This window comes from Macrobrachium nipponense, chromosome 7 (assembly GCF_015104395.2).
Source record: "Macrobrachium nipponense isolate FS-2020 chromosome 7, ASM1510439v2, whole genome shotgun sequence".
Taxonomy (NCBI): domain Eukaryota; kingdom Metazoa; phylum Arthropoda; class Malacostraca; order Decapoda; family Palaemonidae; genus Macrobrachium; species Macrobrachium nipponense.
In genome coordinates this window covers 93,644,429-93,771,928 of record NC_061109.1, presented here as the reverse complement: position 1 = coordinate 93,771,928, position 127,500 = coordinate 93,644,429, and the positions used below count along the sequence as shown (strand labels likewise).

At 40.9% G+C, this 127,500-nt stretch overlaps 3 protein-coding genes across 4 annotated transcripts; all 3 read right to left on the bottom strand.

The window, feature by feature from the left end:
• Positions 1 to 20,988: 20,988 nt before the first annotated feature.
• On the bottom strand, positions 20,989 to 21,894 carry LOC135217506 (uncharacterized). The gene has a single exon (XM_064253461.1). The coding sequence runs from the start codon at positions 21,892 to 21,894 to the stop codon at positions 20,989 to 20,991; it is 906 nt and encodes a 301-aa protein (XP_064109531.1).
• A 1,229-nt stretch (positions 21,895 to 23,123) lies between these two features.
• Positions 23,124 to 24,647, bottom strand: LOC135217657 (uncharacterized). Its single transcript, XM_064253623.1, has one exon. It carries the CDS (start codon positions 24,645 to 24,647, stop codon positions 23,124 to 23,126), a length of 1,524 nt encoding a protein of 507 aa, XP_064109693.1.
• A 9,308-nt stretch (positions 24,648 to 33,955) lies between these two features.
• LOC135217507 (protein jagunal-like) lies at positions 33,956 to 122,494 on the bottom strand. 2 transcript variants are annotated; one of them, XM_064253462.1, is made up of 7 exons: positions 122,236 to 122,494; positions 89,798 to 90,061; positions 76,763 to 76,792; positions 75,360 to 75,501; positions 67,222 to 67,314; positions 43,042 to 43,164; positions 33,956 to 36,979 (listed from the first exon to the last, which is right to left on the bottom strand). In XM_064253462.1, the coding sequence occupies exons 1-7, from the start codon at positions 122,322 to 122,324 to the stop codon at positions 36,848 to 36,850; spliced, it is 873 nt and encodes a 290-aa protein (XP_064109532.1). In that variant the 5' UTR covers positions 122,325 to 122,494; the 3' UTR covers positions 33,956 to 36,847. The 2 variants fall into 2 exon arrangements, with proteins under 2 accessions (XP_064109532.1, XP_064109533.1); XM_064253463.1 differs by lacking the exon at positions 76,763 to 76,792.
• Positions 122,495 to 127,500: the final 5,006 nt, after the last annotated feature.

Below are 127,500 nucleotides of genomic sequence, written 5' to 3'. Positions count from 1 at the left end.
AAATATACAGTAATTTGTGAATACACAGTGTTGCACATGAAAAAAGTAAATTAGTGATAATTTTAGAGATACGGCCCTAAGAAAAATAGCAAATTAGTGAAATTTTCCCTGTGGACATGTTTTCAACAACATCATTCCGGCTTACAACGATTTTCAGGTTACGACGCGTCTTAAGAACGGAACCCCCGTCGTAACCCGGGGACTGCCTGTATATATATTATTTATATATGTAATATATATATATATTATATTATATTGTATGTATGTATATATATAATATATATTATATATATATATATATATTATATATATCACCATGCCCCGCAGTCATTTTAACTGAAGCATTGTTGATAAATAAATACCCACGCCCTCTTCACCATAATCTTTTTTTCTGTGTATAATTCATCTACTAACTAAACACATTATTAATGAGTTTGAAGTTAACTGCTCCAAATAGAAGCACACAAGAGAAGTAACAAGTACAGTCACGGTTTTATTCCATCAAGCTAAATAAAGCAGTTGGTTGAGTGTTCCTATCAGTTGTAGCATGAACAGGGTTGGTCATTAAAACAACAAGGGGGATTAAAATTAAAAATTAATTTTTAACAGATTGATAAAGGATTGTACCACTGTATGTACGTACTGAGTATTTGATTCAGATTGTCAGTATAATATATTGTTTGTTATAATAACATTTAATTGAAAAGTACTATCAGAATTAACTTTCTACTTTGCTAGGCGATGGCATCGATGCAACTGCTCAGTTGCCCCAAACTGTAGTCACATTACCATTGTGGCACAACCCCTTGTTCAGACTGCCCCAACTTAGATCCCTGTATTTTATAAACATATAATTTAGCTGCTGCTACTCCATTGTTCAATCAATATCATTAAAGTTTCCCATATTTGGCTTAGTTCTTTATGATTTTATATCCAAAACTAATATATTTTTGACTATTTTTAGTGAAAGCAAAATTGAGAAAGTATGTTTTGCAAATCAGTGATTGTCATAAGTTTTTTTTTTCTGGTATTTAAAGAGCTAGTACAGTAGTGAGTATTTGAAATTTTTCAAGGGTAAAAAAAAATTAAATGATCTTGAAATAGGTTTCTTGGGCTAAATTTCATTTAAATTATGACTTTTATTTATAGTATATTATAACCATATCCCAGTATGTAATTTTTCTTTCCTACAACAGATGGCATCCTGAAAAGTATGATAAACATGCATATACAATACTTTACTTTTTTTACCAAATTATTCCTACATGCTGTCACAGTATACTCTCCAAAAAATGTACAGTATACCTCATATGCATAAGATTTTCTTGTAACCTACATGCATGAACACATATTTTTAATATCTATATACAGTATATGTCTTATTGATTTGTTTATACACTGTACATTTGACAGTGTGTAAACAATGCAAACATTTTGCAGCCGCACAGGTTTGTGTGTGTTAATTTCTTTTAAGAAAGCTATCATTCCAGAATGTATATGAGTCCATTGGAAGAAAATGAAAAATGAACAAAATTTTGTGCGACAGTTGCATAATGGGCATATGGACTGGATGTGCTTACTAAAAGCCTGCCCATTGGGATCAAGTGTCAGATGCTTTTAAGATTTTTTTTTTTTTTTTTTTTTTTTTTTTTTTTTTTTTACTTTGCCTTCTCTGTTATGCTGTTTTCTTTTATATATATTGTATTTTAAATTTTGCTGACTTAGCTTCTTTAACTGTGTAAAATTCTTTATAATGTCAATTTATGAAGGTAATTAATCCTTTGTCGAGCAATATGTTGAACTTATTGTATGAAGTGAAAAGTCTGTGTGTTTTTTTATATTTTTTTTCTTGTCTGTTACAGCTGACTTAAAAGGAAATGTTAGTCATCTGCTAAGTCTAATTACTAAGCAGAATTAAAAACAGGGAATTACCTGAAGTGTCAGCTTGAAGCTGTGTTATTCTGTACTTGAATGCCTTATATTAGATGACTATAGGGTCCCAGGTTTTTACATCTGTATAAAGTTCCAGGGGAAATGATAATAAATGATATGCAGAGGTCCAAGGGTTCAGCCCACAAAGCTGTGCATTCAAATTAATTTCATTCATGCTTTGTGCATTTATAGGTTTAACATTTGATTTTATTTTATATGTCCCAAATTTATTCTTATACATTAATGGTCCTTCAGAGTGTGTGTTTTCATGTTCAGTGTTTTATCAAAAATTCCCTCTTTGGACTTCCAGTTCGTGATATTTTTTATTGAATTATGAAAGTTGCGGAATAAGTCAATGAAATTTTCATTATAACAACTTTGCTATATCAGAAAGTATTTTTGATGTATAACTAAGGTGTTGATATCATCTCTTTGTGTACGATTTAACACGTTTCACATTTGCCTATGAGCATAAAGAAAGAATTTTGCCTATGTATTCAAAACAGCAGAGTACAGTAACATCTAAGGATATTAATTTCACCATATATTCTGGTAATTAGCCATTAAATGGTTGTGGTCATTGTATCTATGTGTGGGCATAATGTTGTGTGTCATGTTCCTCGTAGCATCTCATTCCCATTTACATTGAGGTGATCCAAAACTCTGTGGCTGTGGGTTTGCTTGAGCTCAGAGTGCTATAGCAATGATTGATTTGTTAGTTCTACTAAGATTTCTTGTTACTGGTTTAAAATTGAAAGTTTGTTCACACCTTTTTGAGAGAGTAAAATATGAGTAGAACATTTTTAGTAACTCTCAATACTTTGACTGGGATATGTAAAGCTCCCAGAAGTACAAATCTTGTAATTGTTAGGAAACATATTATTTTGATTTTAATTGGGTATGTTTTGCAGTAGTTTTTAATACTGAATATTTTTTGCAGTACTTATTTACTGTATTGCTGCAACTATCACACTACTACCACCAAATTGGTCCCATGGTAACATGAGGGTTGTATTTTGAAATTATTTGCAGTTGATCCCTTCCTTCACAATGAGGCAAGGTGTGTTGCAGTATGTTGTAATAAAATTAGTCAGGTCTCTTATTACATCAACTCTTTGTTTTCATAGCTGACTTGTCAGCAGTATTACCTGCATCTAATTCATTTCCATTCGAAATATTTATAATTTACAGCAACTAGGAATAACCATGATTACAACTCTTCAGTTTTAGGCCAGGAGTACATGAATCACTCTGTGGCCTCCCGTAGATTTCCCTTGTTTATAAGCAAAGTCAAGCACACAAGCATATGTGGCAAGTGATGGTGGTGCGCTTTCGCTGATCCCCATCACAGCTTATAAACAACGGAAACCTATAGGAAGCTACACCCCTACCAAACACCGACGCCACTCTGTGGCACCACAAAGTGGCTCGTGTACTCCTGGCCTTGCTGTTCGAAAAAAGTTTTTAGTACAGCAAATATAAGTACAGTGCTCTCCTCATAATTTATATGAAACGGGTTGAAGTGTTGAAATATGCTTGGTCAACTGTAACAAGATCAGTAAAGCCTTTCTTACTGTCAGTTTGTGGTTCCATTAAAAAACCATTGAATAAGTGGCAGACATTGTGGGGCCATAAATCTTTTTTATCTATTTATTCATTTGGTAGATATGATATTAACATACATGACCAGTCTAAATTGTCAATCTTTGTTTAGTTATTTTTTAAATTTCAGTCAACAGCAGATGACAAACTATGCATAAAGATATGAACTTGTACACACTCCAGATATTTATCTAAAAACTATGCATGTACACCCAGAAAATCATAAACAGCTTGCAGTAGAATAAGATGTATAGGTCCACTATGCAATATACACTGATGGGTCCAAATCTTTCTAAAGCATGGGAATTGAAAATGTATTACCAACAAAACATACCAGCTTTCCATGCCTAATAAAGTTTCTTTTTTCACAGCAGAATTATGTGTAATAGGATTAGCTTTTGAAACTGGAAATTTGTAATGTTTAGTGACTAGAAGTGCTATAGAAACTTATCAAAATTATAATCCAGAAAGCACGTCTTGCATAGGAATTACATTTTTGCTTCGCAAGTTGCAAAAATTTAGAAATACATATGTTGGAATCCTGCTCAAGTAATCATTAAAGGAAATGAGCTGGTAAAGCTGCAATTACTATGTCAAGATCACACACACATATTCCTACATATTAGTGATTTATAACATCTGAAGCACATGAACAGTAAATAACAGAACATACAGAGTATTAGATATGATAGTAACTAAACCAAACCTGCACTAATGGAATATGGAATGATATCAGTAAGGACAAACATACACGAGTAATTTTTACTTACTTAGAATTTACCACACTCAAGTGAACCATGGATATTTGATGAATAGCAACCTGAATTCCCTGATCCAATCGATATGTGTAGTTATAGAAAAAACTTGCAGTTAAGCATTTGTGTATGAATGTCTGAAATGTAATTGAGAATGAACTTCAAGTTTTAGAAATATCAATTTAAAGAAGTTTAGCCAAAATTCCCATAGTTAAGTACGTAAATGAAATCTAAATCCTATTGTTAATAAAGACAAATCCTTCAGGCCAGCCCTATAAGAACAAAATAAATTGTCGACTGGGTAAACTACTTAACAATAATAATAATAAAACTCCCTAACAAAATGTTTTTTATGCTTTAGAATTATAAGATGTAATTTTGTTGTTTACTAAAGGGAACATCAGAGAAAATATCCTGCACAACATGGCTTTAATTCAAATCTAGGAATGTTAATTTATCACAGTCTTTGGTCTCTTGGAGCTGTTTGATAATACTGCAATGATAATAGGTACTAAGCTTTCTTCTTACTTAATGTTCAAGATTAGAAACTGATGTGAATATGGCTTCTCCTGTTAATTGCCTGTTGTTACATTGGAATGTGAAAGCTTTCATGTGAGTATTCTTTCCTGAAAGCACACCACCTTCCTGAAAGCATCCTCTTACTTTGTTAGCCACTGAAATGGTCACGATCAGCTTCTGAAAGGAAAACTGTTAAAATGTGAGAAAGGTTTGGATATAGAGCCCCATTCCTTCTTGCATTCAGTGTATTTCAGTCATGCGTTGATTAGACAAACATGATGTGTCCACATATTTAGAATATTTTCCCCTCGATTTTTCTTTGCTCACTGTTGGAACATGAGAGTAGGTTGTCATTTATTGTTACTGCAAATATGAACTTCATTTGATTGAGTATAGGATGAAACTAATAATTAAAAAATGGATGGTCATTTTTATTTTTTTATTTGTTAAATGTAAACAAATCCTCCAGTACTGAACTTGTCCCCTTTGGTGTAAAGTATGAGTCTGTTTAAATGTTTACTATTTATAAAAAATTATGAATATACAACTCATCATAAGCCACATGCAATAAAGCGCAGAAGGTTTACAAGTTCACATTGCAATTATTGTTGACAGTTCCCAGTCTCAGTATGTTATAAGCTGTGCTACGTATCATTTATTAAATAAGGCAGTTTTTCTTACCAGAAAAGGCTTCTCTATTCACAGTATGGTAGCAGTTGAGATTACAACAAGCATGCCACTACACCAGTGTGTAATTTTCTATGATTAGACGTTGTCTATTATAACCTTTCCAGGTGACTGTCCTAAAAGTTTTGAGTGCAACACAGTTTTTCACTAACAACTGTATGGAGGTGTTATAAGTATTGGAATATGTTGGATACCTGCTCATGCAAGCATCAAGTTCAGTGATGCTGGTAAAATAGCCTAAGCTGCAACTATAATACCAGTTTGAATATAACTAATGGGTAATAGTGTGCTATAACTAAAACGAAACAGAAATATATGTGTCGAAAAGTGTAGAAGTGAATCTGTTGATGACAAAAAAAAAAAAAAAGGCAGAGATTTAACCCACTGTGATAGTGGTGTTATTTCAAAAGTGCTACATTGAGGTCAGTTTTCTTGCCATGAATTTGCCAAATAATCCATTGATCCAATCTCAGAATGCAGAAAAACAGATCCTTTGCATCAACCCTGTAAGAGCTAAATAAATGAGCCCATTGATCTGGTCAAACTACTTTAAAATATATCCAGTTTTCAATTAGTACCATATCTCAAGTCTGAAATAAATTCCTTGATTAGGGTCAGAGGTCTGGATAAACTAATCCTATTTATTTAATAATAATAAGCTACTAATTTCTCAATGAATTGTAACATAATTATTAGACCACCCACTCCTTTTTAAATCAAGAATAATTACTTGCTGGTATGGTTAAACTGTTAATATAATACTTATAAAATGGTTATGGTTGTAAAACCATAAAAGTGTACCCCTATCTTGAATATATAATAAGGAAGAGTTGACTTTTAAGTCCTTACCTTAAGGATGCTACATATGTAATGCTCGAGGTAAGCCAGATGTAAGAACAGCCGGGCCAGGCTGGACAACAGATCATGGTTTATCACACTTAAACTATTTCTGTAATACTAAAAATATGGATACACTTGGCATTTCATTATAGATTGTGTAATGTTTCTTTCCATTTATATTGAGTACTGTACTATGTACATTATATTACGTACTACCATTTACCCTTAATAGAAATAGTAATTAAATCTATGTTTGTAAGTGGTGAAGGAAGAAAGTTTAAGGAGGCCAGACACTGAAAAGACTGAAGGAAATTTTAGGAAATATTGTTAAATGCTTGTGCAATTTTAGATGCCATTCCACTGTGTGTATGTGGGATTTAATCAAAATTCTTCATAGCTTTGGGAACTTTCTTTACCATTTGAACATATGGTGTTTGTAGTGTTTGGTATGTTTATTTTAGTGTTACACTAAAATATGATAACTAATTGAAAATTACTGTCAGAATTGACTAGTAGCACATTTTTTCCAATGTTGCCAGATGACAACACCTAAGATGCAGCTTATTTGCCCTGAAACTGTGGTCAGTGTAACAGTGCAAAGCATCAACCTCACCCAGGCAGCTCCAACTTGAAAAAACTTATTTCAAACTAACTCGGTTATAAAATTTTTTAGTTATAAAATCTAAACTTCAATGCAATAAGAGAGAAATAAATTAGCTCAGTGGTCTGGTTAAACTGCATATTTGGTCAAATTGAAGGTTACTATTCCATAAATTTTCAACAGATTTCATTAAAATTTTACATTCTTGTATAAATAAAATATAAAATTGTATCTTTGGAAGTCACTTTCAATATTTTTTACAGGTTTATTTTTTTATTATGGATGTCAGTTTTTAACAAATTTATTGGAATCTAGATTTTCTTGAAATTGAGAAATGTATAAAAGTTATTTTTTAATATTTGAATATGTGGGATAGTATTGATTTTCAGTGGTGGGTTTAACAGCAGTTTATAAAAATGCATTGTTTTCTCAGCATGATGGTGCACAGTGTAAGAGAGACGGTAGTTATTTGCATGGTTAAAGTTCTGTAAATTAATACAATTTCTCTAATGATTAGTCACCCAAAATACTGCGTTTTACCCAGATTGAAGGAGGAAAATGTTTTATTTCAATTATGTAACTCAGTGTATGTGTTACTTTTGCAATTGCAACCACAAAATATTGCTTTGAAATTTGCAATTCCTAAGTTGTATGTCCCATTCCTTTCTTACATGAACTGATTTCAATGTGATGTAAAAATTTCACAGCAAGGAATCATTTTTTTTCCCCACATTTAAATGTGCGGTCTAATTTTAATAGTGACCAATTTGCTATTTATGAAAATAAGGTGAAATTATTGAGGTTTGCTAAAATTATAGTTTTTTATATGCAACCTAATAGAATCATTAAAGCATTTCTATAATTACAAGATGAAATATGAAATAGTATCTTTATACAAATTGTATCTCCTTAGATGGGAATTAAATGTCTTAATAGACTTACTGCCAATTTTATATGGTTTTATGAGGATTTGAAGGTTTGAAAGCTGAACCAAAGTCACTCAAGAAGTAAAGCCTTAAGATTTGGATCACCTCAATTTTGTTTACGGTATTTACAGTCCGTTACTGTTTGAAGCAGCACATTTCTTCTTATCTTGGCCAGAATAAGAATTTTTTTTATTTAGAAATTTGAATACACCCTCATGTTCTTAAATTTAAATTTGTGTAAGGCACTGAAGTGACTCCATCACTGTGCTACAGACATGAGAAGGAAAAAGTAGCAACTAAGACTTGGAGATAATATTTACAAAAAGCTCATGAAATCAATGTTAAATAATTTTTTACTAAATTTTTTTTTCTAATAAAAAGCAAATAATTCGTTGTCATCCAAAATCTGCAGTCTTTTAGTTTTCGAAATTTTGAGTAGAGGAGTATGGGTATTTGGCAATAGCCACTTAAATGGTAAAGGAAGTGTTTTCTGCCAAGAGAACGAAGAAAGAGGATTGCCAGGTTTAGCTTGAATAAATTTTTGGATCTGGCCTTTTAAGTTAAAAATATGTAATACTACAAGAAAAATTTAAATCTCACTTTGCATATTCATGTTTAACTAACATGTGCCATTACTGATTGTCGTTAGTACTTGTATAAAGGTTACCGGTTATTATCTACAGGAATGTGTTAAAATTATGGTATACTTTTTTTCTGTACTGTTTGCTCATTTCCAAAGCATGAGAGATGTATATTTCAAATACAATACTTTAATACACTTATTAATCCCAAAACAAATTTAACCGTAAGTTAATATTACATGAAATTACAGTAATAAATTTCATTTCATGATGCGAAAAACAAAGCTCACAAAAGCTGAATGGTAATATGACATAGAATGACCATGAAAGCGGTAGATCATATAAAATCAGATGTTTCAAATAGAAATTTTTGTAAGTTAAATTTGATAAAATGCAGAATCAAAAAAGATATCTTCGTAAAGATATTCTAGTGTAATTAGGCCAGAATGTTATGCATGTACTGGTGTAAGGATCTTCAAGGTCCAAGAGAATTAGCCATGTTGTTATGTTACAGCCCCTGTCTTTATTAACTGTGCAATAGTGCTTAAGTGGTGTTGCAAGTGACCGTTTCCCTTCTCAGAAATGTTTTAAAGTTCATACTTTGTAATGTTGTTATGCAATGCATTCTGAAAAAGACAATCTTAGACAAGGGTCATGGTTATTTTCAATAGCACAGGTCTTGCTGTCGTCAGCTCGTATTCACATGTAGGGGAAGTGTGTAGGCGTCTCCAAAACAATAAATTTACTTTGTGTAGAGCAGATGATTCACTCTCAAGCTCTGTTACAAATACCATTGTAGGTCATATTGTTGACTGACGACAATAATGATAGAAGACGTGGAGCTCCTTACTTTGGAAGTTTTCATTTGTAAATTGTGTACCTCATCTATGGACAACTTGTCGATGTGAAAATGAATGTGGTATTCTCTCCCCCATCATATTTTCTATTCTTATGCTAACTTGAGATGTTAGGTCAGACTTGCTTTGTTTAGATTTGACCATATAAACCTGTGAGTATCTGTGATTTTTCGAGAGTTGGCAAATGTGTTTGTACAGTCTAAAATGTCTTTGTGCAAAATGTACTATATTGTACATGTGTATCTTGTTTAGGAGAAAATATTTCTTATTACTAAAGATATTCTATATTTCTCACCTTGAGTATTTAATCATTTTGAAGCCCACATGAGAAAACTAATACTCCAACTGGCATAATTTGTTTTTGTTTTTACAGTAAGCTCTATAATGAGTTGTTTAAGCACAAAGTAGACCTCTTGTGTAGAGGTTGTAGGTGAACTTAATTTCTCTGCCAGTAGCAATGAATTTGATATTGCCGATAAGTTTGTTTTCTCTTAATTTTCAGGCATTTCTTGAGTGACCTATTAGCTAATAGGTCTTTTTCAATCAAATTTCAGGCATCTCAGTGTGGGCATATGTTGTATGTATCTGGTAAGGCACTTTACAGATCACGTGAGTTACTGTCACATCTGGAATGATGAGACTGATAATTTCAATATCCCATCTCTTAAGATGAAAAAAATTTTTTGTTATACAACAAAGCCAGGTTTTCCTTGAAAGCACATCCTTAAAAGGAATGATACATTACAGTGGAGTTGTGATACTAGCTTATAATATTTATAAGAAAGTATTGCCACTGATTTGGAAGACACCTTTTGAAACAAGTACAGAAATCCTTCCAGCTGTTCTGTATGTTAATTGGAAGGGTTTTTTCTATTTCTTTGAGAAGAGTATGAGCTGGTAAATAGATCACCTGTTTATTTGTCAATGATTTTCCTCCTAACTTCTAATTAATAAGGCTTTATCCCTGAATTTTTGTGTGAATTCTAAAGTTTTCCCAATGAAGTTTTACATTAGTCTGTGTATGCAATACCCTCTTGACTATTTATAATACGTTCATGAATAACAGGTAAGTTTAGGTAATATTCATGAGGTCACAAATATACTTGTGTTGTGGGATGTTCTCACTCCAGTGTGATATTATCTAGCAGAATCGTTTTGTGAAAATGTCAGGTAATTTTTGATATAACTCAAAATGTTTACAGGAATAGGAAACATTTTAGCAGAAGCCTTGCCATAAAAATATGAGCTCAAAAGTACAACCATATCACATAATACTAAATTTCATAAAAGAATATTGACCTAAATCATGAGACTTAAACATAAATTGGCCATACTTAACACACATAATAGAATTGAGCTTCTGGTTGCCAATACAATGTAGAGCTAGAGGTCTTACTGTATTAGATTTAATTTTATGATTTGTGGTATAATTTTACAATATTTTTCTATGTACAGATTATTAAAATTGACTGGAGGCTGTAGGTTGTAAATTGAATATATAGGAGTTAACCGGCGATTCTCTTTTCTAAGACATTCCATACAGCATGCATGGGTTTATCTGCTGTTCTGATAAAATGCTGGCCCAGAAAACATTCCTTTGATCTTTGGTGTTAAAAAATGTTTCCATCCTGACATAATTATTCAATCAAAAGTTCTCCTAGTGTCCGTAACCAGATATTCCAAAGAATGTCAGGGATGATTTCCTTAGCATTTTCTGATAGTACAGGTAAAATGATACTTGTGAAGATTCATAAGTCACTATTTGTACGAAACTTTTGTGAAATCAAGGAGTTATTACCTTAAATTTGAAATAAAATGTATGCAAGGAATACTGTATTATGTTGTCATATGATTGTAGTGACCCCAATTTTTTCATGCATGAGAAGTGGAAAACATCCATTATAGTACTCTACGTCCTTAAATCTATAGCCTTACTTCAGTAACTTGGAAAATGCATGTATCTTGTACATAGATATGAACCCTTTACTTTGAAGTGTTGTCACTTATGACTTTTCCATACTCTCAAGTCATATACCACAAATATCACTTGAAGTTTAATTCACTATCTTGAGAACTTAAACTCAAGGGCATTCCTGGTTGGGTTAGATGCACTGATCAGCTGTAATTCCCTTTCATTGAAGAGATGATATTGTGGATATATGTTTTTTTCCATGTATGATTTTTGTCCTTTTTGGGGGTGATGCTGGAAGGGTACAGTCCTCTTGTCTTTCAGCAGGTGTGTAGAATTTTGGTTGTTTATTCCTTACCCTTCCTGATTCCAGGAAACACTGGTAACCTATTGAAAGTATGCATATATACTATTATATATATATATATATATATTATATATATATATATATATATATATATATATATGTATATATATATATATATGTATGTATGTTTGTGTATATAGTATATATTATATATATATCCTATATATATATATTATATACTTATATATATATATATATATATATATATACCTAAACCTTATATAATATTATATCTAACACAAACATACATACATACATTCATACATGCAGTCCCCGGTTATCGGCGTGATGGTAACAAGCTAAAACCGCCATTAACCGAAACTCAGCAATTTATGGCACCGATAACTGGTTAATGGCACCCGTGTTAGGTATGCTATGTCACCATAACTCTATTATAAGCACTTCATGGCGCCAATAACTAGAACTGTGCAGGGGTTCTATTCTCAGCAGGGTGCTGATAACTGAAAACCGTCATTAACCAAAATGAGGTGATTTATGGTGGCAAGTTTCGGTTAATGGCGCCAGTATCCAATTAATGTCACCTCTGTTTGCTATGTTATGGTGCCATAACTCTATAATTGGCAGCTTATGGCACCAATAACCAAAACTCGGCCTGTTATGATTCCATAACTCGCCAATTTTATGGTACTAGACGGGCCATAAAACTGGATCGCCATTAACAGTTTGCCAATAAACAGGGTCTGCCTGTGTGTGTGTGTGTGTATTATATATATATATATATATACTAATATATATATTATATATTATATAATAAATATATATATAATATATATTAATATCTATATATATAATATATATATATAGATATATCCTTAGAAGACTGAGATGCAGCTCTTGGTACATCTTATCAGAGGAACCATACAGAAAGGCATCATACTCATGTGCATTTATTTTGCCGACGTTTCACGACTCATAGTCGCATCCTCAAGGCTATAATTGAAGATAAACACACAACATTAAAACTACACGCTGTATAATTCAGAATACATATATATATATATATATATATATATATTATATATATATATATATATGTGTGTGTATATTTTGTATGTATGTAGTATATATATGTATTATATATATATATATATATATATATATATATAGATATATATCTATATATATATATCTATACATACCTACATTCATACATACACACACAGTGGTACCTCATTTGTCGAACGTTTATGTCAAACATTCCATTTTTTGACCGAAATTTTACAAACATTTTGTTGAATAATGGTCCATACTTTCAGTTGACCGAGTGCTTTGTTTATACATACTTGTATTCAACAACCTACTGCAGCTTACAAAAAAACTATTAACATGTATTTTCCTTTACAGTATATAGTTTAATAACAACCATATTCAACAAATTAAATACAAGAATAAAGCATTTCATAAAATTTAGCATAAAATATGACGTCACTCACAACTGACTTGAGATTGAACGAGGGAGCGTTTGTATTGTTTATAGATATAGTAAAAACATTACTGTATGTAAGTAAAAGCAGTACCAATTCACATAAAATAAAAAGGAATTTCACAGTAATTTTAACATAATGATAAAATATAAAAACAAATGCAGTTCTTGTTTATCGGCAATTCAGTTTTATGGGGCTTATCTAGCTCCAAAAATCTGCAATTTTTGTTGCTGAAGTGTGCCAATTTCCGGTTATCAGCGCCAATACATAACTCGAGGCGCCATTAACTGGTTATTGGTGGCAAAAATTGCCGATTTTCGTTTGGCAATTTTCACTTATCATCAGAACGGAACTCCCCATCGATAATTGGGGACTGCCTACAGTAATAAAGAAAAAATATTGTTAAAAAAAATAACTTTACTTAACCCTGTGTTCGGTCATGGCCATTGGCCATGGTTCCAAGCACAGTGTGTGTGACAATAGAGAGAGGAGCGATAGTTTACTGGGTCTGCTTCCCAAGTATATAACTGCACAGCTGGGCTCGGAATAATTTTCTCTCACCTGTTTCTTTCACTTGCACTTGATTTTCCTGAATCACTTCTTTTTGCTTAAATGACTTCCTTGTGAAAAGGTTATTTAATCTCTTTTTTTTCAGCTTCTACGTGCCTTCATAGTATGTTTAAACGACTTCCTTGTGAAAAGTTATTTACTCTCCTTTTCTTACTTGCAAACTTTACTTAATACTTATTTGTATGCCAAATCCTCATGTTTATTATTAATTCTGCCATTAATGTGTTGTGACATAATTAACCTCTTCCTTTCATTTAAGATCAAAGTGTAATTACACACATCGACAATCTCTCTCTCTCTCTCTCTCTCTCTCTCTCTCTCTCTCTCTCTCTCTCTCTCTCTCTCTCTCTCTCTCAGTCGGAGACACACACACTCAATTCCTTTGATTATTCTTGCAAAATGTGAATACAATTTATTTTGTTGTCAACTTTTGCCTACTGCAACCATTTCGGTTTCCTTGAGGGTTTCCCGTCTCTCCCTCCATCCCAGCCAGTGCATGCTTTTTCACCAAAGTTCATAAATTGTACACGGAAACAAAATTTTTATAATGTTTTGATTTGTATAACATAGTGTTTTATTACTTTACACCCTTAATTTAACTTTTGAACACATTAATAGTAGAAAAAATTTGAAAAGGGGGACTTTTGGGTTGGGATCAGAATGACAATCACCTTTGCATCAATATCCTAGAACTCTAGGTAGCCTTCGTTGCTCTCAAAGAGTTTCAGGATCGAGTTAATGAGGCATTCTGTGGTGCTGATGAGCGACAACACCAGGGTAGTGGCATATATCAATCAGCAGGGCCGTCTGATATCCCTTCAATTTGATTTGATGGTGCGGTTACATGAGTGGGCAGCAGCACACTTGAGTTGTCAGCCAGATACATTCTAGGCAAGAGGAACAATAGTAGACAAACTCAGTCACCAGAATCAAATGATGTCACTGAAAGATTGTTCAACATTTGGGGACAACCAATAATAGATTTTTATCCAACCAGGCACAGCAGGAAGTGCCAGTGTTCTGTTCATTCATCCTGGACAGATGGGCAGCAGAAGAAGATGCCTTTCAGCACCTTTGAGACAATCTCGGAGCATATGCTTTCCTCAATTCTTTCTGATTTGTCTGGTGATCAACAGGGTAATGATCACCGAATCTTAGAATGACTGATGATTCTTAAGTGGCCACATACCAAATGGTACTGTATCAGTAACATAAAAATATTAAATAAAAACTTCATTATGTTCATGAAGCCATCTAATGAGCGCAAGCATAAATATGTGTGATACCATTTTTTTTATTTGCTTTGATAAAGGCTCCATGATGACAAACTATTGGTTGGAAGTAGCCAATCACACAGCAGGGTACCAACTTGGCTAGTTGCTGATTGACTTGTAGCTCCGCAGCTTTGTGAAGTTGTGTCCCTCTTATTAGTTTTCTATAAAAGAAAGCTGTTGATTATCTGTCTAAACACACTTTTTTTCAGTCTGTTAGAGGGCTGCAGGTTGGTATGTTGATCATCCGCCCTCCAATCATCTAACATACCAAACTGCAGCTTTCCAGCTTCATTAGTTTTTATTTCATATAAAAGCACCTCAATGGCGTGATCGGTATAGTCTTGGCCTACCACGTCAGTGGCAGCGAGTTCGATTCTCGGGCATTCCACTAAGTGGGTTAGAGATGTGATAGAAGTTCACTCAACGTGGTTCAGAAGTCACGTTAAGCCGTTGGTCTCGTTGCTGAATAACCACTGGTTCCGTGCAACGTAAAAACCACACAAACTAACAAACAATATTTCATTTAAGGTTAAGGTTAGCCATGGATAGTGCATAAGGCAACGCCGAGTCCAATTCCGAAGGCATCATCGATGCACCTTCACGTTACTGCATCTGGACACTGCAGCTCATGTAGAGGCTCTTCTAGATCCTCAAGGGTGCTTTTTTAAATTTTTGATTCGGTAGCTTTCTTTAATTTCAATTTGATCAGCCCAGAAACTCAGGCCATGGCTGAAAGTTTCATGGGCCACAGCTGTGTGTTTCATACAACATTATACTCTGTAAAGAGAACTCAATGCGCCAAAATTTCTTTCTCTTTTTCTTTTTTTACTTTTGATTTATTTTAGTTTAATGTTTACTGATACGTACTGTAAATTACTTACAACTTAGTTTTGTGAATTAATATTTATTTACCTTTGTGTACGTACTGTCAATAGTATCTTAAATATTTTTTATGGGCATATGTAGGACTAACTTTATTAGTTTTCACACGTAGATGTAAGCCATATGTATATATTTTTAAGGGTAAGGTTGAAAGATGACTTTGAAATATTATTATAGTGTTTTAGAATGATAGTTCAAGGTGTACTTTAGGTATTTGAACTATTAAAATTGGCAGTTATAAGCATTTTAATTTAAGGTATACAGGGTACAGTATGACTGGTGTTTGAGCTATTAAAATATTGGCAGTTATAAGTACTTTTAGAGGGGGTAACAATTTAACACGGATTTTCGGTATTCATGGGTGGTTGTGGTCCCTGAACCCCATGAATACCGGGGTTGAGTATATATCAAAGTTAAACAAATAATCCCTTCCCAGTATTGCCAAGCTAACTTTAGCCTCTTGTTTCTTATGCCTGACTCCTTACCCACTTTTTGTTACTTCTGGACTATCTTATTTTTCCCAGTATCTTGTAAAACCGTTCCCTACATTTTAGGAATTTTTTTTAGTTTGTTTGTTTACCTGTTTGCTACAGTTTATAAATTTTTTACATTTTAATGTGTTTGTTTTTGGTTTATAAGTGTTTTCAATTGATTTAACAATTGTTATTTGTAATACGAAGTTTGTGGTTCAATTTAATATGTTTTATTTTTTTTCTTATGAAACTTTAACACAGCTTTTTTTTTTTTTTTTTTTTTTTTTACTGAAATAGGATGGTTTTCATTTCCTTTTGTAGAATCCCTGACGATGTGATACGGCTCCCTTTGAAAACCGGGACAAGGGAGTCTAAACACACTCAAAAACAATATACAAACAGAACCATCAGCCAAGTCAGATTTTACTCAAGATGAACGGGCAGGAATAAGTAGAAGGTAGGAAAACAACAATTACACTTGGGCATAAAATACGCTAACACAAGACAAAATAAAAAAAAAAAAAAAGATCCTTAAACCTAATAAAAATTTTCAACAAATACAATTACTAATAAATTTGCTTTAGCCATAGACAATTCCATAACTGGAGATAAATAGTACATATACAAAAATTACAAAAATATAAGGCTGCTGATAAGTTTTCCCTTTACAAAATAAACTGGAGTACCGTAGTGGAGCGTTGTCCTTGAATCCAGTAATGTACTGTGGAGTGTAAACTGAACGTCCACATAAAAGAATGGTAAGAATAGCTCAAAAACGCATCAAGTAGATATACTCTTTTCTTTGGCACTAGGAGGCCCTGTAACAGTCCCAGGTTGTTAGCTGGCTGAAGGCGATAGCAGATGAAAGGTGTAGCAACACCACACAGGACTCGGCAGAGCCCAGAAGCAATACTGATCTGGTGTAAGGGGTGCCGCCAATGACCAGTCAGTTAAGGTGAGCACCAACACAGCATACAGCTCATAGGGTGGCAAAGGAGTTGGCATCACCATCAGGCATCTCCAAACAAGAGGGGGCCAAGAGTGTCAAAATCGTTAAGCTGCAGAATCTGCCTTTAAGAGAAAAAAGTTGCTAGATAGGATAGGATAAAAGATTAGTTTAACCAGACCTCTGAGCCTAAACAAAGGTTCTTCTCAGGCTGGTTCCCAGGAATTAACCAGAGAAAACAAACTAGAACTAGACTATTCAAAAACCCAACTTTACTTGGGAACATGAAAATTTTGTTAAATGAGAAATCCCTGCCTTCAGCGAGAATTCCTGACATTGTTGGATCTCGAAAATAAATGCGCCTCTGCCGAATCCAATTTGGGCATTCAACGAGGAAGTGCTGGATAGTCATGGGAACTTGGCATCCATTACATTTCATTGGGTCAGAATATGGGGTTGTCATTTAATGACCATAAGAAAATCTAATCTAGTATGACCTATATGGAGTATTGCTAATATTACTTCTTTAGATCTTGCTTTTTGAGACTATGAAAAGCATGTGTATACCTCAGATTTTATATTTTTCAGCTTTTTTTATATTGGTACCGAAGACCAGTCTGTTTGCCTATCTTGATATATTAGAGATCTGACAGATGCTATCCAGTCTGATACAGGGGCATATGAAATTGTTGGGGTAATAGTGCATGCTAGTTTAGCTGCAGAATCTGCATTTTTATTCACTTCAGTTCCTACATGTGCCGGAATCCAACAGATTTTTATTGACAATTCAGATTGGAGAAGTAGCTGGATTTTTATTTGGATTTCTTTGACAAGATCATTTGAAGATTTGTACTTGTTTATAGCATCATTGGCACTACGTGAGTCGCTGAAAATTATTGAAGAGATTGCTTGCCTTTCAGATATTGTGTCAAGTGCTACTCGTATGTCGGAGAGTTCTAGAGTAAAAACACACACATGATATTAAAGGAAGGCCTACTTTGATTACCGTATATTTCCGTGTATAAGACGAGGTCAAAATTCATGGCAAATTTTCATGAATTTATCTCATATCTGTAGTGTAGGACGACTTCAAAATTACAAAACCGAAATGATTTTTGGAGTTATGTGATTATATGCAAAAATTAAACAGTACAACTAGATTCATCATAATGATGACCCAAATAAAGGCCGTTTTGCTTGTTTTACCCTATTACAGTATTACTATTATCATATTACTGTATTACAGAATATAAGCATCGCCATAAACATCATTTGTATTTGATATTGTTTACTTTCTCAAAATGATTTGAGTATTATTGATATCTTCATTGCCATTATTTGTTAGAAGAGATATAATTCAGAGATACCTGTTATCGTAAATTAACGACGTTTGGTTGGAAACGTGCACATACTACTTTATTGTACGAGCAGTAGGTGCGATTTCTACAGTTCCGAACATCAGCCTCAGTGCAGCAGCTTTAATTTACCAGTACGTGTATTCTTTCTTGAGATCTCTACTGCATCAGGGATGAACAAAAATGTATTTTATTCTTACTTATGGAAGCCACCATTGAGTCTCTCCAAGGTTTAACAATTTTAATGGAGCTCCTAATAAACGCTTAATAGTTACGGTAAATGACGTCTGCAATCAGCTGTTTCTCAATTTGGTTGTTTATGCCAATATATGTGTTCAATAATCACTTCATCCAGAATTCTAAAAACCGGAATAATTTTTTAGCGGAGGATGGAGGAGTATCATTAGTATGAAAGAGAGACATATGCCTCGGTCAGGCTGTTACGCTGATAGATATCCAATTGCAAAAGTAGAATTAATTGTATTGGGAATAATGATATTTTAATTGAACTTGTTGTACTCTAATCATATTGCATGTACGTATTATGAACAGAGCAATGAAGCGCCATTTGCATTTTGGTTTTGTTTACGGCCTTAAAATAATTAGCTGATCACATTTTATCAATATCATCACTGTCTTTAGTTCCTAAATGGAACTTAATTCAGAGATAATTCCTTTTCTAAATTATGAAAGCTGGATTTAATAAAGCCGATTCTGTATCATGTTTTTCATACAGATGGTCGCCTAAAAGGAAAAAACCATTGTTTTGTTTAAGTTTTGTCGCCATCCTCAAACAACCGCTAATAATAATACAATAATTAACGTACACAATCGTCGTTCATATGCCTGAATTGTTTGAAAGTTACAATTTTAAATTACAAACAGCTTTGCATGTTGCCTCACTTGATGTTCGCTGCGTTTGTCATAAAAGCACGGAGGAACGTGAAAATATAGTCATAAAATAATTTTAAAAATGCTATGAACGGTACCGAAGATGATTTGTATGATATTAACGACGAAGCCAAAGTCGATTCGCCAGAACCAGACTGGAATCCCCAAGATAGTGTGGTACATGTGATCAATCTTGTGAATGTATGAAAAACCTTTAACGCAAAATTAATACCATAAAATGCTATTACTCGGCTATTTGTTATGAAGATATGCCAGTAATATATATGGTAAAATGGTTTTATTACCTTTATTATCTTTTTATTTCATAAAGTGAATCTTTATGCATATTGGTGATTAGGCTAGCCTACAGATACGCATCATAAAATTCTTTAGTATTGCAGTATAAAACGATTACGTTTTTAGGGGGGAATTTTAGGATTTAAAGGTCGTCTTATACGCGGAAATATACGGTATATAATTTATTATTCGAGAAAGCTGAAGCTCCTACTCCAGTATTGTTTTTTCTTTTTTTTAGCCATCTGTATCATGAATTGGTTTCCCTTTCTTCAGATGTGCTCTAGGGCATATTGGTGGTACATCTCTGTATTAATCATATTTCCTTTAGAAGATAAGACAAAGTGGTGCATACTTTTATTCATTTCAGAGTCCAAGGTGGTGGGTCTTCTATTGTTGGAAGGAAAATTGGTGTTATATTATAATAGTTCATTAAGTATTTGGCTCTTTTTGGGAAGGAGCTAGCACCATGATGTTCAATCCTAGGGTTATAATTCTGAAAACGGATAGCTGCAGATGATCCTGCTTGTAGGGAAAGGCCTCTATGTAGTGTTAAGTTGCAGTTATGTCTCAAAGGTAGTATTCCTGCCTCTGCTAAGAGGGAATTTTTTGGGGATTATCTAAATGCACCAGTACATAGGCGTATTCCTTCGCGATGCAATGCATCAAGAGGGTTTTAAGGTAAGCAGGACATACAAAACTGGAAGTGACCCCAAAGAACTCCTCTACACTTGCTGAGGGAGTTGGCAGCGGGCAACAAATGACCAGACCACCAACTAGCATGAAAATAAGAATGCTCTTACATGGGTGATTTATCTATTAATGTAGAACAACCATTGAGGGGAGGTGAAGAGACCCAAGTCCAGCCTTCAAGAGTCAAATGACAAAAACAAAACACTGGACAAAACCAAACTTAAAAAAATGTATATTACGTTAAATAAATGCATTTGCAAGAAATTAATGTACAGTGAACCCCTGCTTATTCGCGGTTCGGGAATCACAGATTTAGTTTGTAATGAAAGTAAACACTTGGTGACAGATTCCAAGCTTTATTCAACACATTACCAAACTACCACATCTGTAACAGAAAAACAGACAATAACTATCAATATTCATGCACACATGAACACAAGCACATAAGTTATGACAATCATGCTACAAAACATTAACATTAGAAAACAACATAAAGAAATAGTTTGATATCTAGGACCTACCACAAATAATAATACTACATTCTCCCCTCCTAGAAAATTTCACTGTTAAACTAAACAAATGTATTGGTTTAATCCCATCCGTAGCGATCAGGAGGTCTTGACACACGAGTGAATCTTCTTAGCTCAGTGGGCTCACTGGGCACATGAGAATCACGGCTATCATTAGTTTGTGAACTGTCATGAGTTTGTGCATCCTGCACTTCAGGTGTAACATGAGTTTGTGCATCCTGCACTCCAGGTGTATTTGGGGACTCCATCTCTCTTAACGATTCAACTTGGTGTACAGGAATCATTGCACCCTCAGGACTTGGAGCTAAGTCACGAGTAGACACAGTTGATTCTCTTCCGTCTGGATATTTGACATTTGCATACATTGGGTTTGCATTCATGAGTTGAACCTGATCAGTTAATGGTTCATGTTTGCTAGACCTAACATGTCGTCGCAATAGTACGGTTCCAGGAGTCAAAAGCCATGATGGTAATGTATTTCCAAGACTAGAGCGTCGCTGAAACCTAAAGAAACGTTCATGAGGGGTTTCATTGGTTGCTGTACATAAGAGCGACCTAACTGAATGCAAAACCTCAGGAAGTACTATCTCCCAGTGTTGAGTCTTCAAGTTACGAGTTTCAAGTATTAAAAGAATAGATTTCCAAATAATACCATTGTATCTCTCAACCTGGCCGTTCCCCATCGGATGATAAGGTGTTGTTTTGCTTGTTGCAACCCCTTTCTGAGAAAGGTACATTTTCAGTTCCTGGGACATGAAAGAAGGACCTTGATCTGAATGAATAAAACTAGGCATTCCACAAAGGCTAAAGATAGATTCAAGACATTTGATCACTGTTTTAGAATGCATGTTTGGACAGGGAAACACAAAGGGGAAACGTGAATACTCGTCAATAACCGTAAGAATGTACTTGTTGTTTGTGGTAGAGGGCAGAGGCCCCTTGAAATCAATACTAAGACGTTCCATTGGCTGGGTGGCCTTTATGAGGACTCCTTTTCCTGAATGATGGAATTGCGGTTTTTGTCATGCACAGATTTTACAGGAAGCACACACACTTTTCACGTCATCTGTTGAAAAGGGGAGGTTTTTAGATCGCACAAAGTGCAAAAGACGAGTGACCCCAGGATGGCAGAGGTTCTCGTGGATGTCAGTGAGATTCGACATTAAAGAAATAGAACAACAATAGGCACGAGTCAGGGTGTCCGGTGCAATATTCTGTTTCCCAGGACGATACTGTATGGTATAGCTGTACGATGCCAGCTCCAACCTCCACTCTTGTATCTTGTTATTCTTTATTTTAGTTCTCTTCCTGCTGTCTAACATGAACATCACGGATCGCTGATCAGTAATCAGAGTAAAATGTCGTCTTGCTAAGAAATGGCTCCACTTGCGAACAGCTTCAATAATAGCGGTAGCCTCCTTTTCCACTGCTGGATAATGCAACTCACTACCCTGGAGCGTTCTTGACATGAAAGCTACCGGCCGGTCACCCTGGTTTAAGACTGCTGAAACAGCAACTTCCGAAGCATCACACTCCACAACAAAGGGAAGGCTCTCATCCACAGACCGTAGTGAAACATCCATAAGTTGTTTTTTTAAGGAGTTAAAAGCAGCTAGTGCTGGCTTACTCAGTGGAAAAGTTTTTGTGTTCACTAAGGGATGAATCATATCAGAAAAACGAGGGATCCATTTGGCATAATATGCAAACAACCCTTGAGCTCTTCGCAGAGACCCCATATTTGTGGGAGGCGGTAATTCTTGAAGGGGACGTAATCTGTCAGGGTCAGACTTTATCACATTATTACCGACACAATACCCTAGAACATTGATTGTAGGAACAGACACAACCGATTTCACTTCATTTAGGGTGATCTTCCGTTTCTGAACCACATCCAAGAACTTTTGAACGTTTTCATCATGTTCAGCCTGAGTTAATCCACCTACAGTAATATTATCTAGATATGGAAAAGTATCTTTGAGGTTCTCATCTTCAACTAGTTTATCCATAGCTCTTTGGAAAGTAGCTACACCATTCGTGACACCAAATGGAATCCTACAAAACTGAAACAATTTCCCTGCACCCTCAAAAGCAGTGTACTTCCTCTCACTCTCTTTAATGCTGATTTGGTGATATGCACTCTTTAAGTCAAATGTGGAGAACACCTTATATTTTGCAAGGTCATGCACCATATCCTCTATCCTTGGGAGGGGTATGCATCTAGTTCTGTGTATTGGTTAATGGTCTGGGAATAATCAATGCAAAGTCTCTTTTTGTGCCTGCCAAGTGAATCTTTGACTACTACAACCTGTGCTCTCCAAGGGGATATACTTGGCTCAATGATACCTTCAGATAGTAAATGTGATATCTGGTCTTTTACAAACAGCTGGTCATCCTGGCTATAGCGTCTAGATTTAACTGCAATGGGTTTACACTGTTGAGGCAAGTTTGGAAACAATGACGGTTCATCGATATCAGCTGTTGCTAATACACAGACAGGTTTGGCTCCAGTTATCTTTAAACTTGGTTTATTCCCTCCATATTGAAAAGTTACGCTCTGGTGTTGCTTTTGAAAGTCATAACCTAAGATAACATCACAACATAAATCCTTCAGGACCCCGAGCTGGATACAAGGATATCTCTGATCAAGGTGCACTAAGTCTGCTGTAACAAACCCAGGGGAACTAGCATTTAAAGATTTTGATGCCATTGAGACTGCTGTACCTACAGGAACTATTGTCAAATTTAGTTTCTGTGCTACTTCCTCACGTATAAAACTATCTGAACTACAAGAATCAATTAGTGCCTTCAATGAATGGCCATTTACAGTAATGTTTGTAGCTGCATGTGAAAGATTCTTTGGATACGTGGCAGCTATTGTAAGCAAAGTGGGATTATACAATGCAGCAGTAGTACTACCTGAAGCCATTGATTTACAGACTTTTGCAAAATGACCTGTTTTACCACATTTGTTACATTTAACAGTACGTGCAGGACAACTCACTCTACCTGTACTGTGGAGTGCATTACCACAAAAATAGCATTTCCTCTTAGATAAGTAAGCAGCAGCAACAGCTGAATCTCCAGGTGAACTTCTTTCTGCTTCTTCTTTTGTTGGCTGCTGCTGCTGGTCACCTCTGGGCTGTGCCTGCCACTCTGGAACTAAAGCAGCAGTATGAGGAATGGGTGGAGATGCATACGCGTCGGCACTACGCTGGGCAAGATCCAACGTACGAGCTTGACTGTGTGCAGCCTCCAGGTTCAGTGACTTATTTTCTAGTAGGCGCTGACGAATAAATGCTGAGGCAATACCATTGATAAATGCATCACGTACTAGCTCCTGCCGATATTGCTCAGCTGTGACTGCCTGGAAGTTACAATCCTTGCTTAGCTTATGTAGCTCCCTCAGAAATTCATCAAGGGATTCTCCTGACTGCTGTCGTCGTGTCGCCAAAACATGCCTAGCAAAAACTTCATTCGGCAACTTGACATAAGCACTCTCCAGTTTGGCGATTGCACTCTCAAAAGTACTACAGTCTTCAATGAGTTCATACACACTCGGGGACACACAATTCACTAATGCCCTCAACTTGTCTGGTGCAGCATCTCCACTTTCTTCTATGAAGTTGGTGAATGTTTTATGCCAGTGCTTCCACTCTTTGGCTGCAGTGGGCGAGCTGGGATCTGTGTCCAGTCTGGACGGCTTCAGCAGCTTGGCCATGATAGGTAGTGTGTTGAATAATTGTAATGAAAGTAAACACTTGGTGACAGATTCCAAGCTTTATTCAACACATTACCAAACTACCACATCTGTAACAGAAAAACAGACAATAACTATCAATATTCATGCACACATGAACACAAGCACATAAGTTATGACAATCATGCTACAAAACATTAACATTAGAAAACAACATAAAGAAATAGTTTGATTTCTAGGACCTACCACAAATAATAATACTACATAGTTATTCGTGGATTTTTCTGCGACAATTTTGATAAAAAATTGCGTTAAAATCGGTAATTCACAGGCTTTTTTATTGAAAAAAATTAACTGATCACTGTAAATGCACTATTACCTCAACAATTTCATATGCCCCTGTATCAGACTGTATAGCATCTGTCAAATCTCTAATATATCAAGATTGGCAAACAAATTGATCTTTGGTACCAATATCAAACAAGCTGAAAAATATAAAATCTTAGGTGTACCCATGGGTTTCATCATGTCAAAAAGCAAGATCTATAGAGGTAATCTTAGCAAAACTCCACATAGGTGATACTAGATTTTCTTATGGTCATCTAATGACTACCCCAAAATCTGACCCAATGAAATGTAATGGATGCCAAGTTCCCATGATTCAGCAGAGACGCATTTTTTTCGAGATCCAACATTGTCAGGAATTCTCACTGAAAATTATCATGTTCCTGAGCAGTTTTTTTTTAGTATGAAGTTTTCATATTAAAACTAATATTGTAATAACTATCTGAACACCTGAATTAGCCCTGGTCACCAGACCAGCCCGAACAACACCGCACAAAATTACCCGCACTTAGGTAAAATTTTAACTGCCAGCATTACCACCGCTGCTAGTATAAATTGTTACTGAGTCACCTGTCCACGGTTGGCAATGCTGCCGCCAGCAACCGGCCGACAGGGACTACTTACGTCAATTGCTAATCATTAATCATTTGACGAGGGGAGGAGGGTGGGTGTCATTCAGGTGTTCAGGTAGGTATTACAATAGTTTTAATATGAAAACTTCATATTGCAATACACCACCTGAACACCTGAATTAATCCAATTTACAACATTTAAATGGAGGTGGGCTCACTCATTGTTTCAGCCCGACCAACCGATGTATACCGGTATAAACTCATTAAACTATTACCTTGGATTCATACCGTTAACTCGCCTTCAATCAATGTTCAGGTGAGAAATGGGAGGAACAAGTGCCTCAACGTTAGTCTGATCAGTCTTAAGTCTCGTCTTGGTCACATCTAACCTCCCATAAGTATCAAATTTCTCGTGTGGAGGGGAACTAAACACGTTCTCACATGTGGCTGTACAGCCTCCCATGTAGAGAGGATAAGTCCCAAGGGCAGATCCTTCCTGAAGCCTCCCATGTGGTATCATATACCTCTCATGTATGGAGTGAAACTGACATCTCCCATGTAGCTGTTAGCCTCACATGTATGGAGAATAAGTTCCAAGGGCAGATCTCTCCTGACGTCCACTGAAGGTGAGTGATACATAAATCCAAAAGCCGTGATGAGGGAGCTGAGCCGCTGCAAAAGAACATACTTACCAGGGATAGTACACCAAACCCGGACATAACCCATGAAAAGTAGGCAGACTAAGCTACGAAAAACGAGAAATCACTAAAACTACTAAGTCACCCTACTGAACCCGAGCTTATTGCCAACTAATGTAACACTGAATTAGCCGCTACCAATGGCCCTAGCAAGTAACCCCCTTCTGTAACGAACTGTACATCTCTCAAGTAGAAAGTGATCACCAAAACTGATTTCCAAGACACCGCTTCTAAAATCCTGTTTACTGAGAAATTCCTCAGGAAGGCTGATGATGTCACTATACTCCTGATACTATGCACTCTAGGGCGCAGAACATTGTTCTCCGAAATTGTGTCCCTGGGAAGGGATTGGGAAATTACTTCCCTTAAGAAAAAACTGATCACATTTTTCGAAAGCGGTCTTGAGGGATTCCTGGGCAAAACGAACAATAATTTGGAAGTGCACGACAGGTAATATTCAAGTGCTCGCACTGGACAAAGACACATTTCGGCAAAGTCACCTCCAACGAAATCCTCAAGAGACGAAACCTTAAACTCTCTCGGAAGAGGGTTAGTTTCTGACTGACTTAGCCACAATTCCAGAAGATACGAGAGATACAAATCCTTCCCCGCAAACGAAATTGATCTCGAGACAGCTTGAATTTCCCCCACTCTTTTAGCTGTAGCCAGTATTATCAAAAACAAAACTTTCTTAGTAAGCTCTTGTAAGGACAAATTCTCCAGGGGTTCAAAAGCTTGCGAGATTAATAATTTTAGAACATCCGCTAAATCCCACGGAGGGGCACGAAGCGGAACGATTGGATGTTCAGTCTTAAAAGACCTGAGAGGATCATGAAGGACTACGATTAGAAATCTCTGGTAAATGAAACCTAAAGGTGCTAGCTAACATGAATCTGTAGCCTGTGATGGTCGAGTAAGAGAGAGACTTGGATCTTCTGAGGAAAAGAAGATCAGCCACCTTTGCTATTGTAGGGCGAGAAATACTATGCCCTTGTCCCCTGCACCATGTACGGTACATTGCCCACCTTAACTTGTATAAATTCCTTGTCGACTTCCTCAGGCATGACATAGAAAGTTGTCGAGCCACTCCTTTCAAAAGACCGCAATTTCAGGCTGCTTGCTGCACAGTCTCCATGCGGCTAGGTTGAGCACGGGAAGGTTCTTGTGATAATGATGAAAATGAGGCTGTTTGAGAAGATCTTTCCTTCATGGCAGGAGGATCGGAGGTTCGGACAGTAATTCCAAGAATTCCGGGCACTGAGGTCTCTGAGGCCAAAACGGAGCAATTAGGGTCATCTCCGTATTCTTGCACCCTCTTAGCTTCATCAGTACCTGATAAATGAGGCCTCTTGGAAGGAAGGCATATACGTGCAGACTGTCCCACGGGTGAAGCATCCGTCCCGCAAGACATAGGGTCTGCTACCAGAGAGAAACATACCAGGAGACAATAGTTAAACCTTGTGGCAAACAGATCCACCGTGGCTGGCCACCTCTTTAAAAGCGTTTGGACTACCTCTTGCGCCAATGTCCATTCGCTTCCTTGGACTTCTTTCAAACAGTTCAGTGTATCTGCTAGTACGTTGAGCTTTCCCACAATGGACTGCGGAAGTAACAAGGTCTTGCGGCTTTCGCACCAACGTAAGATTCTCTGCACAATGATGTTCAGGGTTGACGATCTTGTACCTCCCTCTCTCTTTAGGTAAGCTAGTGCCGTAGCGTTGCCTGAAAAAGTGTGCTACGACTTTCCCTCAGACTTGATCTCTGAACTTAACAGAGCCTCCTTCTAGCTCTTAATTCTCGGAAATTTATTGACTCCTCCCGATCCAAAACCCTGCAAAGGCCCTCTGCCTGAGCTTCCTCCAGGGTTGCACACCAACCCTGATTCGAGGCATCTGAATACAGATGGACGTCTGGAATTGGGAGGGCAAGACTTACACCGGTGGTCAGATGAGCCTCTTCTGACCACCACCGAAGATCCTCGAGGCAGGAACCATCCCAGATTATCACTGCGTTCTCTTCCCGAAAGTCCCAACGATTCCCGAGACGTACCTGCATAGAACTCATCTAGAGACGAGAGCCTGGAACTAGAAGGGACAGAGATGACATCTTTCCCAGAAGACTTCTCCATTCTTTTGCAAGCTGTGCTTTGTCTGAAAGGAAAAGCTCGACTTGACTCACAATCGACTGCACTTATTCTCAAGTCGGGAAAGCCTTCAAAAGAGGCGTCTGAATCTCCATGCTGAGATAGGTAATAGTCTGAGAAGGGGACAGGGAACTCTTTGTCATGTTTATACGACTCCCCTATGTCTCGCAGAGCTTTAGAAGGAAGTTCCTTGCTCTTAGACCCTCCTCCCTGGAAGAGGCTTGTATTAGCCAATCGTCCAGGTGCCTCTTCATGCGGAAATCCTGATGATGCATGATAGCAGAAACAGGAGCCATCACCCTTGTGAACACCTGAGGTGCTGTGGTTAGTCCAAAACAGAGGACTTTGAACTGGAAGGTTCCCAGTGGACCCGAGAAATGAAGGAATCTCCGAGATTCCGGATGTATTGGAACTTTGAGATATGCATCCGTGAGGTCCACTGACACCATCCAGTCGTGTTTTCGGACTGACATAACACAAACTGAGTCGTTTCCACACAAAACTTCGTGGAAACGACGAAACGGTTTAGGCCCGAAAGATCTATGATGGGCCTCCAAGAACCGTCTGTCTTGGAGGTTACGAAGATTCGACTGTAAAAGCCCGAAGTGGGGGGAGCTAGTTCTAACGCTCCCTTGTCCCACAAAGAACAAATCGCCGTTGCCAAAGCCTTCCCCCGATGGATTAAGGGGAATAGCTTGAAAGAACTACCAGGGAATTGGATAGTGGAGGGGCAGAATGGAAAAGGATCTTGTACCCCACTCTCAAGACCTCCACCACCCAACTCTCCTCACCCCACTTCTCCCAGGTTGTTACGAAGGGGGACAAACAACTTCCTACTGGCGTCGATGAGGGCAGTGTCTCCTATCTCTGAAAACCCTTCTTGCCAGAAGAGGGTTTGGAGGAAGCAGAAGGAGGTTTGGATGAAAACCTGACTTTCTTTGGATACCTGGCCAGGGAAGATGAACCGGAGTGCTTACCTGGAGAGGGTGCACGCACACCTTTAGGGGACCTAGTGCTCTGAGCAGCCACCTGAATAATGGCTTGCCGAGACTAGACTACTGACGTGGAGGAAACAAAATTCACCCTAGATGATACATCCTCCTCCTTGAAGAGACTTTCACAGAGTGCCAGCGGAGCCCTGGACAAAACTCACTTGTGAATATCTGGGAAATGAGGTGGGAGATGGCCCAGGTAAAGGTCCCTCCTCTTCTTGCTGACAAAGGTAGTACAACCAGAAGACGTTTGCTTGATGTTTGTTTGTATGGAGTTTTTACGTTGCATGGAACCAGTGGTTATTCAGCAACGGGACCAACGGCTTTACGCGACTTCCGAACCACGTCGAGAGTGAACTTCTATCACCAGAAATACACATCTCTTACTCCTCAATGAAATGGTCGAGAATCGAACCCGCGACCACCGAGGTGAGAAGCAAATACCAAGCCACTGAGGCGTTACGTTCGCTTGATGAGCTAAGGCCATCGACACTGACGTGATGAGGTTATCGAACAAAACCGGATCCGAAGGAATGTACTTGTCCCATTTTAAGAAACCCATGTGGCCCAAGAGCATCCACATAGTATGCGACAGAGCTTCGGATTGATACCTAAAGATGTCTTCAAGTAGGGCCGCCTCTCACCGAAATACCAGCAAGTCTGTTACCTGCAGGGACATTTGGAGGGAACACCTCACTGATTCATTAAGAGGTGCTCTGAAACCCGAAGAAGGGTTACCCGCTATACCATACAGTGGCTTACGACTGGGAAAAAAAGAGCCAAGTCCCGTCTACCCACCCCCACTACTGCAGCTAACCGAGAGTCCGCCTCCCTCAGGGCTTGTTCTGCACACCCAAACCAAGGCAACTTGCATGATGGATGCAAAACCAGTGGTTTGGTAGAAAAGTTCTTCAAACATAGCTTGGATAGGTTTAAAGGGTTCCTCATCAACTTTCGAGGCGGGAAACAGAAGGTGAATGAGGTTTACTATTCTTCGATGCTCGCCGTCTCCCACCATCGGACAGCCTGATACCAGAGGAGGAGGACCTACTTACTCAACAGGAAAATCTCTCTGCATCTTCCGAATACACCTGAGCGGAAGGAGAAGCAGAGGCAAGACAGACTCCCGGAATACCACCCTGACGAGACTGAGAACCTAACCTTCCCTGACCTACACTTAAAAACAGAACATCGGGAGACATCAAACCTGGATTTGAGCCAACCACAAAGGGTTGCGCAAAATCAACATCCCTACCAATAGATGCCGAAGCTACCGACCGACTCTAGGCTTCTTGCGGAAGCAAAACACCACTGGAGCTGCGCAGACCTAGCACTTCACAACCTTGATTCAACAACTTGGATTGAACTGAACTAATATCCAAGGGAGATCTTCCCCGAACATGATTACAGGACGCATCCCTTGTGCGAAGGAAAACAGAGGAAGATATGCTGGGAACTACTCTCGGTCCAGTGATCACAGAAGTGGGACAGGTAACCAAGGCACCTGCCGCAGTAACACTGAAACTGGCGGAAGACGAAGGGATACCCAAAGAAGTAACCTGCGAGGGCAGGGAAGACATCAATACCTCACCCAAATGGGAAAAACCTGTGGAATGCGACAGCCGCGTTAGAAGCAAAATTACTCTCAAAAGGGAAAACCAAAGGAGAAGGCATGAGACTCCCCTGATGCAGGGCTGCTGAATGTTCTGAGAATGAAACAGCACCCCCCAAAACCAGAGGAAGAGAAACTGACAAACCTGGGGATATAGAAAGATTAGAAGCCATCCTTTTAAGGGAAAGAAAATAAATTGAATCCTTACCACCTTGAAAATCTAGACACATATCATTACAGAATTCAGGGAAATTCTTAAGAACATAGTCCTGAATATTACTGAAACCCCCCAAAAAACTACCTAACTAAAGACCTATAACCCTATGAAAGGCCTAAAAATCACCATTATAGTCAGCTAAACTGAACAGTGCAACGCTCGAGGAACCCTCAAAGGGCAAAAGTTCTGAATTACTTCCAGATGGAAAGGGAGCCTTTGAAGAGGAGGGGCCATTCAGAGTATCTACCACTGACAGAACCGAGTCGAAGCTGCCTAAAGGAGGAAGGCTAGATTTTACCTTCAGCGCAGTATTGGATGGAAACAGACAGATCTCTAGATCCAATGGGGCTCCTAACTTAGCAGGACTAAGTGAAGGGTCTGAAGGCAACTGCCCTTGGAACCATGCCTTGCCTAACTGATCCCTGACACCCTTAGTTGTCTGAGTCATTCCTATTTCTGATTTCATATTCAGACTTACATTTTCAGGGGAATAAGGGATTCTGCTGCGGGCACTGCCTGCTCCTCACCAGGGGGGGGAGGGGGGGGTGTTAGTTCCTACCCTTTTGGTTTTTGGATCTCCATGACCCCCGCCACCCATCAGGGCTGGTTCTGGAACAGGCAGGGGAGCTGGAAGAGCAGTTAGTATATTGTTCCCTATTGCTAACTTTCATCTCGTCTTGTAACTCTGACATCAGCATTGTAAATAACTCAGATATACTTCTTATACAATACTGATTCTAAATCACTATAGCTTCCTCTATCTTGGGTTTAGTCCCTGAAGCTACCCTACCTTTACCCTTTGAAGCAAGAGCTTTACTATGCTTAATATAAGCCTGCATCTGATCCGTAGACCAGTCCCTACTCTCGTCACATCTACGACCTATATTGCATTGAATCCTCCTACATGAAATACACAAGGAATGTCGATCGTATTTGAGTGTACTCATCCTCCATTTACAGGCGGTACAGGAACGATGAATGGCTGCATCTTCGCTGGGATGGTCTGAAGGAGTCTTAGCTGGGGGAGGATCCTTTGAAGTCAAGTCCATTTTACGGTCCAAGTCCACTATCATCAATCAAGCAGAGAAAAGCAAAGGCAAAATCCAAAACAAGCTAAAGGCGTCAACAATCTTATCCATGAACGCAGTAGGGGGTCGGGCTGTGACCAAAGGTTCGCACGCTACAAGAAACATCTTGATGGGCGAGCGAATGAAAAGTGATTGACTTAAGTAGTCACTGTCAGCTGGTTGCTGGCGGCAGCATTGCCAACTGTGGATAGGTGACTCGGTAACAATATTTACCTGCAGCGTTGGTAATGCTGGCAGTTAAAATTTTACCCAAGTGTGGGTAATTTTGTGGGGTGTTGTTCATGCTGGTCAAGTGACCAGGGCTAAGTGTTCACGTGATGTATTGCAATATTTGTTTTTCCTGAGGGAACCAGCCTGAGAAGAGCCTTTGTTAGGCTCAGAAGTCTGGTTAAACTAATCTTTTATCCTATCCTTGCAACTAAATACATTTTTTATAATAAAAAATGTATTCATATTTTGTCACAAAAATAACAAAAATAGGCAGCTTTTCAGTGTTTTTAGAAGGATATTTGGTGTTCCAGCTATTAAAATAGTACAGTTATGAGTTTATAGAGGGATTCCAATAAATTGCGTATAATCGATAAATGAGGTAATGAACTCCCGCAAATACAGGAGTCTACTGTACATATGTAAATACGCTATGTATGTATGCATATTTATCTCTTGCCCTAATTGACTCCAAACATAAGAAATCCATCCAGTAGCCATATGCATATCAAGCATGAGGAATTTAGTGGCAGAGAAGCAGAGTCGTCGGGGTCAGGTACTGAGAACAGTGGTCACCACACCTGTAGATAAAGGTTTTTCCTTCTTTGTGGAAAACCAAGACCTGGCACAAGAAACTGGAGCCGTTTTGTTTAGTCGTTTCAGACCCATGGCCCGCGGCAGAAGTCACACTCCAGTATCTCTGTGAAATGTACGCCCTTCCTCCCTTTTGTCTGATTCATAAGATAATCAACAGGGTGATGATCACTAGGAACCTAAGAATGACCCCCGTGGCTCACTCATGGCCACACACCGAGTGGTACCCCGACCTACTAACACTGCTGACCGAGGCACCAAGAAAAATTCCCTCATCACAATCTCCTTTGCCAACTGCACATCAAGAGGTTCTGCCAGTCTGTAGGGTCCCTACCTCTTCACAGCTGGAGACCATCCAGTATCTCCTGCAAGCACAAGGCTTTTCTTGCAGAGCAGCAGCAGCAGATGTCTGGCTATTTCAGGAAGTCCTCCATACCAGTGTGGCTGGGGAAATGGGTCGTCTACTGTGATTGGTGTGGTCAACAGGTTTCTCTCCAGTCGGAACTTATTAGCCATTAAATGATCCATGTAAGATATCATCTTACCACCAGATTGCAACAAACCTAATGAAGGCGGTATCTCCAGTGTTGACCATGGAAGTGGAGGAGATCTTAATCACTGCTGTTGCCCATAAATCAAGGTCGGAAAGCCTAGTTAATTTAGTTTACTGCAACTACTTATATTTAACTGATTTTAGAGTAATTACTTTACAGTTAAGTTTTTGGTAGTTACTCTGCAGATCATCACTCAAAGAAATTGGGCAAGGGGTCTGGGAGCAACAAGTCTAAGGGGAATCAAAATAGCACAATATCAAGGCATTTTCAACATAGCAGGAAGTATCTACTTTAACAAAGAAACAAATTTATATTACAAATTTTATTTCAACAAGTCTGCCATTAACATACATGAAATAAAAATAGGAAAGAAAATCTGGAAAACTGTAGCTTGGCCACACTCCAAGTATTTGAGGCAAATGCAGAGGCAATAACATTCACAAAGGTTCACTTTCAAATTTTACTTATTTTGTTCTCAAACTAGAGAGCATTAAGTGGCAATTACAACTAATTGCTTTCATACACCAGTTTCATAAATTTTACCTGTGCAAAGATCCTTTAAATGTTGTAAAACATATCTATATAAATATTGAATTCTTTATTTTACTCGGTTTCAACACTGCCATCTGCACCAAAGGAACTTAAAAATATTGAACACAATATGGACTCATTTGAGATCTGACCATCTCCCCATTCAATTCTACTCACTGTAAACATACCAAAGAAACTCACCAAAAATCTGGTTTTGATATTAAATAGAAACCTGACAATAAAGCATTCAAGAGTACTTTTGCATTCCTCACAGAAAAGAACAAGCATTAACTATCAAATGCATTGCTGATGGCATTCTCAAACTTGAGTAAATTTGTAATTTTCTTGTTTCTAGTCTTAGAAAATTGCAATACAAATGTTTCCAGTTTAACTGCCATGCAGAAATGTTTACTTAAGCAATGAACCACAGGTAAACACATCACCCCAATGAAAGGGAAACAAATGTAATGTGTGTTCAGAACAAAGTTTATCCAAGATTAAGTTTGTAAAGGACTTTTTTTTCTTATTAAATGTTACAACTGCTTGGAAAAGAAAGGATTAACAGGTATAAAATGTGCAGGTCCAAGATAAAAAGAAAAAATACCTATGAGAGTGATTTAAAACTTCATAAAAATCTATGAACTAGTAATGAGCACTAATACAGGACATTAAAAAATGTCTGTCAAAAATGCATTGACTGATATTTAATACGTCATTAAATGTTTTCCCATATTCAGTTCACCACATAATAGATCAAATTACCTTCAAGCCATGGTAATTTGAATTGAAAATATGATTTTAATATATACATATGATACATTGTACAATGGAAGTGTTTCACTTCCCAATATACAATATATTATTCCAAAAATATTAATATATATGTCACACTTCCAGTTCAATCCCAATGCCTCATGATTTCCTAATCTGAAATACTGCCAAATGTATAGTGATTTATTTCATAATTTATAGGTATCCGACCAAGACAAGTCAATTTAAAAATATGATTATAATAATTTGAGGGAAAAGGTGCTAAAATAAAAGCAAGGACTTGAACATACACATGGCAAGAAGAGTAAATTTAACAATGAATTAGAATATTGTTAGCATTTGTCATTCAAGTAATTCAAAACCAAGTTGATTTATCTTAGACAGAAGGAAGAGATGGCACAAGATGATTTTTCAAGTTGCTTAATAACAGGAATCATTAATGAATATCAGTACAAATACTATACAAAAATTAAATTACTAACTTGAGTGTTCTGATGTCTAACTACCACAACAAGTAACTTAACTTCCAAATTCCGCAAAGAAAAATTGCTCTATCAAGAGTCCAACAAATGAACTGAAATTTGAACAAATCACCTAGATTTGTTTGTAACATTCAGTGTCCTGGAAAATAACTTACAAATGTATGTTAATAGGAACAAATTGCTACCCTGGGTAGGGATGCAACATAACAAAACTTAATTCTTATAAACCCAAAATAATTTGGGAAGTAAAATTAACATAATTTTAGATTTTCTATTTGGTGGGGTGCAACCACCCAAATAAAGAATAATAAAACAATAAACAAAGATGAAACCACTACCCCTTCCAGATACAAATATTTTTGTAGTGTTGTTGGTCCATTTTCATTCCACTGTTTCGATTTGTTGGTTACTGTTTTGTAATCCATATAAAATGTTTTAATGAATTCCTTTGATGAAAGATACACATAATGAGGTGTCATTTACCCTAACAGTACTTAACATTAATTATACCAGAATCTTAACCCAATCATATAAAGGCACATTGTTGGCCATAAAACATATTAAAATATTTTGCACCAATATTTATGCACATAACATTAATCCTCTCTATAAAAACAAATACAATAATATTTTATAAAAATACATTACCACCACAGAAAAATTGACTCCTTACAAAAATCCTTATCACTGTACCACACAGCAATTTGTATCTTGTTGGATGATATGTTGTACAACAAGATTCATAGAGTACATCAATAACAGTCATAAGTTAACCATCTGTAAAAATATTGTTAAATATTAAAAGAACTACTCATTCTCTACAATAAGAACTAGAATTCCACTGGTTCTTCAATGAACTAGAAGGCAAGTCATTAACTTGTTCAAATTAGCAAACTTTGCAGAAGTTTTCCATGGGAAGTAACACTGGCAGGATGAGGATTTTAAAAGCAGTTTGCACATCCACCAAGGCTGATGAAAAATAAAACAGCTAGATTTTATAAAATGTGCACTAGAAATTTAAGATGTATATATATATATATATATATATATAAACAGGCAGTCATCGGTTATCAGCGGGGTGTCGATAAGCAAAACAACCATTCATCGTGGCACCGATAACCAAAACTTGGCCTGTTATGTTGCCATAAATCGGTGACTTTATGGTGTTAGACAAGCACCATAAAACCGGATCGTCATTACCCAAGTCCACCGATAACCAAGTACTGCCTGTGTGTGTGTATATATATATATATTAATTAAATTTAAAATCCTAAAGTGTGAAATTTCCCTTATAGTACTAACATTCAAAATTTAAATTCAAAATAAGTACGGTACAAAAATTTTAACACTTTGTTAACCAGTTCTTAACCACTTTTTTGACAATGCTCTTGAAGAATATAAAAACGTAATATTAATTACTGTCCTTTCTTGGTGGCCATACTGTTCTTCCAAGCAATTATCAATTTCCACGCAAATATTAATGTGAAGATATGAACTTGCATTGCCAACAAAATGAAGCTATACCATAGCACTGCCAATGGATATCCCTGGAAAAATAATATAATTTCATTAGAAGATATATACATTGTTCATAAGTGGAATAAACCTTCAGTTTTAACAATTGGATAATCTTCTAGCGCCAGCTGGATGGTTAAAAACAATCAATGATTGTAATTGCAGGGAATCTGTGGTATCTGGCAATAATACATATACAAGGTAAAGACTGGTCATGGACCATGTCTGCACCCCGTAATGCACCTAAGTCTTTCTTCAACACCCTTGGAGTGTGGATGCTTGCATTTGCTCTCCTCCTGCCCAAGCCGGTTTCTTTGTTTTGCCCATTTTGTAAGCTTTTGAGTGTGTGCCTTCTATGCATTATCATGGATTCAGCCAAGACAGCTAGGACCTGTCAACAACACTTGTGTCTAGAGGTCCAAGGATTTCCATGTTTCAAGTTTTTAGCTTCTCTGACTGAACCCCATTTGACTTGCAGTAGGTGTCGTTCGAATTTTTGTAATAAAACTAATCTTGCCCCGAATGTCGTTCCTGGCCTGTGTCGCAGTGGAAATTTCTACAATGAGAGGGAGCACCATAAGATGGCTACTTGCCCTTCTTGGGAAGGTTTTTCACCTTCCCAAGTGGACATTGCTACTTCCCCTTCTTCCAGAATTTTTCCTTCTGCTTCATCTAATGTTGACATGCTGCCTCCTTCCTTTTCTTCTATTGATTTGTCTTTGGAAGTATCAGCAGATGCACAGGGTGAATTTGTGTATAATGTTGCCCCCTCTCCCAGGAGAGAGGAGACAATGCCATCTTCTTCTTTTGTTTCAGATTCGAATTCGCACAACATACGTAGTGACTGTTGGGCTTCCCTAGGCTTGCAGGGTACCCTCTCCTTGGAAGGCCTATTGTCCCATTTCATGGCTGTTCACCTTCCCCCTCCAGCTCTTCCAGCAGTTTCCCCTCCTCCTGGGCTCCACTACTTTGACGCATGTGTACTGCCATCTAATGGGATGCCATCAAAAACTTGACAAATCCTAGGTCTGCTGTCAGCAAGGCCATCAACTCTGAATGCAAGTGTGGATGCCGTGACATCACTCCCAGCATCCTTCCCGCCAGTGACATCACTTCTCCCTGCCTGTTGCTGTGACCTCACTCCCAGTCTCATCCATGATGTCACCCCAGTTGCTTGTCAACCCACTAGAGGCATTCTTTACAGCGATGGTCTATAGGCTGGACTCTGTGTTTAGAAAAAGGTATTCCAAGAGTTTCTAACAAGAAACATTGTGGGGCAAGAGCTCCCTCCTTATCTCCATTGCTATTGCCTTCTCCTCCTCCTCCCCCTCGTTCTCGAGTCAGACCCTGGAGGATTCAAGGCTTTGTTGCTTCATCCGAGAGTGAGAGAGCTGTTTCACCATCTTCCCCCTTCACGTACATGGACATGTTACAGTTCATGAAGAACTTTCCTCTCATCAGAGTTCTCAAGCTAAGTCATTGTCTCCTCAGCCTGTTCGAGTTCATCACAAAAATAAGAAGGCTCAAATTAAGAGGTCGACGTTGCTTCCTTTTCAGGTTGCTGATCCAGGTCCTTCCAGTTCTCCTCCTCCAAAGACTGCAGCTTCTTCACCTGTTCATCTCCTCCACATGTTCATCTTCCCAATAGATATGCTAGTGTCAGATGTGAGGCTGTTGTGAGTCATGGACGTGAGACTGTTGTCGGCTGTGGACATGTCTCGTCACAGTAGGTCATCTTCTCCTCTGTGTGATGGATAGGACAGCCTTTTTCCTATTTCCAAGAGCCCTAGGCTTTCTTGTTATCGTTTTCTGAGGAGTTCCTACTTACGTCATTCACCTTCCACAACCAGGGATCGTGGTTCTTTGAGGCGTAAAGTGCGATCTCCTTCTCAAAACCGAGTACAGGCAGCCCCCAGCTTACGACGGGTTCGGCTTGCGATGTTTCAAGGTTGACACTTTTCAATTATATTTGTCCGGAATTATTTCCAGGATTACAGCACTTATGACGCCAATCTGGCGTAAGAAATATGACTCCAAAAATGCAAAATGATCAATATTTGAAGTTTTTTTTTTTATGAAAAAAGCAATAAAAATGCAGTTTACATAGTTTTTTAATACACCCAAAGCATTAAAAGTAATGTTTTCTTAAGATTTTTTACAATTTTCTGGCTTACGACGCGTCTCAAGAACGGAACCCCTATCGTAAGCTGGGGACTGCCTGTACATCCTTCGTTACATGACCACATTGCATGGCCATGTACATGATCCATCGCATGGCTGTGTACATGCTCCATCGCCCGTGTACGTGCTCCATCACACAGCCGTGTTTTTGGGCCCTCACGTACAAGGTCTTCTATTGGCCGCAGTCATAATTCTTCTGGTGGACAGGTGTCAACCGGACTCCAAGGGAAGGTTCTCCAGTGGCTGCCAGGAGGGATTTTTCTCAGCCGTCCTTATCACACAGTCATTCTCCTCTACCGGATCTGGAGGAGGGGGAGAATCAAGAGTTTCTGTCTTCTTTCTCAAAGGTTATTAACCTCATTTGTGAGTTCAATAATCTTGCGGGGAAACAGGCTCCATCTTCTATGATTCCTAAGGGCATAGAGGCCTTGCTCAGCTCGAGATGGATGCTAAAGCTGTCGGGGTTGGTGCCTGGACAGCTCCACTCGTTGACAGAGGGAATGTGGTTTTGCTTGTATGGTGTTTTTAAGTTTCATGGAACCAGTGGTTATTCAGCAACAAGCCCAACAGCTTTATGCAACTTCTGAACCAAGTCGAGAGTGAACTTCTATCACCAGAAATACACATCTCTCACACCTCAATGGAATGCCAAAGAATCGAACTCGCGGCCACCGAGGTGGCAGGCCAAGACCATACCAATCACACTACTGAGGTGCTAGAGGGAATGTGGTGGCCGACAAACTAAGTCAATGGAGTCAAGTCCTCGGTACCGAGTGGTCCCTGCATCAGGACGTAGCAGACAGGCTGTTTCACCTTTGAGGAAGACCCATGTTAAGACCTCTTCACTACCCACTTAAACAGGAAGCTGGGGGTCTACTTCTCGGTAGTCCTGGATCCTTTCGCCTTGGCAGAGGACACCCTTTTGCACCCTTGGGACAATCTACATGTGTACGTACTCCCAGCGCTCTGCCTGACCCATCAGGTCCTGAACAGAGTAACGAGTTCCCGGAATCTCATGATGGCCTTATTGGCTGCTCTCTGGCCCCAGGCAGAGTGGTTCCCAGACCCTCTGTCTCTTCTGTCAGCAGTTCCAAGAGATATTTCCCCTTGGGACAACCTTCTCTGCCAACCTCATGTGAAGAGATTCCAACAGTCGGTAGGGTACCTATCTCTTCACGACTGGAGACTGTCAAGTATCTCCTCCAAGTGAGAGGCTTTTCTCACAATGCAGCAGGTCAGATGTCCAGCTACCACAGGAGGTCTTCATAAGCAGTTTACTGGGGAAAGTGGGCCGTCTTCTGTGATTGGTATCATCGATGGGGTTTCTCTCCAATCAGAACTTCTGTTCATCAAACAGCAAATTTTCTTAACTTTCTCAGGGATGAGAAAGTCTTTCAGTCTTGGCTGCCAGAGGTTACAAGGCTGCCTTGGGGTTGGTCCTGCACCTAAAGGGCGTGCACATCTCTTCTTCCTGGGAGATCTCGATGTTGTTCAGAATTTTCGAGTAATCCTGTTCACCACAAGAGTTCAAGCCTCTGACTTTGGTCCTGAGCACTCACTCGAGCTCCATTTGAGCCGCTGTGTTGATCGTCAGACAGGAATCTGACTGAAGAGTTTTCCTGTTGGCCTTGGCTTCCTTGGAAAGTTGGAGAGCTTCATTGCCTGAGTTACGACATTGCGGGTCTGTGGCCTTCAAATTTGTCCTGGAATTCATGGCTTAGAATCAAAATCCCTCGGTACACAATGACAAATTTACCTCATTTTCAATTCCCTCCCTGAATGAGTTCATGGAGTGCAATCCGCATGAGTTATTGCTTTGTCCCGTCAGAGCTCTGCGTTCCTATCTAAAAAGGACTCGTCACCTAAGGCCTAGATGTCATCAACTTTTTGTTAGCACGGGCCAGTAAAGAGGGGAAGTGCCCAAGAATACCATTTCATTCTGGCTGCATGAGGTGATTAATCAGGCATATTCCTCACCTGCTGGTTCTGTCACTGAGTCTGTGCAGGCTAGAGCATGTGACATCAGAGGAATGGGTTCCTCTCTGGCATTTAAAAACTTGTCTGTTCATAGGATTTTGAATGCTGGTTCCAGGCTTCAGCAAACCACTTTCACTTCCTTTACCTGAAGACATGTCCACAGGTCCTTGGACACTTTTTTTCCTTGGGTCCTGGGGTGGCTGCCCAACAAGTTGTGTTGCTCTTCCAGTGTCCCTGGCAAGACAGAATGAGTGAGTTGGTTGGTTTCCTTTCTCTCTTTTCCGTTCTCCCTACAGGCAGGTTGAAGAATAGACACATCATATATTGGAACTGGTCTGACAAAGGTGAGTGTGGCCATCATATTGGTTGTAGTTGTATTTGGTTTGTTCCTAGATGAATAGACATATCTGCTTCTCAGTAGCACTTACTCCTCTCTCTCTAGCAAAAGGATAGCAAAGAGTTTATATCAAGCTACTTTAAAGAGAGCACCTCTTCTGATTATTAGCAAGTTAGTCCACAAAAAAAGTTGAATATATCTTAGTTTAACCAGACAACTGAGCTGATTAATAGTTCTCCTAGGGCTGGCACAAAGGATTAGTTAATTTTATGTGGCTAGGAACCAATTGGTTACCTAGCAAGGGGACCTACAGCTTACTGTGGGATCTGAACCACATTACATTGAGAAATTAGTTTCTAATCACCAGGAACAAATTTCTCCAATTCCATGATGGCAGAGCGGGGAATCAAACTTGAGACTACAAAATCTCAGTAGGCAAGCATGTAAACCACTTGTTCAACAAGGAACTCAGTTAGCCCACATATTTGCATCTCAATGTCCTAAGTACGATATGGCCTTATCACCAGTTTGTAGTAACCTGATGAAAGACGGATTACTGAATGTTACTCTTGCAGAATCAGACAAAAAAATCCTAGCTACTGCTGACGACCACAAATCTAGCCATGAGGGTGTCTGGTAATTTCATTGCAGTAATTACTTTGTGTAATTTCATTATAGTAATTTAAGTGTATGGTAATTACATCTCATACATTTTCACCACATTGTAATTACATTGCAATATAACACATTGTCAGTAATTTAATCGTAAGGTTTTCATCGTAAGGTTTCTTTCACTACACAGTGCCAAAAGTAAATAAAACGTCCAAGTAATACTGTTACAGTTTTTGATGAGATCAAAGTATCTAACTAACTATTAGCAAATGGCCTGCTTGTTGTCTTTTCCTATTTAAGAAAATGTTCATAAAAATTTTCAGTTTTCGTAGTCAACTTGTTTTCCGAGTGGTATATAAACATTTTCAGTTTTTGTATCAAATTCCAGATGCCACAGACCCCTTGCATGTACAATTTTTTACCATTCTTACAAGTTTTCCCGCTAGCATCAGAAGATTTATCCTAATGTTAAGACGAAAGGTTTGTCCCACGTATGAGCAAAACCAGACCTCAAGAAAACAGGAAGCACCTTTTTTGAGAGTGAAAGACTGAGTTATGAGGATACAGAAGGAAATAACCAACTAGATATTGTATTATAAGTGCTTTATAGTGAAAGAAACACTTTATATGAACCAAGAAATTTGAGATTTAACGACTCATAGTATTCGCTGACAAATTATAAAATTTATTCATTTCTAAAGTATACTTGTTATTAATCTACTCCCAAGATTTCAAAGACTAATAGTACTTAAGTTACATTTTTAGTTTAAAACTAATTTTTACTGATATACAAAAGGTAGGAGACTTACTGTTAGCATGTAACACAAGTAACAAGTACATACACAAATACAAGGTTTGCAATGCAAACTGCAGTCAACTCTTGTAAAGGAAACATTACTCCTCTATTTTTCGAGGTATGTAACTTCGAAATAAGTATAACTTAATGATAAAAATATAAATATGACATTTATAAAACATTTTACTTACCTGCCAAAGGGGTAAATCTTGTGGTTCATCTTCGGTACAATATTCGTAAAAATCAGAAAAATAAATCATGGAAGCCAGAAGGACCGGCACCGTTGAGAAAAGATTGATGAGCATGAAGTAAACCTGCAATAATGATTTATACTTATGCATCAGAATTGATTTTCAAAATGTACCCAATCATATTAAAATTATAATTGACACTTATTTATCACACAGTAGTACATACATCTGTTCAGGATTTTGGATCGTTACTTTTGTTGCCATTATATCCAAGTTGGTAATGTACAGGTGGACAAGAAACTTGACATCCACATACATGATTAACTACATTCTAAAAGTTTTGTTCTGAACAGATTCATTAATTTGAAGACAAATGCACAGCATTTTAACAGATCCTATGCTCTAAGTCTAGAGGTTAATATAAATTTTTACATCGTTCAATTTTCTAGGGTGTTATAATGGCTGGGGCATCACTGTGAAAGCACTCTGTCTTAGACTGGTAGGTAGTTAGTACCTTTATCATCATTAATTGATTACTCTTCTTCAGATAATTTGAATTGTTTTGATATTTGGGTTTGTAATTTGGAATTTTACTTTTTTGGTGTCTAACCATTTGCAATTACCTATGTTTGTTGGTGATTACCATTATGTAGTTTAACCAAACCACTGAGCTATCTTATTTAGCTATCACGGGGCAGGTCAACTGCATACTCTTCATCCTCTAGACCTTTTCCTTGTTAACCTGAATATATGTCTGCTCGTAAATTTTTATTTCTGTAATATTCCTCCCATTTACGAGCACTGTATAACAAGGCAAATTAATTATATAAGTGCTAATTCTGGACGCGGTTTGTACATGGAACCAGATTACATTTTTTTAATAAAACTGCTTACCTTTGTATGCGAGATCTGTGAGACCCCTTCAAAAATATTAGCTTTGGGCCTTAACAATACACTTGCCTGTTCTTCTATAAAACCACAGTTATTATTACAAGTTATGTTTTTTCTGATATTTTTTTTATTATTCTATTTTGTCAAATGATAATTACACCTCAGTCAATATCATAACATATAAGAACTAAAATCAGGAACAAATTCAGAGTTTATTTATTGTAAAACATTTATGACGCATCCTCGGATGGGAAGTTAGATTATTATTAATAGGGCTTAGTTTTTCCAGACCTCTGTCTTGAGTAGGCTCTTCTCGGGCTGGTTCTCAGAGATTAATCCTGAGAAGAAGGAAAATAAGGGGAAAAATTAAATAAATAAATAAATTAATTAATTAAAAAATCTTTGCTTTCAGCAAGAATACTTTTCATTTTTGAATTCCGTAGATAAACTGATCTTTGTTGGGTCCAATTTGGGCATTCAACAAGTAAATCCTGCACTGTCATGGGTGTTTGACATTTATTACACTTTACTGGGTCAGCATGTGGTGTTGACATCAAGTGACCATGCGAGAATCTTGTGTCCTATACGGAGCCTTGTTAGGATTACCTCTTTTGATCTTTCTTTTTGTGAGGATGTCCTCCATGCACACACTTTAGCTTTTATATTTTTAAGTTTATTTGTGGTTGGCACTAAGGCCCATTCTCTTTTCCAATTTTGGTATATCAACAGTCTGACAAATGCTATCCAGTCTGACACTGGGGCATGTGTAATTGTTGGAGGGATAGTGCAGGCTAATTTGGCAGCTGAGTCTACATTTTCATTTCCTTTTATTCCCACATGCGCTGGAATCCTACATATTTCTATTGATAATCCTGATTGGAGGAGTTGATGAATCTTTATTTGTATTACTTGTATTTGGTTTACTGATTTATACAGTCTTATAGCATCTATTACACTATGCGAGTCACTGAAAATAATAGAGACACTTGCTTTTGCCTCAGATATCATATCAAGAGCCATTTGTATGGCTGTGACTTCGGCAGTAAATATTGATGATATTAAAAGTAGGCTTCTTTTGATTAATGTATTTTTCAAATATGCAGATGCTCCTACTCCAACATTATTTTTGGAGCCGTCTGTATATACCATGAATTTGTCTCCTTTTCTTCTAATGTACTCCAAAGCATGTTGGCAGTACATTTCTGTACTTGTCATTTGCTTTTTAAGCAGGTAAGACAGGGAGGTACATATCTTTATCTGTTTTAACATCCATGGTGGTGACAATTCCACAGGTGGGTAAAAAAATTGGATTATGTTATGTAAGTTCATTAGGTATTTAGCTCTCTTTGGGAAAGAGCCAGTACCATGAACCTCTGTTTCCAGATTACAATTTTGAAAGCAGTCAGCTGCAGGGGATGATCCTGCTTCCAGTGAAAGACCTCTTCGTATTGCTATCAAATTATGGTGATGTTTCAAGGGCAACACACCTGCCTCTACCAGATGAGAGCTTGTTAGGGACAATCGGAACGCTCCTGTGCACAATCGCACGCCTTCATGGTGCACTGCATCGAGAGTTTTTAATGCAGATTCTGAGGCGGATGAATATATTGGACAGCAGTAATCTATTATGGATAAGACTGTTGCCTTATATATCATTAATAAAATGTCTCGCTTTGCTCCCCAATTAATGTGTGATAACTTTTTCAATATAGCAAGGGCTTTGATGCCCTTGGCTTTAACGTATTTGATGTGCTCTTTCCAATTTAAATGTTGATCAAATATACTCCTAGGTATTTGCTTTTTGTACAAAATTGTATTTCAGTGCTACATATAAAGGTGAAGTTTGATTGTTTGGTTCTTCAGCCATCTTTTGTCTTTGTAGAAGATGACTGCTTTTGTTTTATCATTTGAAAATTTAAATCCAACTGAATTTGTCCAACTACATATATTTGAAATGGCAGTATTGAGCTCTCTCTCAGAATGTCTTAAATTGCTACTCGTATAGTAAATAACAAAGTCATGAACATATAAACTATTTTTTACACCACTTGGTAAATTCATAGTATAATGTTATTGATTGCTAAAGCAAACAATTTACAGCTATAGACACTACCTTGAGGGATTCCTTCTTCCAGTTTATAGGTTATTGAATAGGAATTTTCTACTCCTACTTGAAAAGTTTTGTTTGTTAAAAAGCTCTTAATAAATATTGGTAAGTGGCCTCTTAGTCCCTTGGAATGGAGTTTTTGCATGATGTTATGCTTCCATGTTGTGTCATATGCTTTTTTTATATAAAACAAACCCCTTTTTTGATATAATCCTCTAAATGTGCTAAGGGATCTAGGGTTGATCTGCCAGCTATTGAGCCTGATTGTGTTGGTGTTAAAATGGTTTCTTTAATTATTACATACGTTAATCGTGCATTAACCATTTTTTCTAAGATTTTGCGTAGGCAGGTTGTTAGGGCTATCAGTCTATAATTGGATGGATTACTTGTATCCTTTCCTGGTTTATTTATTGGAATTATTATGGCATTTTCCATTTATCAGGAAACACATTTTAGCCAGATACTATTATAAAATTTTAAGAAGTATGATTTAGCTATAGGAGCTAATTTTTCTATCATTTCAAATGATATTTTATCATATCCTGGTGCAGAGGGATGACATGAGTTGATGGCATTATCTAATTCATCCATGTTGAAAATATAATTATATTTTAGGTCTTCAAGAGTTTCAAAATTGAGTACTATTATTTTCTTATATATTTTGAAAATGTATATCTAGGCTAGAGTAAGCACTGATGTTTTCAAAATGCTTTCTAATTATATTTGATATTTCATAAGTATCATGGTATATTTTTCCATTTAAATATATTGCACTTCTTGGAGGTCTTGTATTTTTTTCATTGATTTTCCTTATCTTTTGCCAGATATCCCTTGTGGATGTGTTTGAAGATATGTTTGAAACATTCTTTCCATGATGCGATTTTTTCAGCTATTACTGTTTTTCTAAATTTGGCTGTATATTTGTTAAATAGTGGTTTAATGTTACTTGTTATATTTGTTATAACTATTTTGTTTATTATGTTTACATTGTAGGGCATTTTGTTGAGTGATTTAAGGTGAGTTTTGAGTCTCTTATGATTGTGATCCAATGTTTTAATTTACTCAAGGTTGTTAAGGTTGGATTCCACCATGGGACAGGGGATTTTGTGGAATGTGATTTGGTTTTTGGAATGCTTTTATCTGCAGCATTTATTATGAAATTTGAGGACTCACATGTAGTATTGTGATCTTCGTTATGTGGGAATGGTGGTATGTTTCAAGTGTACTATAGGAAATATTTATCCCAATTAGCTTTTTGGATATTATAGCTTGTAGGTGGCAATATTTTGATATTACTTAGGTAGTTCAGTATGATTGGGAAATGGTCACTTGTGTATGAATTGTCTAGGACACTCCATTCAAATTTCTCAGCTACATCATTTGAACATAATGAAATGTCAATTGAGGAAAAGATTAGGTGTGTATTTGTAAAATATGTTGGAACTTCACTTTTATTGAGACAGCACAGGTTGTGTTTCATAATAGTTTTTTCTATGTTGATTCCGGATATGTTAGTGGGGTTATTTGTATCCCAAAATGGATTATGTGCATTAAAGTCTCCTACTATAAGTAGGGGTTCCTGTACACTTTTGCTAATAAGTTCAGAAAAATCACTAAAATTTACATTGAAATTTGGTTGGTTATATAAATTACAAATAGTGATTTTGTCAGGCATATACAGTTTAATAGATGTTATTTGGTATGGTATAGATGGTATGTCGAAAGGTTCGAATTTTGGCCTAGCCTAACTCCTTTCTTTCTCTATAAAAATGAATAATCTACCCACCTGTACGCTTTCTCCAACTCCAGTACACTCCAGAAATCACCTTAAAACACCAGCACCACAAGACTTACGACCCAAAAAACAACTCCTACCAGACAGAGAGCTCTCCCCTACCAACCACACACCACCAACACGTGCTTTCTACTCCCCCGTGTTATTGTTTACATCCTGCCGACGCCGCCGCCATCTTGTCTATGACGTCACAGCCTATGACGTCACAACACAACTTAAATACATCAACAGACACCTTCTAGAATCTACCACATGTTGTCTATATATAGGACACCCACCATATTTCAACAATGCATAAAATACCCATAACAATTTATACAATATATAATCACACTTATCTATACCATAACATACAATATATAATCACACTTATCTCTTTCTCCCTCCCCTCCGACTGTTTCCTAACCTAGTATTCCCCTCTTAATTTCCTTCGTCCTCCAACTCTTTACCCTCTACATAATTTCTAATACATTCCCCTGAAACTCCTGCTTTAGTTAATACATCAGCCACTTGCTCCTTTCCTTTTATCCATCTCACCTCCTTTATTTCCCCGGATTCAATGGTTTCCCTTATTGCAGCAATATCTATTTTTAATCTCTTGCTACTTACACCAGTGCTCGATTTGATGGCGGTCATTAGTGTTTTACTATCAGTGTTAACCAAGGCTTCTAAATTTCTCCCTCCTACTACCTCTTCCCACAAATGCTTGAAATATATCAATCCTTCTACAGCTTCCCCAACACTCAGGGCTTCAGCCTCAATGGTGGATTTTGCCACTCTCCTGGATTTCCTAGACTTCCACCATATGGGACTTCTCCTTGTATCTCGTCACCTTGTAAATATGCAGTTTTGACATCCAATGTATAACAATTCCAATTTTTCACCTTTATTATGGTTAGACAGAATTTTAAAATTTCAGCATTGCATGTGGGAGCATCCTTTTCCCACTCAGCCATTTCTTCTTCAAACCCTCTAGCTACCAATCTTGCTTTACATATCCTTTCCCCCCCTTTTATCTTTTCAGTTACTATCCATCTTGTAGATATAGCTTTTTTGTCCAACATCATTTACCTCCTCATATACCTGGTTATCTCTCCAACTTAGAAGTTCTTTTTCTTTAGCTTCCATTATGCTTCTATTTTCAAATCCCAGCAACACCTCCTCTTCATCTTCAATTTTTTCTACCTGACTATAATCCCTCAAGTTAACCCACCCTTTGTCACCTGACTGTGAGTCTCGTATATTGTACGAATCAGCCCATGCTTGGCTTGATCTTTTTCCTGCAAGACCTAAAATAGTCCATTCTTCTACTTGTCCTGTATCATTGTTTATAGCCCTAACTCTATTTCCCTTTTTGAATTTTGGTATCTCTTCCATTAACTCGCTTTCTATTGACCCACTTTGCCCGTTATCTTCCACTGTTTCCTCTATCACCTCTCTTTCTATAGTCTCTTCTGTGTCTGCATTCCTTCTCTCACCCATTATCTCCTCTCCTTCCAGCCAATCTACTTTCCCTTCATTTGGGCCATCTGACCTACCTTTCACCCCATGGGATTTATCTATTCTAGCCGATATCTCTTCTGTATCTGGTGATCGTCGTTGAATCCTTGTCACATGTATCCTAGCTACTTCTCTTAAAGAATCCCCATGTTTGACTATTATTGTTTTCCCCGATACTCCCACTACCTGAGCAGGTCCTCTCCATTCATTTTCATTTTCCCTCTTATAGAATACCTCATCTCCTACCACTGCTTCTTCAAATTTATGTTCTCTGATGTTTTTGTTTAGCGCTATTCTTATTTTATTACAGGACTCATTTTTTATAAATGCTTCTCTGGCCTTGTGCATTGCATTCAGTGTGTCCCTTACCATACCCTCTTCCATCCCTTTTTCTCTGCTTGCAGGACTAGAACTTTCTTCTCCTATTAGGTTAGGCAGTGAAGGGTTTTTTCCAAATACTAATTGGTTGGGAGAGAAACCTCCATTATTCATTAAACAGTTCCTAGCACTCACTACCCATTTCAAAGCTAGGGACCAATCTACTTCCTCTTCCTCCATCATCTTCCTTACACTTCCCTTGATCATGCCTACGGTCTTTTCACATAATCCGTTGCTCCACGGAGATTCTGATGCTGTGGCTAATACTTTAATATTCCATTTTTCTGCCATCCTCCTTACTTTTTCATTTTGAAATTCTCCCCCATTATCTGACAATATTTTGGAGGGTGCTCCAAATATAGCAAACCAGCACTCAAAAAGTATCTTTATTATAGTTTCTGGTTTCTTATCTTTTATCCAACAGGCCTGACAATATCTCGTTGCCATATCCACTATTACCAAGAACTTTCTCTCTTCTATCTCTCCCACATCCATCGCTACGACTTCATTGAAACGTTTTACTCCAAGAAAAGCCTACTACCGGTTTGGCGGGGTTTCTTTTGTATTTTTACAAACCTCACAATTTTTAATCAGTTCCGTTAGTAACTTTCTTATTTCCTCTTTTCTTTTTCGATTAACCCATTACTCCATTGTGCTTCCTCTGTTAGCTTCCATATTTTATCTCCACTTCCATGACCAAACTGTAAATGTAATTTCTTCATTGTGTTCTTAATTTCCCTCGGATTCTTTCCCTTCCAACCCTCCAGTAATAATTCTTCTACCTTCCTCCTCCTTATAGGCACTCTTAAATGACCCTGTTCGTCTTCTCTTAACTCTACTTTCATTCCCCCTAATACTTCTACTATGACACAATTTTCTTTCAAATTTAGGGTCATACCCATTTTACTCATGGTTTGCTTTACCTATCAGCCAGGGTATATCACCTTGCAGAATTTCCGTCTTCAAATAAAACTTTCTGTTTTTTTAGTATCACAGGTATTTCTATTATTCCTCTGGACTTATAAGATGTCTCACCAAAATTAAACACTTTATTAGACTCTGTCCTAGTGTCCCTCATTCTCCTCAACTCTTCCTGACTCAAATCCATGACAATACGTGCTAGTCACAATTCCCCGCAAACTGTTGATTTACACCCTGTGTCCAAAATTGCATCAACCACCTCCCATGATGCTTCCACTATTTTATTAACTTCTCCTACATAAACCTCTTCTTCTTCTGTCCCATTTTCTGTTTTTACCTTATTTTCTTCTAGTCTTGTTTCAGTTTTCTTCCTATTATGAAAATTCTGAGGACAATCCCTAGCCCAATGCCATTCTGAGCTGCATATTGCACATACTGTTACCTTCCCTTCTTTGTTTATAGGATTTCTACCACCCCTTCCTCGGTTCCATCTTCCCCGATATCTTTGGTTTTCCCTCCCTCTCCAGAACTGGCATTGCCTTCTGACGAACCCCACCATTCCCGTTCCTCTTTAGTCCCTAATCCTCAAATAGTCTTTTCATTGTTTGCGACACTGTTCCGTACTCTAGCTTTTCTTGCCACAAGCCGATAATACCATTTGTTTTTGATTTTCCGTGAGATTTGCTTGCTCTATTACATGATACCCCTTGACTTCGCCTTCAAGCGCGCCTTTCCCATTGCTCTTTCACACTCAGATGCTGCCTTCTCGTATCTAATTAAATAGTCCGCCATATTTTCACTAGATTCTCTTCTTATTAGAAGGTATCTTTTTATTCTACCGTAATTCTCCATTACCGAGTCTTTTAGATAGGCTTTATCTAGTTTCTCTAGGATTAACTTTGGACCCTCTGTACCAGTAAGTTTATCTTTATCTAATGCTTCCACTAGCTCTCGGGCTTTCCCTTTTAAGCTCATTCTCATTTCTATCGCCGGGTATTTTGTATCTTCTCCATACAACAATAGCCAATCTTCGGCTTGACCTTTCCATTCTTTGTATTCTTCTTGTATCCCGCTAAACCTAGGACATTCCCTTCTCCATCTAGTAGTCTCCCTTTGTTCACTGTCGGATCCAGGCATCTTTGATCAACCACGCTCTGCTACCAGTTTGAATTTTGGCCTAGCCTAACTCCTTTCTTTCTCTATAAAAATGAATAATCTACCCACCTGTACACTTTCTCCAACTCCAGTACACTCCAGAAATCACCTTAAAACACCAGCACCACACTTACGACCCAAACAACTCCTACCAGACAGAGAGCTCTCCCCTACCAACCACACACCACCAACACGTGCTTTCTACTCCCCCGTGTTATTGTTTACATCCTGCCGACGCCGCCGCCATCTTGTCTATGACGTCACAGCCTATGACGTCACAACACAACTTAAATACATCAACAGACACCTTCTAGAATCTACCACATGTTGTCTATATATAGGACACCCACCATATTTCAACAATGCATAAAATACCCATAACAATTATACAATATATAATCACACTTATCTATACCCATAACAATTATACAATATATAATCACATATGTTATGCTACTATGAACGTACAGTGGTACCTCGACATACGAAAGGCTCAACTTACGAAAAACTCAAGATACGAAAGCAAATACGAAGGTTTTTTTTGCTCTACACACAAAAATTGTTCAAGATACGAAAGGTTGTTGCTGTAAAGTCCCGAGATTCGCCCGGACCACCGATAACAATTTTAAAACTAGCGAGGCGCCAACTTAGTAGACTCGCCACCATCCTCCCACTCTCCCATAGTCTTTTTCTGTATCAATTTCCCTACCTCATAACTCCAGTGACACTCGGAGCTGGGAAAGTAACAATGCCATACAATGGTCAACAAATATGAAATTTTCATTATTAAAATGAAGTTTTATTGTATACTTACCGAACAATTATAGAGCCGTGATTTCCACGAGCGGCAGGATACTAAATTCAAATTTAGCGCGTCGGCGTCGCCAACACTGGTGGTGATGACGTCATCTCCCTCCACTCGCGGGAGAACCAGGTACAACTGCCCAGGTGAATCCAATTCTTTCTGCCCGTCCGTCCACCTAAGGGGAGGAGGGTGGGTATAATCATAATTGTTCGGTAAGTATACAATAAACTTCATTTTAATAATGAAAATTTCATTTTTATTGTAGTGTCTTACCGAACAATTATAGAGCTGATTACACATTTATGGGAAGGTGGGATTCAGTGGACCACTAGTATTTTTAAATGGTTACATACATTTATTGCAATACCAGTAAACACTCAAGGTGTCTGTTGTACCTTACCTTGTAAGAGAGCTACAGCAGACTGTTACTGCCTCTGGTCGGTGCTCTTCTTACTATTGTAGAGGAATTGGAATTTGCCCAAAGTTAGCCTCTACAGGAGTGGAATCCTTCCGTAGTTCAAGCGAGTCAAGGCTGACTGACGGAGGTAGTAACAACAAAGATTGCCCTTGCCCTGGGCTAAGACAGAATTCAATCATACAAAACATTTGTCACCAACACCAGATTTAAAAACATATATACCCAACCATTGTAAAATCTGACCTAACAGACTGGTGAGTATCCCAGGTACTCAGTACCCCCAGCTTCCCTTGAACTCGACAACCTATTCAAGGTGAAAAGTTAGCATAGAGGTGACGACCCCTGTGCCGTTTCTCCCAACACCATGCCAGAAACCGCCACCGGACCTAACGTTTTACAATTCTCGGAAACCGTTTCTATCTCTTTGAGATAATGACTCGCAAAAAACCGAATTCGATCTCCAGAACGTGCTCTGAAGAATCGAAGCTAAAGATAAATTCTTTCTGAATGCTAAAGAAGTTGCCACTGCTCTAACCTCGTGAGCTTTAACTCTCAGAACGGAAAGATTGTCGTTCTCGGACTGCGAGTGAGCTTCCCTGATAAAGCTCTCTAATAAAGACGATATAGCATTCTTAGAAAGAGGACGAGAGGGATTTTGAAACGAGGTCCAGAGCTTATGAAGATTGTCCTCTGATACCCTTAGTGGCAAACAGATACTGCTTAATAGCCCTGACTGGACATAAGAGCCTTTCTTCCTCCTCATGTCCAACCAAATCAGATAAGTTCCTTACCACAAAAACTCCTCGGCCAAGGATTAGAAGGATTCTCATTTTTGGCTAGAAAGGTCAAAGATACCGAAAATACAGCATTGCCTTGAGAGAAACCGACTCTTTTGTCTATAGCGTGCAATTCGCTGACACGCTTAGCAGAAGCTAGTGCAATAAGAAAGAGTGCCTTCTTAGTCAAGTTCCTGAGTGAAGCCGACTTCAAAGGCTCAAACGGTGGCCCCATGAGGAACTTAAGCACCACATCTAAGTTCCAAGCCACTGTATCTTGCGGGAGCTTAGTGGTTTCGAAAGACCTAATGAGGTCCGACAGATCTGAATTGGAGGAAATATCCAAACCTCGATGTCGAAAAACCGAAGAGAGCATGGCTCTATATCCTCTGATCGTCGAAGGAGCCAGTTTCTTAGAGTTCCTAAGAAATAGAAAGAAAATCTGCTATTTCTGTTAAAGAGGTCTCAGAAGTAGAGACTTTAGCACTTCTACACCACTCTCTGAAGATTCTCCACTTCCCTTGATAGAGTTTGTTAGAAGACTCTCTCCTACAACGAGCGATAGCTTCTGCAGCTCTTCTTGAAAATCCTTTCGCTCTGACAAGATTCCGGACAGTCTGAACCCTGTCAGAGCTAGAGCGGACAAGTTTTGGTGGAACCTCTTGAAGTGAGGTTGTTTGAGAAGCCACTTCTCTGGAGGAAGAAGTCTGGGGAAGTCTACTAACAACTGGAGAAGGTCCGGGAACCACTCTTTCCTGGGCCAAAAGGGAGCGATTAACGTTAGCGTTACATTGCTGTGCGACATGAACTTGTTCAGCACCTCTCTTATTAGACCGAACGGAGGGAATGCATAAGCTTCCAGACCCGACCAATCCAACAGCATTGCGTCCACCGACCAAGCTAGAGGATCTGGGACTGGAGAACAAAAGAGAGGAAGACGGTTGTTCCTCGATGTCGCGAACAGGTCTATTGACGGTCGTCCCCAAAGGCGCCAAAGTTTCTGACAAATCTTGTTGTCCAAAGTCCACTCCAGAGGTAACACTTGCTGTTGACGACTTAACTCGTCCGCCAGGACGTTCATCTTTCCCGGAACAAATCTCGGGACTAAGCTGAACCTTCGCTTCGTTTGACCACAGGAGGAGATCCTTGGCTACTTCGTACAGAGAGAAAGACTGAGTCCCCCCCTGTTTCCGCACGTACGAGAGAGCCGTGGAGTTGTCGGAATGCACTGCCACTACTCGGCCTTCTACTAAGCTCCGAAACTGTCTGAGCCCTAAGAAAATTGCTAACAGTTCCTTTACATTTATGTGGAACTTCTTCTCCTTCTCCGACCAAGCTCCTGAAGTCCGTTGATTTCCCAGTAGGGTCTCCCCAACCTGTGTCCGATGCGTCGGAAAAGAACTGTAGGTTCGGGAGGATGGGTCGTAATCTAACCCTTCTTCCAACCTTGCTCGAGAGAGCCACCACCTTAGGTCCTCTTTTATTTGATCTGTGACAGGAAAGGTAATCGAGTCTGGTTGTGTCTTCCTGCACCAAGAGGCTCTCAGGAAAAACTGCAGAGGTCTCATGTGCAAAGATTCTTCCCAACGTCACAAATTTCTCCACTGACGTCAATTTGCCCAGGAGCCTCATCCACTGATTGGCAGAACTTACCTTTTTGTCCAAGAACTCCTGAACTGTCTCCAGACAGCATTGAACCCTCTTCGGGGACAGAAAAGCCCGAAAAACTTGAGCATTCAGAATCATCCCCAAATAAAGGATGCTCTGAGATGGAACCAACTGGGACTTGTGTTTGTTGACCAGAATTCCTAACTTTCTGGCAAGATCCAGAGTTGTTCCAAGGTCCTTCATGCACCGACTCTCTGATTCCGACCGGAGAAGCCAATCGTCCAGATAGAGGGAGATTCTTACTCCTAATATGTGTAGCCAGCTTCCTATCGGGGATAGAACCCTGGTGAAAACTTGAGGAGGCGGTCGCTAGTCCGAAGCAAAGCGCCCGAAATTGAAACACCTTGCCTTCGAACATGAACCTCAGGTACTTCCGAGATTCGCGATGTATCGGAATGTGAAAATAAGCGTCTTGCATGTCCAGAGAGACCATCCAATCCCCCTGTCTGATGGACTCCAGAACCGACCGAGTGGTCTCCATATGAAATTTTGTTTTCTGGACATGCAAGTTCAGGGCGCTCACATCCAAAACCAACCGGCCTCCAGCCCCCTGATGACTTGGGAACTACAAAAAGGCGATTGTAAAAGCCTGGAGGAAAATCCCTCTTCTATCTGTTCTATCGCTTCTTTGAGAACAAGCGCTTCCACTTCTGCGGCTAGCGCCAGAAATTTGTCTGAGCCCGGAGAGTATGCCTGGAATGGAATTGGCACAGGTGAGAGCGAGGGAGGTGAAACGAGAGGAATACGATAGCCGAACTTGAGTACTTGCACTACCAGGCTTCTGCTCCTCTGTTTTCCCATTCCTCCCAAAACAGAGCCAGCCTGGCTCCCACTGGTGCATGAAGAACCGAGCTTTCATTTGGAAGGTTTGTTAACCTTGGCCGAGGCCTTAGACTGAGGTCGCAAATTCGATTTCGGCCGAAAGAAGCGCTTGGGTTTTCTCCCTCGAAAAGGCGCTTGGGCCAGAGGAGAAACCGAAGGAACAGTCTCCACAGGAGCTTTAGGTCTCTTAGTAGACTGTGCCAGTAATCCGAAGTAGATTTCTTATCTAGCGCAGACGAAATTGACAACACTACATCGTCTGGAAAGAGGTTATCTTTCACAAAAGGAGCAAACAAGAGAGCAGACTTTCTGTTGGGACGTAACCCTTTTAGAAGCAAAGGAGCACCAAAGTTGCCTTTTCTTAAGGGTACCAAAGGCGATGAGCGAAGCTAACTCATCACATCCATCCCTAATGGATTTGTCCGCACAGGACAGAACACCAATCCAATCCTCCGCTAACTCCTGGGAAAGAGAAGGACAGTCTTCGATCTTGGCCGCTAAAGCGCCAATAGTCCCAATCCAAGGAAGCTAAAGACTTCCAAAAGTTTAAATTGATTCTTTACAACGTGGTCCAACTCAGGCGCTGTAAAGAAAACTTTCGCTGCGGCGAAAGCAGATCTTCTAGAGGAGTCGATTAAACTGGAGAAGTCTCCCTGGGTGGGGAGGAGGCAGAAACTCCCAGAGAAGGAGCTTCCCCAGTTACATAAAAACCTATACCTCTTACGAAGCAACTTAGAGGGAGGGTAAGCAAAAAGAGCCTTCCCTAAGTCTCTTTTCATAGACATCCATTTCTCCGTCTCTTTCAACGAATGTCTAACCGCTTTAGATAGAACAAGTTTTGGGAGGAGAGGGTCTGAAGTTTTCTCCTCATCAAAAAGTCGAAGTTGGGGAGCGCGGAGCCGCTTTCTCAAAATAATCTGGATATAAGATACCAGAAGAAATCTAAGGAGACGTGAATAACACGAGAGGTGATGTGAATCCTCCTCCTCTACTTCTTCTTCATTCTCCGATACCGCCGAAGAAGTAGACGGAACTACAACCGGATCTGAAGGTTTCGAACCACCCTTGGACTCATTCATCCAGTTGGTTAACATCTCTAACTGCTTGCGCAAAGGCGCCAGAGACGAATCAAAAACAGTTAACGAAGGCTTGGAAGAGCCTAAATGTTCAGCAGGAGGCGGAAAAAACTACTTGCGCCTCGCTCGGAGCCGCCGAAATTCGAGGCGAAACAGGCGCATCAGGCGTAACAGACGAAAAAGCGCCTAAAGAAACACCCTTAGAACTGCTAGCTACAGCGCTAAAACCACAATCTCTACTAGTAGATGGAGCCGAAAAAGGCACAGATTGAGGCGACGAACGAGCCGCTAACGGCCGCGGCGCAACCTACTCTCAGGCTCCTTATACCGCTTGACTGGAGGAGGCGAAGAATCGGCGCCTGAACGCCTCTTTAAGGGACGCGAAACGGCGAAATCTCGCCAAGAGCGCCGCGCGACCGGAGACGAATCGCTTGAATCATTGGAAAGGAGTCTGCCCGCAACACCTTTCCAACGCTTAACCGAGCCCTGTTGAGGCGCAACAGGCTCAACAAGAGAGGCGCCTGTCTGTGGGCAAATCCCGATCGACTCCCTTGGACTTCCGGTAGGTCTTCTCCCCGGTGCGGGGGAGCTGGACAGTGACCTTTGTCTAGGAGACGTGTCAGGACAGACAGACGCACCCTCACTACACTCTTACCTGAGGCGCTTTCTCCAAAAACGTCTTAACTGAATTACCAAGTTGCAAAACCGTATTCGCTAGTACCGAAAATTTCTGATCTAACCTCGATTCCAGACTGGCAATGGTGTCGGAAGAAACTACACGGGAAGCCGGAGAAGTGGGATTAGTAGGAGGAATAGGAGGTGTAGTTTAAAGGAGACATAACAATTTGAGGAGAAACAGAAGGAACAGATGCATCGCAAGACGAAGCAGAGCTAAGTCTACTTTCCCTAAGCGCTGCTTTTCTAATTCTGTCTTTAGCTAATTTCTCCGAGTATGAACTAAAAAACTTCCATTGAGAATCAGTCCGCAAATCACTACACTTCGTTACATGTTCGATCTGCTGAACAAACCTGTCCCCTACACTTAACACATTTAGTGTGAGAATCAATATTCTACTTGGATAATCTAGTTTTAACATCCTGAGATGCAAAACCTAACTCCCGACGGACTAGAATCCGACATGGCAACGCCTAAATAAAAAGCAAATCAAAACAACAACGCCAAAAAAGAGTACTTCACCAATTCCGAAGATCAATTCCACCAGAAAAAAAAGCGAAGCAAAGTCATCCAACCGCACCGACCACCGATGTTCACCGGACGCCGGCAGGAAAAGAATTGCATTCACCTGGGCAGTTGTACCTGGTTCTCCTGCGAGTGGAGGGAGATGACGTCATCACCACCAGTGTTGGCGACGCCGACGCGCTAAATTTGAATTTAGTATCCTGCCGCTCGTGGAAATCACGGCTCTATAATTGTTCGGTAAGACACTACAATAAAATTAGTGGTTTTATGTAATCTCTCTCTCTCTCTCTCTCTCTTGTATTTTAATGAAAATATACAGTAATTTGTGTATACACAGTGTTGCACATGAAAAAAAAAAAGTAAATTAGTGATAATTTTAGAGATACAGCCCTAAGAAAAATTGCAAATAGTGAAATTTCCCCCTGTGGTACATGTTTTCAACAACGTCATTCCGGCTCACGACGATTGTTTCAGGTTACGATGCGTCTTAAGAACGGAACCCCCGTCGTAACCCGGGGGACTGCCCTGTGTATATATATATATAAAAATATATCTATCTATCTATCTATCTATCTATCTATCTATCTATCTACTATATCTATCTATCGATCCCTAGCTATCTATCTATCTATCTATCTATCTATCTATCTATCTATCTATCTATCTCTCTATCTATCTTATAATTATATATCTATATATATATATATATATATATATATATATTATATATATATATATATATAATGTAATCAGCCTCTCTCTGCTTTTATGTTTCACCAATTTTGCCATGAATTCATCTGACCATGACTTCACATCAGTCATTCAAATTAAACTCCTTCCCTCAGCATTTCACAAATATCTCATGAAGGCCAATGGAATTGGAATAAAGCCTGTTATGGCAACTTCTTAGCTTACAGGCCTTTATTCTATCATTACCATGCATATCCAAAAGAAAATCTAAAAAATAAACCAAATTTGTCAACAGGAAACTGTGAACAGATAACAATCTAATATTCTCTATCAAAACTGGTAGCAGAAGTAGACGGACCGGCTATGAATGTTTGTACCTACCGGTCCATTGATGGGAGGTTGGGGAAATAGATGGAGAGAAATATATTCTTAAAAAATCAAGTGTTTTAATTTTTTTTTTTTTAATCTGCTGAATTCCCACGGGCGCAGAAGTAAAAGCTAAAATATGGAGAGATAAACTTCATTCAAAAAGTTAACAATAGGTAATAAGTGGAAATAATTATCTAATACCTGTGGTGAATCTTAATAAAATATAAGTCAATCCAGTACTTTTTTTAATACAGAAATCTATGAAAAATGAACTATGAGAAACTTGAAAAGTTTGCAATCTCACAATATTTCTCTCTCCACCCTCATCTTTAAAATGATATTGTTATGATACAATAAAGTTTTATACATACTTACCTGGCAGATATATACATAGCTATTACTCCGTCGTCCGACAGAAATTCGAATTTCGCGGCACACGCAGCAGGTAGGTCAGGTGATCTATCCCCCGCCGCTGGGTGGCGGGATAGGAACCATACCGTTTCTAATTCATATTTTTTCTTCCAGCTGTCTCCTGAGGGAGGCTGGGTGGGCCATTTAATTGTATATATCTGCCAGGTAAGTATGTATAAACTTTATTGTATCATAACAATATCATTTTTATACATTCAACTTACCTGTGATAATATACATAGCTGATTCACACCATTGGTGGAGGGTAAAAGACAGCTGATTACTGAATAGACAGGTAAACAACATACGTTTTTAGGTAATAATATAAACCTTGGTTTCCTATGTGTTTAGACGAAGGGTCGACTTCCTAGCTATTGCTAGTAGTCTGCTTCGTCTCAAGAGCCTCAGCGAGGATGTGACCTATGGCTAAGAGTTCTTGTAGATCTGTCAATGGGGTCTTATCCACTTACTTGACAGAATCTAGTGGTCATTTGTCAATGGGGTCTTATCCACTTACATGACAATACACCAATGCCTATTGGCATAATTTAAGGAGCACAACACCGATCCCGATCACCTGATCCTAACACGAGGGTTTGTGCTTAATTTGAAAAGAGCTATCCCCAAACTCATTTCAAATAACCCCAGAAAATAATACACTTATGTTAAAAATAAAAAATGTTTAACTCACTAGTTAAGGATCAGTGTCGGCTCCCTATCCCAGCAACGCATCCGTGGACACGTATAACAAAGAGAGAAGGATCTCTCATAGGCCCACTTTATCTCCTTCGTGCAAAGAGAAGTCAACACAGAGTTGCATCTCCCGTTATTACAGCTAATATGTCTCTCACGACATATTGTTATGGAAAGAACAAGAATTGTTAAAAGCTCGCACTTCAAGCGCTTTTAATTCTTAGCTGTTTGAAGGAATCATCAAGATACTCAAGAAGTGCTTTAGAGATTCCACTGTTCCAAAGAAGACCAGGGCTTTCTTTGAAATAGATCTCTTCTGGATGAAGCCCAGAGCCTGGCTGGCCTAGCGCCTAGCTGGCGCCTCGCGCCAGCCTGGCGCCTCGCGCCTGCCTGGCGTCTCGCGCCTGCCTGGTGTCTCGCGCCTGGCTGGCGCCTCGCTTGCCTGGCGCCTCGCGCCTTGCCTGGTGCCTCGCACCAGCCTGGCGCCTCGCCCCTGGCTGGTGCCTCGCCCCTGGCTGGTGCCTCGCCCCTGGCTTGCGCCTCGCGCCTGGTTGACGCCTCGCGCCTGCCTGGCGCCTCACTCGCGCCTGGCTGGCGCCTGGCGCCTGGCTGGCACCTCGCACCTGGCTGGCGCTTCGCTTGCCTGGCGCCTGGCTGACTTCTCCCCACTTGCTGGAGATTCGAGCTTGTTAAGTCTCTCGATGAAAACTGGCGATGTCCACCTCGGACACTTTATTTGCCTGATTTATTCGCCTCTAGCGCATCTGCGCCAGATTGGAGGCCTACTCCTTCTCCTCATCAGACAATGACAGTGTTTATTTGGACTGTCTTGCTCTGGCATCTTTACGCCTGTTTGGCATTTGTCGCCTGATTGGCGCTAGATTGTCCGAAAGTCTGAACATCCACAATCGTTTATCAGCAGAATGGAAAAGGGTAGAAGAAATTCTTTCACTTTGAGCTTATGGCCTCTGCAACAAGGGGAGGTAATTTCAGTCAGCTACATCCAGTAGACGGTAGGAAATCTAATAGTCCGAGAGACCAGTCTTCCTCCGAGGAGATTAATACTTGATACTTTCGTTGCTAACGAGCACTCTTCCTACATGTTGATGAGTTCTCTCGTTGCAAAATCTTCCCTATCCTTGCACGAAGGCAGGGAAAGAGCCTGGAAGTCTAAGGAGACTGAGCTGAAATTGGGAGGATTCCTGATTTCTAGCTCTTTAAATATATCTCTTCGAACCTTCTGGGAAGTAGTTTTTAGCCCTCATCGTATTCCAAAGACTCGGTCAGCAAACGTTTAAACCTTATCTTCTTTTGTAGATGACCACGTAAATACATTGCCTGGACAACGAATCCTTTATCTGAAAGCGTTGATCCAGGAATAAAAGGTTTTAGTTCTTTTGCCAAACATACCATGCTGGCGGGAACCCATTGCCGAGTCTTTCTAGAATTTGATTCCAGATTCCAAGCCCAAAATTTCACTCGTCCTTTTGGTCGTTCATTACCAAGAGAAACATTGATGAGGAGCAGTTCCATCTTGTCAGAACAGGAATCTGAGGCCCAAATAGGATCCCATTGTAATTATAAGATCTCCCAGTCTTGTCGTATAGAGGTATTGTATAAGATCCCGAAGATCTTAATGCTCTGCTATCTCCAATTCCCTTTATAGAGACAGAGTATAGCCTTTTACTGCGTTCTTTGATAGCAGATATATACAAAGGTGATTCTTCCCTCTGAAAGGGAAGAAAAAACCGCTATGTGGTTCACAGAGGTATCGGAAGAGCACAGTTTCCTCATTCCCTCTAGCATGATCTGCAGTAATTATATATCTTATCCATGACTACTGTCATTTACCTTGAAACATCCTCTCATTCATGTCCACTTCTGGTCAGTCTGCACGTAGACAGACTCAGAGTGGAAAGGTTGTTAAGGTCCATTTAAAATAGATGCTGAAAGAATATTCAGACTGTCTTGGAAAAGACTTCCAAAACCTGCTGTGAGGAAGAACGTGACCCTCTGGAATCCCAACCTTCTGTTTTAAGTCTAAAATGAGGCATAACGTATTATCCTCTCTTTCTTTGACGCGCTTTGTCTTACATTCTGTAGATTTTATATTTTAGGGGAAAAAGACTAACTTCTATTCCCCTTTCTATAAAATAAAGATGGCGTATATTGCTACCTCTCTCTTATATTCTTTCTTCCCGTCCTCGTGCCTGGGCAACGAGAGAATGGAAAATTCTATCATCTTTATTCTGCAAAACAACAAATTATTATTATCCTATTCTCCTAATAAATGATCCAGGATCGAGGAGAATCATTCAAGATTCCTATCCTAGGACATCAGGCCGTAATGTATGGTTCAAATACTTGAAAGAGCCTCTCACCCAATACTGAGAGCTCCTACGAGTCTTTTCCAGTACCAAAACATTACAAGGTCTCCCTTGCTATATGTTTACATAGGAGTAGGATAATGTAACATCCTGTTATTAACAATGAAAGAGGAGAAAGAGGAGCTGCATGGTTCAAGGGACTAGCCGCAACGTGCAATAAAAAAGGGGTTGCCAAGGTCTTTCTAAAACCTGCACCCAGATTAACTTATGAATCCGATATATTTTCTATCACTTGTCTCATAAGGTTGAGGAAAGCGAGAGACCTCTAAAGATATCGGTTCTCTTCACCATGTAAAGGTCTTTAAAGCAGAAGAACCCACTTATCCTGACACGTACTACATACGCCTGTGCGATATCTAGAATAATTGTCAGTAGAGGGTTGATCTGGCAAAGAAAGTTTCTCCCAAAACAACTCCTCTTGCCAGGAAAGAAATCGCTCACGCGACCACTATATTACCTGACAGGAGAAGTCTGTTCTTGTTAGAGACTTCCGCAATTTCAGTTAATCCTGACAAGAGCCACGGCCTCCTGTGCGACAACTTGTGTACCTGACAGGAAAAAACTGATCTTGTGTCAGTTCTCAAAGAGGAAACTCTTGGAAAGTCTATCTCCAAATACTGAGAAATTGAAGATCCTGATGTCTTGCACCTGGCTGGCACTTCGCGCCTGTCTGGCGCCTATCGCCTGGTTAAAGCCTGGCTGGAGCCTTTATGGCCCATTACTTGCAACCGTGGTCAGGAAATCTCGATATCAAAATAAGAAGAGGAGCTGTAAGAATCCTAAAATTCTACAGTACTTCCATAGTTGGATGTTTCTTCTCAATTTTCCTCTAATTCGAGTATATCGGAAGGGGAATTATTCTTTCCTCGGTTAATTCTTCCGTATCCCCCCCACCCTCTTTTCCTGAACGAGAAGGACTACTCCAGTGCGAGGGATTGAGTAACTTCCCAGCTGTATGTAGGAAAGCATAATTTGCTCTAAGGTATATCTATTAACTAATTATTTTCTAGTTGGAGCCAGGCGTCTGGCTGGCGCTTATGATTCCTTATGGCATAGTTCGAGGAAAAGGAAGCAGTCTACAGGAAGACTGTTCGTCTTCTACCTTGCTAAGAGATCTATGAAGAAGACTTCTCGCAGGTTCTCACAATTCTTTGCAATAAAAGTTAGACATACTTAAAGTTATTATCGTCGATCGAGGTTCTCACCGACTCGCAAATTCTTGCATCGCTTTTATTTAATAACTCGCTCAAACGAGAAATATTTTGGATGGTGCTCTTGGCTTATTGCACCAGGCTGGCGCTTCTGCGCCAGGCTGGCGCCTCCTACTAATTATCTTTATGTTATGTGCCAGAACAACTGTGTCTTTATGGTACCCGACATCCTTTCAAATGTTAATTCCGTTCTTATTATGAAAAACTTTTATATACGTGATATAATCCATTCAGGGAAACCATTTCCCACTAAAAGAATGTTTCCCATCCGACTCATACAACTTCTGCGCAATATCCGATTCTAAATACGGTTGTGTCCTTTCTCGAAAGACTTAACCATACCGTAGTCTTGAAGTGAATCTCTATTACATCTCTCTTCTCACTAAGTATGTACTCTAATAAGCCATGCTTTCATAAGTATGAGTGCATTAAATAATATAATGTTCTGCTGCATTAGAATCCTTTAATCATGTTACCTACGGTAAACAGCATTGAAAGGTTGTAATATCTTTCTTATTGAAAGCTTCCTAACAAAAGGCAGACAATATTTTATTTATGATAGCTTCAGTATTCCCTCAATCCGAGGCTAAGACCACGATTGTAGGGAAGAAATACGGTTAGTTATCCCATTCCGCAGGAGAGAGAGCTGTAAACGACCGCTCACGACTGAGAACAAGATGGTACTGCATTGGTCTCAGACTCAAGCGAAAGCAGTCTTCAAAAGCCGTCTGGCCTTCCCTTTCCAGAGTTGCCAGTTACTCCATTAAATAAAGGAATCTTATAAAATTATTATCGAACTTCAGGAAGTTTTTATATAAGCATAATTAAGCGAACGAGACTTCGACAAGTCTAGAAACTAAATAGGTGTCGTCTAAACAATCCTTTTAAACATATTCCTTCCTAGGAAAGTCCTAGAAGGGTACTGGTAATTCATGGAAACCTCTTCTAACACGAAGAAAAATGTTTCTATCCTACTCTCAATTCACCAATTAAGATATGCTTCTCCGATCACTTCTCGAAGACACGATAGCATCATATAACTCATACTCTAGCGTAATAGAATGCTCTATAATACTGTTACATTAAGGTAAACCGTATTAATTTAGGAAATTTTGTAAGGAATTCACTTGACCATTATAACGTAAATTTCGGTATGTGTATATGCCTTGCCATACCGTAGTCCTAAGGCAACTTGTCCTAAGCATGGTAGGAGCTAGAAGCTTAAAAGTCATACATATATGCTTTATCACTCAACGAGATCCATATAATTCATTCGATTGACAAATAATCTAAATAGTTCTCATCAGAATAGATCTATATCTAAAAATGCACAGATGGGGAATTTTATGTTGAAATAACAATTTCATACCCCCATGGGATAGCGCTCTCGTCTAGTTGCTAAAAAATGTTCGAACAATGACTATCACAAATATTATCGAATGATCTCTAATATTAGAAGGCGCTAAATCGTCGCCTGATTTCGAAAGGTGGATCGATTAATGTCATTCTCATTTTGAATAATTCTACCAGAAGGCATTATACGAGGATCTTCGTCGATTTCATTCATTCGAAGTTCTCCTATCCATCGTGGAACAGTAGGCATAAAAAGGGAGAAACACTGTTTTAGGATGCCTTTCCAATGGCTATCCCTGGCAGTCTGGGACGCTCTACAGAACCTGCCGAGGGGACGCCTGACCGGTGGGGATTCTCTGAAACCTCCTTACGGTTTTCGACATTCCTTCTCCTCTGGGCTTGTGAGCTTGGAAGAGGTCTAGACCTGAGAGCGAGACAGCCGATCAGACGCACCCTCCATTATAATGGGGGAACACTATATTCACTTCTTACGTTCTAAGAGTTCGCATTTGAACTATATCCAAAGTCTACAATTTGCAAATATGATATTGTAGATTCTGCGGAGTAAGAAGGTGATGAGGATGCAACAACTACTAGTACTGTTACTACTATAATTGCTCGTTAACACAAGAGCTAAAAAAGCTTCTAAAGGATAGTTACTTTTCTGACTTCCCCAACTAGGAAGAAAGATATACATTTCCTCAATCAAACTCTAACACTTATTTGTATTAATGAATAAATATAAGTAATTCCCTTTCATGAAAGTATAAGTAATTCCCTTTCGGGAAAGTGCAAGAGTGTCTACCGAAAACTTCGGTAGTTACACGTCACTAATCTTCGAAATTTTCGAAGTTAATTTTATAAAACAAAAAAATTAACAAAAGCGTATGCCGAACCAAAGATCCATTACTTCCCTGTAAAAGTTAGCCCAGACGATCGATGGCGATGAAACACAAAAATCCATCAGGAGGAACTGCAAACGTTGTTTACATTCCAAGCGACAGAAAAAATATGAATTAGAAAACGGGTATGGTTCCTATTCCCGCCACCCAGCGGCGGGGGGGTAGATCACTTGACCTACCTGCCGCGTGTGCCGCGAACTTCGAATTTCTGTCAGGAAGACAGAGTAATAGCTATGTATATATCTGACAGGTAAGTTGAATGTATAAAACTAAATTTTTAAAATTTCATTTTGATGAAACTACTTTATTACTTTTAACATTATATCATTATCTGTATGCTTCAAAGCCAGCTAAACAAGTAAAAACAGTAATTTGGCTTGGCTTATGATTATATGACAAGCTCTCTTACATCATAATTCTTAGCGACTTCCAATGAAAATCTACTTTATTATTGAGCGCTAGCTTGTTAAAAAAACATTTTTTCAAACAATCATAATCTCTTACTGATCTTGTAGAAACACCAACTCCTGGCTTATCCCAGACCTTTGATAATAGATTTTATAAAAGACACCCGGAGTTTTTGCACTAATACTACGTACTAGATATACCTACAACTTAACTATAATACGTATGATTATAGTGCTTCATTACCTGCAGGAGGAGAATTCTGTTTTTGCGAATGGCAGTGAGACCAAGGAAACTGGCTAATGACCCACCCAGCCAAACATACTCCCATACCAGAGGCTGAAATAAATTTAGAATAAATTGGCTATTAAAATAAATCACATATTTTTCCTTTATAGGGTGCATAAAAGATGTAAAATAGAGAACTATTGTATTTAATAGGTTTTGTTCTATTTAACAACTTGGGACCTGTGGCAGTGGTCCAAAACACACCTAAGGTAAAATACACTTACCATTTAATGTGCTTTGGATTTTGTTTCTTTAATACTTGTTAAAAATTACTCAGTATGATATCATGCTGGTTTGGGGCTCAATTAGAAAGCTGGTTATTTATGTAAAACTGTTTAAAAATTAATAAAATATAAAAATATGGCACTGAAGTTGACCAAGAGCAATGTCTTAAATACTTTTTAAAATAGCATTAGAAGCAAAAGTATGATACATCTGCCTTTACAATGATATAAGTTACATTAATAATTATGCCTGTTATGTGTTATGGTATATATACAAAAATAAGGAAAAATGATATTGTTATAATACAATAAAGTTTCATACATACTTACCTGGCAGATATATACTTAGCTAAGACTCCGTCGTCCCCGACAGAAATTCAAATTTCGCGCCACTCGCTACCGGTAGGTCAGGTGATCTACCTGCCTGCCCTGGGCGGCAGGACTAGGAACCATTCCCGTTTTCTATCATATTTTCTCTCTTCCACCTGTCTCCTGCGGGGAGGCTGGGTGGGCCATTAATCGTATATATCTGCCAGGTAAGTATGTATGAAACTTTATTGTATTATAACAATATCATTTTCATACAATGAACTTACCTGTCAGATATATACTTAGCTGATTGGCACCCTTTGGTGGAGGGTAAGAGACAGCTAATATGGAATAGACAGGTAAACAACATATGTTGTAGGTATAAAAGAAAAAACCTTGGTTCCTACCTGATAGGTGGTAGACTTCGTGGGTGTAGCCCGGTAGTCTGCATCACCTCAAGACTTTAGCGAGATATGTGATCTATGGCTAAGAGTTCTTGTGGGTCTGCCGATGGGTATATGAACCGCTTACTCGGCAGAGCCTGAAAGGACTTTGTCAATGGGTACTGGACCACCTCTATGACAACACACCTTATGAAGGAGCACAACCAATCCCGACCACCTGATCCTAACCACCATGTTAGTATATAGAATTGTTCTGAGTTATCCCCGAACTCATTACAAACAACCCATAACTCGAAACTCAAAACGCATTCATACAAAAATTCTCAAAAAAAAATTTTAATACTCCTCTAAAAGATATCACAAGAGTTCCTTACTGAACAACAGTGACTGGCCGCCAGTGCAGCACCGAGCCCTCTTTGTCAGCAGAAATCTAGAACATATCTAGTAGAAGGTATGTACAAAGTTAAGGATTGGAGTTTGCTCCCGTACCCAGTATCGTATCCGCCGATACGAAAGGCCCCAGAGAAAAACATTTCTCGTATGTCACGCGAACGTCTTTAAGATAGTGAGATGCAAATACCGAATTGCACCTCCAATATGTCGTATCAATGATTTTCTTTAGCGACATATTCTTCTGAAAAGAGAGAGACGTCGCCACTGCTCTAACTTCATGAGCTTTTACTCTTAAAAGCGGAAAAGAGTCGTCAGGACAGAACTTGTGAGCATCTGTAATGACGCTCCTTATGAAGAAAGCTAATGCGTTCTTAGACATGATTCTTGTGGGGTCCTTAATCGAACACCAAAGACTTTGTCTAGAGCCTCCCATTTGTTTCTTCCTTTGTAAGTAGAACTTCAAGGCTCTTACAGGGCAAAGAGACCTTTCTGTTTCTCTACCTACTAGACTCGATAAGCCTTTAATCTCGAATCTCTTGGGCCAGGGATTCGAGGGGTTTTCATTTTTCGCTAGAAAAAGTGTTCTAAACGAGCAGAAAGCCGAGTCTCTGTTAAAGCCGACTTCATCTTCAAGGGCGTGAAGTTCACCAACTCTTTTGGCTGTCGCCAAAGATAGGAGAAACAAGCATTTCCTCGTTAAATCTCTAAACGAAGCTAAATGAGGAGGCTCGAATCTGTCAGACGAAAGGAACTTGAGAACTACATCCAGGTTCCAGCTGGGAGTAGTTAGTTCCTTAGATTTTGTCGTTTCAAACGATCTAATCAAGTCGTGCAGATCTTTATTATCAGCAATCTCTAGGCCTCTGTTTCTGAAGACTGCCGAAAGCATGCTCCTGTATCCTTTGATAGTCGATACAGATAAGTGAGAGACCTCTCTCAGGAACAAAAGGAAATCAGCGATTTCGGTTATAGAGGTACTGGAGGAGGACAACTTCTTAGACTTCACCACCTTCTAAAAACCTCCCACTTAGACTGATAGACTCGTCTAGTGGAAGCTCTGCAGGCTCTAGCGATAGCGCTTGCAGCTTCGCGAGAAAATCCCCTCGCTCTGACAAGTCTTTCGATAGTCGAAAGGCAGTCAGCGCGAGAGCGGGGAGGTTTTGATGAAACCTCTCGAAGTGTGGCTGTCTGAGAAGATCCATCCTTCCTGGAAGGGATCTTGGGAAGTCTACTGTCCACTCCAGCACCTCTGCAAACCAATCTTGTGCTAGCCAAAACGGGGCTATCAGGGTCATTCTTGTCCCGTTGGACGCTACAAACTTTCTCAACACTTGCCCCAGGATTTTGAAAGGGGGAAAAGCGTACACGTCTACATGAGACCAGTCTAGCAGGAAGGCGTCGACCACGAAAGCTCTTGGGTCTTCCACCACTGAGCAAAAGACTTCCAGCCTTTTGGAAAGGAATGTGGCAAACAGATCTACATGAGGAGTGCCCCAAAGATCCCAAAGACTCTGACACACCTCTGAATGAAGGGTCCATTCTGTGTGAAGGACCTGGCTTCTCCTGCTCAGTCTGTCCGCCCTGACGTTTCTCGTACCCTGAACAAATCTTGTCAGGAGGGAGATGTTCCTCTGGGAGGTCCAAAGTAGCAGATCTCTTGCTATTTCGTATAGGAACAAGGAGTGTGTTCCTCCTTGCTTCCGAATGTAGGACAGGGCGGTAGTGTTGTCCACATTCACTTGGACCACACTGTTTGCCACAAAAGGTTCGAAGAACTTTAGAGCCAAGTGAACTGCTAGAAGTTCTTTGCAATTTATGTGCCAGGACACCTGTGCTGCCTTCCAGGTGCCTGACACTTCTCTCGGTCCTAGTGTTGCTCCCCAACCCTTCTCCGATGCGTCTGAATATAATACTCGGCTTGGGTTCGGAACTTCCAGAGAAATTCCCTTGTTCTCTTTTAGAGGGGACAACCACCATTGCAGGTGTGGTTTCATCTCCATTGGAAGGAGAAAACTGTCGGAGAGAAGTCCCGTCTTCCAATTCCATGATCTCCTTAGGAAAAACTGAAGAGGACAAAGATGCAGTCTTCCTAGAGGAAAGAACTGTTCGAGCGAGGAAAGGGTCCCTAGAAGGCTTAACCATTCCCTCGCCGAAGTTCGTTCTTTCCCTAAGAAGAGAGAGACTTTCTCCAAGCCTCTCACGATTCTCTCTTGCGAAGGAAATACTCGAAAACCCCGAGAATCCATCTGAATCCCCAGATAGACCAAGTTCTGTCTGGGGATCAGTTGTGACTTCTCGAGGTTCACGAGTAGTCCCAACGCCTTTATCAGGTCTAGGGTCAAAGAAAGGTCCTCCAAACACTGTCTCTCTGTTCTGGCCCTGATGAGCCAATCGTCCAGATATAGAGAGATGTTGACGCCTTTGAGGTGAAGAAACCTCGCCACATTCTTCATCAGGTTTGTGAAGACCTGAGGAGCTGTGGACAGGCCGAAACACAAGGCCCTGAACTGAAAGATCCTTCCCCCCGTCATGAAACGGAGGTACTTCTTCCAAGAAGGGTGAATCGGGACATGAAAATAAGCGTCCTGGAGATCCAGCGACACCATCCAATCTCCTTGACGTAAAGCCGCAAGGACTGAGGCCGAAGTCTCCATAGAGAACTTCTCCTTTAGAACGAACTTGTTCAGAGCGCTGACATCTAGTACTGGTCTCCAGCCCCCCGAGGCTTTCGCAACCAGAAAAAGCCGATTGTAAAACCCCGGAGAGTTTTGCTCCAGAACTAATTCTATAGCTCGTTTGTCCCACATTTGATTCACCATCAGACGAAGAGTATCCCTCAGTACAGGGTCCCTGTATCTGGCTGACAGTTCCCGCGGAATAGTCGTTAGGGGAGGACTGTCCTGGAAGGGGATAAGATATCCCTTCCTGATTATGGACATCGAAGAGGCGTCCGAGTTTATGAATGTCCAGGCGTCTGCAAATTCGAGAAGCCTGGCACCCACTGGTGTTTGGAGGTTGTCTGTCTTCACTTCCCTTTCTTAAAGGGACGGAAAGAAGCTTTACCTCTCCTCTCAGGACCTCTTCTCTTAGAGGGAGCTCTGGAGGGAGGGCCTCCTCGAAAGGGCTGAACCGTAGAAGTCGGTCCTTTCTTGTCAACCGCAACTAGGGGTCTCTTCTTCCTTGCAGTTTGAAGGAGAAGATCCTGAGTCGCCTTCTCAGTCAGTGAGCGAGAAATGTCCTTCACTAACTGAGAAGGAAACAAGAAGTCTGACATGGGAGCGAAAACCAGGGCTGCTCTCTGTGAGGGAGAAACCGCCTTGGTTAAGAAGGCACTAAAAATACTCCTCTTCTTCAAGGAGTACCGCTCCAAAGAGAGAGGAGATTTCTCCCGATCCGTCTTGTACTGCCTTATCAATACATGACAGAATACTAAGAATGACTTCGGGGTCTAGACCTTCCGAGTCATGAGCCTTCTTAGACATCACCCCAAGGGACCAGTCTAGGAAATTAAACACTTCCAAAATATGGAAGAGGCCCTTGAGGAGATGGTCAGTCTCAGAAATCGCCCAAGTCACGAGCTCCATTCAAAGCGTGTCTCCGCGATGAATCAACCAAGGTTGAAAAGTCTGCTTCAGCCGCCGCTGGGAGAGAAAGGCCCATGTTCTCCCCAGTTCGGTACCAGAAAAGAAACTCTTTTACCAGAAAGTATGGCTGGAGGCATACAGAAGGTGGTTCTGCCCAGATCCTTCTTCGACAACATCCATTTGTCAAGAGACTGTAGAGCTCTCTTCATAGAGATCGTAGGTCTCATCTTCAACACCGACGAAGACTTCGGTACGATCGCACTCGAAAACAGTGATCGAGGCGAAGGAGGAGCCGCAGGAGTCAACGAATCTCCATACTCCTGCAAAAGAAGGTCCGTCAGAACTCTATAGTTAGAGAAGCCTTCTCTACCGTTAACCTCGTCTTCCGAATCTACTTCCCCACCGTGCGGAGAATCGGCTTGAAAAACGAGAGGATCTTCACCAAGTTCTCTCTCTACTGGCGACAAACTCCTACTAGGAGAGGGACTCATATAGTGAACAGATTCTCTCTCAAGTCTAATAGTAGTCTCGCGTCTGCTTGACTTCTCACGCCTGGAAAGTCTTCGCGCTTGGGCGGGCGCCGCGCGAATTGGCTGGCGCCTCGCGCTTGGCTGGCTGCCTTCGCGCTTGTTGGCTTTGGAGCTTCTTCGCTTGGCTGGCAGTCTTAGCGCCTTTTTGGCTACGCCTCTTGGCAGCTCGGCTGGCGTCTGCGCCTTGGACTGACCTCCTCGCTGGCTGGCTGGGTTGGCCCCCTCGTCCCCCTCCTCGCCCTTGGCTGACTCCTCGCGCCTGGCTGGCGTCTCGCCCTTGCTGATCCTCGCGCCTGGCTGCGCCTCGGCTGTCTGAATCCTCGCGCCTGGCTGGCGCCTCGCGCTTGGCTGATTCCTCGCGCCTGGCTGGCGCCTCGCGCCTGGCTGACGCCTCGCGCCTGAGCGTATCCTTATCTAGAGCAACTCGCTCGGATAGCTCCTGACGCTTGAAAGAATCTTCGCGCCTGGAAGACGTCCCACGCTTGTAAGGCTCTTCATGCCTGGAGGACGCTTCACATCTGGCAGGCGAAAGAAGACGAGACTTCTTAATAGGAAGTCTAGCGTCCTTCTTGCGAGGGGGATCCCTCGAAAGAACTCCAACCAAAGAGGCTAACTGCTCTTGTACTGCTAGCAATATCCTCTTGGAAGCCACACCAGCGTCCTCTTCAATAGAAGAAGCAGGAGAACTCGAAGGAGTGCGATCCTCAACTACCGATCGAGGAGGCGTCGAGACCAGCTTAGCCTTCTTGATAGAAGAGGGGGCTTCCTCCGAGAAGCGCTCCGGGCTCGAGTCAAACGCGCGTTCTTTCCAGTGCCTTTTCAGTGGCCTAGAAAGATCAGAGTCCTTCCACCCTCGTTTAGGTGAAGGAGAACCGGACGACGAGAAACAATCTCGTAGGACGCTTCTGTTAAAGCGGTCCTGAGCAGACTGTAGCGAAACAGAACCTGCTGAAGGGACGCCTGACCGTTGGGGATTCCCCACAACCTCCGTACGACTTTCGACTTTCCTTCTCCTCTGGGTATGTGAGTTTGGAAGAGGTCTAGGCCTGGGAGCATCGCAGGGACGGTCAGACGCCCCCCTCCACAACACTGGGAACACTCACTTCACTAAGTAATTCACTATCACTTCCCTTACCTTGCATGGCCGCCATTTTTGTCTTCATTTTACGAAGAGTAGCCTTCAGATTGGCGATTTCAGAAGCCGAATCCGAATGCAAAGCCTGTGAGGGTTCAGATACATAGGGAGAATCAAAATCATTAATAATAGGAGAGTTAGACTCAGAAAAAGGCTCAATAGGCCTTGTACTCACACCCTTTTGTGCAGCCCGTCTAATTCTATCCCTCTCTAACTTCTTCAAGTAAGAAGTTAGAGTCTTCCATTCATTAGCATTCAACTTTTCACACTCAATACAGGTGTTAGCTAAAGAACAGTCAAACCCCCTACACTTACGACATACAGTGTGAGGATCAACCGAAGCCTTCGGTATCCTCACCTTGCAGCCTACATTCACACATACTCTCACACTAACACTTGAATCAGACATTCTATCAGAAAAATCAAAAGCAAGTCCAAATCCAGTCCACAGTAGCGAATGCCAAAACAACGATCCAGTACGTCACCAAGAAATCCAATATAGATGATCAAAAAAGTCTTGAAAAGCGAATTCCAGTCAGGAGGTAGTAACAACAATGTTGATACCACCGGCGACAGAGAAAATATGATAGAAAACGGGAATGGTTCCTAGTCCTGCCGCCCAGGGCAGGCAGGTAGATCACCTGACCTACCGGTAGCGAGTGGCGCGAAATTTGAATTTCTGTCGGGGACGATGGAGTCTTAGCTAAGTATATATCTGACAGGTAAGTTCATTGTATGAAAAGACATTTTCTATGATCCTCACTTTAGAACAGGTTTGGTGGTAATTTCCTTTGAATAACATTTAACTTTGAGGAGACAAGGTTAAAATATCTCTAACACCCAGTAGACATCATCTCAATACTACCCAATGTCAAAAAATTTATGGTCATTTAAAAAAAATTCTCCATAGAATCTCAAGGGATGAAATACAGGCATCTCCAGGTTACATTGGCTCAGCTTATGGAACTTTTCAAATATTTTCATCACAAAATCTGTTCTGGGTTACAGTGGATATTCTGCGGTTAAGTGGTTTGTCTTACAGCGACAGAATATTTGTAAATTTTTGGAGGAAATTCCACAAGATCATGGAGGCACACCTCACTAAAGCAAGGTAAATCAACTGGGAAGTTTTCAAGACAACCAAAGGATTGGTCTTTTGAAATTTAATTTGTCTTGGTCTTTTGCAATTTCTTAAGTTTTATTTATAACCTTGGCACAAATATACTGAAACAAGCTCAACCCCACTTCTTTTAACGTATTTTGGGCTGCCATACAAAAGGAGATTCTCCTACTTTTACACAAAACTCTCCTCACTTCAACATCATGAGCTAGAGAGTTTACCAGATTTATTCACGTCCTGAAAGCTAGCAACCAAAATAAAGTACAATACAATAGAGCTAAATACTTTATCAGCATAATTAAACAATTATCAAGTATAAAGAGAAATGCCTTAATACATTAGCTATACAGAAAAATAACTTCATAAAAAAAAAAGAAATCTTTCAAATATTACTTACTTCTGGAACTTCTAATTCTTCTATTTCCAAAACAAATATATCAAGTCGATCGAGAATATGTGGTACCATCTTCACCACCATAAGCAGAGCCAACAGAAGATGCGCAAAAACACATTTTCTCAGACGGCCTTTATTCAGTGCACTGGAAAAAAAAAAAACCCAAAAAATGGAAGTAGTTTTTCAAACATTTAGAATAATGCTTAACTTCCAAGATAAAGGTTTAAGTGTATAGTATGAAAATGTAGCCAGTGTGCAAAAAATATATATAAAACTTTTCCCATAATAAATATCTATGTGAACTTTAAACAATGAAAGAACAATGTATTAATATGAAAACAAATGATTGATATCAACTATACCAAACCAAAACACACAATTACACATTAAACAAAGATAATTACTGAGGGAAATTTCCACACCTCAAGTCTTGAACACCCATGCTGAACCAAGACATCCACATATCTAACTCCATTGGGTCAAGTTAGTGGGAAGTCTTAAACTATTTGACTTTACAAGATCTTAGAACTGTAGCCTGTCAACACTTTGATCCAGCAATGAATACCATGCCTTAAAACCTGCCATAAATGCAAAACCACCATTCTTTAGCATCAAAGCATCTATTTATTATTACTGTACCTCATATTTGTATCTCTTACATATTTGCATTACAACTGATATATCCATGAATTTAATTTAATGTTAACAACAAAGACCTATCTGCCTTTCTAAGGCATCCATGCATTTCATTTTTATAGCATAAAGTAAACTTCTCCTTAATTCAAAATGTTAAAACCTCAAGTAAGTTCACTGGAAAGCCCATCTACCCAAAAAGGCAAAGCAAAGATATTGGAAACAAAACAATATGCAAATAATAATTTCAAAGTTACCAAAACAATCTTACATATTATGGAACCTAAGTGATGGGTTACAATAAATTTTGTTTTTCAACTAAAATATAAATACGTAGGTATTCCTATAATATTCCCAGACTTCTCATTTTTTGTCCAGTCATGAATAAACCCAGTTACATTTTCATTACAATAAAACTAGTCCCTGGGTCTTGTGAAACTTTGAAAACAACCACAACGAAAAGGTTTCAATGGATTCCTTCCATGCATTGTAGCATACTGTATTTAGGGAAAAAGGGAACACCCACTGAACACTACACACCTCAAGGAGGAGTAGCCCTGCCTCTTGCCCCTTTCATAATAAAAACAGCATTATGTCTCTATGATATAGCATGGCATAAAAGGTAAGGGTGGTCCATGCATCATAGAAATATGCTATATGATTATGTATGCCAATCCTGAGAAGTTATAGCTTATTCTGAGTCAAGCTAATTACTTAGATAGCATATGGTACTAGCATAAAAAGGACAAGGGCAAAGCCTCTCCATCACTTACACTTCACTTAATTTCCTGCTTGGAGGCCATCTGTAATGACCAAACAAAATTAGCATAAAATGAAAATAACTAAAATTAATCTTCATGAAACCATCCATAAACTTTATTAATTTCACTGTAAGCCCATGTACTGTAAAATGAAAAAGCACCCTCATAAACACTATATGTCAAAAATATATAAAATAAATTTCACTTATTCAGTTATGGAAATAACATAAATTGTACAGCAATAGTTATGGCAAGATTCAACAAAGAAAAATACTGGAAAAATATACAAACATAACTGTAGCTTACTTTTAAGTTACACAATTCAAACTACAAATTCCAAATACAATAAACAGTTTGGACTACCAACCAATAAAAATGATTATTTCTTATAAAGATATTCTGGTATCTGATATCCGAAACCTTTTAAAATGAATCATTTTTCAAATCTTATGAAGTGAACAGTATTATGATGCAACACAAGTTCAAGTGGGTAAAAACAAACGGACAAGACATTATAAGTACTTCATTTATTTGAGCAGGTAACTCTCTAAAGGTAAGCAATTAAATTAAAAATGTAACTAAAAGGAAAATTTTCAACAATGTAACAGATCAAAACAATACTAGTGAAAGCCAGCACTTTCAATTATCTCCTTTTCAGTCACCTTATGGATGGATGGCTGACCAGCCCCCTAAACATTTGCCACCAAGCAACATGACCTTGAAAGTAAGTCAAGCATACTTTAATTCTGAACAATTGGATGTTCAGCATGCTCAATGCCAGCCTCTTAGGTTATTCTCACAGCCTGTGAGTTTTCCTTTATATCACTATCACTTGAATAGGGCACCTTTTCATGTTAACTGCTTAAGTTAACAGGAAGTAAGTTCTTGACATCTGGTGGACTGTATGTATTTGCATTTGCTAAACCAATATTCTTTCTGCCTTCTCCCATCTTTCCTAATGTTAAATGTTTAAGTGATATTTTGAAGGTGGAATAGGATGACAACATGAATTTTATTATCAGACTTCCATTTGGTTTTTTCAGTAGGCCAAGCTTAATTTCATTTAACAAAATGACTGAAACTTTAATGTATGAGAAAAAAATCTTCCTTTTTTCATTTTACACCTCTTCCATGATATCACATTACCACTAACTTTCTAACTGCAAGGAATAATGTTGTGCTATTTTCACAATGAAGCATCAAAAAATGCCTAAAAAGATAAGCAGTACATGGGTATTAAAAATAACTCTGCAGTAATTTCTGTAAGCTGTAAGAAATTTCTGGATAGAATAGAACAGAACAGAATGGAATATATAAACTTAGGCCTAAGGTCAAGCGCTAGGATCTACGAGATCATTTGGCAATGAAAAGGAAATTGACAGTAAAAGATTTGAAAGGTGTAACAGGAGGAAAACTTCGCAGTTACACTCTGAATCAGTTAAGAGAGGGTGAAAAGTATGACAGAAGAAAGCAAATACGAGATGAAGTACAGTACAGTAAAAAGGAATGAAAGGAAACGGGTTACAGCGAGTAGCAAATGGGATGCTGTAAAGAACTGGAGGTAATGTCTAGAGTACACTGCATGAGGTGCACTGATGGCACTAGCACCCTAAAGGGAAGAATTTCCTGAAGAACGGTTGCATTTAGAATCTAGTCCAATGATAGCAACTGCCACAAAGGCTTCTAATTGTCAAAGGACCACAGACTGGTCAGTGGGAAGTGGAAACAGCTGATAGAAAGGAAATAAAAGGCAGCAGAAAAGTATCCTGCAGACATCAAGGAAGGGTTACAGTGAAAGGGAAGATGATTAAGTCAGGATGCCCAAAAGCCAACTGAAGAGAAGAAGGAAAACAGAAGAAAGGCCAAAAAGCAGGTGGGAGGGAATAAGAATCTCAAATAAGCTGTGAGGAAAGAACAAAAAAAAAAGCTGTGGGAAAAAAAAGAGAATATTTGAGATAAAGTGGATGAGCACCTGGGAAAGATGAAAAAGGGGCACAACAACAAATTTTTAATTAATTTGTATTTTTCACAGATAACAAATCTGAGGTCTTAACAGTAGGATCAATCTTTTGGCATCACTTGGAAACCAGTTTAAAACAATAAAAAAAAACTGCTAATGCAAGGAACTTGTGGCATCTGGTAACCCATACGGAGTCGAGATGGAAGAGAGTCAGAGACCATGCTTGAATCCAATGACACATCAGTCTTCCTTCCAACCCAGGATGAATCATAAGAGGTGTGGGTAAAGGTGGGCAGCCAATGTTAAGACCTCAGGTTTGTTAGCTATGAAAAATACAAATTAGTTTACAATTTGGCATTTGTTCATATGCAGAACAAACCAGTTAGGATAGACTCACACTTGGAGAGAGGTATGAGAATCCTGAACCGACTAAGAGGTTCAGCACACCTGATCATTCTTCTTAGAGATGAGAATTCTAAAGAGGAGGAGGACCTGAGCCTTTCAGATGTTAGATACAGGCAGTCCCCCGTTATCTGCGAGGGTTCCCTTCTTGGCGGGGTGCTAAGTGAAAACCGCCACTAACTGACACTCGATGGTTTATGGTGCCAAGTTTCGGTTAATGGCATCGATAACACCTCTTTTAGCTGTGTTATGGTTAACTGAAACTTGGCCCATTATGGCACCATAAATCACCGCTTTCATGGCGCTAGACAAGCGATATAAAACCAGATCACCATTAACCGGGAACTGCCTGTATGTGGATACTTAACACTCAGTCCACTGGGTTTAAATACAATGAAACATGTCCAGATTCATTGCATATATGGAAATAAAAAAGTAGTGTTTGTTCAAGTAACAATGTTAGTCACAAGAAACGGGTTTGTTACCAATCCTCACTCCCCTTGCTGGAGAGAGGAGTTGAAGCTACTGAGAAGCAGATTTTTATGTAGTATGGAACATAAGAAGTGCTCTAACAGTATGGCTGCAATGCTCACTTGCAACAAGCAAGTTCCAGCTTATGATATGTCTGTTCTTCAAATTACCCACAAGCATGAAGAAAGGAGAAATGGAAATGAAAAAACCAGACATCTAACTCATTCCATACTACACAAAATCATATTAGGCAAGATACAAACTGTCCTGCCAGGGTCACTGGATAAGTTACACTTGATGAATAGCCACCACTGGACCCAAGGATAGTATCCAAAGATCTGTGGGAAACATCCTTCAGGTAGAAAAAAGTGAAAGTGGTTTGACACAGTCAGGAACCAGCATTCAAAATCCTATACTACATAGATATGTTCTTCTTAAATGCCAGGGAAGAACCTATTCCTCTGGTGTCATGCGCTTCTGCATGCAACGAACTGGTAGCAGAGCTTGACGGGGAGGAGTAGGCTTGCCTAATGACCTCATGCAATTAAACGAAAGGTTATTCTAGGATACCTCTTTCTTGACCTGGCTTGTGTTAAAGTCTACAACACCTAAGCTCTAAGTGATGAGTACTTTCAGGTAACAAAGCAGTGCTTTGATGGGTCTCAGCAGAAACTCTTGAAGGTTGCTGATAAACTCAACACTAAGGAATGGAAAAGAAGGCAAATCTGTCATCATGAATTGTGGGAATCTGGGTCTTAGCCACAAATTCTGGGGCAAATTCAAAAGCTACAGCAGACTCCAACCCCTTGCGAGTTTACGTCATAAGCCTGACCATGGAAGTCTCCAACCCTTCCAAGAAACCAAAGTCAGAAGGATACGTTTCCAAAGTCATTTTCCTGTAAGACGATTGATGCATGGGCTCGAAAGAGCTTGAGCGAGTACTCAATACCACAGTAAAGTCCTTCGTAGAAGGACTGCGTTTCCTAGGTGAACAAGATCGCTCACAGCTCTTGAACAACAGAGAATTCCCAGGGCGAAGTGATGTCCACATCCTTCAGATGAACTAAACAATCCAGTATAAACTGAAAACAATCCAGAAAATCATCTACTGAACAGAAACTTTGAGTGGAGAGAAATCTTTTTGATGACAGCAATCACAGTAGCAGATAGCTCATCTTGTATGCAGCTGACAAAGATCCTTTGAAGTAGCCTTACATCACAGTTGCTGCTCTGCAATAGAGATCTCTCACTCGAAAGAGATACTGGATTGACTCCAGACATGAAGAGATAAAGATCCTACTGACTGTTAGTATTTCTCCACACAAGATTGGTGGAGAAGGTTGTATTAAAGGTGGAACTTCTCTCGCAACTCAGCTTGGCGCCACAAAGCGTTACTAGGGTCATCTTAAGACTTTGGAACCCATTGCTCTGTTCAGGACAAGATGGAACAGACAGAATGGAGGAAATGTGGAACCTTCCAGCTTGTTCAAAGCATGTAGAAGAGAATCCTCCACCCAAGCAAACAGATCTGGGACCATGAAGAGTAGACTTCTAGCTTCCTGTTGAACCGTGTAGTAAAGAGGTCTAACACAGGTCTTCTCCAAGTAGACAGAGGAGACAATAGGATAATCCAAGGGGATGTCCTATGATAATATGCTCTAAGTAGAAAAGTTCTAAATATCCTTCTGCATGCAAAAGAATTGCACTGTAGACAGAGGATACGTCCTCGTGCTGCCAAAGGAATGTGCATTTCCAACAGAGGAGACATTCCATGAGGTGATCCCCTATGCTGTCATAAGTTCAGTATGCTACTCAACTGAGATGTCCCATGATGATAGGACCTGATTTAAAATAACGAAGAAGGATATGTATGGGCATAACAGATGGACGGATAGAGAACATAACACCTGAAGAAGTTGAAAGATCCCTCAGGAATTGAAAAATCCCAAAACCATCAGGAATAACAAACATCTATAAAAATCAGCTGGAAATCCTGCTATGCAAGAGCTTACCAAAATATACATATAAGTATACCAGTTTTTAAAGGGCCTTATCCAGAAGTTTCAACCTGTGTCCTTCCATCCATTTCTTTTCCATGTTCTCTACACAAGCCATTTCCAATTATGGTGATAATGACATTTGTAATTTTATAACAGATTTGTAAAACAGTGAACGTATTGTGTGCAAGAACCTTGCCTTTGGAGCTAGCTTGGCCATAGATATCATTCAATATATTTGGAGAACCAACATCATTTATAACATTTATAAACTTCAACTATTTTATGCGTTACATTTAATGAAAAGTATCCTTCATACAATAGAGCAACTTTTCATAAATTTAGTGTGCTGTACTACTGCTGCTGCTGCTTTTACCACGAGCATTGGAAGTATTCCATCATGATGTGGAGCCCCTATTATCTCTTACAAGTGGAAACCCAGAAAGGTGTCTGAAGGTTGGTGTCTTAGAAGTAATTTAAGCCATTGATCATTATGATATTCTTTACTAAGAGGAAGTATTTGCAAAATTCAAGTGGGTAGGAGGAAGATTGATAGGTTTATTGATGTATAACGTGGTTTGAGAATGTAAGATGGATACAATGCTTTACAAAACCTTGTTCATTTGTACTGTTTGCAATAGCCAAAGACTAGGATTTACATTTTGTTATTTTCCCTCTCAGTGCTGACCCACCTTATAGGTACCAGAACTTGGCCTTTGGTCTAAATTTTATACTCTTCCATTTCCTTTACAGATCTTAGAAATCCATAGGATGAAAGGGCCCTGTGCCAAAGTTTTGTTTATGTTGAACTTTACTAGGAGAGATCCAGGGAATCCTATCTTACCTGTCGTAGATGGGGAAATGGTTTGTGAATGAAATGAATGAATAAAATATAAAATATAGACCAAAGGCCAAGCACTGGGATCTATAAGGTCATTCAGTGCTGAAAGGGAGATTGACACTTTGTTGGTAGCAGGTACAAAAAAATATGTATTTTCAACATTATTTCATTATATCTACACATTCAACACTTATGTTTCAGCCGATTCATGTTACTGCACCCAAGTGGCTGTGTCACGCAGACCATGCCTATCCGTTGATATCAGTGGATGTGTTTTAGCAACAGTAACACTTTCTTACTTCTTAATCTTTTTTCAGCATCAAGGAGTAAAACTAATAAAAAAATTATATTTCTGAAAGTAAAATGTATTTTTCCCTAACCATACAAACCTTCTGTCCTTTACTTAGGATAGATTGCAGCTCAGCTGAAACTACCAGCTAATACATTCTTTTATATACCAGGGTAGTTAACTACTTGGCCGGTGGTTACCTGCCCGGCTCACTGAGTCATCACTTTGATTACAGCCATGACTTTGATGATGACCCCTGAATCAAGGGGATGGGTGTTTGGCGGGGCCATATAAGTATAGGACTCCAGGTTTGTATGGTTAGGGAAAAATACATTTTACTTTCAAAAATGTCATTTGTTCCTACAACGTATGCAAACCTTCCATCATTTACTTAGGAGACTCATCCTGGGGTAGGGATGGAAGTCCTGTCTCGCTGGCTGAGAATGGCACCCAGGATGCCAGGACCCGGGCTTATAGCACGGGGTCGTGGATCCTTCACTTAATGAGCCATGGTAAATGAGACCTGATGGCTGACGACCTGGGTATCAAAGGCGTGAGCGTAGAACGCTCTATGGCAACAAAAACCAGGCTATATAATCATAACAGGTTTGTTGGGGTGCAGCACACTCCCCCTCAGAAAGGAGTGTGGAGACTGACATCTGTGTGTCTACATAATAACCACTAGTCGGACATGGAATGCTTACCAGCATCGAAATCGGTGCCAGAGAACGGGTTTCGATGCTGTGGCCCCAAGTAAGGGGGAAAGGTGAAAAGAATATAGGGCAGTCAAACTCTCCCATTCACCCCCAGCCTGATACGGAACCTCGACCCTTGATTCGATACTTCCGACCTCTGAGGGTAACGGAGACAGCTAAACCACTTGCTGAGCAGCTACCACAGCACCGAGGTCAGTTGTGTTGAGGTAGCTGTGGGTAAAGTCTCTAAGGTAGAACCTGGTGACGCTGGAAGGGCGCGACCATGTGCCAGTTTCCATCACCTGGGTAAAAGAGGTTCTTCTTGAAGGCAAGAGATATGCTCATTCCACGCAAATTGTGAGCCTTCACTCGAATGGTGCCAGCAAGTGGAGAAGAGGGAGGGGAGAGGGTACGGCAAATCACCTCTTGAATACAATGTGAAATGGTATTCCTCTTAACCCTCTTCTTTGACAGGCCAGTACTTATAGAGAGATGTTGTAAGGTGGGTCGAGTAGAGCTGGTTCGTTGGAGATAGTGCCTTAATGCTCTCAGAGGACAGGGAAGTAGCTCATCTGGGTCATCGTTTACTGTGCTCAGGCTCACAACCTGGAACAAAGAGAACCGTGAATTGACCTGGGCTGGATTCTGAGTTTTCACAACAAACTCAGGGACGAAGCTGAAACAGGCATTGGTCCAATGCTCAGTATGAGCGACAGTATAGGCTAGGCCATGAAGCTCGCCGACTCGCTTGGAGGAAGCAAGGGCGAGAAGAAAAACCATTTTCAGGGTGAGATCTCTATCAGATGCCAGGGACGACAGTTCATAAGGAGCTCTCTTCAAAGACCTGAGGACAGCAACGATGTCCCAGGGAGGAGGCTTTGCCAATACCAGAGTGCAACCCTGTTCAAAGCTTCGTATGAGCATAGAGAGTTCCTCCAAGGAAGAGAGATTCCCTTCAGTCTGAGGACTTGGCTCAAGGCCAAGCGATAGCCTTTTACCGCCGAGACTGAAAGGAGCTTCTCTCTCCAGAGGTAGAGTAAGAAGTCGGCAATCAAAGGGATAGAGGTTCCGAGAGAACAGCCTTTCCGACAACACCAACCACAGAAGATGGCCCACTTTGTCTAGTAGACAGACATTGAGGACTTCCTGAGGTATCCTGACATTGCTGTCGCAGCCTCTCACAAAATGCCTTTCTCTATGAGGAGCTGCTGGATAACCTCCGCACGTGAAGATGTAAGAAGCTCACCACATTGTGGAGATCCAGGGCCAGGGAGTGGCGAAAGCACTCTCGGAGTCTCTACCAGCAGTAGAAGGTCCAGGTACCATTCAACGTGGGTCCATTTCGGCGCTACTAGTGTCATGGGCAGGGAAGGTGTGGATTGCATTTGATTAAACACTTGCCTGATAAGGCAAATTGGTGGAACAGCATAGATATAGAGGCTGTCCCCGAGGTGCTAGAATGCGTCCTCGAATGCACTGCCGGGTCTGGGACTGGAGAGCAGTAAATCAGCAACTTCCGATTTAGAGAGATAGCGAACAGGTCTACTGTTGGGGTACCCCACAAAGTCAAGACTTTGTTCGGTATCCGAAGAGCCAAAGATCATTCTGAGCCAATGATGTGTCTCCTCCTGCTCAGATTGTTCGACACAATGTTCCGTTCGCCTGGATTGAACCGAGCTGTCAACCCTACCGAGTTGTGAGCTGTCCATTCGTGAATCTGCACTGCTAGTTGGCATAGCTGCAGAGACATGGTACTGCCTTGAGTGTTCACGTATGCCACTACGGTGGTGTTGTTGCTCATCACCGCCACCAAGTGACCTATCAGAAGAGAGCTGAAGCGCTGGAGTGACAGGAAGGCAGCTCGAATTTCCAGCACACTGACATGATCCCGATGTTCCTGGTGGAACCATAGGCCCGAAGTCAGGTGTTGCAGTAGGTACATGCCCCATCCTTACTTTAATGCATCTGTGAACAGGAGCAGATCAGATGGACGAGATTGGACAGGGGAGCCCTTCAACAGGTTTGCGTTGTCCAGCCACCACTCGAGATCAGGGCGCATGTTCTCCTCCACTGAGACTAGATCATGAGGAGAATCCTGACTTTGCGACCAGTGATTCTTCAGACCCTACTGAAAAGATTGAAGGTGCATCCAACCGTTTGGAACAAGGCATTCCAGCGAGGCCAGATGTCCCAGCAATTGTTGCCACTGATGTGCTGGCAGCTGGGACTGTCGAAGGAAGGGCAGAGCGACACTTCGGAAGCGTTCCAGTCTTTCCAGCGTTGGATAGGCTTTCCCTGCAATGGTGTCAAGGATCATACCGAGATGTGCCAGTTGTTGAGAGGGTTCTAGAGAAGACTTCTTGCAGTTCACCATGATCCCAAGATCGTGACAAAAAGCCAGAACCCTGTCTAAGTGGAGATGAAGGAGTTCCACCGATGGCTCCAGTATCAGCTATTGTCTAGGTAATGCAATAGATGAATACCCTGGCGATAAGCCCATGTCGACACTAGATTGAACACCCGAGTGAAGACTTGCGGAGCTGTGGAGAGACCAAAATATAGGACCTTGAATTGGAACACCCTGTCCACTACAACAAGACAAAGATGTTTCCTGATCAACAGATGGATTGGGATCTGGAAGTATGCGTCTTTTAGGTCGATCATCACCATGTAATCCAGAGGACGAATGGCCTGTCTGACCGTGCTGGTGGTCTCCATCCTGAAAGGGGTTTGCTGAACAAACTTGTTAAGGGCTGAGAGGTTGATGACTGGTCTCCAGCCTCCAGACGCCTTCTTTACAAGAGTCAACTGAAGAAGCCTAGAGACTCGTCAAGGACCTCCTTAAGAGCGTCCTTCCCCAGCATGTCCTGGACTTCCGCCTGAAGGGCCAATATAACAATAGGATGATGATGTCTTCAGGGGACAAATCAGAGGTGGGGAAAGAGTTGATGAACGGGACGCGATACCTGTGTCCACTGGCCTCGTGGTACTGCAACCTCGTCCATCTGGCTTGCAGTCACCCCCCCACAGGTGGCAGAGTTGGGGGAGTGCCCTCTTCACTGGTCGCGGTGGACTCTCTTCCTTTTGCGGCATTGCCTCACCCTCGACCACCCCTGGTCGAAAAGGGCTGCTGCCCTCTCGGCCACCAAGTGGTGAAGACAGTGAGACAGGGATCAGCCCTGGCAGGAGGGTGAGAAACCCTCCTTGATGGAAAGCCAGGGCGACATCGAGCAGAAACAGCAGGAGGTTGGGGCCAACGGAAGGATGCTGCAGCAAAGAATCCTGGCTCGCTCTCCTGAAGTTTCCAATCACCTCGTTTACATCCAAAGATGAAAAGAGGGTGGATCCCTGAAGCGAGGCATTCCTCAGGTCGGTCACATCCTGAGGGTCCACAGATCAATCAAACCTTGATGAGACAGCATCCCTGCGCTTCAGCACCAGGTTGGCCCAAAGGTTGGCAAGCTGGTGGACTAAGATTGATTGATTGATTTGTTAGTTCTTATCATGAAAAGGAATTACAAAGGAAAATGTCAATTAAAAAGACTTGAAAGCAAATTATAAACACTAACACATACTTACAAATACAAAAAACTCAAAACATCATGACCAAACCAACCTAAATTTTTTCAAGAAGACCTGCTTCTTGAAGGTAACTAAAAAGGCTATCCTCATTAAAATCTATTCGCTGCCATCCAAAGGTCCTTCTGCCCCCGCCGGACAGCCCCTTGCGAGAAGGGGGAAAGTGGAGTTGGAGGACGCCTGTCTGATTCTGGAGAAGCTGGAGGAGAGATGGTAGATGGAGCCCTCTCCGCAAGCACTGTGGGAGCACTGTCAGGAGGATCTCGGCTGGGTTCATTGCTTCCAGACTGCCTCTCACCTGGCATTAAGCACTCGTGGCAGCTTAGGGATGGTAAAAACCCCTTACCTGCTCTCCCAACTTCCCAAGAGGAATAGGAAGGGGGGCTGGAAGGCCATTTGAAGGAGAAGGGGCCCACTTGCCGCCTCATTCTTGAGGAAGAGTCAGGAAACGACGACCTCTGATTAAAGGTGAAAGCCAACATGGCTGCCTAGTGGAAGGCTGGGTTGCAGCTTTATGAGGATCCTGAAGTGGAGATGGGACCTCTGGAGGAGGAGCAGACGATGGAAGTTCCGAGGACATGTACTCCTACTCAGACGTCTGTTTTTTTGTGTCGAAACAATGAAAAAGACAGAGGAAAAAGGTTCTACAGGTGCCCATGTATCTGCAGGAGCAAGAGAGCTTGTCGATACGAGCGCGCACAGGTTCTGAACACTCGTAAGCACAGAAACATGCACGCTAGAATGCACTGGAGAGCGTTGACACTCTACGGGTGAAATTGTGCATTTTGTAGCACATCGAAGAAGAAGAGCGTTCTGAAGAAGGAGCGGGTCTGGGGATACTGGAGACTGAGAGCGCGTGCAGGAGTGTTTAGAAAAATGCTCTGGTGACGCGCACTGGCGCGTACCAGTGAGCGCTTATGCTGTTGATGAGGCAGAGGTGAAGCACCGTGTTACAGGTGAGCGCTGTCTAGAGGAAGCATGCATGATCACGCGTGCTATTGTAGCGTACTGTACAGGAGTAACAAGGCGCACATCGGAAGGTGTTCTCGCTATATTGCTGCATGCACAGGTGCATTGTCCCCGAGAGCGAGAAGTGTCTCTGCGACCTCTCTCCAATGAAGGCTCCAGTGCACGTGCTGAAGCATCACGCACTGCAGGGGAGTGTACAATTAGTGAAGCTTCCTGTGCGAGTGCCATAGCATCGCGTATTGAGGAGGAGAGTAAATCCAATGAAGGCTCCTTTGTGCATGCAGTAGCATCACACAAAGATGAAGAGCTTATGTGTGAAGGTCTGGAAGGTCCTGAAGGAGAGCGCGCGTCAGCACTTCTCTGAGAGGAGTCTTTACTAGTTCTCTGAGAGTCGCTGCTGGTTCTCAAAGAAGGCTCAGGATGAGTCCGAGGACCTCATCCAGGGACAAGGCGAAGCTGCAGGGCCCTCATCCCCGAAGGTGGGCAGACAGGGGGACGGACCTGGTCAGCATCAAAAAGACCCTCCACAGGGGAGGGCTCGGGGGCTGCACCCCAGAGGGAAGGGCGTCTTCCTTATCAGCACAGGAGGATGAGGCTAAGGAGGGAGAAGCAGCCCCAGAGGAGAGTTCCAACAAGTCTCTCCTTTGACGGCAAACCAGGAGTCCCAACGAAGGCCACAAAACACGAAGGGCATCGTCAACATGGACTGAAAAACAAGCCTCATCCTCCCTTTCAAAGGCTGGCCAGGAGTTAAATCGTCACTCTTATGCACCTCACTCACAGAGGAGTGAGATGCCGAAGGTCCTGAAGGACGAGTCCCCGACGAGGAAGCAGAAGGCCTGGGTCGTTTGGTCTTTGAGGAAGAACTCGAAGGCGAAGAATCCATTTTCTTCTTACTTCACTGCCAGCGATACTCAACCCACTGGGCAGGCGACCAGGTACGACACTCCTCACAGGGGGATTCCAATGTACAGGAATGCCCCCTGCAAGAAGGACAAAGGGAGTGAGAGTCTCTGTCAATCCTGTTCATGAAAGTCCCATACCTACGGCTCAAGACACCAGGGCAGGAACGCATAACCATTTTGTTAGACATACTCGAATTTATCTAGAAAGATAGAGCCAAAGAGAGAGGTCTTTCCCCTCTGCCGGCTGTAATCAAAGTGACGACTAAGTGAGCTGGTGGGGAGGTGGTGCTTCCCCAATGCCGGGCAGGTAACTACCAGCCCAGTAGGTAGCTACCTCAGTATATGAAAGAATATATTAGCCAGTAGTTTCAGCTGAGCTGCAATCTATCCTAAGTAAAGGACTGAAGGTTTGTATACAGTGTAGAAACAAAAGTGCTTTTTCAAGTTCTATGGTTGCAAAGTAAGCAATATAGATGTGTTATGCATTTTTTTTTTTTTACATAATTTTAACATTTGAATCTACATTTGATGAAGACTTCTCTTTGTCGAATGCATTGGAGCTGGATGACCAAAAGTTTTGAAAATGTCTCGTCACTGCTTTTCCAAAATTTGGCTATGTGATATTTTCTTACAGATTTTATATACATGACAAACTTCACCCTTATGGAACATTTTATGGCCTTATTTTATGAAATAATGGAGTTTTCACAACAAAATATAAAGTAAATGTGCATGTTAGTTGTCATTAAGTAATCTTGAACAAAATCCTAAGCAGTCATTTCGTATAATTTCTGAGCATAGCTGTACAACTACTAATAGTTTTGAATTTAATATAAAATTTCAAGCCTTAACATACACCTATTCTATAAATTATACCGAAGGATCATGAATTTACAAATTATTCATATCTTAGAGGGACAAGAATTCCCATAAGCTTACCCGGGAAAATTGTAGTTCAGGGTACGTAATATTTCTCCATAATTAGGCAACGGCATATCACATGCTGAGCCTGTGGTTACAGAAGCACCTGAGAGATCTTCAACATTTGCAGCTGCATCCTCAGGCACAACTTCAGGAGCACTACCATCTACTAAAACATCTGCTGTGCAAGCTGTTTCAGCAGCTGCATCACAGGCACCAACCTCAGCTTCAGGATCTACACTACTTGCTATTTCAGTGCCAGCAATCTCTTCTTCAGAAGTACTGAATACAAAAAAATTGTTACCCAGCACAGATCAAATACAATAGTTATTGAGTTGAAAAAGTATCAGGCTTCATAAGCACATAGCTATGTTAAAATGATATTGTTATTTTACAATAAAGTTTTGTACATACTTACCTGGCAGACATATACTTAGCTTACGTCTCTGACGTCACGACAGAATTCAAAACTCGCGGCTAACGCGACAGGTAGGTCAGGTGATCTACCTTACCCGCCGCTGGGAAGCGGGTGTAAGAACCAACATACCTTTCTTGCCAGATTTTTTCTCTCTTATACCTGTCTCCTGAGGGGAGGCTGGGCGGGCCATCAATCGTATATGTCTGCCAGGTAAGTATGTACAAAACTTTATTGTAAAATAACTATCATTTTTGTACATGAACTTTCCTGTCAGACATATACTTAGCTGATTGACACCCTTGGTGGAGGGTACAAGACAGAAAATAACAAAGAAAAGGTAAACAACACCTGTTGTAGGATAAAAATAACCTTGGTTCTTACCTGTTTAGGCTGAAGACTTCATAGATACTGTCTATTAGTCTGCATAGCCATAAGAGCTACAGCGAGGGCGTGACCTACAGCTGAAAAGACTATTTGGGTCTACTAACGGGACTTGATATCCGCTTACTTAGTAGAATCCAAGTCGGATCATGTCAATGGGGGTTCGCCCTCTTCTATGACAGAACCTGTCCACTACCAACGCAGGGAGCTTCAAACCAAATCCGATCACCTAACCAAACTAAAGTTATTAGTATTACGAAACAAAAAAAGATGCCTACCTGCATCATTTTTCATACAACCATATGAACTCAATTAACAAAAACAAGGGACTACTAAGGATATGTTCCAGCTCCCTGCCCCAGCACCGAATCCGCCGATACGTACGGGCCTAACGCGAAGCACTCGTCATACGTAATACTGACGTCTTTTAGGTAGTGGTTGGCGAATACTGAATTACATCTCCAGAATGTAGTTTTCATCAGATTCTGAAGAGACATATTCTTCTTACTTAAAGGCCAAGGAAGTGGCAATTGCTTCTCACTTCATGAGCCTTGACTTTTAGGATGCTTGAAATGTTCTTCATTACAAGATCTATGTGCTTCTTTCACAACACTTCTAATGAAGAAAGACAGCGCATTTTTCGACAATGGTCTGCTGGGGTCCTTTACAGAGCACCATAGTCTGTCCTCAATGCCCTTAAGGGTTTTCTTCTTCTGAAGGTAGTATTTTAAACTCCTAACAGGGCAAAGAGTTCTTTCAGGTTCTTCCCCTACTAGGGAAGATAAACCACGAACCTCAAAGTTCCTTGGCCAAGGATTTGAGGGGTTCTCATTTTTTGCTAAAAACGAAGGAAGGAAGGAACAAACCACTGAGTCTCCTTTGAAACCTACCCTTCCTTCTAGGGCATGAATCTCACTAACCCATTTTAGCGGATGCTAAAGCCATGAGAAAGAGAGCTTTCCTCGTGAGATCTTTGAAGGAGGCTAAATGTGGTGGTTCAAACCTAGCGGACCTCAGGAAACAAAGAACACATCCAGATTCCAACTTGGAACTTCGTTCGAAGTTTTCTTGGAAGATTCAAAAGATCTTAATAGATCATGAAGATCTTTGTTATTCGAAAGATCTAAATTCCTATGTCTGAACACCGCAGCCAGCATGCTTCGGTATCCTTTGATAGTAGATACTGCCAAACCGCATTTTTCTCTGAGGAAAACTAGGAAATCTGCTATCTGAGTCACAGAGGTACTGGAAGAGGAAAACTTCTGGTTCCTGCACCACCGGCGAAAGACGTCCCACTTCGACTGGTAGACTTTAAGGGTCGAAGGTCTTCTAGCTGAGGCGATAGCCTTAGCAGCTTTTGTCGAAAACCCCTTCGCTCTGACAAGACTTTTGACAGTCGAAAGCCAGTCAGATTGAGAGCGGGGAGGTTTCTGTGATACCTGTCGAAGTGGGGTTGTTTGAGCAAATCTTGTCTTTGTGGAAGTGCTCTTGGAAAGTCCACCAACCATTCCAGTACCTCTGTGAACCGATCTTGGGCGGGCCAGAATGGAGCTACTAGCGTCATTCTTGTCATCTCCGAGATAGCAAATTTCTTGAGGGTTTGTCCCAGTACTTTGAAGGGGGGAAAGGCGTAGACGTCTAGACCTGTCCAATCTAGGAGAAACGCATCCACTGATACTGCTCCTGGGTCTGAGATCGGGGAGCAGTAAAGTTCGATTCTTGCGTTCTTTGCTGTTGCAAAGAGATCGATGTGAGGTCTGCCCCATCTTCTCCACAGGTCTTGGCATACCTCTGAGTGGAGGGTCCACTCGGAAGGCAGGAGTTGATTCTTCCTGCTCAGGAGATCGGCCCTGACGTTCCTTTCTCCCTGTACGAATCTGGTGAGAAGACTGATCTTCCTTGTTTGAGACCACAGCAGAAGATCCCTTGCTGTTTCGTACAGGGAGAAGGAGTGCGTCCCCCCCTGTTTTTTGATGTACGCCAAGGCTGTTGTGTTGTCCGAATTGACCTGCACTACTGCATTTCGGACGTGGGGCTGGAAGGCTTTCAATGCCATCCAGACTGCCATCAACTCTTTCTTGTTGATGTGCCAGGACACCTGATCCCCCTTCCAGGTGCCTGACACTTCTCTTGTCCCGAGCGTCGCTCCCCAACCTGCTTCCGATGCGTCGGAAAACAACACATGGCTGGGGTTCGGCATGTAAAGAGACATTCCTTCCACAAAACGAAGTGGGTTGTTCCACCACCGAAGGTCTCTCTTGATTCCCCTTGAGATCTTGAAGGAGAACTCCAGATCTAGGGAGAGACGCCTCCAGTTCTGGTATAGGAAGAACTGTAGAGGCCTGAGATGCAACCTTCCTAGAGAAACGAATTGCTCCAACGAGGAGAGTCCCCCCAGCAGACTCATCCACTCCCTCGCTGTGCATGCATCTTTCTCTAGGAAGGTCGTTATTTTCTCGTAGCAACGAGCTATCCTCTCTGGCGACGGAAAAGCCCGAAAAGCCAGAGAAGCTATCCGAATCCCAGATAGATCCGCTCTTGACTGGGGATTAATTGAGACTTCTGGAAGTTCACCAGAAGTCCAGAGAACTTGCCAATGTAAGGGTCTTTTGAAGGTCCTCCAGACATCTTTCTTGAGACTCTGCTCTGATTAGCCAGTCGTCGAGATAAAGCGACACCCTCACCCTCCAAATGTAGCCACTGTGCCACGTTTTTCATTAACCCCGTGAAAACTTGGGGTGCAGTCGATAGGCCGAAGCACAAGGCCTTGAATTGGAAGATGTTTCCTCCCATCATGAATCGTAGATACTTCCGTGAAGAAGGATGTATCGGCACATGAAAGTAAGCGTCCTGAAGGTCTAGACACACCATCCAGTCCCCTGGACGAAGAGCCGCTAACACTGAGGAAGTTGTCTCCATGGCGAACTTCCTCTTTTCCACAAAGACGTTCAGGGCGCTTACATCCAACACCGGTCTCCATCCTCCTGAGTTCTTCGGAACTAGGAATAGTCTGTTGTAAAAGCCCGCAGAGCGGGGATCTTTCACTAGTTCTATAGCCTCCTTCTCTAGCATGAGATCTACTGCTAGAGAAAGGGCTTGATTCATGATGGGGTCCTTGTACTTGGCTACCAACTCCCTCGGAGTTGTCGTCAATGGTGGTCTTGACGAGAAGGGAATGAGGTATCCTTTGCTGACAATCGATAGGGACCAATTGTCTGCCCCTTTGTGGGCCCAGACGTCGGCAAATTTCAGTAGTCTGGCACCCACTGATGTCTGGAGTCCTTGATAGCTATTTCTTCCCTCTGACTGACTTAGAGAAGGTTTTACCTCTCTTAAAAGGTCTAGTCCCTCTGGTTGCAGAACCTCTGACAGCGGGTCCTCCTCGAAAGGGCTCCTGTCTCAGAGGATTCTCTTTCTTTGGTCTTGGGTTGGAAGACAGAGCGAGGTTTCCTGGCCGCCTGGGCTAACATGTCCTGAGTAGCCTTAGCTGAAAGGGCACTCGAGACATCTTGAATAATCTTCTTGGGAACAGAAGAGGAGAGAGTTGAGCATACATAAGCGAGGCCCTTTGCGCATGTGACACTGCCTTCGTGAGAAACGAACAGTAGACAGACCGTTCTTAATCACTCCAGCTCCAAACAGTGAGGAGACTTCACTCGATCCGTCTCTCACTGCTTTATCCATGCAAGTGAGGACGCAGTTAAGATCTTCAGGAGACAGAGAATCTGGGGTCTGGGTCTTATTAGCCAGAACACCTAAAGACCAATCAAGGAAGTTGAAAACTTCCAGGACTCGGAACATTCCCTTCAGTAGGTGGTCAAGTTCGTTCATTCCCCACGTAGTCTTGGCGGACAAGAGAGCGGAACGACGAGCAGAATCCACCAATGAAGAGAAGTCCGAGTCGCAGACGAAGGGAGAGCGAGGCCTAAAGGTTCTCCCGATTCGTACCAGAATCCCAATCTGCCAGTCAGTTTAGACGGAGGGAAAGAAAAAACCGTCTTCCCTTTCTCTTCCTTAGAAAGGAGCCATTCCCCAAAACCTCTAAGTGCCTTCTTCATGGAAACAGGAGGTTTCATCCTTACACAAGACGAAACCTTCGACGTCTTCGAAGTGGAGAATAACGAAAGAGGAGAAGGAGGAGCCACAGGAGAAAGGATATCTCCAAACTCTTGCAGGAGTAACTCTGTCAGCCTCTTATAGGAGGAAACAGAGGAGTCTTTTGGTCCTTCTTCTGAGGGGTCCTGTTCTTCCTGAGCTGAAGAGCCCTCATGATCCTTAGAGGCGCGACTATTCTTAAAAGAGTCTCTAGAGGAAGTAAGACGTATACGTCTTGGAGACAATGCTTCAGAAAAGTGTCTACTTGCAACATCCTTCTTGTCTGGAGGAGTGCGTTTCCCAGATTCTTGGAGCCTAACAGGAGTAAGTCGGCTGTCAGGCGCAGAGCGCCTGTTTGAAGAAGAACTTCTATCAGGCTCTTGGCGCCTATCCAAAGGAGAGCGGCTACCAGGCGAACAGCGCCTGCCATACGAGAAGCGCCTACCAGGCTCTTGGCGCCTGAACCGAGGCGAGAGGATCTCTGGCGACGAGCGCCTATCCTAGGTGAGCGCCTACAAGGGAGAAGCGCCTGCTAGGCTCTCGGCGCCTGACTCGAGGAGAGTGAAAGTCAGGAGAAGAGCGCCTGCCAGGAGAAAGCCCTAACAAGCTCTTGACGCCTGTTCCAGCGAAGGGCGCCTGTCCGATTTAGGGCGCTTGTCAACCCCGGAGAGTGGAGGCGAGACGAGGAGCGGCTACGAGGCGAGTAGCGCCTACTAGGCTCTTGGCGCCTGTCAAGGGGAGCGATCCTGTCTCGAGAAGAGCGTCTGTAGGGTGAAGATCTCCTACGCGCAGTTTGCTCCTTGTCCGAAGGAGAAACCTGTCTGTCAGGCGAATGGCGCTTGGACGCAGAAGTGATCTTTTCCGAAGCAGAAAGTCTCCTGCGAGAATCCGAACGCACAGGTGAGCGCGCCGCTTCCGTCGAATAGCGAGAGTCAGGAGAGGGGAGCCTGGACTTCTTTACAGGAAGCGAGACGTCCTTCCTACGTATCGAAAGGAACGACAACCGCAAAAGAGGAAGACGTCCAGCCAGAGCCGAAATCTGCGCCTGAAGGTTAGCCAACACCCTTGCAGGAGAATTCATAAACTCGTGAACAGGTGACGAGGCTCGATCTCCGCTCGGGGAACGATACTCCTGAGATCTCTTACGCTTCTTCGCTTCCACCTCAGGCTCTTCCGAAAAAACTTCAGGGCTGGAAGGGCGGGCGCAGGGAGCGTTCCAGGCTCTCTTCGAAGGGCGCGAGGCTTCCGAAGAGCTCCATCCTCGTTTAGGAGAAGGCGAAGGCGAAGACGAGAAGCATTGGCGCAATATTTCTCTCTTGGAGCGATCCAAGGTAGCCTGGGAACGATCAACAGGAGCTACCGAGGGACGCCTGACCGTTGGGGATGCTCCCTAACCTTCCTGCGGCTTTCGACTTTCCTCCTCCACTGGGACTGGGAGTCTGGAAGAGGTCTAGGCCTGGAAGCATTAGGGAGCCGATCAGACGCACCCTCCACTGCACTGGGTTCACTGCACAAATCACTATTGGAATCACTCTTACCTTCTAATTGTTGATTTTCCTCTCCATACTGCGAATGGTGGCTTTCATGGAGGCCACTTCCGAAGGCGCATCTTCGGCTTCGGTGCAGGGAGCAGGAGCTGAAACTGACAAAGGAGCTACTTCTAAAATAGGATTATCTATATCCAACTCGCTAATACGAGATCTACTACTGCTCCTGGAAGAAGCTTTCCTAACTTTATCCTTTTCAAGCTTCCTCAAGTAGGAAGACAAAGACTTCCATTCATCCTCATTCAGCTTTTCACATTCATTACAAGGATTATTAAAGGTGCATTCATTCCCTCTACACTTCAAACATACCGTGTGAGGGTCTACTGCAGCTTTCGGTAGCCTCACCTTACACTCAGTCATACAACAAACTCTAAACATAGCAGTTTTCTTAGTATCAACATCAGACATCATGAATCCAAGAAAAATCCAAAGAAAAGTCCAATAACTGTCCACAAATCGCGAATGCCAGGCCAAAAGATCGGGTACTTCACCAAAAGTCCGTAGAAACAATCCAGGGCGAAAACGAGAAAAGAATCCAACTGTCAAGAGGTACCGACAACAGGTGTGGTCGACACCGACGACAGAAAAAATCTGGCAAGAAAGGTATGTTGGTTCTTACACCCGCTTCCCAGCGGCGGGTAAGGTGATCACCTGACCTACCTGTCGCGTTAGCCGCGAGTTTTGAATTCTGTCGTGACGTCAGAGACGTAAGCTAAGTATATGTCTGACAGGAAAGTTCATGTACAAAATTGTAAAGCATCTACATCTCTGAGCAGCATAGTAGCGCATAGTACTTTACTTTAATTTTTAACATCTACCTTTGCAAGCAGTCCCACCTCTTCAAATATTTTAGTTACTTTATGGTTTGTTAATGATTACCTTCACTTCAAGGTTATTGTCAAGGTCAAGAGAACTTACGAATAAATTTTCATACCAAAATGTATTTGGAGGCTTCCTACTGGTAAAAATAGCTATAATTTTACAACAGAAGGTGTTGGCTGCATTGAAAATTAAAAGATTGCTTGGCTAACCTGGATGGCTGTCCAGTTCCCCTGTTTTCCACCAAGTATGTTTTGAATGGTTTGTTCTGGTCAAAATTCTTCTTGACAACCCACCAAGTCTTGGGGAGTAGAGTTGGTCATACATGAACAGTAGTAGGTAAGCATCCAAATAAATTCTATGAAAATTTACATTATTCTGGATTAATTTTTCCTACTGTTCAAATGGCCAATTCCCACGTTAAGCGGGATGGCGAGTTAGTGCACCTAGACAAGAATCCACCCAGCCAAGCAAACTAAAGGTTTCTTAAATGAAACAAAACATTCAAACCAGGTCTTGGACCCTTTCTGGATTGTACTGTCACCAGGAGTTGGATCCTTCTCAGGAAGTAGGGCTCTCTGAAATGAGCCACAGTAAGAGGAGAAAAACCAACTCGGCAGACTAAGCAGTAGTAGTTATAATGAGACCCCTGTGCCTGGGTCTAATAGCCTAACAAATGACAGTCAAAACTAAAAGAATACCTACTGAAACAAAGTGAGCTCCTATACAATTCATGTTCCTTTATGCTCCCCAACAACCAAGACTAAAATTTTTTACAGTTAAGAGACCACAAGGCTGCTTTTTCACCTAGTTCAGTAAAAGACTGTACTTGTTACAACTAGCGGACTACGGGCTGCAATTTACATTTCCAAGACTTTTGGGAAATGTGCACAAAAAATGAAATTACACTTTCAAAGCACTGTGTTAATTACGTTCTCCAGGGACAAATTTCTCAAAATTAAATGAAGCTCAAGAAGAAGAAATTACTGAAGCCAGCACACCTGGACTTGGATCACAACTCCCCTACAACAGTGAAGGAAAGGCAGCACTGGAACAGGACATTTTCCATCTTTGCTAGTGTGGGAATAGGACTAACACACTGGACAACCTCAAGATAATAGTGAACTGCATAATCAACAATGCCTGTAAGCATGTCCAATAATGCACATATTGTGAAACTGCCATTGCTACACTAAAGAAACTTTGGAAAGACCCCTAATGAAATATTTGCAAGCTACCTACATACAACATGGCAACAAAAACCAAGCGTAAGTCTTTAGAGGAGTTTTTGAGAGAACTACATAATATATTTTCATAAAATTCATTTTTTGGATACTTACCTACTGCTAAAAGTTAGCTCATATCTCCACAACAATAGGTGAGTTGGCATTAAAAAAAAAAAAATTGCATGGCCAACCTGTAAGACTGTCTATTCACCTGTTCTCCATCAGGTGTGTTCAAATGTTTTAGCTCTAGTCAGAATTCTCCTTCACAGCCTACTAAATGTGTGGAGGCTGGGTAGGGTCTACTTCAAAAGTAGGAGTAGGTTAGTATCCAAATAATAACTTTTATCATGAAAATTTATATTATTTTAAATAAATCATATCTACTGTTAAAGTTAGCTGATTCCCACATTGAGATAAAGGATGGTGGGTCGTGCAGCTAGACAAATTCTGCTCAGTCAAGCGAGCTAAGAGCTTATTGTATGAAACCCAAAACATTCTTAGCTGATCAGGAATCCTTCCTGAATAATACTGCTGCCAGGAGATGGATTCCATTCAGGGTGCAAGGCTCTCATGTGTGTACAGTCAAGAGCAGCCTTGCAGAGAAAACCACTTCGTTTTTTGTTGGAATGAATAGAAGAGGCATGGTGGGACCCTTGTGCCTGGGTCCTAAAGGCTCAAAAAATGACAGTCGGATACAAAATAAATACCTATGATATAAAAGTATGCACCTATACAACAAATGTACCTTCACAATCCCCAATAAACCAACACCTCGTATTAGAATAAAAAGCCTAAAAGATGCTCTTCCTATCGGTTCAGGAAAACACTTTACCAGCTATTACTAAACAGCTAAGGGCTTTACAGTTTTCAAACACAATTTCTATATCTTTAAGACAATGAGCAGCAAAAACTGTGCTGCATTAATTACATCCTCAAGAGACAAATTCTTTAAAAAATGATATTGTTATGATACAATAAAGTTTTATACATACTTACCTGGCAGATATATACATAGCTATTACTCCGTCGTCCGACAGAAATTCGAATTTCGCGGCACACGCGGCAGGTAGGTCAGGTGATCTACCCCCCCGCCGCTGGGTGGCGGGAATAGGAACCATACCCGTTTTCTAATTCATAATTTTTCTTCCAGCTGTCTCCTGAGGGGAGGCTGGGAGGGCCATTTAATTGTATATATCTGCCAGGTAAGTATGTATAAAACTTTATTGTATCATAACTATCATTTTTATACATTCAACTTACCTGTCAGATATATACATAGCTGATTCACACCATTGGTGGAGGGTAAAAGACAGCTATTACTGAATAGACAGGTAAACAACATACGTTGTAGGTAATAAATAAATAAAACCTTGGTTCCTATGTGTTTAGACGAAGGGTCGACTTCCTAGCTATTACTAGTAGTCTGCTTCGTCTCAAGAGCCTCAGCGAGGATGTGACCTATGGCTAAGAGTTCTTGTAGATCTGTCAATGGGGTCTTATCCACTTACTTGACAGAATCTAGTGGTCATTTGTCAATGGGGTCTTATCCACTTACATGACAATACACCAATGCCTATTGGCATAATTTAAGGAGCACAACGACCGATCCCGATCACCTGATCCTAACACGAAGGGTGGGTTTGTGCTTAATTGAAAAGAGCTATCCCCAAACTCATTTCAAATAACCTCAGAAAATAATACACTTATGTTAAAATTAAAAAAAAAAAAAAATTTTAATTTACTAGTTAAGGATCAGTGTCGGCTCCCTATCCCAGCAACGCATCCGTGGACACGTATAACAAAGAGAGAAGGATCTCTCATAGGCCCACTTGATCTCCTTCGTGCAAAGAGAAGTCAACACAGAGTTGCATCTCCCGTTATTACAGCTAATATGACTCTCACGACATATTGTTATGGAAAGAACAAGAATTGTTAAAAGCTCGCACTTCAAGCGCTTTTAATTCTTAGCTGTTTGAAGGAAACATCAAGTTACTCAAGAAGTGCTTTAGAGATTCCACTCTTCCAAAGAAGACCAGGGCTTTCTTTGCAACAGATCTCTTCTGGATGAAGCCCAGAGCCTGGCTTGCGCCTGGCTGGCGCCTCGCGCCTGGCTGGCGCCTCGCGCCTGGCTGGCGCCTCGCGCCTGGCTGGCGCCTCGCGCCTGGCTGGCGCCTCGCGCCTGCCTGGCGCCTGGCGCCTGGCCCCTGGCTGGCGCCTCGCGCCTGCCTGGCGCCTGGCCCCTGGCTGGCGCCTCGCGCCTGCCTGGTGCTTCGCGCCTGGCTGGCGCCTCACTCGCGCCTGGCGTCTTAGCTGGAGATTCGCGCCTAGAGCTTGGCTTGCGCCTGGCTGGCTGCTCGCGCCTGGCTGGCGCCTCGCGCCTGGCTGGCGTCTCGCGCCAGGTTGGCGCTTTGTGCCTGCCTGGCGCCTCGCGCCTGCCTGGAGCTTCGCGCCTGGCTGGCGCCTTGCGCCTGGCTGGCGTCTAGCGCCCGGTTGGAGTGGCGCCTTGCGCCTGCCTGGAGCTTCGCGGCTGGCTGGTACCTCGCGCCTGCCTGGCGCCTCGCTCCTGCCTGGCGCCTCGCGCCTGGTTGGCTCCTCCCCACTTGCCGGAGCTTCGAGCTTGGTAGTCTCTCGAGGATGTCTGGCAATGTCCACATCGGACACTCTTATCTGTCCTATATGTTCGCATCTAGCGCATCTGTGTCAGGTTGTAGGCCCGGTCTTTCTCCTCATCAGACAATGACAGTGTTCTTTAGGCTGTCTGCAGGTTTCTTCTTCCTTGCTGACTGCGTCAGAAGGTCTTGAGTCGCCTTCTCAGTTAATGAACAAGAAATGTCCTTCACTAACTACTAACTGAGAAGGGAACAAAAAAAGTCAGACAAAGGCGAGTACAGAAGCGCTCCCTCTGAGCGTGGGAGACCGCTTGGTTAAAAAGGCACTATATACTGTCCTCTTTTTAAGAAGACCTGCTCCAAATAAAGAGGAGATCTCAACCGAGCCATCCTGAACCGCTTTGTCTATACAAGACGAAATACACAGAAGGACTTCTGGTTCGAGTCCTTCAGAATCATGGGCTTTCTTGGACATCACCCCAAGGGACCAATCTAAGAAGTTGAAAACTTCCAATACATGAAAGAGTCCCTTGAGGAGATGGTCCAGTTCTGAAATGCCCCAAGTTATACGGGCAGAGTTCAAACCTTGTCTACGTGAAGCGTCAACTAAGGTCGAAAAGTCCGCTTCTGACGTAGACGGAAGAGAAATACCCATATTCTCTCCCGTCTGACACCAAATGCCTCTTTTACCAGCTAGTCTCGCTGGAGGCATGCAGAAGACCGTTCTAACTAACTCCTTCTTCGACTTCATCCAAGAGTCTAAAGTTTACTGAAGAGCCCTCTTCATCGAAATGGCTGGCTTCATTCTAAGAAAAGACGAAGATTTCTTCGTCTTTGCACTCGAGAAAAGAGCGCGCGGAGAAGGAGGAGAGGCAGGAGTCAAGTCGTCTCCATACTCCTCTAGAAGCCAGGCTGTCAAAACTTTATAGTTCGACAGTCCTTCTCTTCCTTGATACTGCTCCTCCGAGTTTACTTCTAATTCTCGGTCTAGATGAGTCTCCGCTGCTAATTCAGTACGTCTTTCCTCTGGAGGAGACAACTCCTAATAGGAGAGGGGCTAAGGGAATGATATTCCTTCCTCTTCCCCGCTTTAATAGTCCTGGAAGGCGCCAACAGCCCAGGCTTCTCTCCATAAATGGATGACGCTTCCCGCTTGGATGACGCTTCTAGTCCGCCAAGCGTCCTGGCTGACGCCTCCCGCTTGTGTGGCTGCTGACGTCTGGATGACGCCTCGCGCCTGGAAGACGCTTCGCTCTCAAAAGGCGTCCCAACTGGCGCCAAATTTTTTGGTTGGAGCCTCGCGTCTAAAAGCAGCTTTAAATGACGCTTCATGTCTTGACGACGTCTCACGTCTCTCTCGCGTTACGTGTCTTCCGTAAGATTCTCCCGATCTCGCTCTCGAAACCGAAGCCTCTGCGATATGTTTGGAAGCTTCACGTCTGCATGACGCCTCTCGCTTCGCAGGGGAGAGAGGACGAGACTTCTTGATTGGAAGCGCAACGTCCTTCCTACGAGGCGCTAACACTCCCACCAAAGAGGCCAGTTGCTCTTGTACTGCCAAGATAATCTTCCTTGAAGCTTTTCCCCCGTCATCTTCAATCGGGGGAGAAGTAGGAAAAGGAAGCAGTCTATAGGAAGCCTGTTCGTCTTCTACCTTACTGAGAGATCTATGAAGACGACTTTCCGCAGGTTCTCACAACTCTTTCCAATAATGTTAAACATGTTAACAGTTATTATCGTCGATCGAGAAAGATCTCTTTGTTAACGCGAATAGGAGCGAAAAAAAGAGATTCTCGATGCTCTTTGCGATATGAGAGAGTCGTGGAATTGACCTAAGTGATTAAATGGGTAACGAAATCAGGAACGAATTTTGCCGTTACCGAGCTTGGTGTCCGAGAGGCTACTGGAATCTTAGGTTAATAACTCGCTAAAACGAGAAAATCTTGGATGGTGCTCTTGGCTCACTGCGCCAGGCTGGCGCTTCTGGCGCAAATTTTGCGCCAGGCTGGCGCTTCTGGAGCATTGCGCCAGACTGGCGCTTTCTTCTAATTCTTTTTATGTTATGTGCCAGAACACTTGTGCCTTTATGGTACCCGACATCCTTTCACATGTTAATTCCGTTCTTAGTAGGAAAAAGCTTTATATACGTAGTATAGTCCATTCAGGGAAACAAGTTCTGCCCCAAAGAGAATGTTTCCCATCCGACTCATCCATCTTCTGAGCAGGTACTCTAATAAGCTATGCTTTCGTAAGCCTGAGAGCATTACATAATATAATGTTCTGCTGCGATAGAATCCTTTAATAATGTTACCTACGGTAAACAGCATTGAAAGGTTGTACTATCTCTCTTAATGAAAGCTTCTTAGCAAAAGGCATACAATATTTATTTATGTTAGCTTAACTATCCCCTCAATCCGAGGTTAAGACCGCGATTGTAGGGGAGAGATACGAAAGTTATTCCATCCCGCAGGAGAGAGATACACCCGACCGCTCATGACTGACACCTACATGGTACTGACAGTCACAGGCGTAGGCGTACTGCGTTGGTCTCAGGCTCTCAGCGAAAGCAGTCCCCGCTTACTCTTACAGAGTTGCCAGCTACTCCATTTAATAAAGGAATTTTATAAAATTATCGAACTTCAAGAAGTTCTTATTAAAGCATATTTAAGCGAAACAAGACTTCGATAAATCTAGAAGCTAAGTAGGTGTTGTCTTAACAATCCCTTTAAGCGTAGTCCTTCCTAGGAAAGTCGTAGAAGGATACTGGTAATTGAGTTGCACAGAAAAGAAGTAACTACGGTATGTGTTTATGATTTGACCGTATCGTATTCTCATACAGTAGAAACTCTACTACCTTCTACTATCTTCGTTCTTTTCGTTAATAGAACGAAAGAAAGAGTATATATATAAGGCTCCTTAGTTAAGCCATCTGTTTTCTCTTTGAAGGCGCCTTGCGCCAAGAAAAAAGTTCTGGAACGCGGCTCGCACTCAGTTGCTGGAACGCGGCTCGCGTTTAACTGTATGAACGAGGCTCGCGCTAGTCGTTGGAACGCGGGACTCGGCTCGCGTAGGTCTGTTGGAACGCGGCTCGCGCTAGTCTGGTGGAACGTGGGGGGGTTGTGGGGGTGGCTCGCGCTAGTTGTTGGAACGTGGCTCGCGCTAGCTTGCTGGCTGGCTCTCAGCCTCTCGCTCAGTGAGTCAGTGTTCTCTTATTCAGAGAACGAGCCAGATCGTCCGAACTCCAAACATGTACATTCTTCGTCTTTTCGGATGTAAGATGAAGAAACTGAAGAACAGACGCACTTTTTAAAGGATGCCTTTCCAATGGCTATCCCTGGCAGTCTGGGACGTTTTACAGATCCTGCCGAGGGAACGCCCGATCGGTGGGGATTCTCCATAACCTCCGTAAGGCTTTCGACTTTCCTTCTCCTCTGGGCTTGTGAGTTTGGAAGAGGTCTAGGCCTGAGAGCGAGACAGAGCCGATCGAACGCACCCTCTACTAATTAGGACGCCTTTGCCAATGGCGAAACTTGGCAGTCTGGGACGTTCTACAGATCCTGCCGAGGGGGGACGCCTGGATCGAAGGGGATTCTCCATAACCTCCGTAAGGCTTTCGACTTTCCTTCTCCTCTGGGTATGTGAGCTTGGAAGAGGTCTAGGCCTGGGAGCGAAACAGAGCCGATCAGAACGCACCCTCCACTGCACTAACACTAAAATCACTTCTTACCTTTCAATAGCTCGTATTTTGAGCTACATTCCTTTGTCTTCAATTTGCAATATGAATTTGAAGATTCTGTGAAGTAAGAAGGAGATGAGGATACCACACTACTAGTATTGTTAATGCTCTAACTGCTCGTTAGTACGAGAGCTATATAAACTTCTAAAGGAAGCGTAACTATTCTTTCCTTACATCCTCAAGAAGGAAGTTAGCTCAATCATTCTAACATTTACTACACGTTATTATGAATAAATATTCCTTCTTGCAAACTATGTGAGTGTCTACCGAAAAGTTCGGTAGTTACACGTAAACAATTCTTCAAAATTTTCGAAGCCAAAGTTATAAAAACAAATTAATATGCGTATGCCGAACCAAAGATCCAGTACTTCCCTGGGTATTTCTACAGAAGCAATCCGCGGTGGCTTAGACTATGGCAATTGACTGATTCCTATGTTATTTGAGTTACTGTACAAGATTTAAAAGTAATATCCATTCGGGCGGCTGTAACTAAGCAGTAATTGAAATTGAAAGTTACATAATAGCCGCACCAAACTCAAAGGTATATTAAAGTTTAGTTCCAACCAAACGAAAAAAATATTCCTTACAACCCCTGTAAAGCAACTAAAATAACATAGAAAATGTCAATTGCCATAGTCTAAGTCACCGAAGAACGGTCCTATAGGAAGGTACCAAGTATTCGTTACGGTGAAGGCAATGTAAACACAGCCGCCATGTTTAAATTCCCCAACCACCACGGAGCCATATGTCACTAAGGGTGGGGGGGGGGGGGGGCGGTAAGGTGGAAGGTACGAGTTGTCTTAAGGCCTGTCCACACGATCGGGCCTGATCGGCGGACTTCCCCTCTAACGGGCACACTTGATGGGCAAACCGTCAAATTGCCCGATGGGTCTTGTAGCAAAATCACCACGGTTGTGCCCGATGGCTTTTACTTCGACCCTGCCAGACGTATGTTAACCATATACATTTCTTTTACCGAGCCATTCTTTGCACCATATTCTCTTCTTTTTCCCCATTTTCGTCACACACAAAGCAATTATCATGCTACGCTATCTTCTTCTTTGCGGTAAGCACCATGTTTATCGTACCGCACTGAACACACTACTGGCATCGTCGGCACGCCCACCTCTCCATCGCCTCACCTGTGTGGACAACATTCATGGGTAAGCCCGCCAGAATTTGCCCGTGAACCCCGGAGCACGCCGATCAGGCCCGCTCGTGTGGACAGGCCTTTAGCAGCACCCCACTGAATAGTAACATACCTTGACGCAACTTTCGGCGAAAGCCTAACACTCACTTTCCTAAAACATAATAATTAAGAATAATGTTTGGACCTTACCTTAAAGGGGTGGAGGGTACAAAGCAGCAGCTGCTTTTAAGAATGCGTGGAGGCGGGTCTTGGGTTCCTCAAAATGCAGCTTGAAATAAGCAACAGCCAAGTACCCGACGAAAAGACCTGCTTTCTCAGGAGGCCATGGTCCTGGCAAAAACCGATTAGTCGATCATAATTACCTGAGTAAAAGGCAGAAAAATCTTTGTAACTCATGTAACAATTGTTACATGAAGTTGGCAAAGAGTTCTGGTGAGGGGCTGGGGCGAGCGTGAAGTAGATGCAGCAGTGGATGTCATGGCGGCAGATTCAACAGTGTTGGAGTTCTACAGTTAGGAGGTGGCAGGAGGCCAGACCGTAGAAAACAGGGTGGGAGAGGTGGGGTGGAGTAGTAAAAATGCTTTGATGCTATTGGTTGAGGCAGGGTGGGGCTGAGGTAAATGAACAAGCACTTAACAAGATAAGTTGGCAATGTTAAGGGTAATAAAAGTAAATGGGTAGTTAAGGAACTAAATGTAAATGTGGGATGGGTTCAAAATATGAAATAATACAAATACATATATAACGGGCCCAGGAGGGGGTGGGATTTAAGTCCTGGGTGGTAAATGTGTAAAAGGGCCTATAGTTGTTTTAATAAATACAAAAGACCAAATTAAACATAGGTTAGCATATAACAAAACTAATTAAACTTGTAGGGGATGTTGCCTGACCAGGGGTGGGGTTGGGCCTGCTGTAACCCCCCTTAAAGAACCAAACCAACCTAACATAACCTAACCTAGCAGGGGATGTAACCTTACCTAGTAGGGAACTTAACCTAGTAGGCAATGTTGCCTGACCAGGGGGGATTTGCCCCCTGTACCCCCCCTTAAAGGCCTAACCTAACCTAGTAAGGAATGTAACCTAACCTAGTAGGGAATATTGCCTGACCAGGGGACTTCGCCCCCGTACCCCCCCTTAAAGGCCTAACCTAACCTAGTAAGGAATGTAACCTAACCTAGAGAACATGCCTGACAGGGGGGCTTCGTTGATAAAGCCTAACCTAACCTAGTAAGAACCAACCATCTATAGGGAAATACAGGCTAACTAACCAAGTAAGGAATGTACCTAACTAACCTAACCTAGTAGGGAATATTGCCAATGGACCAGGGGGGCTTCGCCCCCCGTACCCCCCCTAAGGCCTAACCTAACCTAGTAAGGAACGTAACCTAACCTAACCTAGTAGGAAATACTAGGCAACCTAACCAAGTAAGGAATGTAACCTAACTAACCTAACCTAGTAGGGAATATTGCCTGACCAGGGGGGCTTCGCCCCCGTACCCCCCTTAAAGGCCTAACCTAACCTAGTAAGGAATGTAACCTAACCAACCTAACCTAACCTAGTAGGGAATATTGCCTGACCAGGGGGGCTTCGGCCCCCCGTACCCCCCCTTAAAGACCTAACCTAACCTAGTAAGGAACGTAACCTAACCTAACCTAGTAGGGAAATACTAGGCCTAATGTAACCTAGTAAGGAATGTAACCTAACCAACCTAACCTAGTAGGGAATATTGCCTGACCAGGGGGGCTTTGCCCCCCCCGTACCCCCCCTTAAAGGCCTAACCTAACCTAGTAAGGAATGTAACCTAACCAACCTAACCTAACCTAACCTAGTAGGGAATATTGCCTGACCAGGGGGGCTTCGCCCCCCCTGTACCCCCCCTTAAAGGCCTAACCTAACCTAGTAAGGAACGTAACCTAACCTAACCTAGTAGGGAAATACTAGGCCTAACGTAACCTGGTAAGGAATGTAACCTAACCAACCTAACCTAACCTAACCTAACCTAGTAGGGAACATTGCCTGACCAGGGGGGCTTCGCCCCCCCATACCCCCCTTAAAGGCCTAACCTAACCTAGTAAGGAACGTAACCTAACCTAACCTAGTAGGGAAAAACTAGGCCTAACGTAACCTAGTAAGGAATGTAACCTAACCTAACCTAGTAGGGAATATTGCCTGACCAGGGGGGCTCGCCCCCCCGTACCTTAAAGGGGGGCCTAACCTAACCTAGAAGGAAACCCCCCCGTAACCTAACCTAACCTAACCTAGTAGGAAAAACTAGGCCTAACCGTACCTGTAAGGAATCGTAACCTAACTAACCTAACCTAGTAGGGAATATTGCTGACCAGGGGGCTTCGCCCCCCCGTACCCCCCCTTAAGGCCTACCTAACCTAGTAAGGAATGGTAACCTAAACCAACCTAACCCTAACCTAGTAGGGAATTTTGCCTGACCATGGGGGCTTCGCCCCCCCGTACCCCCCTTAAAGGCCTAACCTAACATAGTAAGGAATGTAACCTAACCTAGTAAGGTAACCAGAAGTAGGGATGTAACCTAACCAACCACCCCCCCCCCCCCCCCCCCCCCCCGGTATCCACCCTTGAAGAACTAACCAACCTAGCCTAACCGGGTAACCCCCTTCAAGGAAGTAAAACTAGTAGGTAAACCAACATATAACAAACTAAACCTAAGGGTATGTTGCCTAACCGGGGGATGGGATTCGGCCCCCAGTAGGTAAAATGACATATAAACCTAACTTTGATGGGTGTGGAAGTGTTGTAAAATGTAAAAAGTAACCATACATAACTGCATAATAGTAAGGAAACTGGAAGGGAGGTGTAAATTGTAATGTCTGTAAAAGTGTATAATGGAATATATTTAAATGTAGGTTTTATAAAAATAATGGCAAACTATATATTTAAATGTTATATATTTAAATGTAGGTTTTATAATAATAATAGCAAACTTTAATCTAGATATGGTTATCGGTGAGAAATGCATTGTAAATGGTGTAACGTAAAGAGCCAGTCGTGAATACTGGAAAGGGGAGGGATTGACTTGTGTATAAATGATATAGGGAGTGTGTATGTAATATGCAACGCAATGTGCAATTTCACGTAACAGGTAGGTAGGTAGGTATCGAAACGTCCTAAAACTGAGTTCTATATCAACACGTAGGCATTTTTAGGTGTCTGTCCTCAATTATAACATAATATTTCAAGTTATATATGGTGAAATGATTAGGTGGGGATATTTCAAAACAGTTATTATACAAATACTATGGGAAAATGAAAAGGAATAAACACTAGAATTCACATATGTTTAATAAACAAATTAGGTAAATGCTTTTATGTAACTCAACGTATGGTTACCAGCCAGGGTTCCCAGATGACACCACTACCAACCAGCCAAAGTCTACCATGAAACCAGCCAAAATCCCGCCAAATGGAAATCCAAACCAACCCAAATAACCGGCAAATATATGTGCGTTATATTTATCTTTATAAATGCATATTTTTTTATCATATATATGCTTGTATAGCGGCATCATAGTTTTAGTTAGATAATATAAACTAATATAAGAATACAGGAAAAAAAAAAAAACGAGAATGAATTGAAATTTTGAAATGAGGCTCGTTCTCTGAGAATCCGGCGGCCTGTTTTGTGTGCGTTATATTTATCTTTATAAATGCATATATTTTTATCATATATATGCTTGTGTGCGTTATATTTATCTTTATAAATGCATATTTTTTTATCATATACGTATTTGCTTGTATAGCGGCATCATAGTTTTAGTTAGATAATGTAAACTAATATAAGAATACAGGAAAAAAAACGAGAATGAATTGAAATTTTGAAATGAGGCTCGTTCTCTGAGAATCCGGCGGCCTGTTTTGTGGTCGTCTGGTGTGTGTGTGATTTTTATTTTAATTCCATCTACATATTTTGCTTAAATGTTACCAAGTTTTTACTGAAAACCTATTCAAATTCCCCAGATTTTCCTGAAAACCTTACCTTCAAAAATTCCCAATCTGGGGAGAGATTCCTCAAACGTGGGATCAGTGTTTAGCTCAAATAGAAAGTATTTGAAAACCAGCCAAAATACCACTAACCAGCCAAAGTGAATTTTTACCCACCAAATTAGGAAAAAAAGCCAAATTTGGTGAGAAACTGCCAAATCTGGGAACCCTGTACCACCCAATCCTTCACTCAGTCCGGTAGCAACATAGGGGTCATACTGTAACGTGTTTGGCTAAATACATGTATCCCTCCCGTAAACCCCCATTTCTTTCCTCACTAAGCAGTCTGAGTTTAGGCCAAAAGCTCCCTTACAGTTAGCGCATGCGCAGTAGCATTAGCGCATGCATATTAGGATTCAGTGTTGTGGTAGTAGTAGTAGTAGACGAATATGGATGTGGAACGGCTCCACTATCGCTAGTTTTGTTATCTCTTATTTCCGCCTGTATTTCGTGTTTTTAAAAGTGATAAATGTGGGAAATACCACAATAACACGGCAAAATCACCCCCCAAGTGGTTTCTCCCCACCCAAAAACCCCGGTTCCCACTGGGGGTCCCCCTTACCGTAGGATAGAGTTAGGGTTTTGTCCCCACCCAAAACCCCGGTTCCCAATGGGAATCCCCTTTACCGTAGGATAGAGTTCAAAGGTAAATTAGAGTCGTCCAAATAAATATTTCTTCAAATTCTTGTTCAGGAGGTAAAACTGCATAGAAAAACCGCAACTGCCATACTCTGGGCCGCCGCGGATAGGTACACTAGATCTACCCTTCCCTGCAAAAGATAGCCCAGTAGATCGATGGCGATGAAATCCAAAAATCAAGTCAGGAGGAACTGCAAACGTTGTTTACATTCCAGCGACAGAAAAATTATGAATTAGAAAACGGGTATGGTTCCTATTCCCGCCACCCAGCGGCGGGGGGGTAGATCACCTGACCTACCTGCCGCGTGTGCCGCGAAATTCGAATTTCTGTCGGACGACGGAGTAATAGCTATGTATATATCTGACAGGTAAGTTGAATGTATAAAAACTAAAAGTAGTAGTTTACTTTCAATAAAAGTAAGAAATCTGGATTTAGCTTTTTATGTGCTATCTTATTAAATGCTTAACAAAAAAAGACATCGCATTCTTAGATAAAGGAGTGTTAGATTTTATAACACTATAAAATAAATTATGAACTCTGCTACTCACCAGCTTTAATCTATCTAACTTTAACCAGATAGAGGAAGGCCTCTTCTTCATTCACCACCAAAGAGGTTAAATTTGAAATTCTTACCATTCTAGGTAGAAGTTTGGCTTTGACATCATCCTTAGCCCTGAACATTAGCACAAATGATAAAATAGCATCTCCTTTACATAAGCATACCTCATGGGAGAATGCTTGTAACTCTCTCTTCACTGTCACTAGCACTACCAAAAAGAGCATCTTCATGGTTAGAAACTTCAAAGAAGTACATTCCAAAGGCTCAAATGGATCTGCAGATCAAATTTTTTAGAACTACATCCAAGTTCCAGAAAGAGATTGATGCTGAATTCTGGAGACTTCAATTTCAAACTATCTCAACACCTCCTGAAGATGTGGATTGTTAGAAATATCCAATTGCAAGTGACGTAGCACTGAGGAAAGCATGGCTCTATATCCTCGAATAGCAGCTACAGAAAGATTCTTACTATCTTAGCTATCAAAAGAACTTGATGATGATGTTTACAGAGGTACAGGTGCTGTAAATCCCTCTAAAATGACACCAGGAGCAGTACACAACCCACTGCCTCTGATACAAGGACAAGGTTGTTGTTCATCTTGATTTAAGGATAGACTTCAGAGATACTTTAGAAAACCCCCTCGCTCAGAGGAGATGGCCAAGTCTCCAAGCGTTTAAGCGTAGCATGCAGAGGCTTTGGTGGAACCACCAGGAATTTGGTTGTCTGAGTAGATCCTTCCTTAAAGGGAGAATACAAGGGAGATCCATTGAAAGTGCTAGAAGGTCTGGAAACCACTCTCTCTGAGGCCAATATGGAGATAATAGTGTCATTCTGCAATGATTCGATTCTTGAAACTTGTTCAGCACTTTCCTTATTATTGCAACAGGAGGAAAAGCATACATATCTAGGTTGGACCAATCATGAAGATATGACTACTGCTAAAGGCCAAGGGTCCTGGCATGGAGAGCAAAACACTAAGAGTTTCCTGTTCAATGATGTTGCGAATTAAGTCCACATTTGGAGCTCCCCATAGACTCCACAGTGACTGGCAGATTTGTGGATGTAACAACTATTCCATGGGTAGGACCAGTCCCTTCCTGCTCAATTGATCATGAAGGAGGGATTTCCATACTGCCAACAGTTCTAGATTGTTTAAGTGCAACTCCCTCTCTAGCAGTGACCATACCCCAGACATCTGATGGCCTCCCAGGCATGCTCCTCAGCCTGTCATTGAAGCGTCTGAAAACAAGGTCTGAGCTCGCTAATCTTAGGGATGACCATGTTTCCAGTCTCTGACGATCCTTCCATCATGTTAACGTCTCCCAAAGACTTACTGGGCCCGAAATTAAATGAAAGTCTTGCAGGGACTTCTTGTCCCAAGTTTCTCTCAAGTAGAGCTGAATTAGTGGCATCCTGAGCATTGCTGAACTGACAAATCTTTCTAGAGATGCTGTGTCCCAACAAAGACAGCCATTGTCTCCCTGGAAGCTTCCTTAAGAGCTGAAATTTTCCTCGAAGCAATAAAAAATTGTCTATTCATTTCTCTGATGGAAAGCCTGAAAACTGTGAGTGTCTATCCTCATCCCTAGATGGAAAATGGTCCGAGTTGGAATCATAGCAGGCTTCTGAAAATTTATCAATATGCCTGGTGATTGAGCTAAGCAGAGTTACAGATCCTTGCCCTCAGAGTTCCCTTGAAAGAGCTGGCCAACATTAGCCAGTCATCTAAATAGAGCAGAATTCTCAATCCCAACAGGTGACACTAACCCCCAGGCCCATTGGCACTAAAATCCTTGTGAATACCCTAAGTGCTCTACACAGGCCAAAGCAAAGAGCTCTGAATTGAAAAGCAATCCCTGCAAAGACAAAATGCAGGAACTTGCGTGACTGAGAATTTATCAGAACGTGGAAATAAGCGTCTTGCATATCTACCAACATCATCCAGTTGTTCTTCTGTACTGCCGCTAGCACTGTGCTGGATGATTCCATGGAGAATGGGGTTAGATGAATGAGTGTGCTAAATCTCGACACACCCTGTACTGGACACCACCCTCCAGATGGCTTGGGCACCTACTCTATCACTTTTTTCTCTAGCAATCATACCACCTCTTTCTAAAGTATAAGAAACTTTTCCTGCTGATGAATATAAGATGAAAGAGCAATTGGAGACGACGACAAAGGAGGAGGAGACAGAAAAGGAATTACATAGACTTCCTTCAGTACTTCCACCACCCAAGGTTCCCCTCCCAAGTTTCTTCAAACATGCCAGGTCTGCTGGAAGATAACAAAGACCTAATCTCTACAAAACTTCTTTCCTCCACCAAATGAGGATAAAGAGAAGAGCAACACTCCAGCAAGTGCCAAAAGACCGAAGGAGACTCTTCCGACTCAAGCTCTTCTTCCGTCAGTTGCAGATTCAGGACGACGGTAGCTGACTCCTTGCAACGAAATTCTGACTCAACAGCCGTAGAGACTGCAGAAGTAGTCTGCTGTTGTCTACTTGAGGTGACACGAGTCAGCAAGCAGAAGCAGAGGCAATACTCGTCGACAAAGAAAAAAGGACTTGTAAGAGAGGTGGAGAAAAGTCGTTGACACTGAACTGCACACTTCGTCCAATTGTGTCTCAAGTGGCTTAGGAACATTCCCAGAAGACACGTCTTTAGAGAGTAAAGCAGCTAGAATAGCATCTAGTTTGGAAACAACTGTAGAATCTGTAACCATAGAAGGGAGAGAGAGACATTAGCCAATTTCACACAAGACTCCCTGACAGTAGAAGACAGAGGAATTTGAACAACCTGCTACAGGGATATCATCATTAATAAAGTCTATACCTAAATTCTTACTCTTATCAGTTCTAGCAACATCATTACTAGCTCTCGATGAAGGTGAAGTTGAAATACTATGCTAAGACTTACACTTACCAAAACAATCTTCTAGCGACCGCATTAAATGTGACTAAGAGTGAGACCACAGGAAAGGAGAGGTAGGGGTTGGAGGGCACAGAACCCCACCGGCCCAAGAACTCACCCAGTTCCCCGGTAGCAGACTTTACCAACTGTTGCAGGGCAGCCCTAGGCTTGGGACACATAAGGGCAAAGGCACAGCACTTATCTCTACAAGGGAACACAAAAATGAATGTTCCTTATGGGGGGGGACTCAGAACGGTTCCTTATAAATTCAGTCAAACCTTCAACAGATTCTAAAATCAGGCTTACATCCTGTTCAAGTTTCTCAATACACTTTTCCTGAACTGAAAGGGGAACACAAGTCAAAGCTAAAGAGGAAATGTCAGTACTATCTATATTAGTATCAGGCCTAGCATAGGAAAAAACCATAAGGTGAGTAGGGCTAACTACAGATAAAGGTTCACCAGGAAGGGGAGAAAAGGTACCTTTATGCCCTGACCTAATAATTTGCTTCTGGAGTCTATCTGCTTTCCTTCTTTTCCTATACCTAATACAGGCAGTCCCCGGGTTACGACGGTTTCGGCTTACGACGTTCCAAGGTTAAGGCGCTTTTCAATTATATTCATCAGAAATTATTTCCAGGGTTATGACACATAAGATCCTTAGGCCAATCCTTGCATTCCTCACACCTAATCTCTAAATCAGCTGGTGCAAACATGATCCTAATCTACCTCAAATATAGGCATCCTGGTTACACAATAATCATCCCTACATAACCTGATGTTAGTTGATTTGTTTTCAGTGGAAGACATCCTAGGAAGATTAAAACTACAGTACCGTGACAGGAGAAAACAGCCAAAATTTACAAAATACCAACAAACGCCTAGTAGTACACCTAATGGCGGCAAGGAGAATTCTGATTAGAGCTAAAATATTCGAACACACCTAGTGGAGAACAGGTGGACTAGACAGTCTTCCAGATCAGCCAAGTGATCTTTTTTCTTTTGTTTAAAGGCCAACTCACCTATCAGAGTGGAGATATGAGCTAACTTTAACAGTAGGTAAGAGTCATCTCAAATAAGTTAGGACTGTAACTTCAAAGCTGTTGGTGCACAGCAGTACAAAGAGGAACTAACAAGAGATGCCTTTATCAATGGCTTAGCTTCAACTATGACTTGCCAGCATCTCTTGAAAACAAGTTTGTCTTTAGGCTTAACCATACTGCCACTGTGGTAAGCCTTAACAGGATGATCTGGTAAGTGCCACAAGGACTCATTGCAGGATTGTGATACAAGTACTTCTACTAAGCAAACACTGGCAGCTGTTCTCTACAAAGGAAGGGTGTTACCTTTGTGGTGGGCTATATCACAGTCATACTAACTGTCCAGTAAGTAGGGACTACTCCAATAATTGTGCCAGGAAAGGTAATTTTGGACAAGTATAGAAATCTAAATAATTTTGCTGACCAAACTTCAAGAGCTGCAGTATTTGACCACTCTCAGCTGTCCATCCTTGCAGCAATCATTAGTATCACTTTCCCCTGAGCCTCTACAGAGCAACCACCTTGACAACAATCAGTGGATGAAGTTCAGTGCTCTCACTGATTCTTCCAGTGACAAGTTACATAGAAGAGAATGCATTATGAGAATTCAAGTTGCAGGTGCACTGATCAGGAAAGGACATTACCTCAGCACAGAAGTCATTACGCACAAACTCTCAAGGTCGTGACATTGCAGACCTAACTCTTCATCTCAATGGACAGACTTACCTGTCCACACGTCTTAGAACACAAAACATCATCACAATAAAATCACCGAAATGAATTACCCACATTGCTTCAATATTCAAGCACAGGTAGTTTGGCAGTGATAACCTAGCTCAACTTGCTGAACAGGATCACATCAACTAAAACACAACCTTTCCAGCTGGTGAAAAAACTAAAGAGGTGCTTGCTCTTTCAAAACTATCAGTGTGCACTAATGGGATTGTCATCAAACAGCAATTCCAATGCTGATTCTTTTCCCATGTAAGACATCTCCCAAGATACAACCAATTAAAAAGTTCCTCCATCTTAGACCCGTAATAAGTACCCTAACACTGCCTTGTTGATAGGAGGGGAAACCAAGACTGATAACCTGGCATTATGGTATGTTACTATTAAGTAATCCATGGAAGACACTGATTTTGTCAAAACTGTAACAAAAACCCTCTAGTCTCTTCTATATCTAGCTATTTGTCACTGGAAAAGACATGCCCTTTAAATTTCTAATGAAACCCACTGATTACTCAGGTTTCAGCTGTTAACACCTTTTATATTTTATATATTCTAAGAATAACCAATGACAGCTGATAATTAGAAAACTTGAGTACTGTAAAAGAATTTTTGATGATCATTCAACTCAAATACACTTGCTTCTTGACCAACGCTAAAGACTAGTTTCCATTTGGATGGGTAACAGAGGAACCTTAGGAAATATACAAATTCTAATCATTGAAAAAGTGCTGGACCAATAAGTTGGTTCAATTTTGTGCTATGCTGACTACTACTGCTGCTACCATACAACATAAGGCTTAAAGCAATACAGCTGCTATGACAAAAATAGTCAACAAAGAACTACTCTACATTTTCATTAGAAGCAGCACTGAAACATGTATGCAAGTATGAATACTATGTAATACAGCATATGTATTTTTACATCTAAGAAAATGCTGTACATTATGTAAAATTATAGCACTTAAGGATTAACAAGTAAAATTGTAGCACTTAAGGATTAAAACCACAAAATTCTAAAAAAATTCAGTCACTATGAAGTTGACAGATAAAAAGTTAAAAGGCATAAGTAATAAATTAGACAAATATATTATAAGCATGCCAAAACAAAGTTCATAAACATGTACAACGGGTATCACTATCATGACAATAGTTAAGTAACACAACTGAGATGTTCCCAGAATAAACCTTCTCAAAAGGCTTTAGGTGAAAAATTGGATTAAGGATAGCAAAGTTGGAGAGCCAGCAAGGAACACATTACACTGAATAAGTAGTAAAATATAGCAAGAAATATAACTAGGAGCTGAAAGAGCTGCAAACTGCCTTTAGTATCATCTACAACAGCTTACACCAATTATGATACCATTTCCATTCCCTCTAGCCTGAAACTAAAATTCTTAAAAACACCAAAAAAATTTGGGAAAATTTTTTTTTTTTTGGAATACAAAAATACTGCCCTGCTCTAGTCTTACTGTTTTGGAATTTGGAAGAGCAAATCTAACTCAAAACTTAAAATAGGTCTTGGCACTAAAAGACTGACATTTAATAGGACCCCAATCAGTCAACAATAAACAGAAGATTTAAGTTTTCCAATTTCTTGGCATAGAGGTATTTCCAAGATCTCTCTCTGAAGCACTTCACACTCATCACTGATGTTGTAAAGTACATACCTTCCTGTCAGAGCCTCTCCAAGGGGAGAACATTTCTCAGTCAGCAGACCGAGGCAGCAAACTGATCGAGTGTAAGCTGAGTATTCAATAGCACATAGAATCTCCTCTGACAGGCCAACAGCTGGGGAAGGACCTTGCTCAGTGCTCTTAACAGAACCTTCTGATCTATAGAACACTTAATCTGACCTGGCTCACCACAACCTACCTGAGACCACAGCAGTCTGAAAGATGCTAACTTTAGATGAGCACCAAAGAGTGAGCTCAATCAATGAGCTTGGGTTTAGACAGGATGCTGGGGTCACCTATGCTCTACGCATTATTACACCCAAGAATCAGATCAATGATTTCTTGAAAATGCTGTTCCATCTTAGCTTAGTTTCATCTTTCAAACCTCCTTTACTCAGTTTTCCTTCTAATGCTGAATAGGTCTGAGCACAGGCATATTCCAGTTACTATTTCTTTCATCATCAAAGTCTCAAATGCCTCTTTTCTTGTAACTGTTCTCAGACTGTATGCATCTAATTGTCCCCAATGATCAGAGCGACCACAAGATCTGGCTGGTGCACGTCCACAATGATCCAAGTGATTACAAGATCAGGCAAGTGTATCATCCAATCTTTTGGGAGACGATACACCAGCTTGATCCTGTGATCATTCTGATCATTGTGGACATACATCAGTCTGATCCTGTGATCACTCTGATCGTTGTGGACAACTAGAGGCATACGTAAAGTCTGAGAACAATTAAAAGAAAAGAAGCATTTGTAACTTTGATGATGAAAGAAATGGTAACTGGAATATGCCTGTGCTCAGACCTATGAGGTAATTCAGCGCTGAAAGGAAAACAATGTCAAAGAGGTTTGAAAGGTGAAACATGAAGAGAACTTTGCAATTGCCAACTGAAGCAATTGTTAGGAGAGGGTGGAAAGTAAGATGGAAAAAGAAGATATGGAGGTACAGTAAAAGGAATGAAAGAGGTTGCAGCTAAGCGCCGAAGGAATGCTGCAAACAACTTTAAGTAAGGTCAAAAGTGCAATGCCAGCTGACGGCACTAACCCCATACGGGCAAAACAAATGGTAATGAAAGTTGTAGATGCAATGATTGCATGGACAACAAAAAATGGTCATCTCAATTTGAAGCAAGAGTAGCTGTGAAGTAAACACAGGATGAGACTGACTATAGGGGGTAAAAGAAGCAATTAACTGCAAGTACATAAATATGCGGGAAGAAAATGCATCCAAGTGCTAAAACACTGTACGTATTCTATAACTGAAGATCTTCCAAATATCAAAACCAGTTAAGTTAAATAAAAGGAAGAAAGTTCTAGTCAGATAACAGTACCATAAAAAGACTAATTACATAAGTCTCAATATACGTACTATACCATTTTAAACGGATTAACCAAAACTCTGATAATAACAGCTGCCAGACATAGGACAATAAAATATATGGACTTGCCTAAACCCAATAAAATTAATTTATGAAAATATTTTGCACTTAATGGAGAAACCTGGTAAATACAATAGGGTTGTTGGACAGTTGACCAAGGTTTTTAGTTTATGCCTGTGAGGGTGGAAGGTGAACGACTGAACAAGCACACTCATGTTGAGAGAGATACTTTCCTGGCTGTGCCTAGTGAACATACACATCCACACACACAACTATCACTTTCTCCTTTGTGAATCATGTTAAACAATATGATCTTTCATTCGCATAACTTGCTGCAGTACTGTATACTGTACTTAACACAATACACACAATCGACCCGTGCTATTCGCGGACCCACAATTCACGGAAAATTCACCTATTCACAATATTTTTCACTGAGAAATACTCAAAAATTACTGTATTTTCACATAATTTTTGTGCTCAAATGCACTTTGGGATAAAACTTAATATACCCAGGAAGTATAAGCACTTTTTTTTTTTTTTTTTTATTTATCAAAATAGGCAGTTCTATGCATTTTTTGAGGGGTTTTAAAAGATTCGTGGATTTCAGCTATTTGCGGGGCTGTGAATATGGTGGTCTACTGTACATTACTATAGTTTTACACATTTCCAGTACGTATATGTACGAGTAAAGGATATAAGAACATACACACAATATAGTACCAGGATAAACTAAGCACATAGAAAGTTTCCTTGCTTTTCATGCTTCCTCTGTCCGTTTTTCTTTAGGTAGAATTTGAGGTAATTACATTTAAAAAGAAACAATGTTTATGTGTTATTTACATTGTACAGCTTTTGCATTCAGTACATTACACATTTCATACATAAACATTATTAGATGAAGTTCACTTTGCAGACATATCTTTTAATTCGAATGATAAGTAATTCAATACAGTGGTCCCCCCGTATTCATGGGGGATGCGTACCAGACCCCCCGTGAATAGTTAGAACCCGCAAATGTTTGGAACTCCTATAAAAACGCTAAAAACAGCCTATTTTGTTAGTTAAAACTCAAGAAAAACCACTAAAAATGTTCATACTTGGTTCTTTTTAATAGTTTTATCACAAAAAGTGCATTTTATGATGAAATTGATAAAAAAAAAACAGGAATTTGTGGATATTTCTCATAGAAAATTACTGTGAATGCGCGAATAATGCAGGGAAACATTCCCGAGAGAAATCCGCGAATGTGTGAGTCCGCGAATATGGGGGGCCCACTGTACTTTAAAATGACAGATAACTACAAAATACCAGTTAAGTTAGGTTATTAGATACTTTATATGACCTGCACTAGACTATAAGCCACGAGTTAGCACTGGGGTACCCTATTGAGAAAGTCTTTGTTACTTAGCGGCAGACCCCTGGGCTGTCCGGTAAGTTCAGGTTAATGATAGTATTTACAGGCGGTCCACGTTTATTGGTGGCATCGGTTAACAGCATTTCAGTTTTATGATACTTGCCTGGTAAACGGTTTACTATTAGTGTCAGTATGCAGTTTATGAGCGTTACCGTTACCATATTTATTGTGATGTTCCAGTTAACAATTTTCGGTTATTGGCCTTTGGCCAGGAACGGAACCCCCACTGTCAACAAGGCACTGCCAGTATCTTTGAAGGACATCTATAAATCCTCACAGTTGACCTAACAGATGCAATTTTGCTAATACGTATGTATGTAGTAGACAAAAAAAAGACCATGCCAAAGCCAAAAAGCTTCTTCACCGAGCCTTTTTCGATGAAGAGTCTAATCTTTACCCATGCGATTTTGGGTATTTCTCTTATTCTACATACCCTAGACAGAAAGGGAATGGGTTTACACTGGTTGGTTCCTGTTCTGTTACAAAAATGTATAAACTACATCAAATGAAAAATTATACTACCTTTCTTATTTCATTTAATCTAAAAAGCATATTCAAAACCCCATAAATTGCACAGGACTGCTACATGACACTAAATCTGCAAATTGCAGTAATTATAGGACAATTTTAATACCTCCTGTGCTCTTTAGCAGATGCTGTAATTATGGGACAATTTTAATCCCTCATGTACTTTTTAAAGTTGCCTGTCAGCTAATTTTAAAGTTTACAATTAGAATAGGTGACAAATTTAAACATCTTTACAACCAATATATACAGTTACAACCACAATCGTGTCATGGAGGTATGTTTGCACTGCGCATGACTAGACTTTCATTAACCTCTGTTTAATCTTAAAATATGACCTAAATTTCTAACTTTGGTGAAAATACTTACTTCGAAAGGATAATAGACATCTCGAGCTGTTGCTCTCACCACCAATGACTCATGACTGGTGCCCATCTCCGGTGTCAGGACGTGTTAAAGTACTTTTTCGATGGGTGGATCCACATGCGGTGAAAACTGGATCAGCTAGTCCAGTCGGTTGTTTCCCCTCTTCGTGCTGCTGTCTACTTTACTTAGCGTGAGTTTGCCCTGGACTTTGACAAAGGTGGATAGGCTACATACCTACTGGGTAAATACCCATGAACCATGCCTTAAACCAATCAGCCAAAAGAGATCAATTTTAAATAGCCTAGAGCTACCTGAGAAATCAAGATCTACTACAATCATCCAGTTTGAATCTCTCCAAAAAGCGAGGTTCTACAATAGGTTACTTACTCAAAAGATCAAAACAAAGAAGAATGTTCTTTATTCATATGGATGGTCAAGGGTCACTCTGAGAAGAAACGGAATACCTATAAAAAGTAATATTTTATGTCATAGCTTTTTATTTTACATACTGAATGTGAACTAGCAGGATGACAGAAAGTGTGCAGCAAGTCTATTTCTGTGGAATAACGAATACTATAAGATTTAGCTAGTTCTCTTCTCCAAACAACGTTTGACCACAGCCTAAGCCCACAAAGACTATGAGAGCATGCCTAACATACTTCTAATAGGCCTGATATTAGGCTATTCTACTTTACCTAAGCTACCTTTCATATGATAGCTATACTAGTATTACCTAAGTATGCCAGTCGAGCCTAGCTACAATAAACCTCATAGCCTAACACTAGTATACATGCTAACACCTGGGGGAAAGAATTCTACAACTTTAGGGTAAAAAATCTTGTAACAATTGGTTGTCATATGATAGGGTTACCATATTACTAAGTTTTATTGTAGGATATTCATTCTATATTTAGAGCCTTCCTTAGCCTGCTTTGCTTCCAGAACAGGCTAAGCTGGAGCTCTGCCTACAACCAGCTAGCAAGGCTTAAGTATCCTAACATCTGTTGATTCAGCAGAGGCCTTATGTCACACACTTCTCAAAACAGAGTGACGTGTCTGCAGCAGAACTCGGGGACAAAAGAGCGTGGGAAAAAATAATTGGGATGCCACAGAGCGGCGGCTGCCAGGAATACTGGTCACCTGGGCACTGTGGCACCACTGCTGCAGGAGGGCTGGCAGGCAGGCACAGAGAGGAGGGCATCGTGTTACACCTACCTAATCTGGTAATGAGTGGCCACGGTCTCACGATGTACGAAATCGGTGCCGTCTGTCCCGGCCACCATGGGCCCGTCCCTGGAAGCCATTCTCTTCGTTTTATGACCCCAGGATTCTCAAACGCTCCTCCTTCTTCAGCTCCTCGGAGAGTGAAACGGAGTGCGAGTGAGCGGCACCGGTGAGTGTCACGCTACCGAAGTTGCCTCGGCTACACTTCCACCAACACTGCACCAACACTATCGTCACCTGGTGGCTGATCCTCCAACAAAAACAACAATGATGTCGTCATCACCACTCTGTGGTAGACGAAAATAAAAGACTGAGAAGGGCAACTTTGTTCTTTCACATGTAATGGGCAAATTTTCATTCACTAGAGAACATGATTATTTAAGTACCCCTTAAATATTACTTAATAAGCCTAGTTATTTAAAAATTTGCTTTGTTTCATGATCAGTTTCATTTATTAAATCAACAGCAGTCATAAATGTTTTGACTGACTATATTAAGTGGTATATGCAGCTTCATACCCTACTGGCACTCAGTTAACAGAGACAGGCAGTTGGCAGCATGGTCACTCTTGCAAAACTGCGATATGTGTGTCCAGACTCAAGCGCAAGTTTACAGGTAGCTCTTGGGTAAAATAGCCCGCGCTGTCGTATTCGTATAGTCAGCCGTCAAGGTCTAGTACCTTGGTCAGCATATGGTAAGCAACAACCTCGCCAACATACAGCGATCGCTGTTCACTCGCAAAAACACAATCATAATTATGATTAACTAATTAATGCATCGTTGTTCATTGATATATTCATCTCTAGTTGGTTGGTTTAGATTAAACCTGCTTTATGACAGAGCACAACCCTTGCCCATTTATCCCTCTGTCAGGATAAAAGACTTGATATGGACCTCGGGATTCTATGCTGCCTACATAGACTACTTTCTTTCTCTTTAAAAAGATATATTTGGAAAGCTGAAATCTGCAAAAATGCTGCTAACCAGAACGGTCACCGTAAGAAAAAGTGTAGTAAATACTTTCAATGGGAGATGACTAATTCCCTCCTCTATTGAGATGTGGGTTTCAGGCTATTGGCTTTCACTCATCACATAGTATGAATTCGAAGCCTTGCATAGATCTCAGATATAAAGAACTGATGAGTGCATGCATAATGCTCATCAGCAGGGCATTGAACAAAATTGTTTCGAAAGGAAAAAAGGCTTTACTAAGATGTTGCTGTGAGCCGGAGCTTCCAAAAAATTAAATAGATTTTAAAAAGGGGTTACGTTGATAGCTGGAAAGAGAAGGAAAATGTTTTCTAGACAGTAGAATCCTTAACACTGTGAGTGAGGAACAAGTGACAGTGGTGAGGGCTGGGAAGGGCCAGCGATGGAAAAGAGGAAGTAATATGCAAAGAACTGAGTGTCAGATACAACAAATATAGAACTTTCGCTTAAGAAAGTGGAAGTCAGTTTCCAGAGAGGAGGATATGTTGAGAAGTTAGGAACCCTAAGAAAGGAGGTTGATCTCTAGACCTTAGGCTAACTTCCGTTAATGCCGACATTATGCCCAAAGCAAAGCTGGTGAGAAAAAGTGGTTCGAAATCAAATTTGGTCGGAGATCATGGGTGAGCCAAGAATTTCAGAATCCCAAATACTTGCTACTTGCTGACAGCTTGTCCAGGTCCCGCACCACTTTCGCTCGCAGGACCACCATTATCAAATTAACAATTTATTCATGAACGCTTATTGCAGTAGACGAGCTTATATTGTTTACAAGACGATGCGACTCACGCAGATCATTAAACGCTTCGAAACCTTCATTGGTTGGATCAGCTGTTCCCGAATTTATGGGATACCCATAACAGCACCCTGAAGGGAGACAGCCCGTGTGTCCAAGAGATGCATGTGTTAACAAATGAGAAAAATAGAAATAGACGGGTAATGAAAACAAAGTAGAATATCAAAATACTGTTATGAATCAATGTGCAAGTAATGAAGGGATGTGATATAGTTCATAAGTCTTGCCTATGAACTTGACATAATGCCAAGTTTCAAGAGCAAAGAAAAAAAATGTATACAATGTAATTTTTTATGAAAACTAGAGGCAAATGAGCAAGATGAACGATTTTTCTTATGCCAAAGACATCTTGACTTCTGCAAATTGAAAGAAAGGATGTAAAAAATAGTTACTTTGTTGGGGGCGGGGGGGGGGGGGTGTGTTTGTTTAGGTAGAATAGTAATTCTAGCAGAGCTTAAGTTAGCGCGCAACTATGATCTTTGCAGGACTTCGGTGCTGCAATGAAGGTAGCCAAGAGTAGAGCAAAGCGCCACAGCTAAAAGGCACAGGGGCGTAACTCACGGGGAGGATGTGTCCCCCCAAAAGTTTGAGTTAGGGGAGACAGTATACTCTGCCCCCTCCCCCAAATAAAAATAATAAATATATGGTTAACTATCACGCTCCTACGAAGATAGAGCAAGGAAAATTTGAATTATTACCCCTTAAAAACAATGTTCTGAAGTTTTCTTTGAACCTCTGAAGAAAATTTATATAAGTTTGAAAGGACATTTAGTATATTATGAAGTATTCTAAACATTTATTTATTATTCATTAAACTATTAATGAAATCTTACCCTCCCTTGTATCATATTTTTTTGAACAGATAAGGCAGAAAAGTTCCAAGGGATTTAAGGTGCTTTGTTTCATGTACAAGAAAATTATGCTCGTGATTTTACATATGTATGTATGTATGTATATATATATAATATATATATATATATATATATATATATATATATATATATATATTGAAAATAAATAACACACAGCTATTGACAAATTTTATATGTGCTAGGGTAAGCGTGTCCACCAAATATTTCATGGCATCCATGCATATAACGCATGATTGTTTTCAGATGTTAAATGTTAAACCACCCACATTATTTAGTTTACCTGCCCTTGTAGGCCTTGCAGTGCCCCTAAAAAGAGCTAAAATTTCAAAAAATTTCTGGGGGGCCTCACAGTGTCCCCCACACACACACCCCAGCTGAACAGGCTAGCTTCGCTCGCCACCAACCCCATTGTCTCTCCCCCTCCCCCCCAACTTTTTTGGAACCAGTTACCTCCATAGTCTCGGCAGTTAAAGATTCAACAGTCAAATTATGGCTTGGTTAGTGAATCTAGATAGAAATAAACTTCAGGGATGCAGGTTGTCACAACAAAGTTAGTTTCATAGTTTTAGAGAAAAGAACCGATAAAGGTCCCAAAATATAGAGAGATCAATCGCATACTAACCCTCACACTAAACTTGATCAAGATTATTTAGATTGAAGTTAAGGGAACCAGCGCAGGCAACGAGATAACCGAACCAATAGCGGCTTGTGGAACTAGACATTGCGCTCGAAACTGGAAATGAAAAAGGACTAAGAGCTTGATCTCCTACGTGTCTTTAAGAATATATATTTGAACTTCCGTGGCTTAATGATCTCATCTTCGCCTCTCACAGCTAAGAGACCAAAGTTCAGTAAGACCATAGCCCCGATTCCTAAGAAGTGAATTCTGTGCCCAGTGTTTGGGCATGCAGTCCATGTGATCACTGGATGTTTCAAAACTAATATCTGCGCGTGAATATGTATTGCCTTTATAACCCCATGTTTCCATGGGTTTGATGTTCAATTCATAGTTCTTTTAAGACATTATTATTTCAGAGGGCCTTTTCTATCACTTGGCAATGGAAAAACTATTATACCTTGGGTTTCATGCATGGTATGACGTTCAAAAGATACAATCAAGTATACCGTTCGCTCTGCTGCAAAAGTTTGACAACAGAGCATCGGTGTGCTCGTGCAACAAGGGGTGCGTGGTTACCGCTGATCGTCCAGCAAAACCCTGGACAGTTAATTACATAGTCTAGTGTTCTTGAATGATACGAAATGAGAAATATTTACAGGTGTCTTTAATTCGACAAGTAACCAATCTTTACAATTAATGTGCGAGATGAATAGCATAAAATGACAACAAAGCAATGAAGCGCAACTCGGCGGGTAGGAATCATGGGCATGGCACCATTAATAAGTTAAGCGACAGATCTAAAGAACCTCTGCACTTCCAAAACAATGGAAACCTTTTGGAGCGTGTTTCAAATATCTTTCTTTTTACCACTTTTACATTAATCCTTCAACTTAACAAGGAGCAACTTACAAGTTTCCTTAAGCGTCAGCTTCATTATTGTGGAGGTTGTTACTAGGCCACATGAGGCCACATGTTTAGTTATGTGTTTTACTAATAAATCTTCTGAATCTTTTGAGAGGTGAAAGTTAAGTATATCTTAGTTTTACCAGACCACCTAGCTGATTAACAGCTCTCCTAGGGCTGGCCCGAGGGATTAGATATTTTTACGTGGCTAGGAACCAATTGTTTACCTGGCAACGGGACCTACAGCTTATCATGGAATCCGAACCACATTATATCCAGAAATTAATTTCTAATCACCAGAAACAAATTCCTCTGATTCCACGCTGGCAGAGGGGAATCGAATTTAGGACTACCGAATCGGTAGGCGAGCACGGAAACCAATCGTCCAACGAGGAGCTTTTAAGAGGCGAAGAAATTATAAGCTAGACTAATAATCAAGAACTTTCAGTAGGTTCATTCAGGCTATTCACTGTATAATGATGTCCCGTGGGTGATAGTCTTTTTATTAAGTTCTAATACACTGTATTATAGCTGAGCATCTACTCTGATGTAGTAGTATACTCATATGTAATTGGGGAAGTGATAGATTAGAAAATTGGCTATTGGACTTGGGTATTTTTATCTAATGAGGTCTTAGCTTCAAGTTAGGTATTTGATATTTTCATTATATATAATAAATGAATTAATTTAACGTGTTTAAAGTTACTACCACCAAGTCAATCATTTTCATGGCAAATGTCAAGTTGGAATATTCTTTTAGCTTTTATATTTTATTTCATTTTATTAATGTATGATTTCGAAGGCAGTAAAATTAAATTTACCATGTACTTTTATCGGTCATTGTAAAACTGATAAAATTAAACAGCCTGATCCTATGTTAAGATCACGGGATTATTTTCGCAATGGGTTTATAATACAACGCATAACATTCTGTATTCATTTAGGAATTGGGTAGTTGAAGTAACATGGCATTAAAATCTGTCTTGTATTCTCCAGTAAAGCCAAAGCCATCAAAAACTATATGCCGGTCTTTGTTATCGAAATTATTTCTCTCAACTTTCCAGGTAATGAAACCTTAA

Excerpts from the sequence above, each read along its gene's own strand:
- LOC135217506 (XM_064253461.1), bottom strand. The coding sequence starts at position 21,894 with ATGGAACGTCTTAGTATTGATTTCAAGGGGCCTCTGCCCTCTACCACA.
- LOC135217657 (XM_064253623.1), bottom strand. The coding sequence starts at position 24,647 with ATGGCCAAGCTGCTGAAGCCGTCCAGACTGGACACAGATCCCAGCTCG.
- LOC135217507 (XM_064253462.1), bottom strand. The coding sequence starts at position 122,324 with ATGGCTTCCAGGGACGGGCCCATGGTGGCCGGGACAGACGGCACCGAT. Across the intron at positions 75,502-76,762 it reads AGCAGGAAATTAAGTGAAGT|TGCACTGAATAAAGGCCGTC; the intron begins GTAAGTGATGGA and ends TTTTTTTTCCAG. Across the intron at positions 36,980-43,041 it reads AAGATTTACCCCTTTGGCAG|GGATATCCATTGGCAGTGCT; the intron begins GTAAGTAAAATG and ends TTATTTTTCCAG.